This window comes from Lytechinus variegatus, chromosome 19, assembly GCF_018143015.1.
Source record: "Lytechinus variegatus isolate NC3 chromosome 19, Lvar_3.0, whole genome shotgun sequence".
Lineage (NCBI taxonomy): Eukaryota > Metazoa > Echinodermata > Echinoidea > Temnopleuroida > Toxopneustidae > Lytechinus > Lytechinus variegatus.
In genome coordinates, this window is record NC_054758.1 from 1,244,591 (window position 1) to 1,369,623 (window position 125,033).

The window sequence follows — 125,033 nt, forward strand, 5'->3', positions numbered from 1 at the left end:
GGCAGGGGGCATCAAAAATGAAATAAAAAACATGGGAATTAATATTTTCCAAAATGGGAAAGTTTCTTTTTCAAAAATAAATATGCCGTTTTTCATGTTTTTTCGAAATAAAATACTCTTTAAAGTATACAAGTTAAGTTAAGTTTTCAGGCTGGAATATTGAAAATTTTCAGCTTGCGCTTCGCACTCTCATTCGATTGGTGAAATATGCATCCTAAAAAGGTCGCTAAAATGCTCTCTTTAACAGGTTCCTTTTCTGGTCAGTATGTTTAAGCTCGCGTTTTGCGCTCGTGTTAATTCTTTAGTTAGATGCACATCTTTTTAATGACAGCAGAAATCTGCTCGGATTTTTAAAAACTAATTTTCATTTTTTATTGAAATAACCTAAAGTTTTAGCTTGTGATTCACGCTCGCAACACCTCAAATGCAATTTTAAGAATAATTGACCACAAAAAACGTTATACAACTTCACCTTTGAATTTGTTTTACCAAGCCGCTCGCTCATTATACTCTCTCCCGAAAAATAAAGCCTAAATATACATTTTGCCATAATAAGAACTCACTTCAAAAAAGTTTTTCTCTACTTAATCACTATCAAACACACAATGACTTCAAGCAGATGATAATCTTAAGGCGAAAATATCACCAAAGTGCCCATTTTGACGTATGAGTTTCATTTTTTTGGCTTCACCCCCAACGAAAATTCGTTCGGCCGCCCTTGCCTTCCCATCATAATAATTGAACGGCAAAAGTGTCCCCCGCCCCCCTCCCCTTGCCTCTGCCTCTGCTTTCCCGGTTTTCATTTTTCGGATTAACGAACCTTATTTTGTTTTCGGATTAACGAACCCTATTTTGTTTTCGGATTAACGAACCTTATTTCGTTTTCGGATTAACGAACCTTCGGAAAAACGAACCTTATTTCGTTTTCGGATTAACGAACCTTCGGAAAAAAACGAACCTTATTTCGTTTTCGGATCAACGAACCTTCGGAACAACGAACCTTTTTTCGTTTTCGGATTAACGAACCTTCGGAACAACGAACCTTATTTCGTTTTCGGATTAACGAACCTTCGGAACAACGAACCTTATTTCGTTTTCGGATTATCGAACCTTCGGAATAACGAATCGTCGGAATTACGCCACAAATGTTCGGATTAACGAACCCTTTTTCGTTTTCGGATTAACGAACATCGAGGTATAGGCAATTTACGTGTTTCGGAATTACGAACCTTCGGAATAAAGAACCTTCGGAATTACGAAGCTTCGGAATTACGAAGTGTAACCGAAAAGTTTTAAGACCAAGAAAAACAAAGAAAGAACAATAAAACTCGAAAGAAAAAGGGTTATAATATTAAACATATCTATCAAAAATTGATTCATTTTGTATTAAAAGTGCGAATATTTTTGCTCGCTCGCTTCGTTCCCTCGTCAGAATTATGCCCATACGTCATGTCTTTACTCAAAATGTTGGCGAATTACGCCAATGCTTCAAATGAATAAGGACGAGAAGAAAATATTTCACGTCAATGTCAGTTAAGAGATCTCATAAAAGGAAAAGTTCATCTGGAAAATAAGTAAGTTTGTTGTAAAAATAGCAAAAAAAATCATTAACAATATTCGTGAAGGTTTGAGGAAATATATTAAAGATTAAGAGAGTTATTAGAATTTCAAGTTTTGGATGTGTGACGTCATTAACTAGCAGCTGCTTCATATTTTATGTAATGTAAATAAATAATTACAATAGTCTAATAATTAGGTTCGTGATGACTTATTTTTGCTGAGTCTAACGTATTGAAGAGAAAATAATCATTTACTGACCTTTATTTTATTTTTGTTTTTCTTAAAGATTTATGGAAATATCCTCGAGGTAATGGTGGACTTCATCTTTGGTATCTACCAAAAGTGATATTTTTTCTTTCCTTCCAAAACTATTCATGTTATCAATCGTATTCAATGATATTAGGTCTCCAATTCTGTGTTATTTCAAAGTCTTTCGGTATATCAGCCATTGTCTAGTAGCGATTAAGTGTTTACCACGGATAGTATATGATTCATTATCTCCCTAATCCCACCAAACAAAATCCAGTGTTACAAAACAATAAACCAAAATCCGCTTAAATCAACTGAAAAGCTAACTTTGACAGTTTTGTTTTGACAATTGTTCAGTCTAAGCTAGGATTTAATCGTGACTCAAACTTAAGAAGTTAAGCTATATAAAAATAAAAGATGTAAACAAGCGAAAAATATTTTTTTTTTAATCAATTTGAACTTATTTTTTTCCAGACGAAACCAGTGGCTTGTAACCGTTTACAAAACAGGGTCCGTCTCATTAAGACTTATTATGACTCTAACTAAATGCCCAATTCATATAACAAACTTATAAAAAGCCAGTCAAATCTAAGGATTTCTGTAGATTTGAAATGTTATTGCAAATTTGTTATTATAACAAATTTCATGAAAACGGACATATCAGTTGGTTTAGAGTCGAGTATGACTGTACCAATTTTGAGAATCACCTCTTAATGTCAATTAGGTCAGTTTACTTTCCCAAATAAAGAATCAGAAAGGGGCTTGAGGGGGTGGAATTTACACCTGTTTGCCCCGTGTTCTTGAGTCATATCGTTGTCAGACGGGGGTAAAAGTGCACCCCTCTACCACTTCCTTCCCAAGAGTCCTATACCAATCTTTGAATCCGCCCCCGATTCGGAATCATCAACGAGAGATCAAACGGGAAATTAGAGTGCCCCGATTCATTGCTTATCAAATTGTGAAGGAGATGAGAAATAAGAATTTGTTATCTTATTAGACAACAGGGGAAGTGCAAGGGGTTAGATATAGGGGGGGAGGAGGAGCTAGGGGAGGGGGAGGGGCTTAGGAAAGATTTTTAAAGGGGTGCTGATTTGTTAAAGAAGTTCACCTGAAAAAAAGTTTATTGTGAAAAATAGCTAGCCACCTAATATAATATATCGGTGAAGGTTTGAGGAAGTACATCCTAGATTAAAATAAATTTAGGATAATTTTATTTTTGTTTTCATTTGTGATGTCATATGCGAACAGCTTCCCCATATAACGCGTATCGGAAAAAAATAAATGAAACGTAATTTTCTTTAAAAAAAAAATGGGAATTTTTTTTTTATTGTACCTTTAATATATCAACAGGCAAGTTATTTGACATTAGCTCGTGAAAAGAAAACGTTTTTAGTCATCACCATTAATGATATTAAATGTATACTTTTTAAATAATACATAACATATGGGGCAGCTGCTCGTTTGTGCTCACAAACTAAATTTTTTAGTTTATAATAACTCAAACCCTCTCCAACACTATAGTTTTTATTATTATTTATGCCACTTCTACAACCAACTTTTCTCCACGGCGAGCTCGCTGTTAATAAGCTGCCGCCCCCAAAAGGTTTCACTAAGAAATTAAGGTGTAGATTTAGAAAAGCAAAAAAAAATTGGGACATTGGTCAGAAAATGGGAAATTGCAAGCAAAAAACATAACAATTATATACATAATTATAATCAAGAAAAAGAAACATTTACACATGCTGTTATCTAAAGTCAAAATGATTTTTTTATTTCAACACTACAAGTATTTTTTTTACTGTGTTTTCACTATGTGGCAACCCAATGAAAATGTACCCGGTAAATCTGTAGATTGAGCATGTGGGGTTCAAAGAGTTTATTTTCAATTAGTCTAATGCCAGTTCGTCCAATTATGAACTCGTCTGCTATCACGTGGTCTACAATCAGTTCCTCCACTATCTACATGGTCTAATTGCCGTTTCGTCCACTCACCATTTCATATAACAACCGGTTGGTCCAATAGCCATTAAGTCCATATACCACTTGGTCCTTCTAACTGGACTTAGTGTTGATTGGGAGAAGAAAATGAAAATTGAATGGGTACTAGGACAATTGCTTATGAAACGAAATGGTCACATTAGATGAACAGGGGCCGTTGCAGAAAGAGTTGCTATCAAACGCAACTCTAAAAATCACGCGCAACTTGATTTTCAACCAATCAACAGCGCGCATTTTTGACTTGCGATTGATTTTTTGACTTGCGTTTAAACGCAACTCTTTCTGCAACGGGCCCCAGTACAGGTGATTAGACGAAGTGATGATTTGACCTCATGGTTGATAGTCGAAATGTTGATGGACAGAATGGCATCAGACTAAATGAAGGTAAACCATGTCATGAGTGGACGAGCTGGCAGTAGACGAGTTGGAAATTTACGGTTCAAACTAGTTGGTATATTGCTCTACGAGGGTAGTTGCATACCGACCAGGATGTACATATGTTTTGTGCCATTAAAGGGATGGTCCGGGCTAACAGTATTTATATCTTAATACGGTAGAATTCACTGAGCAAAATGCCGAAAATTTTCATCAAAATCGGATAACAAATAATAAAGTTATTGAATTATAAAGTTTAGCAATATTTTGTGAAAACTGTCGTCATGAATATTCATTAGGTGGGCTCATCATCATCATTATCATCATCACAACCACCATCGCCACCACACCATTATCAACATCATCATTATCATCATCACCACCACCATCAACATCATCATCATCATTCATCATTCATCATCATTATTATCATCATCACCATCATCAACATCATCATTATCATCATCATTATATCATCACCACCACCATCAACATCATCATCATCATCATCATTCATCATCATTATTATCATCATCATCACCATCATCATCATCATCATTATCATCATCATTATCATCATCACCACCACCATCAACATCATCATCGTCATCATCATCGTCATCATCATCATCATCATCAGCATCACAACCACCACCACCATTATCATCATCATCATCATAGTTATTATCAATCATGACCCGGACTGACGCCCCTTTTGTATGTTATCACTCCTCGCATAAGAATTCACTTCCTTCATTCACCCTCTCTCTTAACACTCTTTCAACCTCTTAGCGACCCACTGTCATGATTGTTTTTGGTTCTATACCAGTCAATCCACAGGTCCTGATCCACATGAGCTACACTGTCTACATGAGTAACAAAGAGTATGGCCCAAACCCTTCAACCAAATAGAGTTTATCATAATACCAATCACAGGGAGGAGGGGGGGGGTATGCGGACCCCCGTTTTGGGGATCTTTTCTGGGTCTTGTCAGATTTTTTGTGACAGGAAAGTTCCTCGGATAATGGTGACCTCTCACTTATTTTTTCACAGAAGAAATTTAGTGCCAATCTCCTCCTTTGGTTACTCCTGGGGAGCGTTTCATGAAAGGACTTGTCAGACGTTTTGTCCGACAAGTACTGTTTTATCCGACAGTTACTATGGTAACAGTGCCTCTCAGCCAATCATAATCAAGGAAAGTTGTCAGAACTGACAACTTGGACGAAAATATTGATGAAACGCTCCCCTGGATACATCTCTTTATCAACTTTTGATGTTGCTTTCAAATTTTGACTTTCATGAATTTATTAAATTGTAGTTAGACGCGTTATCTGTAAAAAAAAACAAAACAAAAAACACTCTTTTTCCAAAAAAGTGAGAGTTCCCGAGTTAATGCATCCATTTTTCTTCATAAAATAATTAGGTAATGAACCAAAATTTTGAAATTCAATTAGCAATGTCCAGCTTACTATTGTTTTAAAAATAAATGTTGCTGTTTGAATTATGATACAGAATTATTTCAAACTTAGTTTTAACGAAAAATAAATCACATGAAAAAGCTAAGCAGGCTCTACGTATCAATGGTATTTTTATATACTATACAAAAGCAAAATATTATTCCTTTTGACATTAATTTCATCACTGGGGTATATAGCCGACAGGGATGGTCAACTATTTAGGAACATAATTATATTCCTTTATGTGTGCGTGTGTATTTGAGTTTTGTCAGACGTGTATCAATCATATATGATTATTTACGTCTGGGACCGACCTTTAACGTCACCATCCGAAAGACGAGACCAGGGCTCGAACCTCGAACCTCTGCATCAATTTGTAACTTCCACACAGCTATGATTACAGGCGCACGCCACAACTGTGTGTGTGTGTATTTGAGTTTTGTCAGACGTGTATCAATCAGATATGATGATTTACGTCTGGGACCGACCTTTAACGTCACCATCCGAAAGACGAGACCAGGGCTCGAACCTCGAACCTCTGCATCAATTTGTAACCTCCACACAGCTATGATTACAGGCGCACGCCACAACTGGTGTGTGTGTATTTGAGTTTTGTCAGACGTGTATCAATCATATATGATTATTTACGTCTGGGACCGACCTTTAACGTCACCATCCGAAAGACGAGACCAGGGCTCGAACCTCGAACCTCTGCATCAATTTGTAACCTCCCCACATCTTGGATTACAGGCGCACGCCACAACACGATATGAATGAATAGATATATAAACAGGGGACATGTAATGAATAAAATATATGTAGACGGACGTTGGGGTCGCCCTGAACTCGTTTTGATACTAATAAATTCTTATTAAGAGCACATACTATGCAACACAGATGAACATGCATGGAAGTGTTTGACTGATGAGGCGCTTTGAGGACATGCTAATTATCGTCACTCTCTTCATAATTAACATTGATTAGTCTTGTTAAAAGAAGCTAATCTCTTTAATCCGTTAGCTGTCTGGCATTCCTCATTAACATGTTCCTATAAATACTGATTCGCGCATGCTTGTCACAGATTTGTTAATTATTAATTCTACACTTCTCATTCCGTTGGAACAAAGAACAACGTCTCAAGATGGTAGAAAGAAAAACGATGTTCTGAATATTAAGCGCGTCTCTTACATGTTTAAAGTTCCCCGATGACATGTCCCAGGGGCTGATCCAGAATTTTCCAAAGGGGGGGGGGCGCATTTTTCCGAGGAAAACTTGTCCAGCAAAAAAAGGGCGGTAACCAAAACTTAAGGACATTTCGTCCCCGACAAAAAATGACAAGCAAAAAAAGGAAGTTTTTAACCCAAAAATAAGGATATTGCGTCCTCGAAAATAATTAGTGACATAACCAATTCAACTTAATGTTTATGTCAACGAATATCGAAAGCGGTACTCTTTTAGAGAATACTGGTCAGAACCACAGCTATGATATGAGTAGTTCTGATACTGGTTACGTCTTGCCACCCTCTACGTTCGTCTATTATTTATGGAATCCTCTCTTCCATGTGTTCACTTGAAACTTTTCGTATAATAAACAGATAAACGATAATGAGACAATATCCGATTTTTTTTTAGTAAACAACACATGAATCAAAGTGCGTTCCACGATTGCATGTTTTTAAAAAGGGTCTGTTTTAAGTGCCACTAATATGATTACTGAAAAAAAAATTCAAGATGACCAGTTGAACTTCGAGATTGTTGTTGTTGTTTACTCGTCTGAGGCCCGGAAAACCAAGCTGTTTGCTTTCCTGAACACTAATTATGACGTCATCACTGCAATTGAAGCCTAATATGACCAATTAGCATTAAATGACTTGTTAATTGATGATGTTTGTGATGACGGCATATCGCTGATGATATAAAAATAATGGTTTTCATCGGATATAACGTAGTAATCAAATTATACCGTGGGAGTGCGTGATTTGAGGCCAAAGGAAAGCGGGGGTTGAGAGCGTTTTTTTTAATGATCGAGGTTGACGACTGGTCAATTTTCATTTAGCTTGACCACTCTCGACCAATGGAGATGGCGAAAGAATTCTCTTTCGCTTTTCTGCCAAATTGTTAAATCTATTTTCTTTCTTTCTTAGCATTCCATGTTTATTGAATATCAAGAAGACATATTATCCTATACACAGTTCCGAGTGAGTCATGAAAAATGCCAAATTTAATGAAGGTCATACGGACTTAACTATTACATTTTCCTGAAAGGGTGTCTTCTCTCGAACGATCTGATAGCATTTTTATGTGGTATATATTAACAATTGATAATCAGGATTTTTTTTTGAGGGGGGGGTGTAAAATAATCAATTGAAGCCTTAATCATACAAAAAATGATCGAAGTAAACAAAAAAGGTAAAATTAATTATGGCCTTTAAAAGCTAACATTATTGCTTTTAGTATGCTCATGTTAATGTAATTGAAAAAGGTATTTTGAAATGGAGTTTTCTCCACCTTACTTATAGGATTATGAATTCATTGAAATCTGGATTCATTCATTGCCTTATTTCTAACACAAAATTAATGTTACATCACCCTGAAATTTAGGCCTTTAATAGAAATGTTATCCCTCAATAATTTAAATAATAGCAAAACATCTTTTCTTATGAATGATTCTATTAACTGCTGCATTAAAAAACTAAAACAGCATAATGTTTATATCTTCAATTTAATGAAATAGTATTGTAAAAACCCAAGATTCTATTTTCACATTCAAACAGCTATTTGCATAATTCTGACAAGCTATCCCTTCAAATTATAATTTATTTTTGTGTGTGTAAATCTGAGCGTAATTAAGAACTACTGTGCGGTTCGCATAATAAACACCACTTGTTTGAATTATTTTCAAAAGACTAGTGAACGATTTTGGCCCCAAGCCATCCCCTGTACGCGCTGCAAATTAAGCATGTTCAGCATTCATTAATTAAAAGCGGTGCTTCCTGGAAACATTTGTATAGCGCTATAGCATGACCGTTGGTATGACATTTTCATTAAAACCACATCGAATAGCATCGCACAGGCATGACTAGGCCATTATAATAAAGTACGCTCACATTGTATACTGTGAAATGTGCATTATTTGAGAAATTTTCATTCTCAAAGAAGGGGAAATCCACTCTCATAAGATGTAAATCTCACCCCAAAAGGATTAGTCCCTTGTCTCACTCTCAGAGGAGTGTAATTCGGGACAGAACACTCTTTTTGCATTATTTTAGAAGATAAACTCTAAAGAGAAGCCATTAAAAATGGAATGCAAGGCGAACAGTGAGCAGCCAAAAGCAGGGTGCATTCTACCGTGGGAACCCATTGGCTTACGATGTTTGATCACGTGGTCAGTGGGTGGCGCCAACTTTGATAACAGTTGGAAAGCTAGCGGACTAAAGACGATCGACTAGTGGGGAAGGTCCCCGGATCAACGCCTTGGACATGCGTTACGTTCGTTGTAGTATTCGAATTAGACATGCAAAATAATATGACATGTTCTCTAATAACGACTGATAACATTTTAATATCAACGACTGATATAAACACTGAGTCACTCACCAAAACGATGATTACATTGACAAACATGGACGCGGTCAAATCCGGAATTTTGGGCAAAATTTGCAGCGGTGAAAAAACCTTTCTAAGATTGCCACAGCGCCCTCAAGATTGATATACATGTATTATACATTGAGTTAACTTTCCATAACTATAATATTCGATTCAGTCGAATAATTTTTCTCCACCTCGATCATACAAGAAGTGTATTTCATATATGCCTCTTCTTATCAAGTCGATTTTTTCCCCACTGAGATTTCGGTGCTCCCCAAACATTCGACGTAGGTATATAACCTTAAAGGCCTGGTCAGATCGCCCGAGCGTTGTTGGAGCGGTCGTTGGAGCGGTACGGAAAGAGGGTCGAATTTCGCTCACAAAATTGGGGAAAAAATCGAAAAAAAAAAAAAAAACAATCGAAATCGAAAATGGTGAAAGGTAGCGAGCGGTGATGATTTTTTTTCTCTCCGCTCCACGACCGCTCCAACAACGCTCGGGGGTGTGACCATGCCTTTACAGCAAGAAGGTCTACCATGTGCAAGTCCCGGATGTAAGATCACCTCGATCTTTATTTCTTAAACATCATTGTGACACTTTTCATCTCCTACTCATGTAGCCATGGTGACATCCCTATACTCATCTCAGTTCCCAGTCTGGGATTTATCTCTTCGCTTGTTGTTAAAGGGGAAGTTCACCCTGAAGAAAACTTTGTTGTAAAAATAGCAGAAAAAATAGTAAAAAATATTGGTGAAGGTTGAGGAAAATCCGTTAAAGAGTAAGAAAGTTATTAGAGTTCAAAGTTTGGATTTGTGACGTCATAAACGAGCAGCTGCCCCATGTGTTATGTAATATAAAATGCATGAAATTCAAATTTTGTATGGTTCCTGATGCCTTAATTTTGTTTTCTATTCATGATCGGGTGTGAAATGATTTGCCTATTGATATACAAAAGGTACAGTGAAAACCATTTTCAATTTTCTGAGAAAATGACATTTCATTGATTTTTTACCATTCGCTATGTAGAAATGCTGCTTGCATATGACGTCACAAATCAAATAATTGAAATTCTAATAACTTTTTAATCACTTGATGAACTTTTCTCAAACCTTCGGCAATATTTTTTATTATTTTTTCTGATATTTTTACAATAAACTTTTTGTCAGGGTGAACTTCCCCTTTAACGAGATGAACTTGACGCAAGAGAATGGTGAGAACAAAATAATTATCATATGCATGCCGACTGACGAGTAAACGTCCTAAATGGATTTAAATTTGAATCCTTTGAGATTTAAAAATGAATCATTGGGATTAAAAACTAAATCCCAAATTCGATTGGTCCCCAGCTATACTCTACACAGCAAAAACTGTGGTGTTAACCGGTGTACATAGAGGACCACACCAGTTATTTTACACCGGTGTCAAATTGGTGGTGTTAGTTTTACACCTATAGGTTACACCTATGGTTGTTACATTTACACTCTTTGGTGTGATGTTCAATCTCTAGGGTGTTATTTTAACACCTCAGGGTGTGGTCCTCTATTAACACCAATTGGTGTCAGTTTTAACACCACAGTTTTTACAGTGTACCTGTAATTTTACTGCAATCCCTGCAATACCAAGATCATGAAGATGTTTGTTAATCGAAAATGAGATGAAATTGTCGAGATGTGTTATTCATATTAGTACAAAAAATAATAATGAACTGAATATGAGCCTCACTTTAATTTCGCACTATCTACTGCCCTGTCACACTTTCACACGGTAAGAAAATTCTAGTGAAAAATAAAGCTAATGACAAATATTTGCACGTGTAAAATCAAACTAAAACATGATTAGAATCACGAACGCTAATCACAGTCATGATTACAATAGTAATCATCATTAACAATGATGATTCAAGATTCACGTGTGAAAAGGCCCGAAGCCCTCAAAATTTGAACTTTTTTTAATTGTTAGATTATAGCGAACATCTAAAACAGAGGAACACTTTTTCAGTTTCGGAAATATGAATCTTAACTAATTTTCGGATTTGTTTAAATAACGAAAGCGAAAATGCGAGTTGAGAGACAGTGAAAGAGGGTGAGAGAGCGAGAGAAGGGGAGGAATTGGTGGCGCTATTTCAGAATATAAAGAATGATCAATTGACGATGAGGAGGACGATTTTCCATTCGTATTTGACTGTATTTAATTTATTCAATCATCGTAATCTTATCGTGTATTTACTAAAATATCTAAACTTGAAAATGACTTTTTTAATTCTCGTAAACTATGATACCATTTAATGTCCTGAACTATTTTACAAGTACATGCATTTTGTATTCTTAAAATGAGTTTGACAGCGTCCAGCATCGCAAGAAAAGAGAAAACCAAACTATTACATTATTTAAATGATGCATTTTGCATGTGCCCATTATTATGAACCTCTCAAATCAGCTAGCATTGGCATGACATCAATACATGTTTTCAGAGAATCCAAATGCTGCAGGCTGTTTCGAGAAGTTAATTTGTTTTAACCGGACTTTCCAATTTCATCAAAACGGATGAATATCAGATAGGGAGCAATTTCCAAATTGGTTTTCGATTCATGAATACGCTATGTGTTCGTCATGTCGATTGAACCACAATAATGTAGAACAACACCATTTTTGATAAAATCCAATTATAAATATTTATTTTTTTCAATGAAAATAAGTGCCACCTTGCAAACATAAATGAATAACAGCATTTCCTGAATCTGTCAAGTTAATTTAAGTGAAAGTGCTGAAGGCGAGGTGCTTTGAAAGGGAATGTATCGTCAGTATCATGATAAAATAATCACGTTTGGTGTAATAAAATGCTGTATAAATAAAGTCATGGATTTCAATAGAAGCGTATTGCTCTCACCATTATCATTCCGGCTATAGTTTATGTTTCTTGTTGTCGTGCCCCCCCCCCTTAGAAATTGGCATCGCAGTTTTCGGCTGCATATCGAAAAGCTGGTATGACTAATCAAATACGATACATCTTTCTTCTAAGTTAATCAGTCACAATGATTGACTTGTTTTAAAATAGACGGCAGTATTACTACGCTCTGTTTTTTTTAATATAGACAATGACCGAACGGGGATTCGAGCTCACAACCTCACAATCATGAGATGAGCCCAATACTCTAACCGATAGACCACATGGCCCCTAATTGTGATAGAATATTACAATACTAAAATGCCGACATTGATATCATAATCATCATTATGATAATAACAACAACAACAATAGTAATAATAAAAACAACGGTATATTTACCCAAGGTTGCTACTTCAGTTTCGAAAACTGTTCTCCCAGCGGGCCCTGCTCTTATTATACCCTGCAAGCTAGGCTACCTATATATTCAGGTGCACACAGCTTTTTGAAGAATTACTTCCTACCGGTACCCATTTACCTCATCTGGGTCGAGTGCAGCTCACTGTGGATGAATTCCTTGCTGAAGGAAATTATGCCATGACTGGGATTTGAACCCACGACCCTCTGTTTCAAAGTCCGGAGACTAATCCACTGGGCCACGACGCTCCATCTGAAATAATTTCCATGTCTCTATCACGATGTCCATTATGTTGTTTGCCAGTACTTTTTTGAAGGTTTTTTATCTTTAAGAAGGGACATAGGGTTTAAGTAGTTATTTGATATCATACAATAACATAAAATACATTTGTAGAACAAGACAAGCTTTCTTTATACGAGGTGAAAAAATACCCAATGAGAGTCGTGGTGGTGAGTTTCCAATTTTCGACCTTTTATTTCAGATAATTTTCAGCATAATCTTCCAGTCATGGTTCCGAATGGACGTTTTTTGAAGTGAGGAAACACAAGGTACACGGTACATTGGCCCGTATTCTGAAGTCGGGTTTAACTTAAACCCAGGTTTAAAGTTGTGGCTTAAGTATGGATGGCCAATCGTTACATAAATTAATAACAGTAGAGATATAATATTTCACCTCATTTGGCTTTTAAATCATTCATAATTGTCTAGGAAGTATAAATAGATGATTGTCTTCACCATCGATGAATCAGGAAAGAGCAGAGTCAATATAAGAAACGTACAACTTAATAACAATTCTGATACTTTTGGCTTCCCATACTTAAACCACAACTTTAAACCTGAGTTTAAGTTAAACCCGACTTCAGATTACGGGTCATGTTATTCAGGAACTGATAATTGACAGTACGTATTATACAGTGCGTATAAAAAAAAGTTTACACTTAGAAAAAATCCTGTAAAATTATGCATTTGTAATATCGTGAAGATTTTTCCACATTTTAACATTGGTACAGATCCATTTATATAAAGCAAATGACGTTATAATTGTCGAAAAATATTTCCGCTTGAGTGAGCACCACTTACTTTTGAAAAGTTAGTGAAAAATGATTTGCGCAGAACTTTGAAATAGTTATGCGAATAAAAGTAGACCTTAATCATGAAGAACACGTGGAATTTAGCTAGTAAAATTGATTTGAGGATATCTTTTATCTTTTTGTAACTTGTTTCCTTGCACAAAACACTTCGAAGAGTGCATTGCGCCCCACACCACTCCCCACACACCGAGGCCATCGTGACGATATTTGCTTACACTGAGCTGTGATTTACATGAAATGGCTTAGGCTTGATTTTTATTTTGTTAATCATTGTCAAGCTTGGGAAAAGTGTGGAGAAACAAGTATCAATGAAAAATTGCTGGAGATGTCTGATGTAAACTTTTGTTCAGATTCAGTTATGCCCCCAGATCCAGCTGGCTCAAATAGGGTAAAGGTTGTGCTTACTAAGTGTTGAAATTTCAATTTGGGTGGCAAAATTGTTACAAAATGCTTGAATGTATCCGTTTTATTTCAAGTGACTAAAAGTGCAAGGGAAATGTAAGAGAAATGTTTCGCAGGGTAAGTTTGATTTCACCCTTTCCCCTTGACACAGCATGAAAATGAGCATTTCTGCGAAAACAGATTTCTGCGAGCTTTACAAAAATGGACAGTGCTCACTCAAGCGTAACATTCTGTCAAAACTTTTACTTTCATTGGATAGATGAGACCCAAACCCAAGATTATATGTGAAAAAATTACCCACATGTATATTTTTTAATTCCCAGGGCTTTTTCAAAGTTTAAACTTTTATTTGATACACACTGTAAATGCACTCAGGCCCGTATTCTGAACTCGGATTTAAATTAAACCCTGGTTTAAAGTTGAGGTTTAACTATGGAGAGCCAATGGGAACATAAATTCCTAACAGTACAAGTGACATTTATTAAATCACATGACACACCAATTGTTCGTAATTGTCTGGGAATGAAAGCATTTGTCTTCATTACGAAAACAAAATGAAAACAAAAGTAAACGTAAGAAATGTACAATATAAACAGAATTTTTGAATTTTGGCTCCCTATAATTTTAGCACAGAGTTAGACCGTGGTCTTACTTAAACCTGACTTCAGAATACGGCCTCTATGCTTGGCAATTGTAATCAGTAAAATTACATGAGTACTCAACAGTAAAAATGAGGTATAGTGCATTACAAGAACAGTAATCTAAATTATTTCTAACAATGACTTGTGATATTGAACGCCACAGAAGGTGTAGAAATGCGCTTAAGAACTTAAGAAATTAAGTCCTTGCTTGGTCTTGTGAAAAATATTTAGTGACATTAGTAACTATGCATATTTAAGAATTTCACTATTTTTCACTCTAAATTTCAATGAAGGCCTATATAATAGTAAGATGAATTTGATTGATTCGAGTCTTTGGGTAAAAGGCTTAATGCTTCTTTCCTTTTTCGTCCTTTATTACTCGAAGGAAAACTTAAAAACAATTTCAAATTTGACGATGATGATGATGATTAGTTTAGTATTATTACAAGCAAGATCAATATATTCCATGCAATTAACACACTTATAAATAGGGGGTTCAGATTCGAACCCTAGTGGCTGGTAATACCATGGTCACATTTGGTCTACGGCGGCCGTACGGCGAGTCGAAAACAGCCGTTTGAACATTTTTTGTATCAACTACACATAGGGGTTTGGATCAAAATGAATAAAACGGCTGTTTTCGACTCGCCGTACGGTCGCCGTAGACCAAATGTGACCCCAAGGGGTACCAATGAGCACATCCAGTTATGCTCTTTTATGCACCTTTAAGGGTACAATCATGGGGTGCAGATATAAATCAGTTTCATGGAGGCTCAAATTTTAACAAACGTTTTTAAACGTAATCTATCATGCACCCTTAAAGGTATTGTTTAACTTTGTGAGCAGCCGATTTAAAAAATTCTCAAACCAAGATGAAACATGTGTACAAGTGCATGCATTAGAACTAATAAACCCTGAAAACAACCATTATTGAGAATGAAAAGCTAAAACTACAAGGCAAACCCCGATTATGTAAATAGGCGTCTTATAGACGCCTAAATAGTACACATATGTGTATGGGATGAAATTAAGATGGCGTTTCCGGTCACTTTATATTTCAAATTTTGAAGCACTAAATAATCATTTTCGAACGCATTTTTTTTCTGGGCTTCATTTTTGTAACATATCACAGACACAGGTGACAAGTGTGACCTTCTAGCTCAGATTTTTTTCAAAGTCACACCAATGCTTTCTGGGTGCAAAATCATAGAAACGATGAATATGTTGCACCCTTTCCCACTGAGGGGTGCAAGATTACACCCCAAAGTGTTACCAGTGTTTCTATTAGGGTGCAAACATTTCTCAGTCATGTCTGTGTGAACCTTTCAGTAAAATATTGACTTGCTTCAGCTTTATTAAACCTAGAGCAGATGTGACCAGTGGTGGCGCCCCTTTTATTTCTTTCCCTCTTTTTAATAACAGGTGTAATAATGTAAATGGTTACACGACACGTGCCTCTCTTCTGAGACTATTATCCCTTTCGTTTCTCTTTCTTCCAAAGTTACGCTTTGTCTTTTTCTTTCAGTTCTTTAACAATCTCATGAGAATTGTCGCCCATATACCGCTACATATCGACACCTACCATGCCTACTGACGAGGCCCGTGTAGATTCTGCGATATTTTGCTGCACCATCTTTTTTGCACGAATGCACGGGAGTTTCAATGCAGAAAGGAGCTTAATAAGACCCCAGCGAAACTCTTTATTTTTCCATCCGTAAATGATTGGGTTGATGGCAGAGTTCACACAAATGAAGAAGAAGCTTAGTTGATTGATAATAAAACGTTCTTCATATGTTAAATTGTTATTGATTTGTGGAGAAATGAAGAAAAAGATCGTGACGGGGGTCCACGACACGACAAATGTTCCGACGATTCCAAGAACGGTCTTGGTCGCTTGTATGTTTCCAAGACGTCTCTGTTTCTGCGCTGCGTTCATTCCTCTGGCCTGGTCCCGGATTTGCCTGGCTTGTCGAGCAGCAACCCTCCATATGTACAAGTTAAATGATGTTAGCATTAATAGACCTATGCAGACCAGAAGGGCCAGGGCTAACTCAAACTTTAATATGGCGGGAGTATTGAAATAAGCCCCGCCCCCACACTGCCCGACCTGATGATCGATACTGTCGGCGAGGCTTGTGATCCACACATAGAGAAACGCACATGCGGGGCATGATCCACCGATCCAAACCGATACTATCGTCATCGCAACGCGACGTTTCGTAACAAAGTCACAGTAACGTAGTGGCCAAGTTACAGCGATCAATCGATCAAGGGTTACGATAATTTGATGCATCAGGGAAACTCCGCTCATGAAATAAGATGGCGCTAACATGTAAGTCATTTTGAAACAGTCCATCGTATGTGTTTCTGCGTCAGTATACAACTCAGAAGGAATGGTCAACGCCCCTTGGACAAAGTCAGACACTGCCAGACTTGCGAGGATAAAGTTTGTAGGTGTGTGCAAGCGATTCTCTCGATATACCGCTGCCATGACTAAGAGGTTGCCGATTACGATACAGAGCGATAGCGGTACGAATGCCACGAGAAGGATCACGATATGCGATGAGGCCATCGTCATATCTGGGATGTCACGTGACATGTTCGTAACATGCTCGTCATTATTTATACTCTCCATTGTCGCGGTTGCCGTTAACTTTGTTTACAAAGAAAACAAAGAGAGAAAGATTTGCTGATTTTAAAACGAAAATGGAAACCCTGCCTCTCTCACCATGGCTATGACTCCACCGCTGTCTTGTTAAGAGAACGTTCATGAAGTATTTCGTTTGATAAATATCGCTTCTTCCGTGTGATAAATTATATATTTTTAAAGGGTTATGTTTGTCCAATGTTCAATTTCTAAGACCATGCTACCACAATGTCGATGACTATGAATTATAAATACGTTGTATTTGATGCTGAAATTACAAATCGTTTCTCGCAGTCATGTTCCATTCCAAAAGATCGATAAAACTGTAATGTCACCGTGAATTTAGAAAAGAGTAGCTACATGATGTTATCAAGATAAGTGACATCTAGCTATGCGGGGTGAATACTGTTCTTTGATATTCTTCGAAGATATCCCTTGTGTCACTTCGTCATGTTCCATTTGACTGTAACTTATTGAATCTATTCAGTAAGCCTACCATCAAGATCAGTGAGGCACTGGAGAATACTGTCCTTTGATGACCTTAGAAGACATCCCGTCCTACAGGTTCCGTGACTTACCGTGAGGGCCTACATAAAAATTATAGTTGGCTCATCATCAAGATCAATGAACGCTGTCTGTCAGAGGTGAATACTGTTCTTCGAGAATATCCCTTACTCACATTCGTATCACAGGTTCATCATGATCTCATTGTGTGATTAATTACATGTACATGGATGAGGCCCCGGCTTTGTCCTGTGTTCTGACACAAATTCCCAAGATTCACAATGAAATTCAATTTGAAATTCAAATAGCTTCCGTCTTCTGCACCTTCAGTGCAAACAATAGCAAGGTCGAGTTGATTGAGTTCAGTATAAATGCGGGTAGAACCAATGTTTTTGTTACTATTTCTTTCAAACGTGTCAACGGTTATGATGTGATGGTTTGGTTTCAGGCAGCACACCGTTCTTGACCTAATAATGAAAACGAGAAACATGAAAGAGATTAGTTGTCTGTTAGGTCAAGCTTCAAGCGTACCAACATCAATAATTAAGAGTTGTATTATGTTTATCGTGGCCACAATTAATCAGTTATATCGCCGTAGTTTGTAGTTATTCAAAACCCTCTGCTGCAAAACACGCGCCGATTATTAAGCGTACTAATTTCTGTTTAGACGGCAACAATGGATGTTGCTTGCGTCATTAGATAAATAGTTGCATACATGCTATTAATATTTAGAAGGAAAGCGTCATGATGATGATAAAATCGATATTGGTAGGGAACTATCCTTGATTCGATTGGAAATTGATTGAGGTAGATCGCTTGAATTATGAAATGGAGGAAAATAAAAATAATAGAGGTGTAGATGGTGGTATGAACGATGATGGTGATGATAGTCGTGGTGGTGGTGATGATGATGATGATAATGATCATGATGATGATGACGATGATGATGATAATGATGATGGTGATGACGATGTTGATGATGATAATGATGATGATGACGATGATGGTGTTTATGGTGATGATGATGAGGGTGATGATTTTAAGACTGACGTTTCAACTTGAGCGTGAACTTTAGTAATAGTTTTACAGGAATAATGTCAGGAATGAATACAAAAACGGTAAATTGCGCAAGGTAAGTCCAGGGGTCCGTTGCAGAAAGAGTTGCGTTTAAACGCAAGTCAAAATATCAATCGCAAGTCCCAAATGCGCGCTGTTTAATTGGTTGAAAATCAAGTTACGGATGATTTTTAGAGTTGCGATTGATTGCAACTCTTTCTGCAACGGGCCTCAGAATTCACAAAGTAGTTTCATTCATCTATAACCAGAGGGAAGCCACTTTGCAAATTCAAGACATACTTTCGATATTATAACAGCTGTGCGTAGTTTCTATATTGACAGTCCAAATGTTTCTGTTTGTTCGAGAGAAAAAAAACCCTTACACCTTACTAAACATCGATATATTGATACCTCGCCTAATACAGCCTTCATTTTAAAGAGGTTGTTATAATTAACTATTTCATCTTTGAAAGGTTAATAGTGATTCAATTTATCATTACAATAAGGGTGCGTATTGTTGAATTATGGGAATATCATGGGATATGGTAAAAAAAAAACTATTGGGGGTTGGTTAGAATAATAAGTAATATTGTTGAATTGAGTGAGTGGCGTAATGAGACAAAAAATTTGAGGGGCAAAATACGGCGTATCGGGGGGGGGGGGGGGGGGGGGGTAAAAAGTTGCGAGCGAGCCCCACCCCAAAAAAAATAAAATCGAAATTTATTATTACACAAATCCAATAATGTGATAGACTTTTACCCCAAAAAAATCCTAAAACAACATCATATTTCACCCTTCTCTTCAATCCACTGACATCTTAACAAAATGATTCAAGATTCAATATATGTTCTATTCAATTTTGAGGTCCAAAGGCTAAATTGCCGTTGAATTCACAATAAAAAAGACAAATATATAATTTGCACAGACAATAAGGACGGTTTCAATTATAATATACAATACTTATTCAATTTAACAATAATATATAAAATTCAAATTTACAATATCAAGTCCATTTACAATAATGATTATGCTTTACAATGATAATTCAAATAATAATAATAATTATAATCTATTAAGTTGAGCACGTATCAGGTACCGGATGTGAGTATATAGTGTTAGTAGAAGAAAGAAAAAATATATAATTTGATTAGCATTTAGAACTTAGAGAAGAAAAATAGGGGTCCAGAGATTGAAAACTACGAAATATAAAAATACGTCATTGGAATCAGTATAAAGCAGTAATAATAATGATTATCATAATAATTTTTGTTCACTTGTATCGCTTGCAATGCGTGTTACTCAGTTTAATTTTCAATGCGGAAATAAAAACTGCAAAACTAACCCAACCAAACAAAGGTACATAGTCTTTTTCCTGAACGTCAGTATAATATCAGTTTCATTACTGTTCATTTTTTCTCATGGAAAGTGAGAAGCTTCTTTTGTAAATATAAAATAACATTCGATATATCTACACGCATTAATACCAATACAATTACATTTATGTAGTGGCGTAATGAACAAAAATCTTTGAGGGGGCTAGATATGACGTATAGGGTAAATTTTATAAAAAGTTACGAGCGAGCGAGGAAAATATTCGGCATTTTCAATAACCAAGCCCCCCCCCCCATTTGTACGCCAGTGTTTTAATGCATCAATAATAAATACTACCAGATAAACAACGAATATGATTATTTTCTACGGACATTGGACATTTAAAGGGGAATCCAGCCTTGGCCATAGAATGTTGTGTTGGGAAGGAGAAAAATGAATTAAACAGAATGGTGAAAGTTTGAAAGAATTCGAACAAGCAATAAGAAAGTTATAGCTGCTTTAAAATTGAGATCACTAATACCATGTAGATTTCAAATTGGCAACTGGGTAAGTAAAGCGGCCAATTTGAAGTCTCCATGGGTATAGTGATTACCAATATTTACAACTTTAAAAAATTCATAACTTTCTTGTTATTTGTCCAATATTGTTCAAACTTTCACCTATCAACTTGTCTGATTTTTCTTTTTCTTATAAAAACAAGTTTTTATTTGGGTTGGATTCCCCTTTAAAGCCAAATCATTTACATTATCTTTAAAATGCTTCGAGATTTTAAAGAAGAAGAGTAGATAAAGCGGGAGATGAAATTGCGTTTCTTAAATATATATTTCTCACCATACGTTTCCTTATCGCACGTACTTAAACATGCTTACATGGTTAACACGGTAGTACAAAATGTGCCATGTATTTATGTGCATAGTTTACAAAATTTCAATGTCCACTTGATCTTGAGGATTTCTTTCTTTGTTCACCATGGAGTTCAAGGTTGACCGTTTGGTTTGATATCTGATCGCATTATACTGGTACCTAATGATAATAATAATATAATGCATAGAGGATTTATATAGCGCACGTATCCACCTTGATCATGTTGTTATGTACTCAAGGCGCTCCTATATTACCCCGGCTAAGCTAGTCTGGCGATACCGGTGCTCACAGCTTTTTGAGGAATTACTCCCTGCCGTATTTACCTCACCTGGGTTGAGTGCAGCACAATGTGGGTGAATTTCTTGCTGAAGGAAAACGCGCCGTGTGTGGGAATCGAACCCACGTTCTTCAAGACAAGAGTCTCAACCACTAGACCATGGCGCCTCCACAAAATAGCATGGCACGATCATCAAGTGACGTCACCCGATGGAGTCGATGGATGATAATCAAGGGAGAGGGGCAGGGGGTATATGTCTAAGGGTAATTTGAAAAGATTATGCCGGTCGGTCATCGGTGTCTGCGAAAATTGTTTTATAATGCCAGCCATATCATAATTTTCCATGCAGACTTAAAAAAGTGCTGTATAACCGCAAATGTAAAGGAAATGGGTTTAAAATGAAACATGGGCGGCACCACTCTTATCCAATATTGTCGTGGCTTATTTGTTTTATTGCCCTAAAAGTATCGTTATTGGCTGCCTAATTGTTCTTGTACTTCAATCTGGAGATGCTGAAAAAAGCCCTTCTAAATTTTTAACTATATGGCAAATATCAAATTATTTTTTTTCTTCTAAATATTACACTAAGAAACAGGGGTACAAATTTGAACCCTATAGGGGTTCGTACAATAGTAGCCCCCAAAGGGGTGCTGATGAGTGAAATTATGTTTTTAAGTGTGCAGTTAGCGACATAAAGCACTCTGATAGGTGCAGAGATGAATCTTGTAATAAAGGTAAAAATTTGAACCTTTCTTAACGCATTATCACCCTTTAAAGGTGAAAAGTTCCATTATCATTATTATTATTAACATTATAATTATTATTATTGCTATTATCACTATCATAATCTTCATCATCATGATCATGATCATTATGATCATCATCATCATGATCATCACCATTATCATCATCATCATCATCATGATCATCATCATGATGATCATCATCATCATGATGATGATGATGATCATCATCATTATTATCATCGTCATCATCATCATCACCACCAACATCATCATCATCCTCCTCCTCATCATCATCATCACCACCACCATCATCATCATTCTCATCATCATCATCATCAACATCATCACCATCATCATCACCACCATCATCATCATCATCACCACCATCATCATCATTCTCATCATCATCATCATCATCAACATCATCATCATCAACATCATCATCATCATCACCACCATCATCATCATTGCACCCTTATAGTATAAAACAGGCCAGTCATATTACAAAGGTACAACTTTGAACCCTTTTTAACGGCAAGTATTTTGAAAAGGTGGCATCTTTTATTGTGCAATTGAGCAAATGATAAGGAAAACAAAAATCATTTTTGCACCAAGATTAGATCTACGTCCTTGAGGATGATAGCCTGACATGTATTTCTTAGTGTCTATAAACAAAAAATTTGTCTCTCAACGTATAGGCTTACCTTGACAAGACGATTATAGGACGGTTTGACAAGTACAACTTTCAGAGATATTCCTGATGAGATCGTAGTTGCAAGAGCTAGAGCGTAATAATGACATACACAGATCTTATTATGCTAAATCAGAATATATACTATCATCATGAGTGTCGAAAATAAAACTTTGATTCTGAGTAAAATTTGTAGACGTTCTCAATGTTTCAGGCCGAATCGTTTGTTTCATGACTCTCATATACATGTAAGCCTATACCGCAGTTGGTGGGAATGCCACTACCAGGGAAGTAAAAAACTCATGGTAATATCAGGTAATATCATGATGTATATATTACACAGCTGTTTGCACACGAGGCAATCTGGGCCCCGTTGCAGAAAGAGTTGCAATCAATCGCAACTCTAAAAATCACGCGAAACTTGATTTTCAACCAATCAACAGCGCGCATTTGGGACTTGCGATTGATTTTTTGACTTGCGTTTAAACGCAACTCTTTCTGCAACGGACCCCTGGTGCCCTTATCACGAAGCCCAGCGATTGATATTCAGTTCACTTTGTACGTTTGATTGTGCGTGATGGACGATTCGATCCATTGTAAAATCAGCATTACGATCAATCGCAAATCTTCGTGTAAAAGAGCCCAGGCCCTGTCTTATAATGAGTTTCGATTGATCCGATCAATCACAACCATTTGAAAGCTAGCAGCGTTAACATATAAAATGCCAATTTGTTAAAAATGTTTTTTTTAGTAATTATGCACACACTCATGCTTCATCGTTACCTTGACAATTCAGTAGGCTTCTTTTTGTGTTAAAAGGACATTGTGCAAATTTCTTGCAGAAAAAAATACGACACTAATGGATTTCCATAAAGAGTTACGATTGATTGGATCAATTGTAACTCTATGTAAGACGGGGTTCAGGTGCCCGTTGCAGAAAGAGTTGCAATCAATCGCAACTCTACAAATTTAGGCGCAACTTGATTTTTAACCAATCAACAGCTCGCATTTTAGACTTGCGATTGATTTTTGGGCTTGCGTTTAAACGCAACTCTTTCTGCAACGGGCTCCAGGTGTCATTATATTAGAAGCTCAAACCTCCATCCCCACGATGCGCCATTCCATGATATAATTGCAATTGCAATCACTTCATTTTGCGGTGTATTAACCTACTGGTATATTAAAACGTTTCGGCCAAACGCTTATTACAAAAAAAACCCGAAATGAATTCAGAATTAGTTTCGAATAGAAGAGCGATTGATGAATAACCGATCACTTCGTGTCGTCATGATAATCCAGCGATGATTTATTAAGCTGACAATGAAGTTCAATATGCCTTCTGTGATTTTGCTAAGGACTTGATAATTGTAATATAATCTTTTGTTTCTCACGGAAAGGGCACGCATTTTATATGAAATTCATGTATGCGGTGGGGTCAATTGCTTTGTCCGGTTTCGGTTGAATAAAATGTCCTGGGCCATGGACTAATTAATAACGAGCCTGTCTTAAGTTATAATTGGCATAAGTTCACAAATACGAATCATTTTGGAGTACCTTTTATATCTCGTTCTCACAAAAAAAATTATTGACCGCTTGGTTTAAACCCAATAAGGAATTCGGAGCCCCACCCTTGAATACATTAACACTGTAAAAACTGTAGTGTTACGACTGACACCAATTGGTGTTAATAGAGTACCACAGCCTGAGGTGTTAAAATTACACCCGAGAGATTGAACATGACACCAAAGAGTGTAATTGTAACAACCAAAGGTGTTGTAATAACACCTATAGGTGTAAAACCAACACCACCAATTTAACACCGGTGTAAAATAACTGGTGTGGTCCTCTATGTACACCGGTTAACACTTGTTGTATCTATGGGTAATGAAACTTGTCAGCATTGATAAAATTATCAGCGTATATACCAGGTGGGTATCATAAAGCCGTTCGTGAGTTAAGAGCGACTTTAAGAACGACTGGTGTCGTTTCTTTTGGTAAATGGTATATTCATTGGCGATGGTTTACCGCGTAAGAAAGGTTCACCTGTCGTTCATTAAGTCGCTCTTCACTTACGAACAGCTTTATGAAACGGCCCCCAGAATGAAACAGAAAATGATTGATAACGATTGTATACACAATAAGTACAATTGCACAAAATGATTGTGACCGTGGCTTACAAATGGTTAATCTAATTTTCCAAGTAGATATATCCCAAAATCATAGTTTAGGTCAAAGAGGAGTTAATACTATAGGAATCGGATAAACTTGCGATAAATAGCAAATTTATTTTCAGTCCCTTAATAAATCATATGTCATGCAATAAATTGCAAATATGTGATTTATTGATTGATTGATTAATTGGTAGATTGATTGATAGATTGATAGATAGATTGATTGATTGACTGACTGACTGCCTGAATGACTGACTGATTGATTGATTGATTGACTGACTGACTGCCTGATTGATTGATTGACTGATTGATTGGTAGATTGATTGATTGACTGACTGACTGATTGATTGATTGATTGATTGATTGACTGATTGATTGATTGATTGACTGACTGACTGACTTTTTGATTGATTGGTTGGTTGATTGATTGATTGATTGACTGATTGATTGATTGACTGGTTGATTGATTGATTGATTGACTGACTGACTGACTTTTTGATTGATTGGTTGGTTGATTGATTTTTATCTGGTTCCGCCACAAGGAGTGCCTGACAACTAGCTCCTGCTGGAGTACATGTATATTGCTACAGAATATATGCAGTTCATAGCAAAAAAAAATCTTGCAACACTCCTTTAGATACGTGGTGATAATGCCAAGCTCAGTAAAATCATTACTGACAAGCAGACGACATCAGAGTACTTAATTTGATATAGGTGCACAACGACATTATACCTCGTAGTTCCCACTGTCACCATTTGCACTGCGATTAAAACTGTGGTCTTTATTAATCGTGGAGTAATCGCAGTGAACGTATGAGATCAGTCGTGGCAATCGTATTGATCATAGAAATTTTATGAATGGTTCAACAATTTCCAGATCGGTTATACGAAAGGCCAATCGCAGTGTTCGTATGTGATCGCACGACAATGGGAAGGAGGTAATACCACTGTCGTACGATCCGTAAAGAAGGTGACCTGACCTGAAACGGTCTGATACGATCGCTACGATTACTCCACGATTAAGATCACCGTTTCAATCGTGGCGAGGGTCGCGACATGTGCATGGGAACTGTATTCAGTTTAACCGACAAATTTGATAAACTGCGCAATGTGGAGTATTGTGGCCCAGTGGATTCGTCTTTAAATCAGGGGTCTGGGTTCAAATCCTAGCCATGGGGGCAATTTCCTTCAGCAAGAAATTTATTGATCCACAATATATTGTACCCAACCCAGGTGAGGTAAATGGCCACAGGCAGGTTGGAGTAATTTCCTCAAAAAGCTATGAGCACCACACGCAGTAGAGTGGCTTATAGCCACACAGAAAAAATGTGGTGTTAGCCGGTGTACATAGAGGACCACAGTTACACCGGTGTTAAATTGCTGGTGTTATTTTTACACCTGTAGGTGTTATTACAACACCTTTTGTTGTTACATTTACACTCTTTGGTGCTATGTTTAACCTCTAGGGAATAATTTTAACACCTTAGGATGTGGTCATGATATTAACACCAATTGGTGTCAGTTTTAACACCTCAGTTTTTACAGTGCAGAGTAATTATAGGAGCACCTTAAAGCTTGTGTATAGTTTTGGTAAATCCACCAAAATGCACCTCTCACTATTCCAATTCGTTGCTAGCTAATATGAAGGGATATGCCCTACATGCTATAACAGTTATGATGTGGAGGATATGAAATGAAAATGTGTTTTACAAGATAAATTTTGCGATTTTACATGGAAATTTAACTTTATCGGTTCACCCGATCAAATTAAAATATCGGTGTGTTTTTGTATTTCAATTAAATCCTATTCCAAATCATGGAATGGGCTGAAACTTTCAAGATATGTTCTTTGTCTCTAACTTTTGGATATCTAATCACTGAATTTATAAGATAAGTGCTTGAATGCCCATTTTTTAATTTAAAACAAGCATCGCCGAGAGAGGGCGCTATATATCCAAGATTTGAATATTTGAAATTTTCTCAGAGAAGTACAGTTGGAAAAATATCTAACGGTCTCTACGCTTCAGTAAGACTGTCATATTAGATTATATTCGATTATCAATCACATTATTGACCCTTTACCAAAGCTATACACAGGCTTTAATCATCAAAAGTTGAAGCTGCATGGATGTGCACTATACCCTACATGTCTAAATTAATACTACCTACTATGTCACATTATAAATAATTCACGGAAAATAGCATCACCTTGTAGGTTGAATGATTTTACATGGCCCATTAACGGCAACAAAAGCATATATACTAAAGGGAAATTTAAAGTGATTGGTTAACATTGGTTTGATTTTAAAAAAATCTGAGCTAGAAGGTCACACTTGTCACCTGTGTCTGTGATATGTTACAAAAATGAAGCGTTCGAAAATCATTATTTAGTGCTTCAAAAATTGAAATATAAAGCGACCGGAAACACCATTAATTTTATCCCAAACAGTTATGTGTACTATTTAGGCGTCTATAAGACGCTTATTTACAAAATCGGGGTTTGCCTTGTAGTTTTAGCTTTTCATTCTCAACAATGGTTGTTTTCAGGGTTTATTAGTTCTAATACATGCACTTGTACACATGTTTCATCTTGGTTTGATTATTTTTCAAATCGGCTGCTCACAAAGTTAAACAATACCTTTAATTGATTAAATATGATTATAATAAACATTATGCCGCGTCTTTAAAAGGTATAACATGCTTGATGTGATCCTGGGATATATAGCGCGGTATATTGAATTAATTAAAAAAAAGCAATAGAGAGAGAGAGAGAGAAGAGGGGAGGGTAGCCCCGAGAGGGGGGGGGGTAAGGGAACACGCAGAGAAAAGATGGAGAGGGGGGGGGGGAGAGAGAGAGAGTGTGTGGTATTAGCATTGTTTAATATTATGTGGTTCAGTCAAATTGGTCCTGTAAAAAATTACAGTTTGCAGGAAAAGGATTGTCATTATAAGCAGATTAAAAAAAGGGACGAATAATTGATTTTGTGACTAAAATATATACTTCCGATTGCGGATAGAAAGTTTCTTCACAGCACAAACTGTGGTGTTAACCGGTGTACATAGAGGACCACATATTTTACAACGGTGTTAAATTGGTGGTGTTAGTTTTACACCTATAGGTGTTATTACAACACCTTTGGTTCTTACATTTACACTCTTTGGTGTATATGTTCAATCTTTAGGGTGTAATTAACACCTCAGGGTGTGGTCCTCTATCAACACCAATTGGTGTCAGTTTTAACACCACAGTTTTTACAGTGTTGAAACGCCACAAGAGAGATATAGCATATTAAACGTCATGCTACTCTCTAAATTCTGAGGATATAAAATAAATCCAGATTGGCTGTAGTTAGTGACCAGCCGAATATTAGATTTAGATCTATACCTTTTGGATTTAGATATAATCAAAGATTTGAATTTAAATCACAACTTTAAACCTGAGTTTATGTGAAACCCGACTTTATAGAATACGGGCCACAAAGAATGGGAGGGGAGTAGTTGTATAGATGGAAATTGATTAAATCACCTTTACACATGTTTAATTTGTTTTCTGTTTCCATAACGACAGAAATGCTCGCCAACTGTTGATCGAATATCATACATAATTAACATAGATACAACCTCAAAACATTGAAAACATTCAATATGTGGTCTATTGTATTTAAGTTTCTTTTGATTCATAATGATTTGAGTTTTTTTTATTTATCATGATGAAATTGTTTGGTATTTTTTTGTTTTTGCTCTCAATACCACACAATCGAATCTGCGTAAAGAGTGTTATGAAATACCGATATCAGTTTTCATTTTATATTCAATTCAATGCCTTATTTCACTTCCATTCAATTCAATACAAATAAATTTAGATCAAATACAAATTCCTTAATTCAACGGATTGACTTTAAAAAAATAATATCATCGCCTCCCCCCAAACTTTCATGATAAAAATCAAAACTAAAAAGCATAACTTAAGTCAATTTTTCTCAAATTGATTGAGTTTCTTTGTAAGCGATACGCATAATCCCTTTGATTGTAAAAATATTTACACAAGATATCATTGATGCCCATAATGGTATCAATTCATTTTTTTAGTATCTCGTGCATGAGTAAGGCTTTGACCGAGGAAATATAGACAGTGTCGATATAGCCCAATATTATTATGATGGCGCTCTTCAATATGCTGTAGGTACTCTATCTACAGGTGCCATGAGCCTAATAAATCAGGAGGGCTCAAGATATTCATTCGACCCAACCCATTCGATATTTTTTTTTTCAATTTGATGTTGCTGACTGACAAAACTGTATGAATATGATTCAAAATCTAACACTGATTCTAGAAATGGTATATAACTAATGAACTTCCTTCGCCCAAATTGGGAAGATAAAAAAGTGACTTGGAACTATTTTTTTGACTGGCGGACTAATTAGGGCTATTTTACTGTTTCAGTCGATGAATTTGATCCATTCATAGTTATCTTCATAAATGGCGATTTATTTTTAAAATTAGCTGGCTACGGTACCCTTTCCTGGTCAAATATTGGAATGCCAGATATATATCCTATCCAATGGTAGTAACCATTCCACCCTCTAATTTCACATTTATTTTTTATTAATTTTCCAAAAGTGCCATTTTAACACACAACATGCATAAGTCTATGGGGATGTTTTACGCGCGTGACACCTACACGCTTCATCAACCATCCATTTTGGCACTTTGGAAATTTGGAAAATGCCCATTTCGGTTCCCATAGGCTATCATGTAACCGAATTTTGATACTCTAAAACAATAAAAAGTTTTTTCTTCCACATGACGATAAAACTAAAGGGGATAATCAACCACTCAGCTTATATCTCATCTTCATGGCAACACACACCCAAATCAATTTCAATTTTCAATTTATTTATTTTCATTTTTTCAAGCAATCTGCTTATGATGACAATCCTCCTGCAAATTGTGAATATCATTTAGTTAATCATTTTTTTGTCTAGAATTATCTTTTTAGTACTCTTTATTTATGATTCATGCCAAAAATGCTAACCTATTATGTTTATTATGTTACGAAAAATGTATTATACGAATGTTATGGATGCAGTAGAAAACAATAAATCAAATCAAATCAAAATTTTCAAAAGAACAAAATAATATGGTCAAAATAGTAGCAATGAACATTCATACAGACAAAACAAATTGAGGCATGTACAGTATATGATATTAATACATAAGTAAATCAAAATAGAGTATAATATGTAAGCAAAATATCATAACCATTATAAAATCAAATCAAATGTATTACTAAAAAAATCTACGAAGTTTGATGTATAATAAGAAATGATTGTCTTTTTTAAAAACAATAATTGTATGACATCTTCACTCACTCACCAGTCACGTGTTGTGTTTAACAACTTTAATTTTGCATTTCAGTGTTCGAAGTATTCAGAGAAAGAACTCTTAACTATCAATTAACTGACTCTCATCGACCTCCTTGATAAATAAAGTAACAACCGTGTAATTTTTTTTCATTTTCTGCACTTTAATTTGATGTATAATTGGACATCTTTGGGGATTGAATTATATTTCCGAGTGTGAATCACTGATCTCTATAAAAAATCACTGGAGAGATCAGTGTAAAAAATCAGTGGTGTGAATTTATATTTTGGCTTGTGTTGACTTATTTCGTAGATGGCGCTCTTTATAGCTGATGAGCACACTTTTGTTTGTGCCATATCTTCGTGTATCTCCATCGGTGCCCATGGGAAAACCTTGAGTTTTTTTGGTAATAGTATTTAAAATCCAGTCTTTTACGAGTGAATCAATGATCGTCCAAACCCGGCGTCCAAATAACTTAATTCATAATTAATTGGTTTAATTTTAAGCACTTTTACTCTAACAGGGATGAAGATACAGAGAGCTATATGCTGGAAGGCTGTGGGATTTTTTTAAGAAGTGAAAAAAGGAGAAATATAAAGAAGAAGAAAATAAAAATTGGAAGAAGAAAGAGAAAGCAGAAAAAACACAGAGGGGAATGAGTCGTGTCACGTGAACTATGGATGTACAGAAAAAACGCTGTTTATTTTTTAAATAATAAACAACTGTTTTATAATATGAATCTACAGAAGTGGTTCAAACTGTTTTTAACAATTAAGTGTATTAAATCGTAAACAACAAATTTTGACATTCAATACTTCTCAATAAATTAAGTATAACTGAGCATGCCTATAAAGAAAAATAGAATGTTTAAACGAGGACAAAGTTTGACAAATTTAGCATGTTTGAGTAAACAACTCTTGTAAGGTTTATTGACAAAGTTGAATACTAGTAAATTATTAAAAAGTGTTTTTGCGTATAGATAGTGTGCGCGCCTTTTACAATGAAAATTCTAATAACTTTTTTTTATTCCCTGATAGATTCTCCTCAAACCTTCGCCAATAATTTTTTGTAATAATAATAATAATAATAATAAAAATAACAACAACAACAATAATAATAATAATAATAACAGCGATTTATTTACCCAGGGTGCCACTTCAGTTCCGAAAACTGTTCTCCAAGCGGGCCCTACTATTAATATTAACCCGGCTTTAGCTGGGCTGCCTAGGCGCTCAAGCATTCAAGGTTCGAATTAATCCTACCGGGTACCCATTCATCTCACCTGGGTCGAGTGCAGCACAGCGTGGATAAATTTCTTGCTGAAAGAAAACACGCCATGGGCATCGCATGATTAGAATTCGAACCCACGACCCTCTGTTTGACAGGCACGTGTCAGAACCACTAGACCACGACGCGCCCACTAATATTTTTCACTATTTTTTCTACAATTTTGCAATTAATTTTTTTGTCAGGGTTGATATTCATTCCCGTATACACGCCATTTCAGCTTCCCTGGCCTGGTTTGCCCTGCTACCCGGATTTTTGCCCACATTTCCGTTTTATCTTTATGACTCAGTCAGTTTATGAAACTATTTTATCGCGTGGATAGAGTCCAACGAATAAAAAATAGATAGGTGATTGTGAAAGTCACTTCGTGAAAGTCACAACAAGGACAGAGTTGTTGTCTCTGTGCGATATACGTCGACGACTGAAATTCAGCCAAGCTCTATGTTTGGCCTCCTCCACGCCTTCGACTAGTGCATTTGTAAGTAGGGGTGTAAACAAAACAAAATTGCATACAGATTGATAGTTTAAGTATACCTGACAATCGATGAGCTAAGATCGTACACCATATCTTATGATTTATATATAAAGTGATCTTCAATGGTATAGTTAATGATTGTGACACAAAACTTATTTCATACTTAAAGGAAATTTCAATTAAATTTCAAAAGGACCCCTATACTATGAGCTGTGCAAACCTTTAGTGACGTTTTAGTTGTTTTACGCAAGCGCATTAGCGCCACGTGAGGATCTAGGAGGCGATCTACCGTACCGGCAAAAAGAAGGAAACAAAACACTTACACGACTGAATTTACACGAAAATAAAGTAAGTACATATTGCATAACAGTACCATTATCTTTAATAAAGTAGTAACATGTTGAAATTAAATTTAGATGTATTGAATGGTTAAATTGTACTAGAAAAAAGGCTTGTGAATATACATGTACAACTAGTTTGACTTGCGCATGCCGCGCCGGTTGTATTGTAAGTGTGTGTACCGGTATTGTTATGTCATCGACCGGCCACGGCACCCGGCTAAGGCTAAGCTAAAGCCCCGCTGCCTCTGGGAGACCGATGTTCAAGCTCCGACGTGACGCCGCGTTTGTAAACGTGTGCGACGATGATGAAAAGAAAATGAGAATCTAAATAGAATGTAAGATTCAGAGCTGCAGGTGCTAGAGGATTTCATGATGCAAACGAGAAAGTGAATGTGAGAGATGAGAGAGCATTGAATATTGTCATTGAATAATTATCTGTCTTGATAAATTATGTCACGATTTATTTTAATTTTAACTACATTTTGTTGGCTTCATTGGAGGTTTTAATTAATTTGAGAAAGAAAATGGGGGCATTATTTATTAATAATATTAATTATCATTATAATGGGGGAAATGGAAGTCATCAACAAGTATGCTGTAGCCTGTAGCACTTAAATGTTAGACTTCACTAGCATATATTAAGGCTCCACAAATCACAAGCAAGTCAACCCAGAAACAATGTAGTATTTTGTCTTGACAAGCCTCACAACACAAGACCTCATGACTTGGTCATTTTCCTCGCCAAGACTGAAGACCTGAGAGTGAGACTAACTAAGTTGCATGACTAGCAACTTAGCAACTTAGCACTGTAGTCAACATGATTATAATTCGACTGGTCTACCACTGGTCTGCGACTGAGAAGGGAAATGTGACGTTATAGGTCAGCTTGAGAGTCATACTCTTAGATCAGTCAGAGACGAATCTCAAGGAAAATCATAAGGATTTTTACATGTTGAATCTAGCTTTGAGGACTCCATCATGTTTTTAAAAAATATTTTGACATATACTTCTTTATCATGGAGCCTTGAAACTCTTCCCATAGACGCAGAAGCGAGACCTATACCCCTTTCATAAACCCAATTAAAATGAATTAGGCGGCTAATAGCAGCATAATTTGGTCGTAAAATTGGAGGAGGACAAGAGTTATCCGCATTACTCTGATGCTGCTATTATGCGGATAATAGCAGCATCGGGATAAGATTTTGAGTTTATGAACGCATTTCCAAATAATGTGGATAATTGCCATGGTGCGGTCACAAGGTCACCCTTTTCCAACACAACCGCATCGGAGGGGGCGTGTCCAGTTGTCATGGCGATTATCCCCCTTTTTCAGGACGGGCGCTCGTAAAAATAATGCGGCTTATTTTCGGAGTTTATGAACGCAATTTTTATTGAATTATCCGCATTACTCTTAGGCGGCTAATTGGAGGATAGGTTTATGAAAAGGGTACTAGACACCCGGATAGATTTCCCTTGGAAATCCATAGTTAGAGGTTGAAATCTGTTTGTATGGGTGAATTTTATTTATTGGTGAACGTTCATACGCCTAATGCGTATGAAAGTTCCAAAAATTGGTTAATGAAAAAGTGAAAATTTTAAGGTTTCTTCCCAGACCGTACTCGTGTAGATCCCTCGATCCGTCAACAAAGCAAATACAATAGGTCTGACCCTTGAACTGCTTTGTAATGACGTACATTTGATTAATAGTGATGTTACAAAATGCCGTTTTGAAGAACAATTTATACCCTTTTCATAAACCTATCCTCCAATTAGCCGCCTAAGAGTAATGCGGATAATTCAATAAAAATTGCGTTCATAAACTCCGAAAATAAGCCGCATTATTTTTACGAGCGCCCGTCCTGAAAAAGGGGGATAATCGCCATGACAACTTGACACGCCCCCTCCGATGCGGTTGTGTTGGAAAAGGGTGACCTTGTGACCGCACCATGGCAATTATCCGCATAATTTGGAAATGCGTTCATAAACTAAAAATCTTGTCCCGATGCTGCTATTATGCGGATAATAGCAGCATCAGAGTAATGCGGATAACTCTTGTCCTCCTCCAATTTTACGACCAAATTATGCTGCTATTAGCCGCCTAATTCATTTTAATGGGGTTTATGAAAGGGGTATTAGATACAAATTATTATTAAACAAATACTAAATATTGATGTCTGATTAAATAATTATTTGGAATCACATATTAAAGGTGTGTGGTGGCCATAACATTCAGATAATTATATAATGTTTTATTGTCCAACTTAATGGAAATTCATTTTGTTTACATGCAAACGTACAATTTACAAATATACATAATCAAGGAGAGACAAAATTAATACAAAATACTGGCATGCACGTAATACATTCGTTCTTATACATAAGACGATTAAAAGAGTTTAACGAGATCATTGCTGAAATAAGAACAACAAGAAGGCATATTCGGTGTAATTATCAATTAATACCATCATTCTAAAACTGTTAAATGAGTAAAAGTATAAGGTCATTTTATTTATTTATTACTTGAAGCATAATTCACATATATAAAAAATCCACAACTCTACATTGACCATGATGTCGATACTATTATTGTAAGATGGATTGCATAAATGTAGTATCTTATCTGTATGGACTGTACCATTCAAGATTGAGTGTAAATAACATTTATATTTATATTGTCAAAAACCCACTTTCCTAATTGTATGTACAAAGTCCAAAACATGCACTGCGTTATTAAAAGTAAAGTACATGTGGTCTGCTTGCACAGACCCATTGTGACATTTCAGCATACATTTAAAAAAAATATCAATTTTATAAACGTTGAAAACATAAGGCTTTAATGTACACCTTGATTATTGAAAAAAAAAATAACAAACCCCTCTGACTTCTATGCAAATATTTAAAGGACAAGTCCACCCCATTAAAAAGTTAAATTGAGTAAAAGAGAAAAATCCAACTAGCTATAAATGCAGAAAATTTCACCGAAATCGGATGTAAAATAAGAAATGACTTTTCAAAGTTACCATTAATTTCAGAAAACAGGATGATATGCAAATGAGGGAACTGATGACATCATCAACTCACTATTTCTTTTGTATAAAGTTCATTATATGAAATATGAAATATTCTCATGTCATGTGAAATTAAGTTTTATTCCTTCCTTAACATGTGGAACTACCATTGTTTTATCATTTTATGGTTCAGTTATTGTTGGTCATTATTGTTAAATCTTTAAAAATTGAAGTATTGTCTAATTCAAACAATAAAATACAAAATAAGTAGTGGGGGATGTCATCAACTCTATATCACTGAGTTGTGCATATGTGTACAATGTATGTACTGTATTAGTTTTGTGGGTTGCTCAAAGTCAGACTTAAACAGAAACTGCAAAAATGTGTCCTGAAAAGGAGAAATTTTATGGGTAAACTGACAATGACAAGTAGGTCTGTTATCTCAGACTAGTCATGGTGTAGAATTGTGAATGACATCATTGAGCTTTGTGTTTCTGTGTTAGATGCCATGGGCAGTGTAGTAGAGAAATGTGGGTCACAATTAAAGGGTCATAAGGTTAGTCTTGTCCCCTGTCTTCTTCTTTGGTTATTTCTTGTTTTCTTTATTATTTTTTTTATATTTATTTATTTATTTCAAAAAATAGTTTGTTATAGTACAGTGTATTTCATTTTTTTGTTCATTAAAAAAAATATCAATATTGTTTAGAATTCATTAATTATTTATTGATTAATTTACTTATGTATTGTTTTTTTAATTGTTATTATTTATTTATTAGTTTTTCAATCACATAATTACAAACCAACATGCTTGTCTGTATGTTCAGGGCCCTGTCTTACACAGAGTAACGATTGATCCAATCAATCGTAAGTACTCTATGGAAATCCATTTAGTGTCATTATTTTTTCTCAGGAAATTTGCAAAATGTCCGTTGTAAACAAAGGAGATCACACCAAATTGTCAAGAAATCAATTAATTTATGGACATACATTCTTATCTAGAATTTTTTAATAAACATGCATTTTACATGTACATGTATATGTTGACTTTGCTGGCTTTCCATAGTTGCGATTGATTGGATCAATCACAACTCTCTGTAAGACGGGCCTTGATCACTCACCTACTTTGTGATTGCACAGTCACCTACATGTAAGAACAGATTCTGTTTCAAGAGCGAAATACCAGTGTCTAGATTGAAGAGGTTTATCTAATAACGTTATCACGATACCTGAAGTTTATTTGACAGGAGATAAAATTATGGTTACTTTGTCTTAAGTTTATGTACTTAATAGTAATGGTTACTTCATGTGTGTATGGAGCCTACTCACCTGCTCACTGTCAAAAGGACAAGAAATCAGAGACAGAAAATTTCATGACAGTCCCACATATAGAGGGGTGGAACGTACATATTTTACGGAATTGTCCATCTTTAACCCACCTAGTGAATATTTATTGATGATGTGTACACATACATGATCATACATGTATAAAACTGTTTTGACAAAGTTTTGCAGGATTTATAAACTTTAAAGGGATGGTCCAGGCTAGAGATATTTAAATCTCAATAAATGGAGTGAAATTCACAGAGCAAAATGCTAAAAATTTGATCAAAATCGGATAACAAATAACAAAGCTATTGAATTTTAAAGATTTGCATTATATAATTATGTCTTTATGAATATTCATTAGGTTGACTGATGATGTCATATCACCACTTGTTCTTTTGTATTTTGTTATATGAAATTAGGTTTATTAAAAAAAATTTCTACCAAGAACTAAAGCAATTGGATTGACAACTGATTAAGTGGATTAGTTTTCTTATTTCATGTAATAACACAATAAAAAGGAAGGCGGGGATGTGACATCATCAGCCCACCTAAGGAATAGTTTATAATTGCATATCTGTTTTCATAATTTATTGATAAACTTTAAAATTCAATAACGTTGATATTGTTATCCGATTTTGATGAAATTTTCAGCATTTTTCTCTTTGAATTTTACTCTATTTAGATATGAATATTTTCAGCCCTCACCATCCCTTTAAGATTCAATGACTTGCGTACAAATTCGTTATGAGATTTTGATGAAATTTTTAGCATCTTACTCTGTTAATTTTACTCCATTTATCTATATTATTATCTTCAGCCTGGAGCTCCCCTTTAAAATGGAATGCCACATTTTTGTAGTGAGTGTGACATACTGGACCGAACCTGTTCCCATAATGCACTGCGACTGTACATTATGTAGATTGCTCACTTCTTCCTGCCTGTCATAATAATTGCCAATTTGTGAATTTTATTTCCTCTGAATTCCAAACCTCACTATTTGAAGTTACAATATGAAGGGAAGGCCAGATCTATATATATATTTTACAATGTTCGTACCGGATCTACATATTCCATATTCCCTCGTAAAGATAGAGACATTTCCTATTTCTAACACTTATACAGGTACAGATACATGTAGACAAAATTTTTTACTGGTAGAATATGTGAAAAGTGATGGGCAAAAGTTACACACAGTTATTGGGGTTGAATAAAGTGAGGCTAAAAATATTTTGAAATCGCTGGCTGTCAAAGTCTTAATACGTACCAGCATTTTGAAGTGAAAGCAATCATTAGGTGGTTTCAGACCGCCTCGAAGTTCACCAGTTCCAGGTATTCTCTGATCGGGAAATTTACCCCGATCAGAAAATACCAGGTATTTTGGTAATGTGAAAGCAAACTACGCGTAATTTCCCCGAAAGAAAATACCTGCTAAATAGTAGGTACTTGGCGAAATTACGAGAACTTTCGTGGGGATTTCTCCAAGGTCGCAGGTATTTTGGCAATGTGAAAGCAAATTACGGGAACTTTTAGCCCAGCGTGTCGTTGGGCGCGGCGGCGTGGGTGGCTGCTGGGCTAGTGATTTTGAATCTCGCGCCTTGCCTGCTTATCAGACCATACTGCGCATGCTCGTAACTTCGGGAACTTATCCCGAAGGATGTGTTTCGGGGCGGTGTGAATGCAGGAATAATTAACGGGTATTTTTTAGCCTTAAAAAGTTCTCGTACTTTAACGGGGATTCTTGTGATCGAGGCGGTTTGAAACCACCTACTAGTAACTTTTAATCAGATGGATGGTTGCGTTCATTTCATAATCCTTGATTGTGCCCTGGCCTGAAGTAGCCTCTTTCCATGGACCCTTCCATCCAGCCGTGAAATTTCAACTTTGAATAGATTAAAGGAAGCTTTTTGTGCATTTAAACTTTTCTTTTCTGTGGTTTGTGACTAATGGGGAATCTAAAGAAAGTGGACAATATGCAGTAACATTTCTTTGCAATGTTCGTGATTTTTTTGTCCTTTAAACGAAGCTGATATTTCCGGTGGATCCACTGCTGAAAAGTGAAATTAGAGATATTCTGCTCGTCTTTCACCAGAGTTAGATTTGATATCGTAGGGTTTAACTTTTAGTCCCGTGCTATCTGGATTCTATTACCGGACTCTCAACGTTACATGGATTATCTCCCGTCAATTCACACAGAATCCAACATGATTTCTAAAGGTGCTCTCTCGGCGAGTTTTCAAAGTTCAACTTCTTAAAAGTTTTTTAAGCAAAGCTTTACTGTGGAACTTCACTGAATCCAATAGGATTTCCAAAAGTGCTTCTTAGGTGCTTGCAAGTATTCACATTTGGAGTTCGTAGGAACACCTATTGGAGCTCAAACTCTGGTATTGCATTGATGCAATCTACATTATACTTTTGATGTTCCGTTGTATTCTGATTCAACAAAATTGTTGAAAAAAAGGGTATTTTCGAAGCATTTGCAAGTTTTCACATTTGGATCTCACATTAGCATGTGAGATTTGGGAGGAACTCTCTGGTATTAAATTTAAAGAGTCATGATCCATCGTATTCTGATTCAACAAAAGAACTTATTGGAAAAGAAGTTTGATTGCTGAAGTTGACGTTTCAACCGATCAGATCTCTTGCATACGTGGCTATTCTTAGTGGTTCTTTGTTCAGGCTACCAAGCTGATCTTGCAGAAATTCAGCTGATTGTACAAATTTTTTTGGCCTAAATTTTGAACTTGTTAAAAGAGGACTGCAACCAAGTGACATTTCACAATGGATAAAAGTAAGTATTAAAGTAATACTGTACTGGAAATGTAAATATAATTTTAACCTGATAAATATTTTTTTTAAAATCAAGTACATATTTAGGGCCTACATGTACTTTAATAGACTTTAAAAAGATTATTTGAAAACATTTTACAGGGAATGAATAAAGACATTTTTTCAATGGCAAACAGATATCATAGTACTCTGATATAACATATTCACTTCATTGCAATAATGCACATGTAAGCAATTGTCACTTCTACTACGGTGGTCATTACTATGCAGGAAGTTTTGAAAAGGGTTAGGAATAGGAAGAAGGAAAATCTATTTTCAAAACTTTTTTTCAGGAAAGTATTTCTAGTCGGGAATCCTGACCGCATAATGACTGTCCCACTCGTATCACAAGATTCTTCCCTTATTTGTTTTCCTATTATGTTTTTCTGAGACAAATCTTACCTTTTAATTCTTTTTTTTTGTTGGTTTTTATAAAAGTAACTTACAATTTTAGACTAAAAAAGAAAGAAAGTTGACAGAGGCAAACATGTACATGTACTTCATGAATGCTTCCTCAATTTGTGGTACGCACATCTATAAGATAAGATGTGGCAATGGTTTGACAGCTTTATAAAGCTTCAACGGTTTTTAGGTATGATTTCTTCTCAAAAAAAAAATAAAGATACAGTAAGTTGATTTTGCTCTCATTTTTTGACAAGCAACAACAACAAATACTGAGGGCAAAGCAAGGAAATTAAGCAGCGATAAAACTATAAAAAAAAATCTATCAGGATCCTAATACCCCGGCCCCTAGAGATGTTGATCACCCCCAAAATCAAAGTGGGATGGGCATTTAGGGTAGCCCAAGGTGTGTGTCCGTGTGGGGGGGGCAGGGCATGTATATGACCCCCATTCATTTGTGCTTGATTACTATCATGAAGTTATCCACCCTGCTCTATGCATTGTAGGCCTGTAGCTTTATGATGCCATTATCAGCAAGCTACCATTCACCCAAAGATCTTGTTTACCAAAACATGAACAATACAAACTGTGGGGGACATTGTTTCGGAAACGATCAATACTCTCTTTTGTTCATGTTTGTCTGATATTGTATGTCCAGAGGTAAGACCATAGACCTAGGACTAATGCCCAAGGATTTGGTTTAATAGTATTGATCTTGAATGCCAAACCTTGAATGTCTAATTGACTGGGATCAATGATCCTTTAATTGGCTTTGGAGAAAAATTGTTCAGTTTTTTATATTCCCAATTTTTGCCCTATAGAAAAATTGCCTTGCCCCCCAAATTTTTCAAAGTAAATTGCTTTTCATGTAGGCCTATTTATCCCTAGTCCTGCTTGAATATTTACTGAATATTGTATGGGGGGGAACAGAAATTTGTTGCCTTTTTTTACTCGTAGGTATACTCTTTATTACGAACTGTCATTCTGTCGGTCTGCATTATTGCACATTAGTATTCAGCTTTATTTTTTATTGGAAAGAAGTGTCAAATGACTTGATGTAAATTTGGAACTGCAGAATTTTGAAGTTGAAACATACACTTATTATCCTGCATGGCTCTGCATAAACTAGCTTAATAGCAGCCATTGATGATTGATCAATGTTGGCTCAGTCGGTAACGCGTCTGCCCGTCGAACCAAAGATCGTGGGTTCGAGTCCACCCCGGGCGGATAACTGAAGCCAGTGCGTTGTGTGTAAACGTCTCTCCCATGTTTCATAGATGCAGGCTATGTTACAATGGAAAACACCCCGTCCCTCGGATAGGACGTTAAATGGAGGCCCTGTGTAGAGGAGAGTCACCACCTTTGCACGTTAAGAACCCACTGCACTATTCGTATAAGAGTAGGGGAAACCCCGGTGTAGTGGTCCACCTGCATTCCCCCAATCAGTTATATCGGGAGGAGAGACCTGGAGGTCATAGTGATTCAGTTCGCTTTTCGCCTCCCAGGCACAGGTGACGCCAAACAAATAATAATAATAATCACATTAAATAATGCAATAAATCATGAAAATATGTTCTATAATCAATCAGCAAGCTCTTTGTTTCAGTATCTTCATTGGCCCATATTCTGAAGTTGGGTTTAACTTAAACTCGGGTTTAAAGTTCTGGTTTAAGTATGGATAGCCAATTGTTAATACATAAATCACTAACAATAGGGATGTCATATTTCAGCTCATTTTGGCTCTCAAATCATTCATAATTGTCTAGGAAGTATAAATAGATGATTGTCTTCACCATCGATGAATCAGGAAATCTGAGCACAGTAAGCATATAAGAAACATACAACTTAATACAAATATTGACATTTTTGGCTTCCCATAATTTTAGCACAGAGTTAGACCATGGTCTTAGTTAAACTTGACTTCAGAATACGGGCCATTTACTTTACAAATAGAACAGAATGTAGTATTCTGTGCCAGTACATAACACTTATGTGCATGACTTTGTGTTGTCATTGAGGATGTCTGGGTATAATATATTGCCCTCTCCATGGCATCGCATTGCAGGGGGTCATAAATATTGATAACAAGTCACATGACCAACATACCAGATGGGAGGGATTTATAGGTTAGTCTAATAACTATACTGTACCCTTCATGTGCAACATGCCCTTGTATGAAATTCATTCAGAAACAGTAGCAATGTGCAGGCACAAATCTATGTTTTTTTTAGTGCAATACAAAGTCTGAATGTAGAGACCACATGTACATGTAGATTTGATACAGATTGAGGATGTTGCGTCTATTAGAGACTTTGGTTAAAAGGTGATATTTAAGTCTACATTTCTCAAGACTAACTGAATATCATTAACAGGGAGAGATTGATGAACCTGAGCTAATGCAGAATCAAATTTCTCTCTTTTTCTTTTTCCCAATTTTTTTTGTACGCACATGAATAGTGTAAACTTTTATCATTTTTAAAGCAATTATTAGAAACATTGCTGATTTTTGCATACATGTACATGACAGGATATTAGGCTACTTTTGAGAAGTAAGAAATTAAAGTTTGCCAAATGATTCATCCTATATAAAGCTTTTCTTCTATTATGTTGGTGAAAGATTAGAACTCGGTTGTGTTAAAGAGATGTTTCCCTTTTCAAAGTTAAAGCACATCCTGCTCTTGGTTCCTCCTGTAAAGATTCCATCCTCTTTAGAAATTAAAGGGGAAGTTCACCCCGAAGAAAACTTTGTTGTAAAAATAGCAGAAAAATTAGTAAAAAATAGTGGTGAAGGTTTCAGGTAAATCCGTTAAAATGTAAGAAAGTTATTAGAGTTCAAAGTTTTGGATTTGTGACGTCATAGACGAGCAGCTGCCCCATGTGTTATGTAATATAAAATGCATGAATTTCAAATTTTGCATTGTTCCTGATGACTTAATTTTGTTTTCTATTCATGATCGGGTGTGAAATGATTTGTCTATTGACATACAAAAGGTACAGTGAAAACTATTTTCAATTTTCTGAGAAAATGATATTTATTTGATTTTTTACCATTCGCTATGTATGAATGCTGCTTGCATATGACGTCACAAATCAAATAATTGAAATCCTAATAACTTTTTAATTATTTGATGAATTTATCTCAAACCTTCGGCAATATTTTTTTATTATTTTTTTTGCTATTTTTACAATAAACTTTTTGTCAGGGTGAACTTCCCCTTTAAGGGCTCTTGTACTGTTTTCAGTAACTCATGATTGTTTGGTTCGCACCAGGCCTGCACTCAAAATAGTCCGCACCACAAGCGATCAGTAATATAGCATAGCCGTACTACCTTTTTATCTGGTGCTGATGAAAGCAGCGTCAAAATATCCTGGGCCTTAAATAGCTTGCGCCGTTTATAAACTAATTTGATTTTACGACGTTAACATACCTTCATTTTTGAGGAGTGCGATTGCTCCCACGCTCCTACTGCGCTCCTAAGGAGAACAAAAAATCATGCTCCTAAAAAAAAAAATGGCTAAAATTTCGCAATTTACATCTTTAAATACATCAAATGGCCATCTTTTTTTCATAATTCCTTGTAATTGTTTGATTTAGTTGAAAACTTTCAGAAAAATGAAGAATATTCACTTCTTTCCCAACTCTGATTTAAATTTAAACTCAGTAAATATTGTAGTCCCATATGTAGATTTTCATGGCAACACCATGGAAGTCTACATGTGGGACTACAATATTTACAATGCCAAAGATGGGTATTTCAACTACCGAGTAAATACTTCTTAATGAAATCATGGCTTAGGTATCAAATTGAATACTGACCCTGGCCTATAGCAGTGAGATTACCAACAAGACTATTAAAATTCCCTACATAGTATCATTTAGGCTTTTATATGGCATTAGTAATCATAAATGAAACTGGAATCCATAAACTTGAGTGCGGCACGTTCCATATCTTCATATGTAATATTTGCTGAAAAGATTGTGTGATAGAGATACTTGTAATCTTGTTTGTTTTGGATCTGATATGACATGATTGATGTGTTCCAGAAACCTTATTGAAGATATGTGTAGTAGTCAAAAGGGCCGTCTGCACCATCCCGAGTTTTCAAATTAACGCGCTATTTCTGATCTGGCAAATTATCCCGATCAGAGCAATTTCGAGATTATTTGCAATGCAGACGCAATTATCGCGCTATTTCGTAGGATTGATCTCAAGATTGCAATCCCAAGTCAACTTGGGATTATTTGCAAAATACCGCGCTATTTCACGAATTATCGCGCTAATTCGTAGGTGCAGACGCACTCGGGATTATTTATACATGGCAATGCATCGATGCCTCGCTCAAGCAGGAATTGCTCTTCTTGCGATGGTGGAGACGGGGTTTCTTGAATCTCGAGATTAATCGCGAAGAGGGCCGATCGGGCTAAAATCTTGAGATTGAGCAAACTCGGGATGGTGCAGCACCGCCTAAAGTGTATGGACTTAATTTGAACCAGGGGGAAAAATGACATGGGGCCATTTAGCCCCGGAAATGCTCAAAAGAGCCTTGGAAATTAAAGAAGCCCTGGCTGCCCTGGAATATCCAATGTTGCAGATTTACAACGTAGGCAGTGAGCTGTAAAAAGCGCATACATTCGTAATTCCGATGGTTCGTTATTCCGAAGGTTCGTATTTCCGAAGGTTTGTAATTCCGAAGGTTGGTTAATCCGAAAACGAAATGATTAACGAACCTTATTTTGCTTTTGGACGAATGAACCTTCGGAACAACTAACCTAATTTCGTTTTTGGATTAACGAACCTTGGAATAACGCCACAAATGTTCAGATTAACGAACCCTTTTATGTTTTCGGATTAACGAACATCGAGGTATAGGCAATTTACGTGTTTCGGAATTACGAACCTTCAGAATAAAGAACCTTTGGAATTGCGAACCTTCGGAATTATGAAGTGTAACCGTAAAAAGTGAATTAATGTACTTTCCTTTTTCAGGCCCAAATCAGACCTCTGTTATGCGATTAGCTTTAAACAGGATTCTCCCTTTCTCACTTTCATTTTAAATGCCTCGTATGAATTCATAAAAGGAACTGTGAAAATCTTGTGTTTTCCATTTGGCACAGAACTTTGAACTTTATAGTTTGCAGCTGGTGGTAGTCCCTTGTAATCAAAATGACTATTAAATTCTTGAATTCTTTTTTCTATCATAGTCTTTTATTCAAAAGTTAGCTTGCAGGTACCAAAGTCCCATTTTTGTGTGAAAATGTTCTGTTTTCAGGACAAAAATTTCTGGACATTATTGTACAAGGAAGCCCTTTTATTCAGAAAAATGTTTTTTCTTCCACTCTTTCGTTAAAGATTTTATTCCCAAGTTAGTACTGGGTATCCAAGCCCCCTCATGCTTGAAATGTTCTGATTTTTGCGTTGTAGAAAACTATTCAAAATTCTATGAAATGAATTTTCTTCATTTCTTTTTTCTTGATAGATTTTATTCCCAAGTTAGTTAACGGGTATCAGAGCCCCATCATGGCCGAAGCGCACGCTGCCGTCGGGTTTCAGTTCACTGTCACGCCCGAGGGAATCGATCTTAACGTCAATCATGAAGTACTCAAAGCTATCTTTGAGAGCGGCAAACGATCGTGGGCCGACAAGTTTAGGAGATTTCAGGTGAGTTGAGAATAATCATTATTATCATGATTACCATCATTATCCTCATTACCATCATCATCCTCGTCATCATCATCGTCACCGTCATAGTCAACATCATCATCATCATCATCATCATCATCATCATCATCATCATCATCATCATCATCATCATCATCATCATCATCATCATTATCACTATCAACTTCATCATCATCATCATCATCATCATCATCATCATCAACATCATCATCATCATCATCATCATCATCATTATCATTTATATCATCATTATCATTATCATCATCATCATCAACATCATCATTATCATCAGCATCATCATCATCATCATCATCATCATCATCATCATCATCATCAACATCATCATTATCATTATCACTATCAACTTCATCACCAATTGTAAACATCGTCACCATGATCATCAACATCATTGTCATCGATAATGTCATTTATCATCAACATGAAGATGATGATGACTACGACGATGATAATGATGATTATCATAATTCAGTCTTTTGATTGTTTTTCTTATGTTAAATGCAAGCAGCACCCCTACAATGACCTGGCATCTACTGAAATATTTAAATGGTGTTTTATAATGGTTTATTCCATAGAATCACATGGTGACAACGACCTATCCAGCGAGTCCTGCTAGTTGGGTAGCCGTCTTGGTAGCGATCATCGCCTGTCTTGTAGCTAAAATGGATCCATCGCTTGGTATTATTGATTTCATCAAAGACCATTTACTTCCACTGTAAGTTTTCCATCTTCACTGAATCAAGAGTTTCTGGCCTGTATTCTGAAATCGGGTTTAAAGAGAAATTCCAGTAGTTGCAGTTAACACTGATTTCATGAGAAAGTCTGTAAAACAAGGCTTAATTGCAAGTATATCATCGAGGATCTAGATCTGGTACAGTTACATTAACTTGACTTTGTGAAATCTTGAAATCTACGCTGAAAAATGTTCACACCGAAAATCCCCAACACAGATAAGCGCACGTGGGGCAATGTTTAATTATTGCTCAGGGCGTCGGGCCCGACGCCCTACCCGAATCCTGTGCTTATTTGCTGATTTCTCAGCAATTACACAATTTCTTCCAGAATCCTTTGGCACATGCGTTTTATTTATACAAACAGACACTTTAGTGGTCATTTCATTGGATTCTGTACGAACTCATTTTGATATCGTTACCAAAACTAGCATTTACCTTTAAATTAAACCCTGTTTTAAAGTTATAGTTCAACTATGGAGAGCCACTTGGGGCACAAATCTCTATTAGCACATGTTCAATTTATTAACTCTTATGACGCTCAAATCATTTATAACCGTCTCAGAATAATAACTGAAATATTTTTTCTTCATTATGAAAACAAAGTTAAACAAACTAGTAAAAATGTTAAGAAATATACAATACAAGCAGAATTTTTGAGTTTTTGGCTACCCATAATTTTAGACCATGGTCTATTAAGTTAAACCTGACTTCAGAATATGTGCCTACATGTACATGTATGAGTTCTTTCAATGGAGATTTTTTTTTCATCATCATACAGTAGTTGATTTTGCGAGGGTTCTGTTGCCATACATGTATATGGGAGGTGACAGGTTTGAAAAGTTTTATGAAGCATAAATTATTTCAAAAGGATAATTATTTACCAATGTAATAAATTGATTCAGTTTATATTCTTTACACAGAGATATAAGGACAACTGCTCTAAACAAAACAACATACAATAATAACATTATAGGGGATCCAACAGCACAGGTAGAGTGAGAACTGAATGTGAGAATGAATCCGGCAAATTATCAAAAGCTAGAGTAATGATTCCGAGTTGTTTTTTGGAGGTTGATTTTTACAAATTTTAATTTAATGAGGATGAATTGATACACAGAGATTCATCATTGGTTTTAAGTCATGTCGTGCAGTCATATGTTTGACCCTCAAACTATTATTAAAGAGCTTTTGGAGACTTTGCATCTCTGACTATATTGTCTTGTGTATTGTTTGTTTACAGGAGTCTGTTGGGTGTCATGGCAACCCGCTCCATCTCCGTGCTCATCTATGTCACACTCCTATGGCTCTTCATAATCTACATGCTACGTTACATACTCAAGCTGCTTCTCTCCTATAGAGGTTTCATGTACGAGGCGCATGGGAAAATGTCTTGGCAAACCAAGTTATGGTTGGTAGGTACAAGGTTGCAGAAGATGCTGATCATCGTGGTACTGTAAAAGTGGAAATATTCGTGGTGTGGAAATTTTCGCGTATTTCGCGGCAAGATCGGCGAGCACGAATTTAAAATCACGCGAACGCGAATTTATGAGCATCTATTTTAATGCAAGTTTTGAACCGCGGTTCAACTGCATGTATCGCTGGCAAAGAGATTGCATGTTTTGGTCTAAAGAGGGCGGCATTTACGCAAGCAAGCTTGGGCTCCAATATCATGTGCATTGCGAGAATTTGTTCTAAAAGCAATGCGAACAGTCGCAGATCGGTAAATTATGATTTTGGTTGAATTTAAAAACCCGCGAATATTTTTTGAAGCTGCCAAGCATGAAAAATTAATCCGCGAAAATAACAGCGTTTACAGTAGTATCGAATCGGTAAAGGAAATAATCTGAAATTTGCGATTATTTCCTTTACAGAATAGGTACAATTTGTTGAGTAACTCTGTAGAATACTGAAGTGAGATGGCATGGGATGGTTGAACATACATGTTTACTATATAATGAAGAGGCCCCACTGTTAACCCTATACCAGACATGCCAACTGTTCCCTTTTAAGAGTATTCCTCTTTTTCGTTGTAAATACACCAATACTTTTTTGTATAATTTATTACTTTAAAAAAAAATTCTGATCATGGAGTATGTATTATACACCGCTAGAAATCACTGTCGTGCCAGTAACTTGTTGCATGAAAAGATCAAGTAAATTTTTGCCTTCGAGCACATGTTTTAAAAGGGTGAATTGTCAAGTTTTCAAGTAGAGTCATTTCACATTAGAGTCATTTCACATATACTTTTTTGTATAATTTATCACTTTAAAAAAAAATTCTGATCATGGAGTATGTATTATACACCGCTAGAAATCACTGTCGTGCCAGTAACTTGTTGCATCAAAAGATCAAGTAAATTTTTGCCTTCGAGCACATGTTTAAAAGGGTGAATAGTCAAGTTTTCAAGTAGAGTCATTTCACATTAGAGTCATTTCACATTTCACATATACTTTTTTGTATAATTTATCACTTTAAAAAAAAATTCTGATCATGGAGTATGTATTATACACCGCTAGAAATCACTGTCGTGCCAGTAACTTGTTGCATGAAAAGATCAAGTAAATTTTTGCCTTCGAGCACATGTTTTAAAAGGTGAATTGTCAAGTTTTCAAGTAGAGTCATTTCACATTTCACATATACTTTTTTGTATAATTTAAAACTTTAAAAAAAAATTCTAATCATGGAGTATGTATTATACACCTCTAGAAATCACTGTCGTGCCAGTAACTTGTTGCATCAAAAGAACAAGTAAATTTTTGCCTTCGAGCACATGTTTAAAAGGGTGAATAGTCAAGTTTTCAAGTAGAGTCATTTCACATTAGAGTCATTTCACATTTCACATATACTTTTTTGTATAATTTATCACTTTAAAAAAAAATTCTGATCATGGAGTATGTATTATACACCGCTAGAAATCACTGTCGTGCCAGTAACTTGTTGCATGAAAAGATCAAGTAAATTTTTGCCTTCGAGCAAATGTTTTAAAAGGGTGAATTGTCAAGTTTTCAAGTAGAGTCATTTCACATTAGAGTCATTTCACATTTCACATATACTTTTTTGTATAATTTATCACTTTAAAAAAAATTCTGATCATGGAGTATGTATTATACACCGCTAGAAATCACTGTCCTGCCAGTAACTTGTTGCATCAAAAGATCAAGTAAATCTTTGCCTTCGAGCAAATGTTTTAAAAGGGTGAATTGTCAAGTTTTCAAGTAGAGTCATTTCACATTAGAGTCATTTCACATTTCACATATACGAGGGCTTTTTTGTATAATTTATTACTTTAAAAAAAAATTCTGATCATGGAGTATGTATTATACACCGCTAGAAATCACTGTCGTGCCAGTAACTTGTTGCATGAAAAGATCAAGTAAATTTTTGCCTTCGAGCACATGTTTTAAAAGGGAATTGTCAAGTTTTCAAGTAGAGTCATTTCACATTTCACATATACTTTTTTGTATAATTTATCACTTTAAAAAAAAATTCTGATCATGGAGTATGTATTATACACCGCTAGAAATCACTGTCGTGCCAGTAACTTGTTGCATCAAAAGATCAAGTAAATTTTTGCCTTCGAGCACATGTTTAAAAGGTGAATAGTCAAGTTTTCAAGTAGAGTCATTTCACATTAGAGTCATTTCACATTTCACATATACTTTTTTGTATAATTTATCACTTTAAAAAAAATCTGATCATGGAGTATGTATTATACACCGCTAGAAATCACTGTCGTGCCAGTAACTTGTTGCATCAAAAGATCAAGTAAAATTTTTGCCTTCGAGCACATGTTTAAAAGGGTGAATATTCAAGTTTTCAAGTAGAGTCATTTCACATTAGAGTCATTTCACATTTCACATATACTTTTTTGTATAATTTATCACTTTAAAAAAAATTCTGATCATGGAGTATGTATTATACACCGCTAGAAATCACTGTCGTGCCAGTAACTTGTTGCATCAAAAGATCAAGTAAAATTTTTGCCTTCGAGCACATGTTTAAAAGGGTGAATATTCAAGTTTTCAAGTAGAGTCATTTCACATTAGAGTCATTTCACATTTCACATATACTTTTTTGTATAATTTATCACTTTAAAAAAAAATTCTGATCATGGAGTATGTATTATACACCGCTAGAAATCACTGTCGTGCCAGTAACTTGTTGCATCAAAAGATCAAGTAAATTTTTGCCTTCGAGCACATGTTTAAAAGGTGAATAGTCAAGTTTTCAAGTAGAGTCATTTCACATTAGAGTCATTTCACATTTCACATATACTTTTTTGTATAATTTATCACTTTAAAAAAAATTCTGATCATGGAGTATGTATTATACACCGCTAGAAATCACTGTCGTGCCAGTAACTTGTTGCATCAAAAGATCAAGTAAAATTTTTGCCTTCGAGCACATGTTTAAAAGGGTGAATATTCAAGTTTTCAAGTAGAGTCATTTCACATTAGAGTCATTTCACATTTCACATATACTTTTTTGTATAATTTATCACTTTAAAAAAAAATTCTGATCATGGAGTATGTATTATACACCGCTAGAAATCACTGTCGTGCCAGTAACTTGTTGCATCAAAAGATCAAGTAAATTTTTGCCTTCGAGCACATGTTTAAAAGGGTGAATAGTCAAGTTTTCAAGTAGAGTCATTTCAGATGTTTTTTCACCGATCTCACTACAACAGGCTGGCGATTGTTATGTTGAGACAAATTTTTAAAAATACACTTTTTTGTCCAAAAATACTTATTTTTCCTTATAAGAATACTTTTTTTGGTTGTAGAAGGTTGGCAGGTCCGGGGCCTGTTGCAGAAAGAGTTGCGTTTAAACGCAAGTCAAAAAATCAAACGCAAGTCCCAAATGCGCGCTGTTGATTGGTTGAAAATCAAGTTGCGCATGACTTTTAGAGTTGCAATCGATTGCAACTCTTTCTGCAACGGGCCCCTGATCTACTGTACAGTAGAAAGTGCCTTTGACATCTTTCATATCAATATTGATTCTGTCTTGTGACTCACTCCTCCTGACCTACATGTACCTTATGAAAGCAGTTCCCAGGGAGCTTATTTTAGAAGTCTGTCCTGAAAAAGACTTTTATTTGGTGACTGGGTAGGGGCCTAATTGGGATGATTTCTAGTGGTAGGCCTTCAACTTTGTTGTTGATATACAGTGCGTATCAAAAAAAAGTTTACACTTAGAAAAAATCCTGTAAAATTATATATTTGTAATATCCTGAAGATTTTTCCTCATTTTAACATTGGTACAGATCCATTTAAGCAAATGACGATATAACTGTCGAAAAATATTTCCGCTTGAGTGAGCACCACTTTTGGAAAGTTAGTGAAAAATGATTTGCGCAGAACTTGGAAATATTTATGCGAATAAAAGTAGACCTTAATCATGAAGAACAGGTGTTATTTAGCTAGTAAAATTGATTTGATGTTATCTTTTGCCTTTTTAAACTTGTTTCCTTGCCCAAAGCACTTCAAAGTGTGCATTGCGCCCCACCTTACCCCCGCACACCGAGGCTATCTTGACGATATTTGCTTTACACTGAGCTGTGATTTACATGAAATGGCTAAGGCTTCATTTTCATTTTATTAATCATTGTCAAGATTGGGAAAAGTGTGGAGGAAACAAGTATCAAATTACTTTAATGACACAAACTTAGTGAAAAATGCTGGAGATGTCTGATATAAACTTAAGTTCAGATTTAGGTATGTCTTCAGATCAAGCTGGCACACAAAAGTGTAAAGGTTGTGTTTACTAAGTGTTGAAATTTCAATTTGGGTGGCAAAATTGTTACAAAATGCTGGAATGTATCCGATTTATTTCAATCGACTAAAAGTTCAAGGGAAATGAATGAGAAATGTTTCGCAGGGTAAGTTTGATTTCGCCCTTTCCCCTTGACACAGCGTGAAAACGAGCATTTCTGCGCAAACAGATTTCTGCGAGCTTTACAAAAATGGACAGTGCTCACTCAAGTGTAACATTCTGTCAAAACTTTTACTTTCATTTGATAGATGAGACCCAAACCCAAGATTATATGTGAAAAAAATACCCACATGTTGTATATTTTTTATTGCCAGGGCTTTTTCAAAGTGTAAACTTTTTTTTGATACGCACTGTATATATACCTGAGTTACTCACATACAAAGACACAGCAAGGGAAGAATAGACACTCCATAGAGCATTAGGTCCTAGGACCTTTGTATCATGTATGTGTTATAAACCAAATAAATGAATGAATGAATGAACGGATGAATGAATGAATAAATTAATGAAATATGAATGAATGAATACAAATATAGGTAAATAGATAGATTGATAGATTGATTTTAGAAAAATTAATTAGTTAATTAAAAATAAGTAAGGAAGGAAGTATGTAAGAAGGTAAGTATGTTTATAAATAAAGAAGTAAATAAATAAGCGAATGAATGAATATATATATAAATAAATGAATAAATAAATGAATAATTAAAAATAAATAAATAATTGAATAAATAAATAAAACACTTGGAAATGCTGGGGAAAAGGGTGCCCAACAGTTTTTGGTTGATATACATTCACATAATTATCCTCATTGTGGTTATGGTTAATACATATGAGGAAAATGAGAGAGGGGAGAATGATTGATTATATTTTCTTTCTAAAAAATACATGTATTTGCATTGTACAAAATAAAAAACTAATGCTCGAGTATGGGTGAATTAAAGGTGTAAGGAATCGCCACAACACCTCTCTATCCACTTAATCTTTGATTTCTTTCTTTTCCCGATTCAGGTGAGCCTGAGGGTGTTTTGTTCTAGACATCCTAAGCTATACAGCTACCAAGCTTCGTTACCAAACTTACCACTACCAAAGCTAACAGACACCATGGAAAGGGTAAGCTCATGAATTATTCGGTTCCATGACATTTTCTCCGGCGACAATTTCTCCGAAGCATAAACCTTATCTCCTAAAAACTAAATAAACCCTAATCCTTATCTGGCATTATTCTGAACCAAAAAATATGTTACAATCGTAACTCTAACCCATTACCCTCAGATATCAAGACCGGAGCAGATGTTGCAGGAGCGAATGTCGTGTCACCTATAATTCATCTACATTTATCATTTCTTGACTCCTAACTGACCGTATTCCTGTAATCGAACAATTGCCCTCGGGCATACATATTGGATCCTCTTAACCCCTTGAACCTGAAAAGCAGGGATACCAGCTTCACCTTGAAAATGTTGATGAAACACTCCCTTGGAATAGTACAGTCAGATCACCCAAGAGAGACTGATCATTTTTTAAGGTTCTTGAGTTTTTTTTTTAATGTTCTTGAAATACCTGAAGATGAAGATATAATTCAAGTAAAACCAAACTTATGCTGCAAACACATTTCCCCTATGGTGGCCGTATGGCCAGTCAAAAACAGCCGTTTATTCATTTTTATTCAAACCACCTATATGTAGCTGGTACAAAAAATGTTAAAATAGCTGTTTTCGACTCACCGTACAGGAAAATGTGACTGCGCTTTATAGATACATGTACATATTTTTGTATGTTATAAATACATGTGCATCGTTGCATTATTTTTTAAGGTAATAATTGAAATGTGGCCAAAGCTGGTTGCTCATGATTGAACTATTAGCATGAATGCAGTTTTTGATGATTACTCATACTTTCTTTTTTTACCAGTATTTGAGATCAGTCAAAGGTTTCCTAAGCACGGAAGAGTACGCTGAAATGGAGCGTCTCGCTGAAGAATTTCAGTCGTCCATCGGTGATCGTCTCCAGCGATATCTGCAGCTGAAATGGCTCTGGTCAACGAACTACGTCAGTGATTGGTGGGAAGAATATGTCTACCTACGAGGGCGCTCTCCAATCATGGTCAATAGCAACTATTATGGAATGGTATGTAGACAATTTGGGTAGTTAGTAAATACTATTCAATGGTACAGTGACATTTGTAGTATGGATTTAAACAAATCTACAGAAATAGAAGAAATTCCTAAGAATTAAACTTTGCAAAAGTTACTGACACTTGCTTGTATTTTGCATCTTTCATTGGAATTCATTGTTAGATTCGGAAGGGGCCTGGCGCTCTTCTAATTACTGCTCGTTTTAACGATAATTCCGTGAATTCACAATATGCACACAGCAGAAGGCAGTCAACACAGCCAACAGACTGTTTGAATTTGAGAAAACTGGTCATAAGCTGAACCCGTCTACCAGACGGTTCTCAAAATCAGGCCAATGAATTGAATCTTGTATCAAAATTATAGTTTTTAATATCCATTGTGGTCTGCTTCAAGGTTTTTTGAGGACAAATAAGGCTGTCATATACATGTTTCATCTTGGTTTGAGAATTTTTTAAAGGAGAATGAAACCAATGGAACAAGATAGCTTGTGTGAAAATAGAAAAATCAAAGAAACAGATCAACAAAAGTTTGAGAAAAATCGGACAATTGAGGAGAAAGTTATGAGCATTTAAATATTGCAATGATGCAATCACTAATGCTAGGGAGATCCTCCTGTTGGCAATGCGACAAGGATGTGTGATGTCACTGATGAACAACTCTCCCCATTACTTTAGTATATATTTCACTTGAATTGCCTCTTTTATCACATCTATCCATAGATCATGTGTTCTTTCTACATGAGGGCATGTAATACATATTTTTTTAAATACATCATGGATAAAGAGTTTGTATCATCATAAGTAAAAAGCAAAAAGAGACATTTTGAGGGTATTTTATAGTCCACCAAAGGGAAAGTTGTTCATCAGTGACATCACACATCCTTGTCGCATTGCCAATGGGAGGATCTCCATAGCATTAGTGATTGCAATATTTAAATGCTCATAACTTTCTTATTTATTGTCCGATTTTTCTCAAACTTTCTTTATTCTTATTCTTTGATTTTTCTGTTTCTACACAAGCCTATTTGTTCCAAAGGTTTCATTCCCCTTTAATTATACGCTCAAAACGATCCCTTTAACGATAATACTCTGAATTCACTATATGGTGCGCCATCTATTGGTTGCAACGAACAGGCCAAATTTATTACTAAAGGGTGGAAATCGCAGTGAACAGTGCTAGTATACTGTCATGTGACTGTGATGCTTCGACAATGTAACCATATGGCAAGAATTCACCAAAAAATGGTCTAAATGTCGCAAAGAAATATGTGGGCAAATTTCTCTCCCACATACTTGACCCTAGTAAACAGCAAATCCAGTGGAGCTGAGTCAGCCAGCCCTGAATAACCGCATGAACTTCAGCACTTGCGCAGAAGATATGTTGACTTTTTCCCATGAGGCATTGCTAATTTTGGCCTGTCTGCTGCAACCGATAGATAGCACAACATACTGTGAATCCACCATATTGAGGGACAGTAAGAATTTGACTTTGTTGAATTACTGTTACCATATATTCATAACAACTTGAAACTTAATCGTTATATCTTGGCAGTCTATCACTTTTATATTCTTCTCTTTCTTTCTTCTCTTCCTTATTCTTACATTTTTATTTTGTTTTTTTGGATGCAATACCAGTATAAAGGTTTTTCAACCAATCAAGCTTTTAGCTCATGTTGTAACACCTTTGTATGTTCATTATTTATTTGTGTTTCATATATATTTATATATTATCTGTATTCTTTTACATTGTACATTGTGAATATGTATGAATAAATAAATATAAATATTCTTTCATTTCTCATTCAGGATGGCATAGCTATCAAGCCAACCTACCTTCAAGCCGCCCGGGCTGCTAATTCCACTGTGGCTCTTCTTAAATTCAGACGAGAGATCGATCACGAAGTTGTTAAACCAATCATGGTCCAGAAAGCCGTCCCTCTCTGCTCTCAACAATATGAAAGAACTTTCAATACGACTAGAATCCCAGGCTTAGAGACAGATAGGTAAGATTGATTGATTGATTGATAGATGGATAGATTGATAGATAGAAAGATTGATCGATGGACGGATAGATGGAATAAAGAGATCGATCACAAAGTTGTTAAACCTATCATGGTCCAGAAAGCCCTCCCTCTCTGCTCTCAACAATATGAAAGAACTTTGAATATGACTAGAATCCCAGGCTCAGAGACAGATAGGTGAGATTGACTGAAAGATAGATGGATAGATAAATGGATAAATAGATAGGTAGATAGATAGATAGGTGGATAGATGGGTAGATGGATAGGTAGATTGATAGATAGATAGATTGATTGATCGATGGGCGGATAGATGAAATAAAGTGTGTGTATTTGAGTTTTGTCAGACGTGTATCAATCAGATATGATTATTTACGTCTGGGCCCGACCTTTGACGCGACAAGGGCTCGAACCTCTGCATCAATTTGTAACTTCTGCACCTAGCTTGGATTACAGACGCACGCCACAACGCCCAGTTTGAAAGTTTGAAATAAAGAGATTGATCACGAGGTTTTCAAACCCATCAACTTTGAATACGACTAGGATCCCAGGCTTAGAGACAGATAGGTCAGATTGATTGATAGATAGATGGATAGATAAAAGACAGATTGAATTATAGATTAAAAAAATGGGTTAATGAAATCAGAACAAAAAAAACCTTATCAGTTCTGTTGCCAAAAATAGCCAGTAAATAATGCTATACAGTTGTGTAAGTAAAATTATCTTTCATCGCTTGTGTGATAGTCACCTAAACAAAGCAACATATATGTTGATGAGTTGTTACCAATGAAAGTGGGTTGTCTTCATAAACCATAGATTGTTACACCAAAGTTAGATATATAGACAGTGCAAGTATGCTCGTAACTTACAAACTTCTGTAATTTTTAAAAGTACTTGTAAACCTATCTTGATTTCCTTTATTAATTGCGAAGGATAGCACTATGATAAGGATAGTAATATTGTTTGTCTTTGTTTAAATTGAAATGCTTTTCTTTGCCATCTCATAGACTGATCCATCACAAAACGAGCAACCACATTGTCGTCATGTCTAGAGGGCGCTATTACAAGCTTATTATCCAATCAAATGGAAGTATCATCAAACCATGTGAACTGGAGAAGTAAGTATCTGAGATTAAAACCCCCCCCACAAAAAAACATTAAGAAAAAAAGTTTTTGCTTCACCTGTTGAGAAATCCCCCTTTAGGAGTGAGAACTTGTATGGATGAGAATAAGTATGTCCATTTATATAATGGAGTTACTTTATGCATATAAAGTGAGGTAAATGGGTACTGGCAGGAAGTAATTCCTCAAAAAGCTGTGCGCACCAGATTCGGTAGACTAGCCTAGCCGGGGTAATATAAGAGCGCCTTGAGCACCTACCAAGGTGGATATGTGAGTTATACAAATCCTATAGTGTATTTTAGTATATAACATGTGTATGATTTACTTCTCGTGATATGTTCACTTCTGGAGTGAAGGAGATAGAAATGTGTTAGCTTTGCCAGTCTTGTAATTACCATGGTAACCTTGATTGTGATTAGTGAGCACTGCTGAGCACCGTTGCCATGGTAGTTACCATAATGACACAGTTGGTATAGTTGTACTATTAATTGTGCTGGTAGTACCAATTTAATTTTTGTAAGAATTATTTCTTTTCTGCTCCTTCATCTCTTCTTCTTCTTCATCATCATCATCATCATCATCATCATCATCATCATCATCATCATTATCATCATCATCATCATCATCATCATCATCATCATCATCATCATCATCATCATCATCATCATCATCATCATCATCATTATCATCATCATCATCATTATCATCATCATCATCATTATCATCATTATCATCATCATCATCATCATCATCATCATCATCATCATCATCATCATCATCATCATCATCATCATCATTATCATCATCATCATCATCATTATCATCATCATCATCATCATCATCATCATCATCATTGTCATCATCATCATTGTTTCCACCACCACTAATTGGGCGTTGCAAGTAACTTGCGATCAATTGCAAGTCAATTTTCGTTCCCGAAATCAAGCATATGCCGTGCAATCAATTGCAAATTTGTAATTGATCGCTAATCTGCTTCATGAAATGGAGTCTAATCTGATTTACTATAGTCTTAAGAGATGAATCAAACGTAAAATTGCAACAGAATATTTGTGATTGATTGAAAATGTTTTCTTGCAACACCCCCTAAGTCTCCGGAGTTTGAACCATAAGGTCCAGGGTTTAGATCCTTGCAGTACTCGTGTTCTTTGGCAGGGAATTCATCTACACTTGCCACTCTCCGCCCAGGTCCAGCAAATGCGTACCTGGTAGGAAGAAATTCCTAGAAGGCTTGAATGCCCGATCAAGGTAGCCATGTCAAAGCAGGGGTAATAGTATGCAGAGCTTAGAATCATTGCATTAACCCTATCTAGGCCGAGGTATTTTGGGAGTTCCTATGGCCGGGGCCGTCGACCGCACGATCGCGCCAAAAATTGGACAATTGAACAAATTTAACATAATCTACAAGATTGTATTGTAATTTATTTCATGCCAATTGCTATTCAGTGATTATGCTAATTTATGCGTAATTAGTATGTGAAATCATACTTTTTCCTCTTATTCCCTTAATAAAGCTCCAAATGTACTTATTTTTGGTATAGAAACTCTTTGTGGTGTCCTTAGCAAGTATACATGAAAAAAACTGTGATATCAAATCATTTTCTTATGTATTATATTGTTTTTTGCAATTTTGTTTTTTTGTTTGTTTGACCTTTTGTTTTTCATTGTTTTTTCAATCAAATTTGTTGGGGACTCCTCTGTGATTATAAAAAGCATAAAATGAATACAATTAGACTAGCAAAACTAATAATAATCATACATTTATGAATTTTGGTTGAAAACACAATTTGCATTGACTTTGTACAAGAAATCACGTGTTTGAGCAATTTTCGGTCTGACATGCACTTACATAATGTTGCGTAATTTCGGATCCACGTACCTGGGTGATGCAAAATTGGTCTCAAAAGTTACGTAAAAGACAAAGTAAAAGTCAGCGAGCGGTGCGGTCAAAAAATTTTGCACGGCGAAAATATCGCGCGGTTCCTTGCCTAGATAGGGATAAGTGTTTTATAAATCTTATGCATTATATAGTTATATATATATGATAATTTATTTTGATCTTTTTCAGGCAATATCAGCAGATATTGGATGATCCTGAGGAGCCCCATGGTGAGCAGCGTTTAGCAGCACTCACTGCAGGAGATAGGTAAAAATATACACTCTTATTATGTTGAATTGTCACTAATATGCACTCTCAGCATGTTGAATAGTCACTAATATATCCCTTACTTACCCTTACTTAAGATTGTTGTATTGAGAGTGTACACAAGGAGAAAAAGAATAGTTTTACTACGATAAACGTTTGCCGTGATATAGTTCATTTTCCTTGCTGACGTCACGCATAGTCCATTTTTTCCCTAGGGAAAAAGTGAACTATACGTTTTTTTGACCCCCTACCTCGCGATACGCGAGGTGTGCGGTGCGATGCGAGTAGAGCGCTACTCAGCCAAACGGTACTCTCCACTACATGCCACGGGAAACTTTCGGCGAGCTGCACTTACCAGGTGCGCTCGCTGAACAGACGATCCATACTTCAAGACTTATTATTTTCTCAACTTCTCGACGATTGTTCTATATCAACTTATTAAAAATCGTTTCGCTGTAAAATGGTATGAGTGGAAGGGATATAAAACAAATATACAATGACCCATTCTCGGAATTGCTAAAACTATTCGCACTCAGGAACATCACATAGTACTATTCTCCCTCGGGCCGATGGCCCTCGGGAGAATAGTACTATGTGATGTTCCGTCGATGTGAATAGTTTTAGCCAGATCCTCGAGTGTCATTGTATATTTGTATAATATACACTTTTATCATGTTGAATAGTCACTAATATGCACTCTCAATATGTTGAATAGTCACTAATATACACTCTCAACATGTTGAATAGTCACTAATATACACTCTCAACATGTTGAATAGTCACTAATATGCACCCTCAGCATGTTCAATGATCATTAAATTATAAAATTAATAATTTTAGTAATGATAATACATGTGACTTATGAAGTGCAAAATTCACTCTGTAGAGTGCTCACACTTTTAAAGAAATGAAGAAGTATTGGAAGAAAGGTTTCAAGAAAATTTTGAAAGACTCATAATACCCTGTTGGGAAGTCAATAATATACACTCTTGGCACATTGAATAATCATTTATATAACTCTTAATCATGTTGGGAAGTCACTCATACATGTATACACCAAGAGATTTGGAATGTTTAATAGTCATTTTTATACACTTTCATCATGTTGAATAGCCATTAATATACACATGTATTCCAGAATAAGGCATTGATTTTTTAAAAGTTGTTTATTATAATAATCTTGAACCATTGAATAATGAAGCCTCTGCATGTATATTCCCATAAAAGCTGTGAGATTATGAAAAAAAAAAAAAAAAAAAAAATCTTTAGCTGGCAAATCTAGGTTCTGTTCAGCAAATGCACAATTTTCATGATATGTACCATCGACCAATTATATCGAATGAATTCAGTATCTTATAAAGCGTTATTGCAAATTAGTTACATACATGTATATTAAAACAAGTATTATGAGAAATGGAGTTCTTATTTTTTAAGACTGGAATCTCATTAGAGTGCCACATACAATAAGCTGCTAAATCATATTTGATAATACACTGTACATTGAATTGACCTACATAAACATGTAATTCACATTTCACAAAACATATGTTATGTAAATCTTATGACCAATATCTATCATTGAAAGGTCATGGAAATGTCAGGCAACATTTCTATCATCATCATGTAAACATTGTGTGAATGTCACCTTCTTAATATATATCTCTTTATGACACAATAATGATGTCACTATATCAGGTTTCAAAGGTTGGGTAGTGTGTTTATGGTTTATGATAATAGCAAATAAGATTAAAGGGTTGGGTTGGATTCAGTCACCGACCGACCGTGTAAGCTCTTTGGAGTTCATTTGAGATGTGGGATCTCTCTTCTTGCTCAAAAAGCCAAGCGAGAAAGTGTGAACTTTGTACAGTACATGTACAATTAATGTAATGAAAATAATGATACTTTTGAGTGAGCACCATAAAATTTGATATTTTAATGTAATATATATTTCAAGTATTATTGTGAAGCCCTAGAGAAGCAATTACTATATGTTTTACTATGATTTTATGCCCCTTTTCACACCACAGAATTCCCTGGGCCGCTGCGCGTCAACGATTCTTCATGTCCGGTGTGAACAAGTCTTCTCTTGCTGCCATAGAAACGGCTGCGTTTGTTGTCGTCTTGGATGAAGAGGAGCATGAGTATGATGTCGTAAGTCGTTGAAAAAAAATACAATACTTTTTTCTTTGTCTTTTTGCTGCTGTGGTTATCGGGGCCATGCCTTACAAAGAGTTGTGTTTGATCTGATCATTCACAACTATGGAAAGCCAGCAATGTCAGCATCTAAAATGCATACATCCATTCAAAAGGTTTGATTATATTTCATGCAAGTGTCATTGTCTCAATGAATCAATTTGTCCCTCCTCATTTCCAAAGGGGTGTTTTGTACCTTTCGCAAGTGAAGAATTATGACATTGATGGATTTCCATAGGTGGGGTTGATTGGATTAACTGCATCCCCTTGTAAGCTGAGGCCAAGATATTACAATATCTAAAAGAAAAAAAAATTGCTTCTTATTGAGCTCCACATGAACGATAAGAGTGTATCATTCTTTTTTTTTTGCTGGTGTTAGAGATTATCCAAATATATTAGAAGTAGAAGCACTGTATTCCCAGTGCAGTTTCATAAGAGGAATGACAGAATTTTTTTTCCAGTTGAAAATTTCATTGTAAATTTGCTCGCCAATAAAATCAGGCTGCTACATATAACAGATATATGTATTCCTAGCAAAATATATTTATATATAACTGTCATTTCTTTCAACAATGTCATCACATGATTTTCATTTCATGCAATTTCATAAAAATATCTTCTTTTTATAAGATTTTTACCATTTCGCATGTGATATCTCATGAAAGTAAAACATCAAAAGATAGCTTCATAAATTTCACTTTTATATACGACCATTTCTTCTTCAACCAAAATAACATTTAAGCTAGATTGATTTGTGAGAATAGCTATTATGTATTTTTGCCTCTATGCTATGAGCATTCTTTATGGCTGGTATTCTGAAGTCGGGTTTAACTTAAACTCAGGTTTAAAGTTGTGGTTTAAGTATGGATAGCCAGTTGTTACATGAATCACTTACAGTAGGGATATTATACTTCAGCTCATTTGGCTCTCAAATCATTCATAATTGTCTAGGAAGTACATGTATAAATAGATGATTGTCTTCAGCATCGATGAATCAGGAAAGAGCACAGTAAACGTAAGAAACATACAACTTGATAAAAATTTTGATACTTCGGCTTCCCATACTTAAACCACAACTTTAAACATGAGTTTAAGTTAAACCTGACTTCAGAATACGGGCCTATGTGTAAAAGCTGCAGTTGAATGGCTGTTGCTCTAGGCTGTTATTTTGACATTCTCATATTCTTTTTTATATATATCTGGAAGTTATGGTTTATTACTTACTTTCTCTATTCTTGGGAATTTGAGGATTAAATAATAAGTAATCATAACATGAATATTTGTGGTTTCTCTATCTATTTCACTTTGCTATTTTATTTAACATTTTGCAAATGATGTTTCATTCTTACATGTATCTAGATTCTGTATTGCTAACTCTATAATCAGATGTTTCTTTGATTTCTACAGCTTTTTGCTTTCTCTTTGTATTCCCATTTCAACTATTTTATGCATGGTTGTGTCATTTTTTTTCAGTTTAGTCAATTTTGATTGTGAATCCCCCAATGTAAAGAAAAAATGCAACGTAATAACAAAGTAACAGTTTTACTATTTAAATTGTAAGAAAATATTAAGAAAATTGTTAATGGTAATAAACTGACCATCTTTTTCTTAATTGCAACATGTTATCATTATCGATTTGGACACAACATTCTGAAGTTTAATCAAACTATTAATACCAGATTGATGGAAATTGTATGTGGCATTTCACTGATCATAGACAATATGAAATTATTCATTTTAATCAGTAAAAGTGTATAAGGCCAAACAACTCATTCTAGGCGAATGTATAAAGTTACGGCCAATTTTTTTTTTATTATTGCTGTGGCATAGAACTATACTTGAATTCAATGACACAACCTTCATGATCTCATTCTTACTCACTTCTCTAATCTTGGCTTTCAAAAACTCATCGGGTGATCAGTTAGAGCTGCATAATTATGAAACCAAATATCTCTGAAAACATCCAGCAGTATTTGTTACAAGTTTGGATCCTCCATGTGCGAAGTACACCCCTGAAGTATCTGAATGGTCTGGTCCACTTTCCCAGCCACTTTTGAACAATTTTTCTGGCTCGAGAAAGGGTCATTTCTTCAGATATGGATCAATCATTACCAGATTCTAATAGGTGTATCCTCTGAATGGGAGAATTGGTGGGTGTCTCATAAAGCTGTTATGAGCGACTTTACGAACGACTGGTGATCCTTTCTTATGCTAAATGGTACACACCAAATGTTCATTGGCGATGGTTTAGCACGTAAAGAAAGGATCACCAGTCGTTCTTAAAGTTACTCTTAACTTTCGAATAGCTTTATGATACGGCCCCCAGGTGGGTGTCTCTAAAAGCTGTTTGTAAGTTATGAGCGACTTTATGAACGACTGGTTACCTTTACCTATGGTAAATGATGCACGCCAGATTTTCATGTAGTTTTTGTGAAAGAATCTTCTGTCGTTTGTAAAGTCGCTGGTAACTTACGAACAGCTTTATAAGACACCCTTCCAACCTCTCTCAAGTAATGTTTGATGTTTTCACTCTGGTCAAACGGCATTATAAATGGGGCATTATTTCATTAAACTTGTCAGGGATGGCAAGTCGTCATTATTAGACCGTTACCAAAGTAACGGTCAGTGACCAGTGTTTCTCAGCCAATCAAACTGAGAATTCCACTGAAGTTGTCAAAGCTGACAAGTTTCATATAATGCCCCAGGGTCCCGTAACACAAAGCTTAGCGATTAATCGTACGCTTGATTTTTGTGATTGATTATACATGTACATTGTATGCAATGGAATCAATCGTAGAAAAACATTCTACAATGATTGTCAAGCTTTGTGTTACTGGCCCCAGATCACCCGATTGCAGTTGAAAGCCTCTCACCTCATAGGCCCGAATTCACAAAGGTCGTTTTGAAAACCCACGGTTGAGTCCATGGTTTATGCAGATTTCCTGTATAAATTACTCGTAATTCAGCGTGTGTATAAAACATGTCCAATGGTGATGCGCGCTTTTGTCACAGTGCGCCAAATTGACGCCTGTTGCCGTGGTTATCCATGCTATTTTATTCATGAGTCAACTGTTTTTATTCATGAGTCCACTCTTCAAACAGTGGACTCATGAATAAAATAGCGTGGATAACCATGGTAACAGGCGTCAGTTTGGCGCACTGTGACAAAAGCGCGCATCAGCATTGAACATGTTTTATACACGTGCCCGGTAAAGGGTAATTTATACAGGAAATCTACAAAAACCATGGACTCAACCTTGGGTTTTCAAAATCATCTTTATGAATTTGGGCCATAATCTCAACTAATCATTGCTTCAGGAACCACTACGTGAGTTTCTCCAGAACCAATCTATACCAGCCTGGTTCAAGGGAGACCCTTTCGCACCAAAGGTAATCTAATCAATCAAAGTCATCTTTATTCTCTGTCTGAAAGGGGTATCCAACCCAGGTGAAAAGTTGTTTTTTCATACAGTACATGTAGAAAAAAATGTTCAAGAAGCAGAGCAGTGGAAGTTTGAACAGAATCAGGCAAGACAATAAGAAAGTTATGAATGTTTAAAAGGGATTTATTAGACAAATCATAAATCACTCCTCAGTACTTTGTATGGTGAATTCAAATTGGCAACACTGGTGATGTCATTTGGATGTTGGGAAGTGAACCAATTTTCTGTATGCTTCATTATACAAAATAACCAAAAATATATCATGTTTACCCCCAAGATATGCTCAGAATGTTATTTTTCTTTCATGTCAAGAGTTGAGCCCCTTTCACAATTGGTGGTGCGACTGCTCACAACCGTTGCGATTGTGTGCTACATATATTGTGATCAAGTGATCGCAAACGATCTCAAGAGCGATTGTGAAAGCCCCTTAAGACACCTAGCTTTGTATTTATTTTTGCCTAAATTGAATAGAGGCTTTTAAACCACTAATTAATGATCTTGATTATAAAATACATGACAAATCAGGGATTGGGCAGTTGTCCCTGCCTCTTGTCACTATCTACAAGTTGCCAATTTGAAATTTGCATAGGATAGTGATCTCACTTTTTAAACATTCTTATTCTTTGTCCGATTACTTTCAAACTTTTCCCATTCTGATTCTCTTGATATTTTTCTCCTTCCTCACATTATCATGGTTGGATTCCCCTTTAATCTTCGGAGTAACGATGGAACAGTAAGAAAACCCACATTCCGTTGTCATGGGAATATGATGGTTGTTTATATTCCGTTGTCATCGGCCAGGGTTACAAGTAATTATTGTCTTGCATGAACACGACTGTTAAAACATTTCCAGTATGTCGGTAATATATTTACATTATTTTGTCTAATTATGTACATCTTAAGCTAACAGCTTAATAAACAGATTAAACTAACTTCCAACTTTCCTTCCCCAAAATTCCATATTTTCCCATTTTGTAAAAAATTCTTTCAAAATAGATTGTTTTGCAGGGCGATGCATTAGTATTTTGAATAAATATCAACGGTGTATTTAGATGAAATTGGGGTGCTGCATATACATGTATACGACAAAGGTTCCATGAAGCTTACAGTTTTGCAAGTGAATGTTTACCAAAAAAGGGAAAATTTCAGGATTGTGGGATTTAGAAAAGAAATGTCATCACACCAATTAGATGAACTTCTCCAGTGGTTGGATAGGTAGATAAATGGAAAGAAAGATAGACACTGTATGACATACATGTCATCTTTTTTTTGGGGGGTGGGTGAAGATACATACGTAAAGGTTGATAGTTAGGAAAGAATGAAGAGAAGGGATGTAATAAGCAGGTAAATTCATATAATAATAATGAATATTAAATGAGTTAAGACTTAAGAGAGGTAGTGTTGGGGAAGCGAAGGAGTGAATTACATATGTATTTGAATAATAATAATGAATAACAAATGAGTTAGGAAAGGCAGTTTAGGGGGTAGTTAAACTGTGAATTATATACAAGTATATTCAAATAATGATAATAAAATAATAAATGGGATAATGTTCTAATGTTTAGTTGGCTTAGACAATCACGGAGGTAGTTTACGATACACCACTACTTGATGTTCTGTAAACCACTTCTGTGAATAGTAAATGATATTCAATGATCAATTTCTTTATCGTTGATAATATCTTAATACATGAGATAAATGCAAGAGGTTGACATTTTTTCTTTCTCATTTGCTCATCTGCAACCTCCATCAATTCAATGTAAGTTCCTCTCGAAAATATACATGTAAGCTTCAGCACATAATTATTGAGTAGCCTCAAAGTCACATGTAGATCGTAGCTTGTACATGTAGTTAGTCAGGGTGCTTCATAATTATGCACTTTCCCGATTCCCCGGGGCAAGTAAAAGTTAGAGTCGGGCAAGTTTTTTTAAGTAAAGCCCCCAAATTATGACTTGCTCGAATTTGGCAAGCAAAATTCTCATAGTCTAATGACCAAAATTTGGGTCGATATCATACGATATTGACCCTAGTTTTGTTCATAGCAATAACAAGGTAGATCAGTTCATGTCAAAAGAGAGGAAAAGGTCAATGGTTTACAAAATGCAATACTTTCTTTTGAAGAGATGATACTTTTTTTTTTCAATTATTTTTTCGGGTAAGTGAAATAGAATTTTGGGCAAGTATATTTGAACTATTTAAAAATTTACTTGCCCGACTGGGCAAGTGCTTCTAGAAAGTTATGTAGTACCCTGTTAGTGTACAGGGATGCAGTCAAGCTTGGAAGTTCTGAGTCATGAGGCCGCTGGGGAAAATCTTCTCCTTTATACTTCGTACACGTGACTTAGCCCAAGGTCAGCAAAATGTGGTCTCGAGGCCAGCCATGATTACATCCCTATTAGTGTAATATACATGTAGCATGCTGTAGGTGTAAGTTTGCTGAATATATCAGTTCTCACATTTCTAACCATATTATTTAAGTTGATGTTATCTAGCTTGTAATTTATTCCATGTTGTATTTCATTATTTTTTAGTGCAGTAACCCTCTGCTATTTGTACATTATAAAATGCTTTAGTGATAACTTGGAACTATACTCATAGCATTGCCTTTTTTGCATAATACATTTATTTTGGTGTATCCATCATCCAGGCTTGTAAAGTCGTGTCATTTTATCATTATTACTTTATTCTGTAAAAGAACTTCATACATTCCACTCCATTCAATTTACATGTAGATGTATGTATTTGCAAATTTTATTAAATGGACTTTTTCATATCTACATACAATAATAATGACAGTACTCCACCGTCATTTACTGCAAACACAAGCTTTAAACTCTCACATATTTAATTCTACTAACATGTACATGCTTCATTTATTTGCCAAATTTTTCATGCTATAAAAATAATGGTCTAACATGTCCGTGTGACTAACGATCTAAACTCCAGTCCTACATGTATTTTAGCTATCCACAAACTGGCTTATCCTTAGCTTTTTGTTTCCACAAATTAACATATTAGCTCATTATGAGAGGGATGTCTGACAACAGCAAAGAGTGAAATGTTCAATGTGAATTAATCTGCAGGATATGTCTGCTCTAAAAGTTTGTTTTTTGTGGCCTTTTGAAAGAAATATACCTTAATATTTTTATTCTGTATTCATTCAGTATTGCTTATTGATTTTATTTTTGTTCAACGTTGTTCATTAAAGAGAAATGCCAGTAGTTGCAGTAAACACTGATTTCATGCGAAAGTCTGTGAAACCAGGCTTAATTGTCAGAATATCATCGAGGATTTAAATCTGGTACAGTTACATAAACTGAACTTTGTGAAATCTTGAAATCTATGCAGAAAAATGTTCACATTGGAGATCACCACACAGCAATTACACAATTTCTTCCAGAATCCTCTGGCACATATTTTTTATTCATACAGACATTTGGGTGGTCATTATATTAGATTCTGTCAAAAGTCATTTTGAGATCGTTACCAAAACTGGAATTTATCTTTAAATCATACATGTATTTTGCAGATTCTCCTTGTATCCCACACTGGTTCCTTGACATTTGCTCTAGCGATAATTGCTCTGCTCTAAATTATGCAATGGCCAACTGCAACCCTGGGTTTAACACTATACCCACTGAGATGCCAACCGTTCCGCAGTCAGATAAAAGAATTACAATGTGAATAACTAAACCGCTTGACCAAGTGTTTTTTTTGCGAGACAAAACATGTTAACAAAAGTTTTTTTGCTCATTCATTAAATCGGGAAGTAAACACTGATTTTACATTAGAACACGTCTCATTAAAGGTCAAGTCCACTCCAGGAAAATGCTGACTTTAATGAATAGAGAAATTCAAACTAGGATAGTGCTGAAAATTTCATCAAAATTGGATGTGAAATAAGAAAGTTAACGACATTTTAAATTTTCGCTAATTTTTCACAAAACAGTGATGTGCACAATAAGATGAGTCAGTCAATAATGTCCATCACTCACTATTTCTTTTGTTTTTCATTGCTTGAATTATACAATATTTCATTTCTTATTGATTTCACACTCAAGACCAACTTGACTGAACCATATAGTATTAAAAATGCTTATTCCACATTTTCAGGGAGGAATTAATCGTTGTTTCCCTTGACAATGGGGAGAAAATTAGAATATTTCATATGTACAACAAAAGACAAAAGAAATAGTGAGTGGATGACGTCATAGTTTGCATACGAGCCAGGATGTGCATATAACTGTTTTGTGAAATTAAGTGAAACTTGAAAATGTCATAACTTTCTTATTTTACATCCGATTTGATGAAATTTTCAGTGTTATGCTTGTTGAATTTTTCTCTTTTTATTCAAATCAACTTTTTCTTGCGGTGGACTTGTCCTTTAATATTCCATCAGGATTGACAACCCTAACCCATTATCTTGGATGAAATTAAGCCAGGGGCAGTGGTCGCATGAGCAAATGTCGCGTCACCCCTCACCTATTGGCTATATTGACCCCCAGTAAAAACCTGTTCTGAAATACATTGTAGCAAAGTTACAAAATTGGGTTAAGTTACAAGTCAGCCATATGTGCGTTTAGTTGTGTCCTTAGTTCCGAGTGAGTTCTGGAAATAATCAGTGAGTTCTCAGCATGTTTAATTTGTGTGTGTAACTGGTTTATAATTCCTACATGTTGGCCCGTATTTACAAAAAAACTTGTTTTTGTAATAAAAACCCCTCAGACTATGCAGATTTCAAAGGCATGATTGCGCTTCATTTAGTGTGCACATTGAGAAAGATCCAATGATAGATTGCACATTTTGCTGTATAGGGCAATAAAAAACGTAGAATTAAGCATAATTATACATTACACAAAATGAACACTGTCCATGGTTGTATACCTGGTTGTATGTTAAACCCCATTTTGTGAATTTGGGTTGTTAAGTTTGTTTTCAATTTATAGATGACCTTTGACCTGACCTTTGACCTAACCTTTGACCCCTTACAGGATGAGGGTGACGGAAAGTTAGACAAGTATGCGGCTTCACTTCTTCACGGCAACTGCTACAACCGCTGGTTCGACAAGTGCTTCAATCTCATCGTCTTTAAGAACGGTCATATGGGAGTCAACGCAGAACATTCGCTGTAAGTCAATGAAATAGAATGTATTTCCTTAAAGGGGAATGAAACCTTTGGAACAAATAGGCTTGTGTAGAAACAGAAAAATCAAAGAATAAGAACAAAGAAAGTTTGAGAAAAATGGGACAAATAATGAGAAAGTTATGAGCATTTGAATATTGCAATCACTAATGCTATGGAGATCCTCACATTGGCAATGCGACAAGGATGTGTGATGTCACTGATGAACAACTTTCCCTTTGGTGGACTATAAAATACCCTCAAAATGTCTCTTTTGGCATTTTCTTATGATGATACAAACTCTTTATCCATGATGTATTCTTAAAAAATATGTATTACATGCCCTCATGTAGACAAAACACATGATTTATGGATAGATGTGATAAAAGAGGCAATTCAAGTGAAATATATACTAAAGTAATGGGGAGAGTTGTTCACAAGTGACATCACACATCTTTGTCGCATTGCCAATTTGCTATCTCCATAGCATTAGTGATCGCAATATTCGAATGCTCATAACTTTCTCATTATTTGTCAGATTTTCTCAAACTTTGGTTGATCTGTTTCTTTGATTTTACTGTTTTCACACAAGCTATCTTGTTCCAACGGTTTCATTCTCCTTTAACCCCCCCCCCCCCCCCCAGCAACCCGAACCCCCTCCCCATAGTGTTTAATCTTAATTGCCTGTATTCAGAAATCGGGTTTAATTTTTTTACTCTGGTTTAAATTTGTGGTTTAACTATTCAATTCAATTCATCTTTATTTCACAAGCCAATTAAAAAGGCTCTTTTTAAAAACAACATACATACAATATAAACAGTTCAAAGATAAAAATGTAACAATGAAAAGTAGCTCATCGCAAGATATATAAATGTTCCATAAGGCATTGTGGTAAAATACAATACATGTTAACTAATCATTACAGTGATTGCGAGGCACACCTAAAAAGGCCTAGAGGCCTGCAGGCAAGGTAGCCTGAATAGGAAAAAAATAGATGGTCAATAGTGGCAATAGTGGCATAAATCTCTCACAGTATAGTTTCAATACATCAGCTCATTTTTCTCTCAAATCATTCTTAACTGTTTTGGAAGGATAAATAAGATGGCTTTCTTCACCATTCACGAGTTAGGAAAGAGCACAGTAAACATAAGAAACAAACAATGTAAAGAAGATGCTGACATTTTTGGCTTTCCATAATTTTTTAGCACCAGAGTTTGACCATTGTCTAAGTTAAAGGGGAATCCAGCCTAAGCCATAAAATGTTGTGTTGGGAAGGAGAAAAATAAATTAAACAGAATGGTGAAAGTTTGAAAGAAATCGGACCAACAATAAGAAAGTTATAGATGCTTTAAAATTGAAATCACTAATACTATGTAGATTTCAAATTGGCAACTGAGTAATTAAATTATGACAAGGGCAAGGACAACTTTCCCATAGGCCATGTACTTTATTATCAGGTATTTGTGGTTTTCTCCTAAGTACCCATTCCCCTGGGGCAGTAATCTAAATATAACCCAGGTAGTATATTGTTTTATGTCCTCATGAAAGAAAAATATAATTTGAAATAAAACTTTTGGAAAAATTCCATTTTAGCCATAATATGTATTGGAGTACATGGAAGAGTAGTCCTTGCCTTACATCACTATGACATCCCTTATGCTGCCAATTTCAAGTCTACATGGGTATAGTGATTACCAATATTTACAACTTTTAAAAATTCATAACTTTCTTGTTGTTTGTCCAATATCGTTCAAACTTTAACCTATCAACTTGTCTGATTTTTCTTTTCCTTATAAAAACAAGTTTTTATTTGGGTTGGATTCCCCTTTAAACCTACATGTAACTACAGAATACGGGCCATTGTCTGTCATATGGGAGTCAATGCGGAACACTCACTGTATTAAAGTCAATGGAATAAAATAATTGATTTCCTACATTTTCAAAATTATGTGCATCTTTGGAACCACATACCCAGGTGTCGCAAATTTGATCTTAAAAGATGTGGAAGACTTGAAGGAAACAGGCGAAATGTCACAGCTAGAGCTTATGTTGCAAAAATTCTGATGTCAGAACATGTTGAGTGCTTACAATTCTGTTTGTTTTAGAGCTGATGCTTCCGATGTTCATATTTTACATCCTTATTTTTTGTTTTAAGCGCTGATACTCCAATCTATATGCTTTAAACCTTTCAATTTGTCTTTTTAAAAATACTTTTAGGGCTGATGCTCCGATCTACAGTCACACGTTTGAGGATGCTGTCGCAGAGGACATCCTCTTCATGGGTTACACTCCGGAGGGACACACTAAAGGAGAATCATCAAGAGTGCTGAAACCCCCTCAGAGACTACAATGGGAGGTTCCAAAGGAGGTAGGCCTAATGTAAAGTAGTTGGGGGGGAGGTGTAGTCTGCAGGCACAGACCCTGATTGAAAGGTTGGTCTAGACAAACTTATATAAAACTCGCTGTTTCTGAGAGAGGAGGCCTTCTGTAAAAAAAAGTCATTGTAGGCGTTACATTCAGATTGTTTGTAATAATCTTTTGTTTTTCTTTTTGTGTTTGCAGTTGGAAGACATCATAGATACAAGCTACCAGGTCGCCAAGAAGCTTGTGGATGATGTTCAGATTCACGTCCGTGTTCACAACAAGTTTGGTAAAGGTGCTATGAAGAAGTGTAAAGTTAGTCCAGATGCTTTCATTCAGCTTGCTATGCAACTTGCCTATTACAGGGTAAGTACGAATTCTGAGAAAAAAGAAATTGCTGATATTATGAGACACATACAAAAAAAAAATTATTTTGGTTTATTGCAAACCTGCCTACTGCAGGGAAAGTACAAATTCTGAGAAAAATAATTGAAATATTTCAAAGAAAAATTCAGAGTCATTTTGGTTTTTGCAGTTTTTTAAAACAGTTGGGAGACTGACACAAACAAACGTTATAAAGTAGACATAAATTCATAACCTAAATTATGAATGTGATAAGTAATGTTGAATGATGAAATAATAATGGTGAGTTACTCGATGTACATGATATAGGAATATTGCACCTACAGTGGAATTATTCTGTATACATTGTTTACGTGACAAAAAGGTTACCACTTAATCTATAGAATAGAAAAATTGTACTTATGATGACTGTTGAGACAAGAATAGAAAAGAAAAAAAAAACATCAAAAAGAGGAAGGTTTTATAGAACAGTTGATCATGTTTGAAAAAAGTATACTGCAAGATAAAGCATTATAGGTATGAAGGATTCATCTGGTCATGTATTTATGATACTTATAGTAAATACTTTATGGCAGTGAAAAAAATACAAAGGAGCACTTGAAATGCCCAAACGAGCCATCAAAGCAGTCGATCAGTTTACCAACAATCGCCAACCGAATATTACTTTTACCCTAATCAAATTTTCGCCAGATGTTGATTACTGATTGTAGACATTCGATTATTAAAAGTGTATGGCCATAATCTTAGATATATTCGTGATATTTGACAAGGAGCAAGATGGAGATGACAAATAAAATTTCTGCTAAAATTTAATGAATTCCAAACACTAACTCTTTCAAAACACGACAAAGACATCCAGCTGTCTTGATGTGCATGTCATTAGGAAGTGTACTGGGACACTCGTTAATTATGTATGATTACTGGTAGACAATGTGAAGAGGCCAATATTTTGTGATCAATGATAATCCTGTTCAAACTATTCGATTGTTTCCCTGTCAAGCAATTGAATGGTCAAACGGGTATTCGTCCCAGGCCTACAATTTACATCTCATCTATAGAGTACCGAAGTGATGACGTCACAAAAAAACATTTTGGGGGGATTTCAGCTTTTTTGATACCATCTTTCTGTTGAACATGATGAAATACCACTACAACCCAAATTTGGTGGGAATCGGTCCATAGAGCCTTAGATATGACCTCATAAATACATAATTAGTTCCATTGAAGTCAATGTATTATTGGCCTGGCTCTTATTGTTCGGAACCAGGCAAATATACATTGACTTCAATGGGGCTATAAAAAAAATGCTCAAATTCAAAAAAGGAAAATTGATGACGTGACATTAGGTACTCTATTGTCCCTTGTTTTCCTTCTTTTAATCATTTTTTTTCTTCTAATATCATGCAATTGTTGTTTGTTAAACAGGATGCCAGTCGTTTCTGCCTGACATACGAGTCATCCATGACCCGTCTATACCGAGAAGGTCGTACGGAGACCGTCAGGTCATGCACAGTAGAATCATGTGACTTTGTACGCACCATGGAAGACCCTGATAGCACAGTGAGTGATTATTCTTTATCTTTCTGGTCCAACCCTTTCTCTGCACTTTGTGCGCCTCGGAATAGAATATTTCTAAATAGATAGCGCTATATGAATGCCTATTATTATTATTATCTATTTCTCCTTGTAATAATCCTTTTCCTGTAATATTGATGATAATTATGATATATAAAATAATGCGTCCATGGGCTGTTTAAACCTTACACTATTTGAAATAGAGAAAACAAATTTTTTTTGAACCCCTCGCATTTAGACCTAGACCAAAAAGTGCTTTATTTCCAATTTGTCCAATTGTGAACTCATCTACTATCATTTGGTTTACCATCAATTTGTCCACTCACCACATGGTCTTCTTTCATTTAGTCTAATGCCATTCCGTCTAATAACCAGTTGGTCCAATAGCCATTTAGTCCATATACCAATTGATCTGATAGGCTGGCGATTGTTATGTTGAGACAAATTTAAAAAAATACTCTTTTTTCCTTCTAAGAATACATTCTTTTGTAGAAGGTTGGCAAGTTTGCATAAAGCTTTCTTTGAGCTGGTCTTGAAATTTTGAATTTTTTTTTGTTTACAGAAAGAGGAGAAGTTGGCCAAGTTTAGGATTGCTGCTAACAAGCATGTACAGAGCTACCGTGATGCTATGTGTGGCAAGGGAGTTGACAGGCATCTCTTCTGTCTCTATGTCGTCTCTAAATATCTGAACCTTGATTCACCATTCTTGAAGAAGGTATGAGATCAGATTTATTTCCAGTTTGTCTAATGCCAATTCGTTCAATGACTAACTCATCTAAAATTTACCATGCATTATCATGATTTAAAGCAGATTGGAACTCGGGGAACAAGTTAACTTGTAAGAAAAATCAAAGAATCAAATTAATGTCCAGCAATAATTGAACAAATAGTAAGAGAGGTTATAAGCATTCTAAATTTGAAATGGCTGATGAGGACATCATCCCATTGGCAATGCGACAACATGTGTTCCAGTGATCGTAGAACATTTAACAATGTACAATCAATCGTGAAAATAATGGGTACGAGTAATCGCTTACCTTTTATGTTAGTTGGCCCAGGTATTTTTCTTATTTCATATCAACTTTACAAAGGGGGGAGTTTTATATCTGTAACATCACAGATTTTGGTCTTCAGACTATTCAATGAACAGGTATCTAAAAGTAATTGAGTTTGTAACTCATCATGTGACTGCTGTTCAAAGTGTGATTATATTCATTTTCTGTTTACATTTTTAAGGTTTTGAGTGAACCATGGCGCCTATCTACTAGTCAGACAGCACCCTCACAGTCAGGGAAAGTCAACGTCAACAAGAACCCAGGATGCCTGTCAGCAGGAGGAGGTTTTGGACCGGTAAGGTTTCATCTTATTATCTTTTATGATGTCACAATGGATTGATTGACTTTGTTAAAGGGATGGTCTTGGCTGAAAATATTTATATCCTAATAAATATAGTAAAATTTCATCAAAATCGGACAATATATAACAAAGTTATTGAATTTTAAAGTTGATCAATCATCATGAATATTCATTATGTGGGCTGATGATGTCACATCCTTACTTTCCTGTTTCTTATGTTATTATATAAATTCATAATTGATTCATTTTTTTGTACATCTGTAAATGATGTGTCTCCATTATAATGAAATCAGTTGCGGTAATAAATTATCAATGCACTTAATCAGATGTCAATCCAATTGTTTTATTTCTTGGGAGAAAAATTGGAATAAACCCAATTTCATATAATAAAATACAAAAGAACAAGCCTATCCCACAATACCTCATAATTATCGTAGAGTGAAGAGGGATATGTGATGACGACCGAGTGTTGATTGGCGAATCGTTGGAGGTCTGACAGGTATATCAAATACCTCATAATTATTGTAGAGTGCTTAGGTACATGTATTTTTGATAAAGAAAGTGATTAATGTTGAGCAAGCAAAGATTTTCATTTTATTATGATAATAGGTTGCTGATGATGGTTACGGCGTGTCTTACATCATCGCTGGAGAGAATCTTATCTTCTTTCATGTTTCATGCAAGAACACGGCAGGCAACACGGTGAGACAAATTTATCTTTGAAAATCGCAATGATTGGTCACATGACACTATGGCCCATATAAGCCAGTTCGTAGTTCCTTTCTGCGCATGATCAAAAGATTCTACGCATGATCAGAAGAAGGTCATTTGTACTAAAGTGACATGGTGCTTTAAAATCTAATGAAATAAGCACCAACTTTGATGTCTTGATTATTCATATATTCTTTTGAATTGTCGTTTTTATTTACATCCACAAAAAACAATGCTTCCACGAACGACTGTTATTTCACAGTTTGTCAAGTACATTGTGCAACATGTTAAGATATGCATTCAAAGTAGGAATGCAACAAATACCTTCATCAAGTGTTCATTGGTGTGCTATTCTAGTCACCTGGTCTATTCAATTTCTTCATCCTGCTATGTAAGGCAAGCTTACATAATATCGTGCTTTGAAATCTGCCTATCATGATGAAAGAAATGAAAGGTCATTTGACCAAAATTGCCCATGAAGTAAGTACGAACTGGTCTATTCTGAAGTCAGGTTTAATTTAGACTCAGGTTTAAAGTATGGATAGCCAATTGTTACACAAATCACTAATGATAGAGATATCATATTTCAGCTCATTTGGCTCTCAAATCTTTCATAATTATCTCGGAAGTGGAAAAAGATGATTGTCTTCACCATGGATAAATCAGGAAAGAGCACAGTAAATATAAGAAGCATCCAACTTAATAAAGATTTTGACACATTTGGCTTCCCATAATTTTAGCACAGAGTTAGACCATGGTCTAAGTTTAACCCGACTTCAGAATATGTGCTTATTAGTCTTATCTAAAGTCTCATTCATTTTATTTTACCTTTACAACTTAGCATAGAATATGTCTTGATAGATCAGCTCTATTGATTAATACGTATTCGTCATTGTCATCTTTAACACATAGCACTGTGCACATATTTTGATAGATGAGTATTTGTGACTGAAATGTATAAGAAGATTTCCTGAATTGTAAGCCTCTGCAATAAATCACAAAGTCTGAAAAAAAATAAAGGTCAATCTTCATTATCACATCATGGTGCATTAAGATCAGGGGCCCGTTTCATAAAGAGTTACAACTGTTTTAACTACCATGGCAACAAGGCTCAGCAGCCAATCAAAATCATGGTTACCATGGTAATTGCCATAATACCAAAGTTACAAATGTTGCAACTCTTTATGAAATGGGCCCCTGATTTATTTACATAAACCTTGCTCTGTGAAATGATTAAAGGACAAGTCCACCCCAACAAAAACTTGATTTGAATAAAAAGAGAAACATTCAACAAGCGTAACACTGAAAATTTCATCAATATTGGATGTAAAATAAGAAAGTTATGACATTTCAAAGTTTCGCTTCATTTCACAAAAACAGTTATATGAACGAGCCAGCTACATCCAAATGAGAGAGTCGATGATGTCATTCACTCACTATTTCTTTTGTTTTTTATTGTTTGAAATATGAAATATTTTGATTTTATCGTCATTGTCATGTGAAATGAAGTTTCATTCCTCCCTGAACACATGAAATTCAATTATTTTAACATTTTGTGCTTCAGGCAAGGAGGTCCCAGTCTTCAAATTCGTAAAAATTGAAATATTGTATAATTCAAATAATAGAAAACAAAAGAAATAGTGAGTGAGTGACATCATCAATCTCTCATTTGGATGTAACTGGCTCGTTCATATAACTATTTTGTTAAAAATAAGCGAAACTTTGAAATGTCATAACTTTCTTATTTTACATCCGATTTTGATGAAATTTTCAGCATTGTGCTTGTCTGAATTTTCTCTATGGATTCAAATCAACATTTTTCTGAGGTGGACTTGACCTTTAACCCTAAATAGACTGGGCTATTTCGACGCCTATAAAGACTGGGGGGGGGCTGATTCAGCCCCCCCTTATGATCTCGGCCGTCGATCGCGCGATTGCGACGAAAATTGGCACACGCGTTACCCATGGCATTATCTACAAAACTATAACATCAAATTCGGCAAAAAATCTCATGTCTCATTAATTATGCTAATTTATGCGTAAAATCATAAGTTTGCTCTAATTAATAAAATAATGCCCCTGAAATGCTAATTTTTGTTTCACATACTCTAGATAGGCATCTGATCAAATTGATTTAAAAAAAATTTCAAAATCAAATTTATTTTCTTATGTATTCTATTGTTTTCTAAATTTCTTATGTATTTCTTTGTTTTTCGACTTTTTGATTTTTATTGTTTTTTCAATGGAAATTGTCGGGGACTTTATTTTGACCATAAACAAGATAAAATTAATTGATTTTAAGCAGTAAAAGGAAAAATAATGAAACATTTATGAATTTTGGCTAAGAACACTATTTGCATTGGATTTGTACACAAATTCACGTTTTTGAGTAATTTTGGGTCTGCATGCACTTACAAAATGTTGCGTAATTTTGGAACCGCGTACCCGGGGGTCACAATTTTGGTCTCAAAAGTTGCGCGAGACTTGAAAGTAAAAAGTCAGAGAGCGACGCGGTCAAGAAATTTCGCACAGCGGATTTATTGCGAAAAATGTTGAGGGGGGGGCTGAATCAGCCCCCCCAGTCTTTTTAGGGTTAAAGAATTAAGCTGAAATATGACCACACTGGTGATCACCAACACAGATAATCACATATGGGACTAAGCCTGAGTCATATCGATTATTTTGAAAACCGGTGTTCGACAGCTCTAATTCGATCGAACATCGATGCATCGAATATTGAAGGCGGGGAAAATTTAGTCTTTTGTTTTTGCGTCGATGCGATGCGCTTTGCATACTACGCACTGACGGTATGCGCTGGCGTTGGCCGGGTGAGCGTTGCACAAGCAGATGACAGAGCAAAGATCGTTTGTATTTTCCATGATCACAAAACACACAAGAAAGGCCGGGGACCAAAGCAGAATTCTTCCCAAAATATCTTCAACAATGATATTTGCAGATGACAACATATAAGTTTAAAATGAAACAATAATAAAGACATGAATCACGCAGAGTCGATCCGAATGATTTTCGGTCAACTAGCATTCGCAGTCCATTCACCAGCCCCGTCCGCAGCTCCGTACACTCACTCTCCCGAAACGACAGGCGTGCTTGACATCAGCGCCAGCAAACAAGTGCAATCAACGGAGAGCGCTGTAACTTGCCTGAGATTGTGTAGTTGGATCCAAAATGAGCTCCAAATAAATTTATGGGAATAAATACGTAATTTTCTCTGGATGGTCATTTGAATTGCTATTCAATGCTGATATAACGATTGTGAGGAAAGATTGTGGAATATGAGTTATGACGATGTTCGAGAATTAATCCTGATAATGACAATCCAGTTTTTTAGACGCAATTGAGCATGCGATCAAAATAAATATGAATGTTTCGAATCGAGCCCTAAATTCATCTAAATTATTACGATTTAACAAGATTTTATGGTCATACTAAGAATATTGACGATGTCAGCAAAGTATGTTATGTTCATATGGAAGAATTAATACTGGGATTATTTCTATTGTTATTCCATCTCTGGACGTCTCTCCATAAAGCTCCGAGAAAATAAGCACAATGCGCATGCGTGTTCGATGACGTATGACATATTTTCCCATTCATGAAATCAGAGCCCAAAGTTGGGCACAAACTAGCTTCAAATTGATGGGGAAAAAATATCAAACGCAATTTTCTCTGTTTTGTCATGTAAAATGTTATTATATGGTGATATTACGAACTTGAACAGAATTATTTGCATGTAGACAATGTTCGAGAATCAATCCTGACGTGATGATTATTTTTTTTAGACAAGTGCACTAGCTCGACTCAAGAAGTCAAGTCGATCGTCATGAGATGTCCGCCATTGAAAATTGAAACGAAATACAAACGTTTAACATCAAGCTCTAAATTCATATTAATGATTATCATATGCAAATTATTGTTAAATATTACGATTAAATAATGTTCTATGGTCATGATATTAATATTGTTCATGAAAGCAAGATTTATTTTACGTTGATCGCGTCAATTTCCGGCCATTTTCTGGTTTGATTAAAGAACAGTACTGCGCATGCACGATCGGTGGCCATGAATTCATGAATTCATCGTGCATAAATTATCTCGGCACGAGCAGACGAGTAAGACTCGAACTATGATCGAAATAAACTTCAAATTAATGGTGAATAGCATCATAATTACTCATTCGGTTTCATTTTGGGGGCAATAGAAATCAAGTAAGTAGTAGTAAAGTTGGACATTACTGATATTTTGATGATTGATTGTGTAAACCAAACGAATCGGCCGGCCGACATATTTTTTTTTTTTTTCGATGCACCGATTTTGCAAAATCTGCACCGGTGAACACCGATTTTAAAATCGATTCGACTCAGGCTTATATGGGACAGTGTATTATTATTATTATTGCTGGGGAAAAGACCCCACATCTGGCTTGAATACATTTTGTACTGCCAATTTCTCAGGAATTACACATTTTCTACCATAATTATTTGGCAAATATTTTTAGATAGGTATAAACAATTTGGTGTCATTTTATTGGATTCTATTTGAACTCATTTTAGACTGCTACGACATCTGGCATTTATATGTTTAAAAGTGTGAAAGTAAATGAATCAATGAATCCATTGGGCGCATCGTGGTCAAGTGGTTCTGACTCTCGCCTTTCAAACGGTGGGCCGTGTGTTCGAATCCTAGCCATGGCGTGTTTTCCTACAGCAAGAAATTTATCCACACTGTGCTGCACTCGACCCAGGTGAGGGGAATGGGTACCCGGCAGGATTATTTCCTTGAATGCACTGAGCGCCGGTGATGGTAGCTCGAGCTAAAGCCGGGGTAATAATAGCAAGCACTTTGTATCCTCAGGCAAAAAGCACTATATAAATCGTTATTATTGTTATTATCATAATTGTTATTATTATTATTACAATTATTATTATTATTGTTATTATTATTAGTAGTAGTATTAGTATTATTATTATCGAGAAGGTTTGTACATATATGTAACATTAAATCTTTTCTTTTTTTCCTTCTGCTTCTTTCCAGAATGCTATACGCTTTGGAGATAACATCGAGAAAGCCCTGGCTGACATCCTAGCCATGTTTAACAAGGATAACTAACTTCATTCAAGTACAAACCAAGACCAGCACAAAATTGTATTATTATTCATTCAGCAAAAACCCAAGTTCAGGAACAACCCTAGTCCAACCTCTGTACACTAGTACAAAATATCATGTTGTTGTGTACTGTGCTATGAAAGAAAGCCACTTCCCGTTTTAGACAATAATGCATAAGCTACTTTTCAATTCCATCATGTTATGTAATTTTGTTTTGGAATGTTATGCACATATATCTTGGAGTATATACAGCAAAGAAATAACTGAATTTGATTGAATTATTAGCAACCTCTATAATGCTCTCATTTAATATGAAGCAGGAGTTATAATTTCCTAGATGATATGGTGCTTATACAGGAGTACCTGAAACATTTGCAGGATTTTAGTAAGATAACCAAACTGATGTTTTTTTTTTTAAACAGTTATAGGATTATTGTATTAAGATTGGACTTAAGAATCAAGGTAATTAAAATGTATTATAAACCATTGACTCAGATGATAGTGTGTTTTATGTACCTCTGTCTATGAATCTTGCCCTCTGATTGGTTGACAATGGAGCTGGGCATTAGACTATGTCTTGTGCATTAGTCTAACATACTATCTACATACATCTATACTATATATGCATGTATTGCATTGCCATGAAATAAACCATATATTCACCACCTTTCACCGAATTGCGAGCCTGTTTTGTGAAGGGACTTTTTTGGGTATTTTATCCTGCAATATCATGCTATTTTATTCGATGGTTACCATAGCAACGATGCTTTTCAGCAAATCAAAATCGAGGGCCAGTTGTCAGATTTGAAAACATGTCGGACGACAAAATGTAGATGAAATGCTCTCTGGGTAATACATTTTTAGTGACGCAATATAAGCATTTATTGCCTCTGTGGTTATAGTATATTTCCTTTGTGATATCAAGTTAGCACTATGTACCTTGAGTTGTCCTGTGGTATATTGCAAATTCTAGATATCTGTGGTCAATAGTTTGAACTATTCTAGATCTCTGTGGTCAATAGTTTAAACTATTCTAGATCTCTGTGGTCAATAGTTTAAACAATTCCCCCTCAGTGCTGTCATATCTTATATACTATCCCATGAATATATTTTTGTGTTTTTACTATCATTGAAATTGTTTTCAAAATGTTCTAGGCTTTCCTGTGTCATGCTGCATATTATTTATTGGTTATTTTGTTATTCTGATGTTTAGTAACATAGGCAAGTAGTATGTCAGAAAGTATTTTCTTTATCATTGCTTAGGCCTATATTTTTCTATGTCCATACCGTATTATTAAGTTTATGTGATACTTCTATATTTTTATTTAGTGCATTCTGAAATAGAAAACTTTACACTTATTAACACTTAAAGATCTATCCTGCAGTCTTGAACATACAAAAATAGTTACTGGTAGAAGCTAGTTAATTTGAATACCGGTACCCTCATATTTAACTTGATAGAGGCATTTTGAGCAATACTTATAGTACCTGTAATATAAATAATATTTAGATATAAAATGTGAATCTGCAGAGTTGAATGAGTACATGTGCATAATGTTTTCGATTTGAATAGTTTGTAAAGCTTGACCCCCCTGTAAAGCAAACTTTTTTTTTTTAAATGACGTTCTTATAAAAAAATGACATAAATACATGTATTATTATTATTAATATACTGCACTTTTCCCAGAATGGCCCAAAGCACTTACAATAAGACATAAATGAATATGTACATATGTACACAAATGTACATATGTACACAAATGAATATGTACATAAATGAATATGATAATAATAATGATATCAATATTTTTAGCACATTTGATTAGACATTTTGATGTACTTTACATCAATCTCATCATGTATTATGTATGATCCGCTATTCACATGATTGTAAGCAAAGTTTTGAAGTGTTTCAAATTGAAGTGATGAACGAATGTTTTTTTTCTTCTTTCCCAAAATGTTTCATTTGATATTGTCAAGATATTAAAGTAAACTTCCCAAGATGAGTTTACTAATCATGTTATTATTCATTTACATTGTTACCAAATGCTATTTGATATCAAACACGGTTTATATCTTTCCTTTTGGGAGAAGTACGTGTATTTGAAATACACTCTGTTTCAGAAATATTCTAGTTCTGCTGCATGTTATTTATTCAAATTTTGTTGTTGTTAAATCCTCTTTTATATGGAGATTAGATTCAAAGAAATAAAAACGTTTAAAGAGAGTGATGCCAAAAGCACTCTTGTATGAATTAAGTGTTTGTGAACGGATGTCCATGTAGAATATTTTCTTGCCGTTATTCTATACTGGTATGGTATCGCTATGTGTTGGCCTTACGCAAGGTGTGTGTTGAGGAAAAAAATCAATCGGCCTTGTGGATGTCTTTTATAGTGCTATTAGGGGATGCAACAGCACCCCCCCCCCCAAAAAAAAAAAATGATTGAAAATGGGGGCTACCAATGCACTTTATCATATGGGAAAACCTCTTTATAGGAACATTAAAAGAGTTGGGGTTTGGCCAGGATATTGTTTGATCTTCTTGTCATGAAAACAAATAAAAGGGATGACTTTTTCTTGAAATTCTAGGTATAAGGTTTTGTGACCCAAACCAAAATTGCTTGAAGATGTAATTATTATTTGTAGTAATCAAATCAAAGGAAATATTTGTTGAGTGATAAAAGTATTATTGAAAAGAAATTAATGTGTTCCCGAGTTTCCTTTCTTGAGGTATATTTTGAATAAGTAAATTAAGAGCTGATTTTGATTTGTATAATATGTCAATTATTTTGAGGGAATTTGGTATCTATCTTGTCTTTAGTTTCATTCACAACCGACGCTGGCTTTATATTGATAACAGTTGCTTTTAGATGTAATGCTTTTAGAGGCCACTGTTTTTAGTAATTTTACCTCATACTTACCTCATTCATTCTAGTTCATTTTTAAGGCGACCGCACACCTTACAATTGGTCTGCGCCTCAGTTTTAAAATATACGTATTAGAATTTGATGCTAATATTGAGACTTGGAATATCTTACTGTGTAATGTTCGAAATCATCTTCCGAAAACCTTTGTTCAAATCTGTGACTATGCTATCATCCTTAGAATAAAAGCAAATTTAGTATCTAGTCGTAATGACGTCAAAGCAGTTGTACGATTGGCTATGATTTGAAACTAATTTGGCCTTTACTCCAAAATACATGTAAAGGCTTGCAATCTCTCAAAATGGTATTATTAGTATTCTTTCAATTTAATTTTAACCTCAAATAAAATGATATGTTCCATTCACATTTTCGGAAAATGAGCAAAATGCGATTTGTTACAAAATTGGATTGCGAACAGTCGTAAGGTGTGAGGTGGCCTTTGCACCTCTGTCTTATGTATTGATCCTTTCTTGATCCATAAGGAGTCAAATTTTATGGTTATGTTCCATCATCCAGGCTCTTTTTAATTACTCTTGTACGACTGATATATTTTTATGCTTGTCAAATTGTTCCTGGAACAAAATAACCTCTATTTTGTAGTGAAATCCTTTTTTCTGGCTTTTTTCTGCTTGTTTTCAAATTTTTCTTGAACAAATTACCTCCATTTTGAAGTGAAAACCCTCTTTTTTTTTAGCTTGTCAATTTTTTTCTGACATAAATAACTGAGTTGGGAGTGAAGACCTTTTCGGGGGGGGGGGGCTTTTAATTTTATTTTCCGTACAAAAATGCCCCCCTTTTGGAAATTCCTGGATCCGCACCTACATGTAGTTGAATCTTGACCACAGGAATCTGTTCCACTTTCTCAGAATTTGACCCATGTTGTGCATATTCTGATTGATGACAATGCGTTAAGTGCTTATTCGACTTGTTGAAGGTCGACTTGTGCATTTATTGACGTGTTTGGATTTATTAAAAAGAAAACCTCTGTAGCAATGGGACCAATATATTTCATATACTCCGTGTTGAACATGTATTTATTACAACATTATTATGATTTGCTGAGACCAGATTCTCTGAATAGCATTGGAAATACATGTAATATCGTTGCATCATTGTGGCCCAGCCAATTGAGGTGTTCAACTCCAGACATTCCTTGGCCTTCAGAAAGGGATAGTAATGTACATGTACAGAATACAAAGCAATGGGTTTGATACCTTTGTAGTTATTTGGTTGAGGTAGATTAATCATGGAGATTTTTAAACTCAATATCATGTTTGTACCGATTCGGCGTGCATGTTCACATTTGCATCTAGACTTTCTTAATACTAGGTTTCTACCCATTGTTTTATGTTTTAGACATTCAAACCACTGTGACTGTTAAAGGAGAGGTGTCTTTAAATCAAAATTATCTATAAATCTAGTTTTCATATCTTTATGCTAAAAATACCTCCATTTTGAATAAATTCTAATAATTTGATTGATAATCATATCAATCTTTTCTTTGAAGATTGAATGTTCTTTTTCAGACTGAAGTTTAAATTCATGATTTTTTTGTAATCCCTTTTTAGTTGTGCAAAATTTCCCATTCTATTTCTATTCCCGATTCTACTTTGCATCCCTGAGTAAGACCTCTGAAAGATGAATGAAATGGTACAATTCTATCAAGATTAATGAATATATATGATGTAATCTAATGAGCATGTATGATGTGATATAGTTATATTTTTTGTAAGTATATTTGTTTTCTGCAAAGTTTCCTCAGATCTTCCCAAGCTAATGCACAATTGTCTTGATATGATTGTAAATCGATTATGTATATATAGATTGTATAGACCAGTTCGTAGTTACTTCATGGGCAATTTTGGTCAAATGACCTTTCATTTCTTTCATCATGATAGGCAGATTTCAAAGCAAGATATTACATAAGCTTGCCTTACATAGCAGGATGAAGAAATTGAATAGACCAGGTGACTAGAATAGCACACCAATGAACACTTAATGAAGGTATTTGTTGCATTCCTACTTTGAATGCATATCTTAGCATGTTGCACAATGTACTTGACAAACTGTGAAATACCAGTCGTTCGTGGAAGCATTGTTGTTTTTTGTGGATGTAAATGAAAACGACAATTCAAAAGAATATATGAATAATCAAGACATCAAAGTTGGTGCTTATCTCATTAGATTTTAAAGCACCATGTCACTCACAAATGACCTTCTTCTGATCATGCGTAGAATCTTTAGATCATGCGCAGAAAGGAACTACGAACTGGCTTATTGATAGAAAGCAGGGGATATGCACCCAGAGATGCAAGGCCATGGTATTTCCAAAGATTTTGAAATCAAAGCAGGATGCAAAAGAGAAATATTTGAAAATAGGGGTAAAGAAGATGGCAAATTTCATAAGCCGCTTGGCGGGCACCTGTCTAGAGTGTAAGCTCATCTTTAATGGTTGCCAAAATTGTCTCCTGTTTGAAATGATTACGCATATGTGTGATTTAGCCCGTCTATAAAGGCCACCTGTGTCCAGTTGTCATTTAATATGTATCCCTTGGGTTGATTTAATAGACACATTGAACTTTATATTGATATGTGTGTTCAAAATGAGATTCTGAAAATAGAGGCTAGGTGCATGTATAGTGTGACGATTAAACTCACCCGTTTGAAAAAAAAAATGTGTAATCTAAATTTAGCAATGTCTGGCGATCAGGGCCCTGCCTTACAAAAAGTTACAATTAATTTGCCATCAATGTCATATTTTTTTCTACAGGAAATTTGCGCTATGTCCTTTGTAAACAAAGAGAAGCATATAGAATTTTCAAGAAAACAATGAATGCATGAATGTTCAACGTATGTAGGAAATATTTTAAACGAACATTGGTTTGCTTTGGTTTTATTTACCGTATAAAAATCACAATGAAATACATTGCACAAGATATGATATTAAATATAATATATAAACATGCACAGACAAATATACGGATGGATCACTCTATTAAGAGCCATTGATATAATAGCTCTGATCTTCCTAAATGTCAAGGTAACATGAGAAAGATAACACGTATTTAAGATATTATTATTCAAAAATGTAATTAAACATTCATTTTAGATGTTGACGCTGCTGGCCGTCCATAGTTGTGATTGATCGGATCAATCGCAACTCTTTGTAAGACGGACCCTGGTGTACTGTATGAAACAATGAATCGCTTGTGTTTGAGCGTGGCGTTGCTGTGCATATGGTTTGATTATTATTTGTGCAGTTAGGCTATATGATGGGTACATATATCATTTACATCTATGGGAAGTTTCAGATGTTATCACTCACAAGGGATTGCGCAAAGGTGCCAACTAGTACTGATTTTCAGTATTTAGTACTGAAAAATGAGAAAAATACTGATGGATTCATGCAAAATACTGATTTCTAAGTTTCAGTTTTATGTGTTGTTCTTTGGTATTTCTTTGGAAATACTGATTTCCTCACCAAAATACTGATTTTCTACATTTAAAATACTGAAATGCTCTTGTGCAAGTTGGCAACTCTGATAGCGCTATCAATCACCAGTGGTGATCGGTAACCTGTCATTCAGGTGTTATTAACCACTCATGATGGATACCGTTATCGTTCAACAGTTATGATTACCAACACCACATGCAGACGTATACCCACGATAAAATGTGCGAACAATTTTGCATTTTATCTCTGGTTGTTATGGATAACACGATAAGTCATGACCAGTGATCAGTAACATGTTCAGATCACTGCTTGCGAGTTGCAATAGCCAACAATTTTTTACTCTCTTCATTGGCAGTGCCATGATGTATGATGCGTCATAGTGGGTAATACATATTTTCCAAAGTCACCATGTAATTAACGTTATCCTGCCTAGTTATAACCACTGGTGATTAGTAAAATGTTATTGGTACCATCGGGTTTTGTTATTATTAATGCAACATTTTCACAAGTAATCATAGATCACTCATTATGATCAATCACCACTTATACGATGTATTGTGATCTATTGCCGCAGAGAACTGATAAAGAGGTCCATCGCCTTTAATGATAACATCTTAGGGGCGCTTGTCATTTTCCATCTTTGCTATGTGACGACCTTTGATGTGGAAGTGGTTTTGCAAACATATGTGTGAAAATATTTAAGCTCCTCCTGACGAAATGATGATACTCCATTAATTCCATGTGATATGTATTCATTCAACATGTGCTAACGTTGTAGTGATTGATGTGCTCTGTTTGATATTGATATTTATCTCATTTGAATAGAGCAGCATTATTGAGCACTTCTAAGGCTTGTTAATCAAAAAAGTAATTCACAGTGCATCTCCTCCTTGAAAGTGGTGCTCTGGAAAGTGGGGATGTGACATCATCAGCCCAACTTATGAATATTCATGATGATGTGCGTACAACTCTAAAAAAAATAATGCAAAACTGTTCAATGTCAGAAGTTCCTCATTCCTTATCGGATTTTGATGAAATTATTGAGCGTATTGTTTGTCTGATTTATCTTAATCTGCTCAAATCATTTCATTTTCAGCCTGGAGTAACCCTTTAATGTGAAATGAAGTTAAATGAAAGATTGGAATGAAGTACTTTGGATAAATCATAATTGTGAAATGGTTTTTCAGCTTGCCCAAGCACCATTGATAATAACACTTGATGTTCAATTATGTGCTTTCGTGGCGATAAGAGTTGAGTACATGCCATTGCTATTCGCTTGGGTAATTAAATCTGAACTAATTTAGTCGTACCTGTGTTATGTAAACTCTTTCCTTCTCTCTCCATCTGTATCTCTCTTTCTCTTCCTCTGTTTACCTTTCTCTGTGTGTATGTATGCAATTCTTTGTCTGCCTCTCCCTCTCTGTCTGTCTCTCACTCTCTCTTCCTTTGTGCACTCTCTCCATCACTGTCTCTTTCCGTCCCTTTCTACCATCCTCCCATTTCTCCACCCATCTGCCTTTTTGTTCCCGACCAAAAACATTAAAAAATCATACTTTCCTTTGTTAATTGTTTATTAATTATATATTTTATATATATATATATATATATTTCCTTGACCTCATAATTCTACGGTTCAACCTATACCTATTTTGAGTAGTGGTCCCATTTTTATTTTCTGCTTTCTTTTCAAATAAAATATAAAAAATGGGTTAGGACAATTTTTGGCTAATTGCGAATTCCCATCAGAACTCGATAGACTTTGATTTCATGGTAAATATTGACATGTGCATTCTGTTTTCTTCAGGCAAAAGTTTTATTTTACGCATATTAATTTTTCTCTGTATCATATTGTTTTGAGTTGTGTTTTTAAGTGCAAATATAATAAGTTGTGTGACTCCACTTTACTCTTGATGTGTGTTTTTATTGTGGGTTACATTAGTATCGTATTAGAGTACTAGCAGTAGTTGTAGTAGTACAAGCAGTAGTTATAGTAGTAGAAGTACATGTAGTAGTAGAAGTAGTAGTAGTAGTAGTAGGAGTAGTAGTAGTAGCAGTAGCAGCAGCGGCAGCAGTAGTAGTAGTAGTAGTAGTAGTAGAAGTAGTAGTAGTAGTAGAAGAAGAGAAGTAGTAGTAGTAGTGGTAGTGGTAGTAGTAGCAGCAACAGAAGTAGTAGTAGTAGTAGAAGTAATAGTAGTAGTAGTAGTAGTAGTAGTAGTAGTAGTAGTGGTAGTGGTAGTAGTAGCAGCAACAGAAGTAGTAGTAGTAGTAGAAGTAATAGTAGTAGTAGTAGTAGTAGTAGTAGTAGTAGTAGTAGTAGTAGAAGTAGTAGTAGAAGTAGTAGTAGTAGTAGTAGTAGTAGTAGTAGTAGTAGTAGTAGTAGTAGTAGTAGTAGTAGTAGGAGGAGTAGAAGTAGTAGTAGTAGTAGTAGTAGTAGTAGTAGTAGTAGTAGTAGTAGTAGTAGTAGTAGTAGTAGTAGTAGTAGTAGTAGTAGTAGAAGTAGTAGTAGGAGTAGTGGTAGTATTTTGACATTGACAAGCTAAAATTTTCGAGAGAGCGAAAAGGAACTAAATACACATTCTCCGCCTATGGCAAGGCGCAATAAATTCATTCCATGAGAAAGAGAGTTCATTTAGACTGGATATCATACGATAAGCTATGTTTTCATAATAATAGACAAAAGGGGTGTTTTTCCCGCAAAAAAAATATGTATATCGAGGCAAGTAGTATTGTCACCCAGGCGAATATAATGAGATCATAGATTGAATGCGAGTGCGATAAACTGTCATTATGAGTGCTCGTATTGTACGATTTCATCTCTAACATGGAAAGGCCGTGATTCGTTTCAACGCTACTTAGCGAACAAATGACGGCATGGGGAATACATATATTGTTATTGTTTGTTTCTTAATTTCATGTAAAACCCGCCATGGCTAGGAGATAACAAGTCTCCTTCGGTGGATAATGGTTTCTATAGCAACCGGTTGTAATTGATCGACCAGCAGCGCTAATAAACGTCGCAGTGTCGGGAAATTATTGTATAACTGTCGAGGAGGGGAAAGGGGGGAGGGCAAGGTGATAAAGTGATAGGAAGAAAATGCAAAGAGATAGAGAGAGAAAGAAAGAAAGAGATGGGGGGGGGGGTGGATATATAAATCTTTGACAACTTCCACTGACTTCATTATCAAATTACCTTAATTTCTCTCGCGCAAAGCGCAAACATCACTTTTACAATCGAATTTTTTTCCTTCAAAAATTGACTCTTGACAGACTTATTTCAAAGATTTATGTCACACAATCTATGTACGTCACGCTGTTTTTAATCTTAATTTTTTCTTTGTGTATTTTACTTTTAATTCTAAAACTAAGAGAAGGAAAGAGAGACAATTAAAGACATCTGCAGACAATCTTCAGATTACTATTCAAGTCGTAAGACTACTCTTGGATGTTGTTTTTATGATTCTTTCGAACAATTTGACTTTGTAAAATGTTACCACTAGCAATGACTCGCATGACCATGGTTTGACAAATTTATATACGTATGGCATAATAACAATGCACTGTAAAACGAAATATAGCACGTTGTCTAACTCAGTCACTCAAATTACAATTTTTGAGATTGCTTATACCTTTTTTAACAACTTGTTTAAAACTCTAAACAAAAATCGTTAAAGTGCCCGGCATAAATAACTCGCTTAAAATTCTAATCAGTGTTTTTACAGCGTTCCTTGTTTCGGTGGTTGTATCCGCTGCATCACGAAATTCTAATGAATAATAAATCAAAGTAACCTTGAAACATTCAGAGCGGTTGCAAAGGAAATCATTCCATCATCATGTTGTCAGAGGTCTTCCTATCCTGTCAACAGGTTCTACCGATGCATACAATGAATATTATCTGATTATGCGCATTCCGCTCTCCCGCCGCGCACATTCACAGACACGCACACGATCTTCACACAGACGAGACGGTCGCCCAGAAAATCGATGCTATAATTGCGTCGAAATTTCATCCAGCTTTCATCGCTTGCATAGCAGAGGATACCTGTGGAATACCCAATACGATTATTACAAAATAACCGATTTTATTGCGTGCATTAGTGAGGATATTTGAACAGGATACTGCATGCGTTAAATGAGAGAATTGTGATTCAACAGAACCTTGAAGTTCATGTCTTGGCCTGCCATATGCGACTTGACTGGTTTATTCTAAAGAGATGCGGTTTTAAGACAGGAAACAACAACTGAGTGCCCGAAAAGTATTTTCTTCTGAAAAACACCTCATCAGTTTCCAGTGAGAGCTTCATTACCAACAAGAACGCTTTCTTTTCAGATAGTATTATACAGCTCTTTCCCTCCTGAAAAATACAATTCGTTCGTAGCGAAATGGTAAGTAAAGCCAAATTTCATTATAATTTATGGCTATGTTCAAGGCATAAAAGATGATTCTTTGCTTTTAGCATTTCCAAACACGGACTTGCAGTCGTTTTTCCTGTACTGTTTAAGCCGCTGATAAATTCACCCAAAATGCTCCGTTTTCACTTACACTATAAGGGGATATTACACTGCAAATATTTTGTTGCAATTTTACAACTGATAGTTCCATGTTAGTTCTAGCAAATCAGATCAAACTTCTAGTTTCAAGGAGCGGATCAGCAATCAATCACTAATTTGCAATTATCTGCAAGACATATGATTGATTTGGGGACCAAGAATAAACTTGCAATTGACCGGAAGATTCTTGCTACACCTCTTTAGTCAAACAACCTGCAAACAAAATTGTTGTTAATGGATGATGTTTAAATGAAATTCAGAGACAGAATGGGAGAAAGATGGGAAGGGGTTAATCGGGTTTGGGAGACGTTGATGGTTTATATTCTTCCTTGGCTACACCGAACATTACGAGTTGGCTAAAATAACACATATACACCGCAGGAAACATTGATATAGGTTAACCGTGCAATTGACAATCATAATCATGTTTGTGTTGCATAAAGTAAGCCCATCCAAAATGAAGAAGCATTTTATCAATAAGTGTATTGAGCATTAAATGTATTTTTTATCTAATCAAAAAATTTGTCTAGCAATAAAGGAGAAATATTTTAATTATGAAATATATATGTGTAAATATATTATATTATATTATATATATATATATATATATATATATATATATATATATATATATATATATATATATATATATATTATATATATACACACACACACACACACACACACACACACCCACCCTGACACACACATACATACATAACATATACATATTTTGTTCCAGGTAAGCCATGCGAAAATGGAGAAACATTTTATCTCAATGAATACCAAGGAAATACTTAATTTCCTTTGATGGTTAAGACTATTATTCAACAATTATTTTAGTTGCATGCATTGGCATATTGCTAGAAAAACAGTTTGTATGCATACTCCTTACCTGATAAATTTAAAATTCTCAAATTCTTTAGCAACGGGTTGATTTCCGGTTTTAAGTATGAATGCGATGAGTTCATATCTACTCTAGATCGTATATATATATATATAATGTAATATATATAATATATATATATGTATAATATATATATATATATATGTACATATATGTACATTATATATATATATATATATATATATATATATAAATATATATATATATATATATATATATATATATATATATATATATATATATATATACATGTATATATATATATATATATATACATGTATATATATATATATATATATATACATATATATATATATATATACGATCTAGAGTAGATATGAACTCATCGCATTCATACTTAAAACCGGAAATCAACCCGTTGCTAAAGAATTTGAGAATTTTAAATTTATCAGGTAAGGAGTATGCATACAAACTGTTTTTCTAGCAATATGCCAATGCATGCAACTAAAATAATTGTTGAATAATAGTCTTAACCATCAAAGGGAAATTAAGTATTTCCTTGGTATTCATTGAGATAAAATGTTTCTCCATTTCGCATGGCTTACCTGGAACAAAATATGTATATGTATTATGTATGTATGTGTGTGTCAGGGTGGGTGTGTGTGTGTGTGTGTTAAATTCTCAAATTCTTTAGCAACGGGTTGATTTCCGGTTTTAAGTATGAATGCGATGAGTTCATATCTACTCTAGATCGTATATATATATATATATATGTATATATATATATATATATATATGTATATATATTATATATATATATGTACATATATGTACATTATATATATATATATATATATATATATATATATATATATATATATATATATATATTATATATATATACATGTATATATATTATATATATATACATGTATATATATATATATATATATATATATATATATTATATATATATATATATAATATATATATATATATATATATATATATATATATATATATATACATGTATATATATATATATATATATACATGTATATAATTATATATTATATATATATACATGTATAAATAAAATGAATACATATATATAAATATATGAAGAGAACAATGGTAGGCGTAGCTTTAATCAACAGCTATCTGCCCTCTGGAAAAATTGGTGATGCCGAAAAAATGTCCCTGCCGGGAATCGAACCCGGGCCCCCAGCTTTGAACGTCGGTGCCTTAACCACTAGACCACAGAGACGGGTTAGTTGTAAGGCGACCACGATTCGATTGACCATCAGAAAGACAGATTTTCGACACTATACCAATTATAATTTCCTTTGTCGGGTGTAGGTGGGTTTTTGAACAATGACAAGCCGCCATGCCTCAGCTGGATCAAAGCTAAACATACAAAATGTATGAAATTATAGATGTACAAAAGCTTTGGCAACTCTTTTATTTAAATATTTTGTGAAAGAAATGGACGAAATGGACGTCTTGGTGATATTGATCAGCAACGGAGATTACTCTAATTGAAAGATTTTTCTAGTCAATCTGACCCGGAATTTCTCAAAGTGTATGTAAATCAAATGCGAACAGGATTCACAGGAACACAATTCAAATATCATATTTGACAACGATAATTTATACTGAATCGATTTTACTTCAAATCATGACAGCGCTGGTTGTCGGGAATCTGACAGGAGAACGACATTAAACAAAATTGACTAACACGAGACCAAAACCCACGAACAGCACACCGACATTAGACCGCCAAAAGACTGGAAAAAGCTGATGACCGGCTAATATTAACCGACAGCAGACACAAGACTGCACGTATACCGACACTGAATAGTCAGCTAACTGACCGCAGACCGACTGCAGACTGACAACAGACTGACAACTGATTAAGTGTAGGCCGACGTCAGAATGACAACAGACTCACTGCAGACTTACAGCAGACTCACTGCAGACTTACAGCAGACTGACATCAGACTTACTGCAGACTTACAGCAGATTCAAAGCAATATGACAATAGACGCACATCAGACCGACAGCAGACATGCAGCATGTCCACCGACAATTCGACTTCGGGTTGCATTCTGACCGGCAAGAGTCTTCCAAGTTCAGATCGGAAACAATATCACGTTTTCTGACACACCATCGGTGCGTTAATCGACTTCGATGATGTGACCGTCCCGCATTAGACTCAAAATAAAGGAGTTTCGCATGTACTGCGGGGAAACTCTCTACAACGCATCGATTCCTTTGAAAATACAATTAAAATCATAATAGATGGCTGAGAGGATTTTGTCAAAAGTTGGTGGGCGGGACAACAGGTCATCCGAAGATTTGCACCGGACGAACAATTGCAAACGTTTCGTTGTACAAAGTCAAGAGGTTTCGATGCTCTCCCGGTCCACCGACTTTTGGCAAAAGCCTCTCAGCTTTCCATTGTGATTTGACTAGCATTTTCCAAGGGATTGGTGCGTTGCAGAGAGTGTTTCCGTAGTTAATGCCAAAAATCCGATGTGGCTGGGAGAACACAGGTCAGAATACAATAGCACACAATGCCAACTTCAATACTTCTTGCAGGCGCCACTAGTCAAGTTGTAGAGTTCCGAGAAGCCAAAGCTCATGTAATCCTTAGAGAAATCAAATAAATTGGATGGATGAGTTTCTTGAGGCCCTTACAACCAAAAAGGTAGGAGAGGTCACCAGGTCACCAATGGGAATCGAATCAGTTGAGACAGAGAATAGATGCTATGCGATCGAGTTCTTCGAGGCAAGCATTGATGTGAAGCATTTCTTTCCAATTAAACTAATAGTTGTATTGATCACGCTGGACCGGTGCCAATCAATTATGAATCGCTCAGGGGCACAGATGTCAGGAGAATATATAAGCAGCAAAGAGATAGAGAAAGAAGTAAAGAGGGGAAGGAAAGTAAGAGGGGAAGAAAGAGAGAGACGGTAATAGAAACGAAGAGAGTGTCCAGAGAGAGGAAAAAGAAATAGAGAGGGGGAATAAAGAGAGAGAGAGTATATTAAGGAGCAAAACGAAGGAAAGAAAGAAAGAAAAAAAAGAAAAAAGAAAGAAAGAGAGAAAGAGATGAAATAAAGGGAGAGTCGGGAGGAAAGTTTAAGAAAGAGACGGATAGAGAGAGGGGGAGAAAGATAAAATATATAGAGAGGGGATAGACCTCTATTGAGAGAGTCAGAGAGGTGTGGGGGCTTTGAGAGGGAGAGAGAACGCATAGTAGTAGATAGTTATATAATTAGATAATCATTATTTACTTTTTTGTGACAAGTCACACAATCATCTCCGGCGTTACTGAATGTTTGCCCAGTCTGGAGTTTCATGATTTGACCCCAATAACATGGCATCATATTTGTCGAGTAACACGGTTAAACGTCGATATATTGTGTTTAGTGATAGATCGATTCGTTTTGCAAGATAAGCACCGAGTAGGCGTATAGTGCTTTCGAAACCCAATATTGTAAAGACAATAATGGAAAAGAAATTATCAAGCCTTGGTTACTTTACTGGTAGCTACTGAATCTCTTATTTTCTCCACAATTTTCATCAAATGGGGCGCCGTGGTCTAGTGGTTACGACTCTCGTCTTTCAGTCAGAGGGACGTGGGTTCGAATCCCAGCCAAAGCGTGTTTTCCTGCGGCAAGAAATTTATCCACAATGTGCTACACTCGACCCAGGTAGGAACCCGGCAGGATTACCTCCTTGAATGCATTGAGCGTTGAATGGCAGCTCGAGCTAAAGCCGGGGTAATAATAACATCGCGCCTCGGAATTGATTATTTCTAGATGGATGGCCCTTTATAAATGCCTATTATTATCATTATTATTATTATCATTATTTCATTATTATTTAAATAATTATTATTTTCAATATTATAGGAATAAACAGGAAGGGGGTGATATTATGTATCCAGAATATAGAATGTTATCCTCTACGGTTATTTTGGGACGTAGGTTACATTTACTCGGTTTCCAATAATATCAAAATGCAATCTACAGATTCTATAATGTATGCGAACTTTAAAAATATTATTTTCAATCTTGAAAGGGATTGAGGATGGAATGATATTATTTATCGAGAACGTAGAATGCTGACTGCTATAGAGATGGTATGTATCAGGGTTTCCTATGAGAAACGTCAAAGATATTTCATTCAATCAAGCCCGGTATATCCGCAGGTAATAAACGAGTTCCAATTTCAATCATTGTTGTTTTTCCCCTGTAAACCTATGCCATCCGCAGGTCATCCTATACGAAGTCCACAATCCTTGAATAAAACCCCAAAGACTGTGACAATGCCTTCTGAGTTTGTTTGTTTTGTATCCGAAATCATAAAAACGCAACATAAGACTTGCGTGACAGTAATACGATGAAATATTGGATGTTTTTATCATGTTTGCTTAACAATTATTCATTGCCCATGTTGTCAGGTTTATCTAATGAACAATGTTTGTCCAACATCGGGAATGAACTAGTTTTAAACTTTGTAGTCAAAATTATCTTGCACCATCAAATAGTGTGTCCCTTTTTGTACGTTTTGCCAAGGTGTTTTTACAGCTTTGAATATACAATGATATACAATGATATAAGAACAATTTACTTACGAACAAGTAGGATTACCAGATTATACACTCTCAAAACATATATGAGCCAAAATGACTAATTAATCAGGTCAGTTGGGAGCAACTGTTATTATCTAATTTAAAGCTTGGCTTCTTTTAGTTCTAGAGAATGTATTGATATAACATAAAGAATAGTGACGTTGTGTAGCATCTTTTGGTCACAAACATCAATTACTGCACTGATATCAACATTTGGCGTTTATTAAGTTCTGCTATTTGTTCCGTGTTTCTTCTACAACGATGGTTGTGGTTGTGGTGGCATTTTATTACTTGCCATTTTTAATAGCGTTTTGATTGTTGGTGCGTAATTTCCCCAAAGAACTAAACATCACTTACCATAATTCCCAAAGCCAAAAGGTATTTGAAAGGGAATCCATTTGCTCATACAATTGTTTGCAAGAGATCTGACAAATAAAAAAAACAAAAAACACAGAATGGGGAAAGTTTGAAAGATTATTGGACAAGCCATTAACAGAATATCGTTGTTTTGAAAACAAGATCACTAAGACTATGATATTTTCAAATTGGCAATTCGGTAAATAAATTGTTAGAGATGATAGTGACAAATTTCCCTCTAGACTGTGTATATAAACTCATCACAGATTTGTTTTTTTCTTTAATATAAGTACATATTTTCCTTGGGCAGTCATACAAATTTTACACAGATAAAGAAAGGAAATATACTTTCAAATAGTAAAAAAAAAACGTTAAAAAGGTATTCATGTTTAGCAATTTTATGGATAGCACCAAAGAGCAAATTGCAGAATATAGGCGACCCTCACATCACAATGACATAACCACTACAGCCAATTTGCAGATTCCTTATCGATAGTGATTATACACTCTTAAAATAGATCATATTGACTTGAACAGGAGTCAGCTGGGTGCAACTGATATGGCAATCATTGATAGTCACGTTTCTGACATATTCTAGTAAAAAATAATTCTATTCTACTAAAATACGACTAGAAAATAGTCAAATATGACTAGAATAACAGTTGAACCCAGCGGATCATATCAACTAGTCATTTTGACATATTTAGTGTACTTGTTTACAATTATGCAAAATTCAAATCTCTTAATATTTGCTGTATGAATTATTGTTCAAATTTTCGCTTTTCTACTTTTTCGTATTTTTTTCTTCTATAATCATATTTTTATTTGGGTAGGGTTCCTCTTCAAGCACATTGCCCCATACAGACACATAACGATTGCGACGAACATGATAAAAACATCATCACGTGACCGCAACCGGTACAGCCATTCCAATTATCTATTCAAAAGGCCGTGGGCATGAATTAGCGACTATCTGCTATCCAGTTTTTCAGACTTTAACATGCATGGTCACAGGCGCTTCTTCTAGAGTCGAGACACGTCGCCCACAGATAATAAGTATTGTTTATAGTCAGATCGGAATTCTAGAGTTGAAAAAATGGTCCCATAAAGCATGACAATTCGAATGACCAACTTTAACACTGGGATTGCCACAATACCCTAAACCTAAGACTAAACCTAACCTTAACCTATAATATCTTAGATAATTTAGATTTGTTGTAGAGGTGTTGTGGCTCAGTGGTTAAGTCTTCGGACTTTGAACCACAAGGTCCAGGGTTCAAATCCCACCGCAGCACTAGCGCCCTTTGGCAAGGTGTCTATCTACATTTGTCACTCTCGACCCAGGTGTAGTAAATAGGTACCCGGTAGTAAGAAATTCCTTGAATGCTCGATGCGCCTGATCAGGGTAGCTGTGCTAAAGCCGGGGTAATAGTATGCAGCGCTTAGAAACATTTTTTTATAAGCGCTATATAAATGTTGCATATCATTATCATTATTATTATTATTAGACGAAATTAAGTTAGGAGCAATCGCCGCAGCGGCAAAAGTTGTCTCAACTTAAAAAAACAAAATAGTTGTAAATCGCTTTATAGTACCATACACGCATGCAATCATTGTTAAATATTAATATTACGATGTTACGGAACATGCACTGTATTTTTGCAGAATCCTATTAAAAACTGAGGATGAACGCCAAGTTAAATTTAAAAGAAAATACCAAAAATATTCCAGAAGTCTTTAGGGTTTGAAAACTTATGTACTTTATAATGTCTGTCATTTGCGTCAACAAACAAGATGATTTAAATATTGACCTACATATCTCTTTGGATTTTTATTTATGAAAATAATGTAATTAAGATTTGTTGAATTAGGATCCAACTGGAAATCAGGAGCATCAGCTGTTAAAGGTTTTGAAAACAAAATATTGGACAGAAACTAATTACGGCGAAGGATAAAAGGATTTGCTGGAGGAAAACCTATTACTCCAGATCCATTTATCGAAAATGAAATGAAAAACTCTTTTGGGAATGATCACAGTTAAAAGATAAGATTTGAGAGAGAGAAAAAATGTATTTCTATCGCAGCTGCAGAAATTGCAAACTAACGATCTTGCAGCGACGAGTCCTCCCCCCTCAAAAAAAACATGAATAAACATTTTACTTGTTTCTTTCTCTTACGTTCGGAAAGGAAATAATGATGAATTATGGACCAGGTACTTTATAGAGTATGGATTCTTTCATTGTTGATTCCTAAAAAGTGTGTATGTCCCCCTTGATAATTTGTACTGTTTATTTATGTATACTCATTTTTATGTTTTCACTTGCAATTTAAGGTCATTTCGTCCACGTAATATTTGACAAGCAAAAATAAAAAGGATCATCATTTGTGTACGCCTCTCAAGATGGAAGGGGGGGGGGGCATGGGCCGGATGTGCCCCCCCCGGTCTTCACCATTGAGGAATAAAGATAAGAAAGAGGACAGTAAACATAAGAATCATACCATGTGAACAGATTTTGACATGTTTGGCCTCCCATAATACAGACAGATCAATGACATTTTCATAACAAATATTGAAGATAAATTAAACAAAACTAAAGTGGGTTGCAATTATTTTATCTATGAAAAGAATGTAGAAATGAACGGAGGCTCTTGCCAAGAAAAGCAAAGCGTTTATAAACGGCAAGTCTCTACACTTGGCTTTAATACTAATTATAAACATGGGGGAATTAAGAGAAATCGATGAGAAATAACGATGGAAGAGAGTGGGTTAAAATTTAAAGGTGATGAATGATTTATACTTTTTCTTTGTATCAATGGTTCTATATAAAACAACAATCCCATAAAAAAATAAAACATATAATTATCCAAAATTATAACATTGAAAACTCATGTTGTTGTTTTTTCTCAAGCTTCATCAATGGTGAAGAAAATTATTTTAGTTATTATTTCTGAACATTTATAAAGAAGTGAACGCCTAATGTGCGATCAAATTGAATCTATTGTTAGAGATTTCTGACACAATCTGCTACAGTAATACGACGAATTTTGAAGAGGACCCAAGTCCAGAAGGCGGGCCAGGAAGCCGAGCATTATCGCTTACTTTCATACACCATTGTGACGTTATAAATCCCCATTGCGCGATACTGAAAATTCATATCAAACCAATATACACTACGCCTCTCGCATAGATAACATGCAATAATTACCAACCCTCCTACCTCGCCACCTCATCATAACTTGGCATATCGCTTATATATATTACTAATAAAATATTAAAGAATTGACACGGTTACCATGGTAACTGAAGAAATAGATTGGTGGGGGATTGTCGATACGAGATAAAAACCAACGAATTGATGGTATATAAAATAGGAGTAGAACGACGATGCATTAGCGATTGAAACAACGGGGAAGGTTAATATATAATGGGATTTTTTTTTTCAACAGCACAAGAAGTTACATGTACGCCGAATGCATCTTTATAATGTTAAGATTTCCGAATTTGCTGTGCGATTATGTTTCCTAAACTACGTAAAAGAAAAATAAGATCCTTTTTTTATTGTTTTTTTTTCTTTCGCAACACAAAATTATATTCCTAGTGCATACAAAATCATGAAATCAGAGCTGTGACAGTCATGAAATAATCTAGATTTGCTACACAATAGTAAAAATAAAGAAATCGTATATAAATGTAAATGATTTACTCGACAACATAAATGTTTTTTACAGTATTATTTTGTTAAAAATATAATTTGAAGGTCGTTGATTTATTGTTCATAATAGAGTGAAAGTTTGAGCACATCATTAGTGTTAGTCATTTATTCATTATTTTCATCCTTTGAATTCTTCTTTCAATAATTGTCTAAAAATCAACAAAAGAAGATTTTAGCAATCAATGTTCAATCGTAATCAAAATGTGTCGTAGCATAGGAAATATAACAGAGAATAATCATAAAAAATCGACTTGAATATTCAATCTGATTTCAATACTGATCTTTGGTGATGTTTAACACCTGTTAATACAAAGTAGTCTTTTTCCCTTTTTTCTAGTAAACGAATTTCTTGTCATAACTAAATATTCATTAATGACATTCGTTTAAAGGGACATACCAACGGCAGTAGTTGTCTATCAGAATGACCAGTCGTATTTTTTTTCTTATATAACTTCACTTTGTAGAACATTCTGAATACTCATTCAAATTATGTTCTAATATTCAAATAGTCTGGATCATAGACTATGAATCTATGTATTGAATAAGAGTCTGAATCTATAGCCTATTATATTGCCGAGAAAACTGCGATAATGAATTCTGGTGAGTAGGCCTACTATTGATTATTTAAAATGGAAAAGGTTGGTTCTTTCTACAAAAGATATAATATATTCATTACAATTTGTTATAGTTGCCACGCAGTATCCATGATAACGAAGAACTTTTATGAAAATGAAAGTAACCTGGGTAGTACGTTTATGATACAGCGAAATTGATATATGAGCGAATTGAATCGAATTGCTAATTTTATCAGACATTGCTATGAAAATCAATATTATAAGTAAATTTACAGATAATTGAAGAAATATATATATTTGCATTCGAAACAATGCGACTTCGTAATTAGAATTGCCAGTTACGTATCCAGCTATTTCCGGTGGAAGTATAATGTGAACTTTTTTGAGAGAGAAAGTGCGAATTAGTGTGTACAGAATTTGTGTGACCCGCGATGTAAAAAGGAGACCGGGGACGGGGGGGGGGGGGGGGTGATGACCATCTCTGAAAATAATTTTCATTGTCAGAATAAATGCTGAAGGAGCAGTTGGCCTACTCCTACTTAACCGCCCCCTTCCCCATCACTGGTTATTCTTGGACCTCCCCTTTGTGTATCGCAGTAGAACTGATGACACCCTCTTCCATAATCAAAAACAATTTAATCATGAAAATCTCTCCCAAATAAAACATATTTTTGTAATTCCAATAATATGAATTCATTTCAAATATCAGCACAACTTAAGATAAACCATGCACGCGTTAGCATATCCCCTCCCCCTCCTCATTCTTATTACTTTATTATGAATTTTGTTATGATTGAATCGACTCGTTGGATAATCTCTTGTTTTATGTTTTTAGGTAAATTACCGTACTGTATTCATTTAATGTTGCCCTGTGTAATGTTCGTCTAGAACAGATACCCTGTGATTATTTTTGTAATTGTTTCCCCTTTTATCAACAAAATGTGATAAAAAAGAATCAAACTGTTTAAAATCATGTCAATATATACTCTCAAAAAATGCATTCATGATCATGGTACCACTCATCATCGACAAGCACGCTCCCCTTTCATGCCTTTTGATCGGTTTCCGTCACGGAAATTACTCGGTTTCCATGGCAACTTGACAGTTAATAACTTTCATGAGTCGGAGGAATAAGCTATTTTCTGTGGGTGTGGTAGTGTTCCTATTTGTTAGTCGAACTACTAATATAAATTATCTGCAGTAAGGTGCATCTGTTAAAGTAAAAGTAATAAGATGTACGTTTAATGTTTGAAAGTTGAATTTATATTTACTTTTTCTTTAATAATAATTAAATAATAATAGTTACATTTATATAACGCTTATTACACTTTATTTCTAAGTGCTTTACAGTGCAATTATTATTAACCCGGCCATAGGATCCTTTCATGCCCGCACACATTGCATTTACTTTCTCCACTCCCTGGGGAGCACTACAACAAGAGTTCCAAGACTCCAGTGGAAATGGAAATGAAACTTCAATTTATTTTCAAGTAATAAAATATATCATTTGCTGCGTAAAATAAATGTAAATAATTGTTATTTAACTTGAATAATATGATTTGGTAAGTAATAACCACTCTGTAGTATAAGTGAAATGTATCTTTTTTTAAAGCATAAGTAATTTTTGTATCCGGTATATACTCGTAGTTCTTTCAATGACTTTTTATTATGTTAGATCGATTTCTAAAGTCACCCTTGCATTTTCACTGAATTGATCAATTTATAATAATAAAAAAATTGTAAGTTATAATAATAAAAATACATAGCTATCAATTTTCCTCGTCAATTTCCAATACTACTTCCTTTTTCAAGAACTCAAATCATTTTTCTATCTTCATATTGCAGTGTAACAATGTCGACTTCATAATGTGTTGTATATAATGTGTTCTTTTGATTGTTTTATATGTATTGTGCAAGGCCCTGGTTGACAACAGTGTCTAAACCACTAAACAGGCTACCCTAGGTAAAGAAGACAAATAAAATAAAATGAAAAACAATATTATCTTCTATGAATGATTACACTTATATAAATGGATACTAATATAAATGTCAGGTTTGTTGAAAATTTTATATATATATGTATATATTTATATATATATAATTTATGTTTACCTCACAGAGAGATAAAAATAACACAGTTCGCAGACGATACGACGATATTATTAATTCGATTAAATCCCTTGATAATGTTATGAAAGAGATAAATAATCTCGGTAATATTTCAGGTCCAAAAGTAAATTGGAATAAGACAAAGATGTTAAAAATAGGGATATTTAACTTAGAAAGAAGCGAGTTCGATTATACAGATGACCCTGTTAAGTATGTAGGAATATTTGTGGGGAAAAATGAAGAGTATATACGAAAGCTAAATTGGGGAGGGAAAATTGAAAAGGTTAATAACATACTAAAAACATGGAAAATGAGACAGCTTACATTTTATGGTAAAATAGTTATTATAAAATGTTTAATTGTGCCTCAAATCGTTTATGTTGGTACGGTTATTCCAATGCCAGACTATATATGCAAGGGTTTACATAACATAATATATTGTTTTTTATGGAATTCAAAGCGTGAGAAAGTCAAACGTAATATTTGTGTCAGACCGATAGTTGAAGGTGGTCTTGGTATGATCGATCTATATTCGAAATCAAAATCACTTATATTGTCTTGGATAAATTATTTTTTAATCATTATGATGCAGTCTGGAAAACACTTTTCTCGTTTTGGTTAAGCTACATAGGAGAAATTCCTTACTGTTTTCAAATGAACTGTCATCCAAAATACATGTTAAAGCTCTGCAGAAAAAAGGTTTACCAATGTTTTATATTGATTTTCTATATACATGGGCTCAATTACGTTATTTAGATGAACAAAATGTTGGAAATGTATATCGTGAAATATTATAGAATAATAGTAATATCACAATAAATGGACAACCTCTAAATTTTCAGGAATGGAAAGAAGTTGGTATTTTATATGTTAAACAAGTTATATGTAAAGGTAAATGGAAAGATAGATCTTTTTTTAGAAACTTATTTGATGTTAATAATTTAGCGTTTAGTTTTAGATTTTTAAAGTTAAAAAAATCCTTTCCTGCTCATTGGCTTGAAAACATGAATAAAATGAAAGAAAAACAAAACGATTCACCAGAACAAGAAGAAATCGATACATCTGTTGGTGTGAATGTATTAATATAATTTGCACTAAAGCAAAAAAATATTATTTGTTGTTTTTACAACAAAAGGAGGTTGATTTTTATATTTTTGACATCTGGGGAAAACAGCTGAAATTGCCAGAAAATTTAGTTTGGAAAGATATCTTTCATTTTAAATCAAAAGATAAAAGATAGCAGAATTAAGCATTTAATTTCAGACTGTTACATAAAATATTACCTTCCAGAGACAATTTGTTTAAGTGGAAATTATAAATACAAATCAATGCGAAATCTGTAATGAAATCGAAACCATTTACCATTTTCTGTTTTTGCAGAAAGATTAAATTTATTGGAAAAAATCGAGGATGATTTAATTTTATTTTCAAAGAAGAAATGGTAATAAGTATGAAAACATTGTTAATTGGGTATAAAATAGACAACCCAAAATTTGATCTTGTTAATTTGATGATCAATGTTGCCCAGTTTGTAGTATTTAATCATTATGTAAAATGTAACCTTCAAAATCTAAATCATAGCAATAAGAGATTGATCACGGAATTTGTTTCATATTTGAAGTTTTATTTGAATCATTACGGATCTAAACAATTTTGTGTATTACAGGTCAAGAAAATTATTGATATATTGTAATTCCTGTTGTAAATGTTACATCATTTGTGAAAAAAGTTATTCTCATGTAAATATGTATATTTGTAAATATTTTGAAACAATAAATCCTCAAGGAAGAGGCAAAGAAAAAATATATACATGTATATGCATGTATATGAATAAAATCAACTCAAATCAATAAACATTGCTTGACTGTCTGATGGCAATGTAAATCTATATTATTCTATTCATATATATCCTTGTTATTATAACCAAAGCTTTACATTCAGCTGTCGTTACCGTTTGTTTGACACGTCTAGGTACCGTGATGATTTCCATATTGCATCCTAAAAGTCAAATGTATCATTTTACCATTCTAAAAAAATACTCTGCCCTTTCGAATTGTGTTAGAATAACACCGCTTTCTTCCTTGATCAATTGTGTTTGAATAGCACAATTGGAAAGGGCATATTACTACAAAATATTTTGCTTATTCATAATTGGAATTAAAGTGTAAAAAACTCAACGCTGTGAATCATGGTGTTATGTAAATGAAGTCATTTTCGATTAAAAATACTCCGCCATTTCGAATTATGTTGGAATAACACAATTTTCTTCCCTGTTCAATTGTGTTTGATTAGCACCATTAAAAAGGACAAATTATTACAAAATGTTGATTTGCTTATTAATAATCATAAATAAAGTGTCAAAAAGTCAACGCTACACTGTAAAAACGCTGTTTAAAATTTTAAGGACGTTGTTTAAGCCTGCCACTCTAACAACTGCTGTTCAAACTTTTTAAACAGATGTTTAAAATTTTTAAACAGTTGTTTAAACTTTTTAAACAAGTTGTTTAAAAAGTTTAAGCAATTACAAAAAAGTCTAAACAACCTGTTGTTAAAGTGACAGGCTTAAACAACTTGCTATTTTTTTTACTGTGTAGGTATCACGGTGTTAATTGTAAATAATATCATTTTTATTAGATATTATTGAATATGCTGCTCGTATTTAAATATTTTGTTTGAGACAAAAATGCAAGAAAAATGTTTGAGACAAAATGCGTCACGGGGCAGTAAGAACTAGGGGTTTAGGGGTGCCCGGCTGTATGCATCTCCTCTTGGACTTATTTCATATGCATCTCCTCTTGGATTTATTTTAAAGAAAAAAAAAACCGGCCCTATTTATGACATAAAAACCTTTATTATTATTATATGGTAAGCTCTTTAGGTCGATAATTAATTTTGAATTATTGTGACAAATTGCCTAGCCCCAAAGAAAGAGTCGCTTTTCCGGTCTGGTTAATAGTAGACACAGAAATAAAACTTCATGTCAAACATTGCCAAGAGAAACGAGTATTAAAACGGAGTTGTTATTCAAGAAACAAATTAATTATTCAGCTTCTCTTTTCTGAAACTAAAGCTCATCCCCAGCGCTACGATCGACTAACTTCATATCTCGTTAAACAGACAGCAAGCCTTGAAACCGACTTCAACGCTCGAATTGTCCTCCATCAATCTAGCTTTAAATCCAAGGAGCATCGCACCATTAGTGTACGCATGCACGTCTTAAATGTTGGATATACTTTCTGAATACAAATGAGTATATGAATGTCAAAATGACCTAAGTCCATGATATTTCATTTCAAGTAAATCTAGAAAATTGAAATGTATTGTGTTAATCTAATGGGAATCTAAGTTGATAGACAAAAAAATCCTGATTTTACAGAAAAACAAGATTTTGCAGAAAGCAATAACAGAATAATTCTGTGAATTCATGAAACAGAAATTTAACAGAACAGGAATGTTTAAAAAGGGGAAAAATGTGTTTTAGTTAAGGGAATTTTTAAGGTTCCATACACCAAATACCAATATCCTGTAATTTTATATGATATTGTGATGTAAGATTACTCAGTCTGGTAAGATTACATGTGTTCTCGAGACTCTGCTGCAAGAACTTCTTTTATTTTAAGGATAAATTTTCTAACAATGTTAATTCATTGTTAATTTCGGGCAGGTCTAAATGGAATTTCAGTATATAAATCACAGACATAATGTATACGCAGCAACATCTCACATTTGTCTCAATCTAGATAAGAAATGTACTTGGGTCCTTTTTATATTCATATACGCGTGATGATAGGAAACCTTGAGAGGACATTGTTGTAATCTCTATGTCCGAAATCACTCTGTTATATGTGAATTTCAGCTTGGGTTATACAAGCAGGAAAGTGTCATGGTATTTACGACATTGGGAAACTGAGTGGGTGGAAAAGATGACTTAAAGTCTACAGATGGGGCTTTATTTTATTCAACTGAAGGGTTTAGTTTTTTCCATTTTTGACTCCTATGACAGGTATAACAAAATGAAAAACCGGTGTTTGTGGAGCTTGTTTGTGAGGGTGTGTCGTGTAATTTCGTTGTTTTTTTTTCTTTCAGAAATTTCGAGTTAACGTTCTTCGAAATAATATTTTCAGATTACGTTATATGCTCGTAGACGATGGTGGGAGAGAGAGAAGGGGGTATTGGTGTGCGTGCGTGTTTTCATAAGAGGTAATGTGTGTGAATGCGTGGATGTGTGTGTGTGGGTGCACAAGCACGCGTGTGTTCATGAGGGGAAATGTATGTGAATGCGGGAGTGCGAGGTTGTGTGTGTGTTCACGAGAGGAAATGCGTGTGAATTAGGGAGTGTGTGGGTGTGTGTGTGAGGGTGCACGCGCGCGCGTGTGTTCATGAGAGGAAATGTGTGTGCGTGGGGGAGTGTGAGGTGTTTGTTTGTTAGAGAGAGAGTTGGAGAAAGATAGGACATGTTACTTAAATATAAAGAGATAAAGATTGGGGGAGGGGGTGAATAAATGATCCCGACAGTAAGTTCATATCAGAAGAAGATAGCTCATCTAGATATGGATTTCTATCTTGCTTGATTCAAGATCTTTCTTTCTTTCTTATCACGATAGTGAGTTCACATCAGAGGAAGATAGCTCATCTGCATATTGATTTCTATCTTGCTAGATTCCATATCTTACTTTCTTTCTTTCCTTTCTTTCCTTCTTTCTTATTTCTTTCTTTCGTTCTTTCTTTCGTAAGTAATGATCCCGATAGTAAGTTCACATCAGAAAAAAATAACTCACGTGCATACCAATTTCTATCTTGCTTGATTCCAGATCTCTCTTTCTTTTTTTTCCTTCTTTCTTTCTCCTTTTTTTCTCTTTTATGTCCATCCTTATTTCTTATTTACTTGTACTCCTTTGCTCCTCCTGATTCCTACGCATTTTAACATTGCTTTGAAATAATAATGATTGATTATTATGTTAGTCGTTTTGAATACACCAAATGAAATCCCAGAACTATTAGAGCCATTTGTTTTCCCTCAAGGCTCACAAGAAGGGTGTAAATACACACACAAGAAAATGTAGGCCTAGTGATTCTGGGTATAGTCTTTTAAACAGAGGTCCCGGACAGAGGGTCATGGTTTAGAATATAAACAACAACCACGAGAAATCTAAACAAAGGATAGACCATGGTCTAAATCTGTCCTAAAATTATGGGAAGCCAAAAGTGTCAATTTTTTTTAAAATTATGTTGTGTGTTTCTTATGCTTACTGTGCTCTTTCCTGATTCATCGATGGTGCAGACAATAATCTTTTTACACTTCCTACACAATTATGAATGATTTGAGAGCCAAATGAGGTGAAATATTATCTCTCTACTGTTATAATGTTACAATTGGCTATCCATACTTAAACCACAACCAACCCGAGTTATAGATAAACCCGACTTCAGAATAAGGGCCTCAGAGCGTAACCTCCACAGGAGACACTATGTTGCATAGACATTCAATTGCACGATGTTAATGAAAACGGTAAATAGCTGCACAAACAGCAGCATTAGAACAATAAAAGCGTTATGAGTAATCCGTTTTGTATTATCGCTACTCTTAATATACCAGGCATTATAATTTTATGCTCAGGTTTATGCCGCCAAAAAGATCGTGAGAGCAAAAGTGCCCACGGTGCTTGATGACATGTGTTTACCGTGACTAATATCGCCCACGGCGTGCACCAAAACTGTAGCCACACTTAGCAATGGTTTCTCTGTTATTTTGAGAGTGAAAGTTATTACATGCACTCTGTGTAGACCAATAAACCTTAAGACACAAGTCAATCAACATCGATTGAAAGAGTCAACAAAATGGCGCCGAGTCGCATCCGTCTTTCCCCGTCTAGTATTTATTGAGAGCTATTGAATGTCTACCGTGTGCGCCACTGTATTTGTGTGTTTATTGATCAAGGTATATGAGGGGAGAAATCAATTCTAAAGGGTATGTTTGTCGGAAGTAAGGAGAAGGGTAGATTTTGGTCAGTCCGACGCATTAGTTTCATTATTTTCGACTTTACCTGTTATGACCGAATATACAGTTAAGTAAGTTGTTATTGTTATCACATCATTATGTTAAAGGAGTTACTGACAAAAAAAGGTTCAAGTCGACTGATACCACTCTCAGTAACTCGCTGATCCAGAGTAGCTCAGGGCTGTAAGTGGTAAAATTTGAGTTTATGAATGCCGCCTGATAATTGAAAATAGACCGCCGGTGATATTATGACACTCCTATTAGTAGAACCAGGGTCCATTCTTACAAAGAGTTACGGTTGATCCAATTTACCAAAACTATGGAAATCCAGCAACGTCAACATCTAAAACGCATGTTTGTCCAGGATATTTTCTAGATATGTTGTATATTCATACGTTCATCGTTTTTTTTTGTTGAAAATTCAGTGTGCTTTTCTTTGCTTACAAAGGACATTGAGCAAATATCCTGTAGAAGAAAATATGAAATTGATGGCTTTCCATAGAATTGAGGTTGATCGGATGAATCTCAATTCTTTGTAAGACGGGGCCCAGACCAGCGTCATCCATAAATATGTGCTCGAGTAATTGAATGGCTGATAGTAAAAGTAGCGCCGCTCTGCTATTTAGTTACTGAACGCTTGTGGTGCGGATTATTATGGTGCGAGCCTGGTGCTGACCAAAAAAATATGAGTGACTGAAAATGGTATGAGCTGTGGTCCGTTGCAGAAAGAGTTGCAATCAATCGCAACTCGAAAAATCATGCCCCACTTCATTTTCAACCAATCAACAACGCGCATTTGGGACTTGCAATTGATTTTTATTGACTTTCGTTTAAATGCAATTCTTTCTGCAACGGACCCCTAATGCCATAATAGGGCCTGGGCTACTGAAACAAAATTTAGCAATTAAATTGGCAATGACCAATCATTATCACTGTGACATACATATTTTGTACAAAACACTGACCAGGAACCAATCAGGAACGATATTTCATATTTTTGTAATTATACCGAATCTACTTGCGCAATGCAGCAATTTGTTTTCCAGTGCATCTTTGCAAACATTTACAAAATAAAATATACATAAAGTGGAATTTGATTACATATTATTTACAATCAATCTTTTGTGTTACAAAATCATGATTGATTTTCAGAATTACAGATATTTGAAGAAGAAGATAAAAAGAAGAAGTGACACTTGTGACAGATTTCAAATGACAGATTTCAACCTTCGCTTCACGCAACCTCTCTCTTTTTTATTTTTTGAAGACGCAGTAAAATCCCATCGGGGAGAATGTGAACTAGTTCGGCTTTCCTTTACCGGGAAAGGGATTTATTATTCTCAACCAGTCGACAAAAAACCACAAAATACATTATATCAGGCTCAGGATGTAAATTTAGTGGCATTGTATTGTATAGTATTTCATCTAAATGTCACTGCCATACTGAGGCTACCGATCAAAACGGATTAAAGTGGTCAGTCTGCGACCCGATTTCGGGATGAAATTTAGTACAATATATTGAGACATAGAATATCTTACTTTGTAAAGTTATAAATCATGGTACGAAAACCTGTCCAAATCTGTGCCTCTGCTATCACCCTTATTAGAATAACATAAAATAGTCACAATTACGTTATAGCAATCGTACGGTTGGCTACAGTTTAAAATTGATTTGGCCTTTATTTCAAAAGAAAGCCATGCAGACATCGCAAACTGTTATATTTCATAATTTTGTTTCATATTTTGCCCCACGCCTTTGGAATCCCTCCATTTCTTTACTCTGTGAGTGTGAACTGTAACAAGATTCAACTCTTCAAATCGTCTCTCAAAACTCACGTATTTCAGCAGATGTGTTCCCAGTTCGGAGTTCCATTCTGTGCATGATGGGAAGATCATTTTGACTCCAATAAACCAGTTCGTAGTTACTTCATTGGCAATTTTGGTGAAATGACCTTTCATTTCTTTCATCATGATAGACAGATTTCAAAGCAAGATATTACGTAAGCTTGCCTTACATAGCACGATGAAGAAATTGAATAGACCAGGTGACTACAATAGCACACCAATGAACACTTTATGAAGGTATTTGTTGCATTCCTCAGGGGCGGATCCAGCTTTCGCCAATAGGGGGGGGGGCGAAAAAATTTTCTCGATTGGCCGCTACAATTTGGCTTTTTGTTGGTTTTTCACGGGGTAGTCCTAACTAAAGACTGAAGTTTTTAAGTATATGTTAGTTTTTATTGCTATAAACAATATAAGGTATCTCATGTGGTCTTAATATATAATGCGAGCGCGAAGCGCGAGCTAAAAATCTTTGATATTTTATGTCCTTAGAACTGAAGATTCAGAGCAGTTTTTATAATCATGAAGAAATATAAGTATCCAACTAAACAATGCGAGCGCGAAGCGCGAGCCGAAATTTTATCATAGAGTAAGGTGAAAGTGACTCAATTAGGACTGTTTTTAGTGATTATTGAAGAGGATACAAGTATCACCAAATAAATAATGAGAGTACGAAGCGCGAGCTCAAAATTTCTGATATTCCGACCTGAAAAAATGAACAGTCTAAGCGCGTTTTTATTTAAATAAACAAGCTGTGTGTCTCAAACAATTAAATGCGAGCGCGAAGCATGAACTTAATTTTTGATATACTGACATGATAAAGGAGCATTTTGACAAATTTTGGTAAGAATTTCCAAAGAGCATAGGTATCTCACAAATTAAACAATGCGAGCGCGCAGCGCGAGCCGAACATTTTGATACACATTAACAATTTGTGTAAATCAAACAAAATAATGAAAGCTTGATGTGCTAGAAAATTGTGTGCAAATTGATATCAGAACTGGATATATTGTATATATATTGGTTATATATCAGTGTCATTTAACCTTCTTGAATGGGATTCATTACTCAGGCAAAGTCTATTTTCCAATTCTTCCCTCACCTTTTTTGGGTTTCCTTTCGGGTCGGGCCGGTCGTTACGAGGCTGTAAATTACACATCTTGGGTAAAATACCCAGGGGCGGATCCAGTTTTCGCCAATAGGGGGGCCGAAAAATATTTTCAGCAACATTTTTCTCGATTGGCCGCCATATTTCTATTTTTTGTTGGTTTTTCAGGGGGTAGTCCTAACTAAAGACTGAAGTTTTAAGCATATGTTAGTTTTTATTGTTATAAACAAGATAAGGTATCTCATGTGGTCTTAATATAAAATGCGAGAGCGAAGCGGGAGCAAAAATTCTTTGATATTTTATGTCCTTTGAACTGAAGATTCTGAGCAGGTTTTATATTCATGAACAAAGATAAGTTTCCAACTAAACAATGCGAGCCGAAATATTATTACAATAACGTGACGGGACTCAATTAGGACTGTTTTATGTGATTAATGAAGAGGATTATAAGTATCACCAATTAAATAATGAGAGTGATATTCCGACCTGAAAACTGGACCGTCTAAGCACGATTTTATTCAAAATTAAAGAACAAGCTTGTGTGTCTCAAACAATTAATTGCAAGCGCGAAGCACGAGCTTAATTTTTTGATATACTGACATGATACAGGAGCATTTTGATAAATTTTGGAAAGAATTTCCAAAAGGATAGGTATCTCACAAATAAAAAATGCGAGCGCGCAGCGCGAGCTGAAAATTTTGATATAACTATTTGTGTAAATCAAACAAAATAATGAAAGCTTGATGTGTGAGTTAAAATATTTTGTGCAAATTGATTTCAGAACTTGATATATAATGTGCCATTTAATCCTCTTGAATGGGATTCATTACACAGGCAATGCGAGCGCAATGCGCGAGCGATTTTTTTTTTATATAAAGTCTATTTTCAAATTCTTCCCCTCATCTTCTTCTTGTTTCCTTTCGGGGTCGGGCGGCCGTTACGAGGCTGTAAATTACACATCATGGGTACAATAGCTCTTTCTTACTTTTCTTCCTGCTTTTCGTAGTTTCTTTTAAGATAAAGAATACACTTTTTTCTGCAGGTTGTCAAAAAATAGGGGGGGGGGGGCGGGGCCGGCTCGGCCCCCTCCTGGATCCGCGCCTGTTCCTACTTTGAATGCATATCTTAGCATGTTGCACAATGTACTTGGCAAACCGTGAAATACCAGTCGTTCGTGGACGCATTGTTGTTTTTGTGGATGTAAATGAAAACGACAATTCAAAAGAATATATGAATAATCAAGACATCACAGTTGGTGCTTATCTCATTAGATTTTAAAGCACCATGTCACTTTAGTACAAATGACCTTCTTCTGATCATGCGTAGAATCTTTTGATCATGCGCAGAAAAGGAATTACGAACTGGCTTATTGCATGTTGGTTTGAAAATTCAATTGATTCAATATTCAACTCTAATGTCTTGATTATTCGTACATTTCTTTTAATTGTGTTTTCATTAGATCCACTGGAAAGCAACTTACAATAATTATGTTCAGTAACAATTGGTATTTAACGGTCGGCCAAGTACATTGTATAGTTGCGACGTGCGAATGCTTTCAAAGTAGAAACGCAACAGATACCTTCATAGAGTGTTCAATGATGTGCTATTCCAGTCACCTGGTCTATGCCGTTTGTGCATCTTGCTATGTCAGGCATGCTTATGCAACATCTTGCTTTGAAATTTCCCTATCATAATGAAAGAATTTAGGTCAATCGTGCAAACTTCCAATGAGGTAACTCCGAAATGGTCTATCGCGCCTATAAATATTTTGAAGAGAAATATCGTGGCGATAAGTGTTGTGTATCATCAGCATTATCATCACCATCGTCGTCATCATCACCATCATCATCATCATCATCATCATCATCATCATAGTCATCATCATCACCATCATCATCATCATCATCATCATAGTCATCATCATCACCATCATCATCATCACCATCATAATCATCATCATCATCATCACCATCATCATCATCACCATCATCGTCATCATCATCAGCATCATCATCATCATCATCATCACCATCGTCATCACCACCACCACCATCATCATCATGATTATAATCAACAACATCACCATCATCATCGTCATCATATTAGCAGGCTTTCAGTTTATCTGAGCCTCAAATAAAGATGTACTTTTCATTATTTGTTTTTCTTAAGAAAAATGAGCAAAATGCGATTTGTTCCCACATCGGATCGTGGACCATTCGTGAGGTGTGCCATATATATATATTGGCCTATACCATTGTTCGGTTTGGCGCCAGTTTCGATTGTGTAACGGGGACCTCTGCTTGCGAAGGCAATACCCTTTGCTGTGGAGGAGATTGAATAAAAGGAAGCCTTTGTTAGATGCGTGTTTACTCCGTTTCACCTGATCAATCATACCATCCCTTATAGTAGACTTGTTAACTGCAAAAAAGGGGCTTACCGCTGCATTTTTGAGTACAAATGTCCAACTTGGCACAGATGTTCCTTGAGTCAAAAGAAAAAAATTCATCCAAAGAGACACGCTGTATCTATGCAAATAAGCAAGAAATTTGCATAAATTTGCATATTATGTCGATATAGGAAAAACAAGTAATTCAGAATAAATATTTCAACAGAACTGCCCTAAAATTGGAAATAAAGACTTAGGGTAAGACAGGGAAGAAAACTGTCATAAAATAATTGGGCTATCCTTGTTTATTATTACCTAATTTACATAAATTATGCAAATTATAATTTTAAAAAGAGTATTTTTTCAAGAATCCTGAACTGTTTTATAAATAACGGCAATTAATACGAAATGTCAACATTCTACATGAAAGAGAATATATTAGCGAAAACATAGATATGCTTCATGACAGTATTAGTGTCTTAATTTGCTTAGAAAGAGGGCAAATATATCAAAATGTATGACGTGATATTGCGCTAAAACGAGACCAAAATATCCTCTATGTTACAGTCACACTCACGAATCGGACAATAAAGCGATCAATGGTATGTCATTCGAGATAACACAATCTCAACACAATAGCTTCCATCGGCTTCTCGTATCGCTTTTGTTGGTGTGTCTGCCACACCGTAATCTGTGATACATACGGGCAAAATGCATTTCGGTATCGGTAAAACACTATTAATTTTGTTTTATTTGTTTCTAATTGGTTTCTCTTGGAAAATTTACAGGAGACATTGCTTTGCAGGTTACTGCTGAAATGAAGCTCTGGCACATGAATCATGACGAATGTACCCCACATCAATCCATATTTTAACTTTGTTAAAATATATGTCTTTTGGAGACCCCGAAGTGGCAAAACTGCATTCCCCCGCGGCATTCTCGCTACTTTACAAAACCAGTTTGACTTGTATTGTATGAGACATCAGTGAACATGTTTCCTGAAGATAGTTTTTTTTTATTATTTCAAACTATACGTCCACGGAAGCCCTCCGAATTTACTCCATCCTCTCTCTGTATTTCGACACTAAATAAAAAAAATATCGTGTTTAAAAACCACCGGCAAGGCAAGTTGCGTTTTTGGTATAATAAAGCAACTTTTATATCTATATTTCATATTTATCTATATTAATAATATTATTAATGTTATTATTATTATTATTATTGTTCTGCAGTTTGTAATAATGTTCTAGCACAATAAAGGCTATAACCCAACAGGAGCATGCCTAGGATACCCTTTTCCCTTTTGGTTTTATGTATTAAAAAATAGTTTATTGTCTTTAGAACTCTTAAAATATTACTTTTGTTTGTATCAGGGGCGGAAATTTCTCCCAAAAGGTAGGGGGGACAAGGGTCTGGAAAATTTGACAAGCAAAAAAAAAACGCTATTACCTAAAATTAAAGGTCATTTTTACGAAAATATATTTAACAAGCAAAAAAAAAAATAATAAAAAAAAGTCATCTCGTCCCAAACCGTACGTTTTATTCCCATTTTGAGTGATATATTTCTTAGCATCACCAAAGACCCAAAAAAAGTAGGGGGACATTTGATATTGTGTCCCCCATACTACTTTTAGTAGGGGGGGGGGACACGTCCCCCCTGGGATTTCCGCCCATGGTTTGTATTGATATCTTGGAATAGATTGAGGAGAAAATACTCTACAATTGACATGTAGATGAGCTGTAGTACATTGAAAAAAAAGCCACACGTAAGCTCTAAAATACTCAAACCCCTTTATTGCTTCCACTCTATGTTAAATTTAAATATTTTCAGAGCCCATTCGGGAGAAAGATACATTTCTACTACACACAGTAAAGCCTCTTTACTTTCTCCTCTTGAAAAGTTGCCCAACCCTTTATTTTGTTTTGACAATATATATTTAGAATATCGTCTAAATGAAGCCCCAATCTGGAAAAGGGCACTTATTAAAGGCAGCATCTACATTACGTAGAGGAGGCCCTGGTACTTGGAAGCGGGGGCTGAAGCACAACGCAAGATTTTCCGGACGAGGGGGCGGGAGGGGGGGGGTGCTGCGTGTGTTATTCTCGATAGATAGCACCCCCTGGAATTCCGGCAGATGTGACAAAACGAAAAAAAAAGGAACGTTACCCAAAAAAATTCATTTTGTAGTGCAATCCTTTTTGTTTATTTCCTGTAAAATTTATTGATGTAAATTTGAAAAACGAAAAAGGTTCAATGTAAAATTTTGGTCCCAAGAAATCAAACAAGCTTCAGCCCCCTCTTCCAAGTGCCAAGGCCTCCTCTATATAATGTAGATGCTGTCTTTAATAAGTGCCCTTTTCCAGATGAGGGCTTCATTTAGACGATATTCTAAATATATATTGTCAAACAAAATAAACGGTTTTTGGCAACTTCGACAGGCCACCGTCACGTACACGAACTTATATTATGAGAAATAAAACAATGCCTTCTATGTTTGTTTGTTTTTTCAAGAGGAGAACCCAAAGAGGCTTTACTGTGTGTAGTAGAAACAGTGGCGTAACTACGGGGGGGGGGCACGTGCCCCCAATCAGCTGCCCCCCCAAAAAAAGGGGGGAAAGGGCGAAAAAGCGGGAGAAAGGAAGAGAAACGTAGTGGGGAAAGAAGAAATTATGTTCATTATAAATGTTATATTATATTATAATTATGTTATATTACATGAAAAAGCATTTTTTTCAAACTTTTGAAACATTTGCTCACAGGGCCTATGACCTATGGCCTATTTATTGTTCCTGGTGCTCGCATAGACCGTTTAAAGAGATAATAATCCTGATGTACTAAAACCTTCTGTTTTCAAATCAACACTGTACACCAAATACATTACCTCGCAATTCGAGTCATAATTTTTTCATGTAGTAACATTTGCTTTTTTTTATGACTACTTAAATTGATTGCCCTATTTAAGGTCTAATATAAAACATTTCCTGTCCGTGCTAACGTTCGCATTAGTTGTTTGGTGAGATGTCTACTCTTCAATGAATTTCTAAAATCAGTCCTTAAAATGTCTAGTTTTCTGATCTCAATATCAAAAATTTTCAGCTCGCGCTTCGCGCTCGCATCATTTGGTTAATGAAATACGTACAGTCTTAGTGAATTCCTGCAAACAAACAAGACTTAGAATGCCTCTCTTTAGGTCTGAATTTCCGTAATTTTCAGCTCGCGCTTCGCGCTCGCAGTATTTGATTAGTGAGATGCGCATGATAATCATGATTACCATGTCTCCAAAAATGCTTAATGTGTTTATATGTAATTCTAACAAAATCAGCAAAGGTTGGTACTAGCATTAGATTAGATCTTAATGGATTCCTAAAATATATTCCCCATTTTGGGTCAATATATACAAAAATTTCAGCTCGCGCTTCGCATTGTATAGCGAGGCAGGTACATATCATGATTACAAAAAAAATGCTTATAATGTCCCTTTTTAGGTCTGAATATCAAAAATTTTTAGCTCGCGCTTCGCGTATGCATTATTCAATCAGTGAGATACATATCCGTTTAATAGCACTGCATGTCCTTAAAATGTTTCTATTAGGTCAGTATACCTAAAAACTTAGCGCGCTTCGCGCGCTCCCTAAGTGACTCGATTTTTTTTTGCTGGTGCCCCCCCAATGCCGTGGCCCACGGTACGCCACTGAGTAGAAATGTATCTTTCTTCCGATTGGGCTCTCAAAATATTTAAATTCAACATAGAGTGGAATCAATAAAGGGCAGTGTGGCTGTTCTTCAATTTACCACAGCTCCTCTACATGTCAGTTGAAGAGTATTTTTCTCCTCAATCTATTCCAAGGTATCAATACAAACAAAAGTAATCTTTTAAGAGTTCTAAAGACAATAAACTATTTTTAATACATAAAACCAAAAAGGGAAAGGGTATCCTAGGCATGCTCCTGTTGGGTTATAGCCTTTACTGTGCTAGAGCACTATTACAAACGACCGAACAATAGCCTTTACTGTGCTAGAGAACTATTACAAACGGCCGAACAATAATAGTAATAATAACAATAATAATATTAATAATAATTATAATAACAATAATGATATTAATAATAATTATAATAATATCAATAATGATGAATGTAAATATAAAGATATAGATATAAAAGTTGCTTTATTATAACAAAAAAAAACCGCAATTTGCCTTGCCGATGGCGGTTTTAAAACAAGATATTTTTTGTATTTAAAGTCGAAATACGGAGAGGGATGGGGTAAATTCGAAAGGCTCCCGTTGGCTTAAATAAACAAATTTTTTTTCAGGAATCATGTTGTCTGATGTCTCATACATCTGTGTTTTCCAAGTAGATAATACAAGTCAAACTGGTTTTGTAAAGTAGCGGGAATGCCGGGGAGATGCAGTTTTGCCACTTTGGGGTCTCCAAAGATATATATTTTAACAAAGTTAAAATAAGGATTGAGGTAGGAGACATTCGTCATGATTCATGTGCCAGAGCTTCATTTAAGCAGTAACCTGCAAAGCAATGTCTCCTGTAAATTTTCCAAGAGAAACAAATAAAACAAAATTAATAGTGTTTTACCGATACCGAAATGCATTTTGCCCGTATGTATCACAGATTACGATGTGGCAGACACACCAACAAAAGCGATACGAGAAGCCGATGGAAGCTATTGTGTTGAGATTGTGTTATCTCGAATGACATACCATTGATCGCTTTATTGTCCGATTCGTGAGTGTGACTGTGACATAGAGGTTGTTTTGGTCTCGTTTTAGCGCAATATCACGTCATACATTTTGACATATTTGCCCTCTTTCTAAGCAAATTAAGACACTAATACTGTCATGAAGCATATCGATGTTTTCGCTAATATATTCTCTTTCATGTAGAATGTTGACATTTCGTATTAATTGCCGTTATTTATAAAACAGTTCAGGATTCTTGAAAAAATACTCTTTTTAAAATTATAATTTACATAATTTATGTAAATTAGGTAATAATAAACAAGGATAGCCCAATTATTTTATGACAGTTTTCTTCCCTGTCTTACCCTAAGTCTTTTTTCCAATTTTAGGGCAGTTCTGTTGAATATATTTATTCTGAATTACTTGTTTTTCCTATATCGACATAATATGCAAATTTATGCAAATTACTTGCTTATTTGCATAGATACAGCGTGTCTCTTTGGATGAATTTTTTCTTTTGACTCAAGGAACATCTGTGCCAAGTTGGACATTTGTACTCAAAATGCAGCGTTCAACCTCTTAACAAGTCTACTATTAGTGAATCAGATCATGATATGAACTAAAGAATGAGAGTGTTAGGTGATTTGAGATGAGAATAGAATGGGATAATAAGGGATGTGGGTAAAGAGAGGTAGAGAGGGGGAGGGAAAGAGAGAGAGAAAGACAGAGAGGGAGAAAGAAAGAGGGGGGGGGGGCAAATGGATCATTGTGGAGCGTCATGGCCTCAGTGGATTAGCCTCTAGACTTTGGAACAGAGGGTCGTGGGTTCAGATCCCATCCATGTCGTGATATTTCTTTCAGCAAAAAAATGATCCACATTGTGCTGCACTGGACCCAGGTGAGTTAAATGGATACCTTGTAGGATTACATGCTGGAATGCAATGAGCTCAGCTAATTAAGAGGTAGACTGAGCTACAGCCAATGTTAAGGCGAACCAAAGGGAAAATGCAGACGTTATATTACAGAATAATAATAATAATCATATTTTAAGCGACGGTGATGATATAAAACTGCATAAAGAATTATATTGATTCTGCTGGAGCTAAATATAATTACATGTACAATATGATAATGAAGATTGCTATGATATTTAGTGAAAATTATCAAAATAAAAGGAAGCTCAATCCATCATTTCGCTATCACATAATTTCTGCTATAAATTGTTATTTTTAAGGCTGCAAGTATTATTTGTGGTTATTTTTGTCATCATCAGCATCGTCGTCGTCGTCACCATCACCATCACTACTACCATCATCATCCTCATCATCACCATCCTCATCATCGTCATCATCATCATCATAATCATCACTATGATTTGAAGGCCCCCGAAATAACTGAAGCTGTCGATCGCTAACCGTTTCTACCCGATTAGTCCTAACGACCATACTGTCGCTTGTTATGTCTTTTCGTCGATTATTTTATTCAGGTTGTCTCCTTGTCATTATGCGAAACACGATCTTCTTTTTACGGTACTCTAAAGGCCCCAAGACACGTCTTCCCTAAACTTATTCATTTAAAGTCCCTCGTGTCTGCCATTATTAGACAACCCCTCTTCTTCATTGGGGGCCATTAAGGTACTTTCCCCTTCCACTTAAAGGGTGTTAGAAACTTCATGCTAGCTTTAATGAATAATTTGTCCAGTTTCTGCTTTTAGCATGTAAATCATAGGCAGTATACCTCGGGTGTACATTTAGGGAGTGCACAAAAAAAGCAGTGCAACATTTTATTTTATATTTTAACCAATACAATGAGACCATTTATAAAAAAGAAATTACTAGAATTCAAATTAGCACTCTCTCATTATAATCAACATGTATTACGTAATTGACGTGTAGTTAAAGTGTAGAACGGCACATTCCATGATAGTTAATTCGAGAAGAAAAACAAACCAATTTTGTGCTTGTCCATTATTTTAATTCCTTTGTTTATCTATTTATTTATTAAATTATTCATAAATTCCATTATTTATTTATTTATTTATCTATTTATTTATTTATTTATTTATTCATTTATGTATTTATCTATTTATTTATTTATTTATTTATTCATATATTCACATTCCACAAATCCTCAAATATCTTTCTTTTTTCTTTCTTTCTTTCTTTCCTTTTGGGAAATTTTTGATGAATTAAAATCTTGATATAAATTACAGACAAGTTAGGTCCAGGTACAGGCATCAATATCATTGTTTTTGGTTCATATTTGGCCAAGAGATGACTGTCTTGTGTCGTTCTATGTTCATAAAATACAAAATTTTAGCTCTCTCTCTTTTTACATCTGTCTGCCTCTACCCCTCTCAATCTTTCCTCTCTCGCTTTCTTTCTTTCTTTCTCTCTTTCTTTCTTTCTTTCTTTTCTTTCTTTCTTTTTCTTTCTTTCTTTCCTTTCTTTCTTTTTCTTTCTTTCTTTCTTTCTTTCTTTCTTTATTCCTTTCTTTCCTTTTTCTTTCTGTCTTCCTTTGTTTCTGTTTTTTCTGTTTTTCTTTTTTATCTTTCTTTCTTTCTTTCTTTCTTTATTCCTTTCTTTCCTTTCTGTCTTCCTTTGTTTCTGATTTCTTTTCTTCTTTTTTTGTCTTCTTTCTTTCTTTCTTTCTCCCCCTTTCTGACTCTGTATCTCCTTCCACAATCTCTTTATCTCTCCCTTTCCCATCTTTATCTTTGAATTCACCCTCTATCTCTCTCTCTAACTCTCCCTCTCTCCTACCCTCATGTTTGCCCCCACCTTCACCCTGTCTCTATTTCACTGTCTCTCCCTCTCTCTCTCTCTCCGTCCGTCTCCCCTCTCTATCGATCAAACCCCCTTTCTTTCGATCCCAATGGGTAATCATATCAAACAAACTATGTCACATGAAATTTGCACAGATAAATCTGACCTTTCAGATTTTGATGGTAATAATGAATGCAGCGAAACATGCCTACAAGGTTTCTCGATATTACCAACTCTTGTCAAGTAACACATTTCTATTTAAAGGTATTGATTATATAGAAGAAAACACTCCCGTCTATACAGTATAAAGGGCTGAAAATTGTACCAGTCAAATGTTATTATTTCTAATTATACTATACTATTATTTCAAATAATTGTTTCTTTTGATGTTTTTCCTTTATTAATGATGATGATGATGACGATGACGATGATGAGAACGGCGTTAAACTTAAAACGGTTGATGAGGATGATATTCATAACGATTTTGAAATGAAGGGACTAAGTATGTAGATTATTATGAAATATATCATCAGTATATTATTATGACCATCAATATGATCTTTATTCTAATAATCACTTTATTCAAATTTATGGCATGATAAAACATCAAATGCCTGTTTCAACTGTTACCAAGATACGCCATATTGATGTGCTTTACATTATATATGGTTTGAAGAGTCCAATAATACCAACATTTATAATAAGAAACAGGTGGTAAAATAGCGATAAGAAAGTTGACGCTAACGGGTAAATTAGCATAAAGTGGCTGCGTATTACATCAATGGACTCCTCGCAGTCATCTTTTCAGTTCACAAACACCGTTTTATATTCTCCGGTCTACATGTATATGATCTACTTTTGCATATTTCTAATAACTATACTGTGTACATTTTTTTTCAAACGGGTGTTGTAAGTTTAAACAAATTGTTTAATGTTTAACAAACAATATAAAACAGTGAAGGTCGTTTAAAACTTATTAAAAGTTTAAAGAACTTGTTTTTAAACTGCAAAAACTCCGATGCCGATTTACCACTAGCCCGGAATTCTTTTGTTATACACTGTAAAAACTTTGGTGTTAAAACTGACACCAATTTGTGTTAATAGAGGACCACACCCTTAAGTGTTAAAATAACACCATAGAGATTGAACATAACACCAAAGAGTGTAAATGTAA

General features: G+C 35.1%; 2 protein-coding genes across 5 annotated transcripts; one reads left to right on the forward strand and one right to left on the reverse strand.

The window, feature by feature from the left end:
- Positions 1 to 15,787: 15,787 nt before the first annotated feature.
- LOC121406036 (trace amine-associated receptor 5-like) lies at positions 15,788 to 23,058 on the reverse strand. Its single transcript, XM_041597040.1, has 2 exons — positions 22,793 to 23,058; positions 15,788 to 18,280 (listed from the first exon to the last, which is right to left on the reverse strand). Exon 2 carries the CDS (start codon positions 17,295 to 17,297, stop codon positions 16,227 to 16,229), a length of 1,071 nt encoding a protein of 356 aa, XP_041452974.1. The 5' UTR covers positions 17,298 to 18,280; positions 22,793 to 23,058; the 3' UTR covers positions 15,788 to 16,226.
- Positions 23,059 to 32,315: 9,257 nt separating this feature from the next.
- On the forward strand, positions 32,316 to 84,296 carry LOC121406057 (carnitine O-palmitoyltransferase 1, liver isoform-like). Of its 4 annotated transcripts, none has more exons than XM_041597065.1 (19): positions 32,316 to 32,425; positions 45,459 to 45,640; positions 46,255 to 46,394; positions 47,654 to 47,825; positions 53,195 to 53,296; positions 54,098 to 54,313; positions 56,127 to 56,323; positions 57,346 to 57,456; positions 59,547 to 59,624; positions 61,652 to 61,775; positions 65,136 to 65,207; positions 70,252 to 70,388; positions 72,600 to 72,750; positions 72,945 to 73,109; positions 74,532 to 74,666; positions 75,244 to 75,396; positions 75,918 to 76,031; positions 76,647 to 76,739; positions 81,801 to 84,296. In XM_041597065.1, the coding sequence occupies exons 2-19, from the start codon at positions 45,500 to 45,502 to the stop codon at positions 81,873 to 81,875; spliced, it is 2,376 nt and encodes a 791-aa protein (XP_041452999.1). In that variant the 5' UTR covers positions 32,316 to 32,425; positions 45,459 to 45,499; the 3' UTR covers positions 81,876 to 84,296. The 4 variants fall into 4 exon arrangements, with proteins under 4 accessions (XP_041452999.1, XP_041452998.1, XP_041452997.1 ...); XM_041597064.1 differs by lacking the exon at positions 32,316 to 32,425 and adding an exon at positions 38,587 to 39,540 and having other exon boundaries at positions 70,258 to 70,388; XM_041597063.1 differs by lacking the exon at positions 32,316 to 32,425 and adding an exon at positions 38,588 to 39,540.
- Positions 84,297 to 125,033: the final 40,737 nt, after the last annotated feature.

Coding starts and splice junctions, on each gene's coding strand:
- LOC121406057 (XM_041597063.1), top strand. Junction 47,826..53,194: donor GGCAAACCAAGTTATGGTTG/GTAGGTACAAGG, acceptor TTCCCGATTCAG/GTGAGCCTGAGGGTGTTTTG. Junction 76,740..81,800: donor AGAACACGGCAGGCAACACG/GTGAGACAAATT, acceptor GCTTCTTTCCAG/AATGCTATACGCTTTGGAGA.
- LOC121406036 (XM_041597040.1), bottom strand. CDS start 17,297: ATGGAGAGTATAAATAATGACGAGCATGTTACGAACATGTCACGTGAC.